The sequence below is a fragment of the Macaca nemestrina genome, chromosome 3 (assembly GCF_043159975.1).
Source record: "Macaca nemestrina isolate mMacNem1 chromosome 3, mMacNem.hap1, whole genome shotgun sequence".
In the NCBI taxonomy this organism is placed as follows: domain Eukaryota; kingdom Metazoa; phylum Chordata; class Mammalia; order Primates; family Cercopithecidae; genus Macaca; species Macaca nemestrina.
Window position 1 is genome coordinate 99,854,219 of NC_092127.1, and position 144,179 is coordinate 99,998,397.

General features: G+C 38.9%; 1 protein-coding gene across 4 annotated transcripts; it reads left to right on the plus strand.

Annotated features, from left to right (window-relative positions):
• Window positions 1–7,489: 7,489 nt before the first annotated feature.
• On the plus strand, window positions 7,490–76,884 carry LOC105479627 (GPRIN family member 3). Of its 4 annotated transcripts, none has more exons than XM_011737691.3 (2): window positions 7,490–7,919; window positions 66,306–76,884. In XM_011737691.3, the coding sequence occupies exon 2, from the start codon at window positions 66,432–66,434 to the stop codon at window positions 68,760–68,762; it is 2,331 nt and encodes a 776-aa protein (XP_011735993.2). In that variant the 5' UTR covers window positions 7,490–7,919; window positions 66,306–66,431; the 3' UTR covers window positions 68,763–76,884. The 4 variants fall into 4 exon arrangements, with proteins under 4 accessions (XP_011735993.2, XP_011735997.2, XP_011735996.2 ...); XM_011737695.3 differs by lacking the exon at window positions 7,490–7,919 and adding an exon at window positions 7,948–8,168; XM_011737694.3 differs by lacking the exon at window positions 7,490–7,919 and adding an exon at window positions 8,188–8,671.
• Window positions 76,885–144,179: the final 67,295 nt, after the last annotated feature.

A 144,179-nucleotide genomic window follows, 5' to 3' on the forward strand; every position in this document is an offset into this window, starting at 1 on the left:
CTTATTTTAAATGACTGCAGAGATTTTAGTATTTTTTTCTATGAAACAGTGTTAGTTTTTAAATTCTGAATTATTTTATTATTGTATTCATGATCAGAGAAGACAGGCCTAATTACAACACTATTGCTATAGGGAAAAAGAACCCACTTCATACTGATATGCATTGTGATTCAACTTCTACAAACATGGAGATTTCCTATAGTAAATGAATAATTAGAGAGACAAGCCATTCCTTGAAATAACAAATTGAAATGATTTTCAATTAGATGATTAGAAAAATTAAGTGTTTTTGTTAACTAGATAGAGCTTTTTTGTATTTATCTTTCATGTGTATAAAAGATTTCCATAAAATCTGGTAGCATTTAGACAAATGTAATATTATCAGAGACACCTTCAATCTATATAGAATAAAATATATTATTTTTGTATCTAGATTTATGGATCCATATATATATATATTCTGTGTAATAGGCAACAGAAAAAATAGGATATAGAGAACCATTTTTTTGAGGTTCCAAATTTCTTTCAGGTACCATTCTAGAAGATTTATTGGGTAAATCAGACTTTCCATCTTCTACAATCTAGAAGGCACCACATTTGCAAAGAGCATAATTCAAGTCATACTGATTGAGTGGTCCAATTTCATCATAACCAGACAAACTTAACCAATCTGGGGCAAACTGAACACATTCATCAATCCATAAACATTATGCTTATGGCGAGTTCATTCATTAACTCAGTCATTAACAGATATAATGGTAGTGCTGAATGCCAAATCACTGTTTATTCTTGCTTTGTTCTCACACCCATTACAGAAAACAAAATCTAGAACTATATTTTAGTTTTAATTTATTTTGCTTTATTTTTCTCTTGTTATGTGATACCACATGTTTCCACCAGAAATATTTATAGTTCTGCATTGAAAAAATAATATCCTATTCAATATATGGCAGATTAGACTTGTCAAGAAGAAAGAACAAGAGGCCAACTGGTTGGCTCATGGGCTATTTTAAGTAGGGTTCCTTGGGGATGTAGTACCTGTGTGAGATTAACACAGGCCAGGTGTTTAGTTGTGTGTTTTGCTAAAGGCAATTCTATCAGTTCACTCCAAGTGTGATCACACTCTGGGGAAATTATTTAGACTGGAAAAACCTGTAAGAGAAGGACATGAAAACCAGAGTATCCATTTATTTATATAAGTTGACATTTTGGCAGGATAAGTGTCATTGATCAGGGTAATACAGCAGGGAAACTGAGTTAGAAATTAAAAGGTTGCTCAGTGAGCTCAGCCTAAGTGTAATGGTAGTTAAGAATTCTTAAAAAGTATTCCGTCAGACTAAACTAGTTGTTCAAATAATATTTTTAAGCAGCTTTATTGAGCTATAACTCACACACTGTACAATTCACCCTTCTAATGTGTACAATTCAATGTTTTAGTTCATCCACAGGGTTGTGAAACCATTACCGTAATCTAATTTTAGAACATTTCATCACCCCAACAAAAATCTCATACCCATTAGAAGTCAGTTCCCATTCCCTCTTTCCCCCAACCTTACTGCCCTAGGCAAATACCAATCTACTTTCTGTCCAATAGATCTGACTATTCTGGATATTTTATATTAATGGAATTCTGCAGTATGTGGTCTTTTGTGACTGGGTTTTTTTTTTTTTTTTAACTTAGTGTAGTGATTTCAAGGTTCATCCATGCTATAGCATGTATCAATACTTTGTTTCTTTTATTTCTGAACAAAATTCCATTTTATAAATATGCCACATTTTACTTATCCATGCATTCATCAGTTGGTAAATATTTGAGTTGGTTATTCTGTGTGGATATCAGTTATAATGTTGCCATGAACATTTATGTACAAGTTTTTGTATGGACATATGTTTTCATTTCTCGAGGGTATATACTCAGGATTGAATTGCTGGGTCATATGGTAACTGAAGTAGCTTCACCATTCTTCATGCCCATGAGTAATGTGTGAGTGCTCAGTTTCCCCATATCCTCACTAGCACTTGCTAGTTTCTAGTTTTTGATAATAGACATCTTAATGGGTATAAGGTGGTACTTTACACTTTATTATGGTTTTGATTTGCATTTCCCTGATGGCTAATGATGTTGAGCATTATTTTATGTGCTTATTGGCCATTTTTATGTCTTCTTTACAGAAATGTCTGTTGTCTATTTTCAAACTGGTGCATATATTAATATCATTATTTCACTCTTTTGTTGACAAATTATATATATATACTGCATTTTATGTTTCCATTCATCAGTTGATGTCCTGAACAGAATAAAAAGGCAATGGAAAGACAAATGTGCTCTTGTCTTGAGCTGGGATATCCATCTTCTCCTCGCCTTGGACTTTGGCACTCCTGGTTCTTGGACCTTCGGGTTTGGACGGGAACTATGCCACCAGCTTTCCTGGGCCTCCAACTTACAGATGGCAGATTATGGGAGTGCCCAGCCTCCATATTCACATGAGCCATCAACATCATACCTCTCTTTCATTATATCTCTGTATCTCCTAGTGGTTCTGTTTTTCTGCAGAACCCTGAATAACACAAGTGACTATGAGGAAAGGGAATTTCAGGAGGAGACAGGATGGGGCACAAATAACAAATTCGTGTCGTTGTGAAACAATATATTAGTGTGTTATAAAAACTACTATTGCAGGAATGGAACATGTAAAATTAGGAGCCGCAAAAGATGAGGCAGTAAGACAAGGAGCGATTCGAGTATCTATTATCCAATCAGTTGAACAAGCCTATGTTAAGAGTATTCCAGATGGAGACAATCTAAACACTCAACAATAGGGCATTGATTAAACGTACAATGGAATACTAAGTTATGGCCAAAAATTGATGCTGGAGAAGCCTTATTTAGTAACACATAGAAAGGGGTGGAGAGAGAAGAAGGGAAGGAAGGAAAGAAGAAAGGGAATAAGAGGGGAAGGGAAGCAGGGAGGAAGCAAGGAGTGAGGGAGCGAGCGAAGGAGGGAGAAAGGAGGTAATAAACAGGAGCCTGAGTTATACGCTTGCCATGATCTTCCAGAAATCCAGACACACTCAGGTAACATCAAAATGGACTTTAATGTGAGCCTTCAGTGTTTCTCCAGTGATTTTCTGGGAAAGACACTGCTATGGGATGATCCAACAACCTGCCTTCCTTCTCCGTTACCAACACAAGCTCAGTTTTAATTGAGGTAGCAAGATGTCTAGCCTAGAAAAAGCAAGGCAACACCATGGCTGCATGCTTGGTGCTTATTTCCACAGCTTCCTTGAGTGATCTGGTGACCACATGCTGGTCAATGGCTCTAGGGAAGGCAATGGGTTCTAGAAAATACATTTTCCTCCATGAAAGACAAATATATAAAAATATATATAAATATAAATAAATATATATATATATAATATATATACACAAATATACACTGTTGTTTTCACTGAGATTCTATTTCTTCCGGCTTTGTGTGCAGTTTGTAAAGATACGATTTTTAAGAAGATGGCAGCCTTCTTATAGTCATTCAGTGACAAGTCTGTTTTGAGTCCAGTACTGGGCAGAAGGCAGGGATATAAAAGAATTAGAAGTGATGGTCCCTGTGCCCAGAGAGCCTGTAATACCAAGTGTCAAGATGTGCACACACAAATTAACTTGAAAAAATTACAAAGCAACTTACAGTATTACTCAGTGCCAAGTAACTCAGAACCAATGGCAGCCCTCCAGAATCCACTGTTGGTAACTCTGTCCTGCCAATTCTTCTTGCCAATCCGGTTAAACTGATGAAGTTTTTAGGAAAGATGTGACATTTAGAGAAGATTCTAGTCTCAAATTCTTATATTTTAAAAATTCATTGCTGCTCCTGTTTAAACATCACTAACACTTTCACTTGGAAGGAAACACATTGTCCAAAAAGCACTGGGCTGGACATTGGATTTTAGTCTTCGTAAAGTCACTGAATAGCTGTAGGACATTGTAAAGGTTCACTTAAATATCTGGGATTTTGGTTCCCTAATTGGCAAACTGAGAGTAACAATTCAGTAACAAATATTTACTGAACATTTAATTAGTGTTGGACACTGTTTTAGGCAATAGAAATACAGCAATGAACTAAAGAGCCAAAGATCTCTATCCCACCGAAGGTAGACGTACAATAAGCAAATCTATACCAATCAAGCTGTAGTACTAAGTTCAACAGAAAAACATAAAGCAGGGTAAGGAGGATAGAAAGTATGCCAGGTAAGTGTTGAGGGGAGTTGCTAATTTATATAGAACAGTCAAGAAAGTCTCTTTGATAAGAGGCTGGCATTTCCTTTCCCACGTTGGGTATGTGTGCGTGTGTGTGTGTGTGTGTGTGTGTGTATGCACTCCCACAAGCACTGGTATGCTTGTCTAGGGGGAGAGAAGAGGAGGTCAAATGACTGAAAATACATAAAAAGCACTTAGTAAATTACTTGGCACTATGTGAACATAATGTATTATTACCATTGTTATCACTGTAGATTAAGTCTAAACTCCTTAGCTTGACATTTAAGATCCTTACAACACAACCTTCCAACCTACGTTTCTAGTTTTGTCTCCATTCCCCTGGATAAACCTAACTTGCAAATGAAATGTTCACTTCATCTACTTCACTTGTCAATTAGTTACATACCAGGTCAAGTCGCTTCTATTGTTTTTTCTGTTTAAATCCTTTATGATTTCATTTTTTATAAATTCTGTGTTCCCAATGAAATGACAAACTTCCATATATCAGTCTTTCTACAAATGCTTTGAGTACAAAAGGCATTCAATAGCATTTATTGATTTCGTTTGATGGACTGATTTAATGTGTATCATCACTCGGAAAACTATGACCCTGTTGAGAATTTGGTGCTGTACTCAATTCTGCATGAGTTTTGAATCACCTTATTCATCATGGAACTGTGTACTGTTTGAGTTGCAGAATTTTTAAAACCTTTGTATTGCTAAAGAGGTCCTTTAATTGTATTCAGGATGTCCCTCAAGGATCATCTCAGAGTCAATCAGACCAAAAGCAGCTCTACATCTTACATGTCTTTTTCGTGATCATAATCCTATGTGTCCTTTTCATGACTTTTTCATGACTTTGGGGTATTTCTTGCCAGTACTGATTTGTTATTGTTGTATCTTGAATAACTTTCCTGTGTATTTTTGAGCTGTAAAAACTTCCCAGCAGTCTGAGAAATGAAACAGCGGAGAAGGATGAATAAGGTCTAGTAGAAACTACAGTGTAAGTACTAAATGTGGTTTTGATAGGCAGAATAATGACCCTCCCCAGTGATATCTACACCCTGGGACCTATGAATATGTTACTTTACACGACAAAGGGACTTTGCAGATGTGATTAAGAACATTGAAATGGGGAGATTACTCTGGGTTATCCAGGTGGACCCCATGTCATTACAAGGGTCCTTCCAGGAGGGGTGCAGGAGGATCAGAGTTGGAGGAGATGAGGCAAGAGAAGTAGAAGTTAGAGTTCTCCAACCAAGGAATGCAGGCCGCCTCTAGAAGCTGGAAAAGACAAGGAGGTAATAGGTGATCCCCTCAGTCTCCAGAAAGAGTGCACAGCCTCTGCGGGCCTTTGATTTCAACTCTAAAATATCCATTTTCAGATGTCTGACTTCCAGAACTGTTAGCTAATGAATTTGTATTTTATTCAGTTAGTGGTACTTTGTTGGCAGCAACAGGAAATGAATACAGTAACATAGTAAAAACAGCCCTAGACAGAACTAGAGCTTGGTCACAATCTAGTCCCTACAACTCATATAATATATTCATTGTGTAATCTCAGGAAAATCACCCTATCTCAGTTTCCTTTCCTGTAAAGTGAAATTATATCTGCCTTACAGTGTTGTATAAAGACAAATAAAATTATTCACATGAGCACTTTGTAAAGGGTTTCATCCTATACAAATGTTAGGACTAAAATTTTGGCTTAGTTTGCTTAATGAGGGGGAGAACTGGAATAAAGACATCTGTGCTTAGCATATTTATGATATGAATACGATGATGACATAAATATTATGCCACAACCACTCCTGTAATAAAGATGTCCTTTGGGAAGCGGCCTAGTGTAGGGAAGACGACCCAGCTCCCTTCATCTTCAACCAAAATGAACAGGGCTAGCCCGAGAACCCAGACGCAGCCTGAGAATCCTTCTTAACCCACCTTCAGGAAGCAGCTATCAATTAACTACACCCGGCATAAAAGAAGAAACTTATTTAAAATCCCTGATCTAGTGGCTTAGAAAGTTTGATCTTTTGGCCAGTAGCATGGGCATTACCTGGGAGCTTGTTAGAAATGCCTATCCTGGGCTGGGTGTGGCTCACGCCTGTAATTCCAGCATTTTGGGAGGCCGAGGCGCGGGGATCACCTGAGGTCAGGAGTTCCAGACCAGCCTGGCCAACGTGGAGAAACCCTGTCTCTACTAAAAATACAAAAAGTAGCCGGGCGTGATGGTGGGCGCCTGTAATCCCAGCCACTTGGGAGGCTGAGGCAGGAGAATCGCTTGACCCCGGGAGGCAGAGCTAGCATTGAGCTGAGATCACACCACTGCACTCCAGCCTAGGAGACTGAGTCTCCGCCTCAAAAAAAAGAAAAGAAAAGAAAAGAAAAGAAACTAAAGAAGCGTTTCTTCAGTCCCTACCCCAGACCTATTGGATCACAATCAGCATTTTAACAAGACCCCCTAGGTGAGTGCTGTGTACTAGTTGAGAGGATATATTTTGGATTGGTTTGAATCCCAGCTGAGCAGGTTACTACTGTGCGACCTCAAGCAAAGTGTTTAGATCATCTAAGTCCGTTTCCTACTCCACATAGTGAGGCACCTCAATGGGTTGTAGTAAGAATTAAAGAGGCTGAGGCTGTATGTAAGGCATTTTGCACAGAGCCTTCCAACAAATACCCAGTTAATAATGAAACTTTTTTCATCATATCATTTCGCACCATCTACAGCTGCTAACCATACTACACATCCATTCAGAATTCTGGAGCTGCTCAACAAGGACGATTTCCAAAGCCCACAAAGCCCTCCAAGCCCATGGGGTAGGGGGAAAGGGGTGGGGACAGGAACACTGTCAGCAGTGCCTCTCGGAATACGCAGGATACTGTACATTTTGCAAAACATATTACTCATCGGATGATCTTGCTTTCAGATCTTCACTGCACGTGGCTTTACTGGAAACCTTCTGCTAGAGTCTAGACTCAGTCATGGAGTCTGGTGACCTGTGGGAGGGAGCAAGGGCCAGAATGCTTGTTAAATCGCTCTGGGCCCCCAGCCCTCTTCCTTAATCCCTTCTTAACTTTCCATCTATCTCTGGTCTCCAGGGGTGCAGAACTGCAACCCACCAGCCCTTTCCCAGCTCCCCGGCCCGGCGCTCAGCAGCCTGGGCTGCAACACTTTCCCCCAGGACCGGGAAGGCGGGGGAGGGGGTTTGGAGGGGGCGGAGCTCGGCCTCCTGCTGCCGCCGCTGCTGCTGCTGCCGCCGCCGCCGCCTGCAAAGCTGTCGCCCCTCTCTCGGATGCTCAGGCTGGCCAGCGCTGGACAGATGGGTGCACCCCGGGCCTGACGGATGAACAGTCGGGCAAGTGAACTCTCACCTCCAAACTGGCTCTGCGCCCGGCTGGGGCGGCGGCGGCGTCTGCAGCCCCGCGGTGGGGGCAGCCCCCTAGGTCTCCGCCAGACTGCTGCGCGCCTCCTCTGCTCTTGGCATAGTAATTTCAGTTCCTGAACGCACGGAGCTCGCTCCGGGACCGGGCTGAGAAGGACCTCAGCTCGCTGGCCCGCCGGAGCCATCGGTGTGGCGCCGAGAGACGGTGCTTGGGATATGCGACGGGGAGCCCCCGCCACAGCGCAGGCAGTGGCCCCGCCGCGCCGCGGAGCCGGGCAGAGCAGGTAGGAGACCCGCGGCCGTGGGAGGAGACGCCCCCTGCGCACCTACGCCCGGCGGCCAGCGCGGGGGACCGGAGCCTGGTGGTGTCCTCTGGAGGGATGCGGAAGGGATTCGATCCCACATTTTGCCCAGGGATCCTTTGCCTGTTGCTCTTGTCTCAGTCCCATCCTGCGCTCTAGGAGGGGCAGTCTTTCTGGCAGGTGATCAATTTCTCTGCAAGGTCATTGCTCTCTTAGGCTCTGGCTTTGAAGGTAAATGGGAGAAGACGCCTGCTGATCGTGGGCAGGGGGATTTATAATCAATCCGGTCTGCACACTGCGAATATTCGAATATGGGGGGGGGGGGGTGTAACATTTATCTCATTTTCCTATGCTTATCCCCTTTAAGGTCAAAACACCATAGAAATATATATTACATATGCATTTATATATGTGTGTGTATACACACATACATACATTCGTATGTATATAGGTTTTCTTGAGGTAGGCAGAAAGAAGAGGAAGGGCGGGCAGGGGTTGATAAAGGGAAATCGTTGTAGAGACCTGTTCACTAATAGAGGCGAACTTTGGAACCACATTAAATCAGGGTAGAGACTAGAGGTGATAAACAGTTCTTTCAAGATGGGCTTTAGAAGAGGTCTGAAGGAGCCTGTCAGCCAACACACACAGATCTTCATGCTCTCCAGGCAGATGGAGACGATGTAAGCAACATTTCAGACGCAACAATGGATAGTGAAAGAGGAAAAAAAGGAGAGGTACTTAATATGCCACTGGGAAGTGATTTTTGGGTGGTGGGAAGGCATTGAATCCAGACCAGGTTTCAAGGGCTTGCTGGAGGGGCGTTGGGAGAAATCACCGCTTGGGGTGTAGACAGTTCAAGGTTAAGACGATGTGAATGTCCACAAAGCAGCCGAGGAGATGAGCAAAAGGCCTGGAGGGGGAGGGGAGAAACGGAGCTCTGAGCAGTCACTCAAGAAGCACCCACCTTTGAGTAAGGTGTCTTCTTCCTCTTGGTTAAAGCAGTACTTGGATATGCGCCATCTAAATATTTTCACAACACATTTGTTTAAAGATCCATTGGACTATGTTTTTACTTTGTTTTTGCAAGGTATCTGGGTCATGGTGGGACTGGAAGAAACTGAAGTGTTTACAACACCAGCAAGATTTGGAAGAGAGGGTTGATTAAGGCTTAGCTTCATGAAATATTTACACATCTCCTGCGTGGGCTTTTGTTTGCTCTTGTTGGTGCTGCTGCTTGATAATGCTTTGAGTGTACTTCTCTCGTATGTGCTTATTTTCCAGTTATAAACTATTCTTTCTTTTCCCATTGTGCTCACCATTGGCCTGCCCTGAGTAACAATTGTGGGAATAAAGGTACATGAGTCACAGCCCAAAGCAGAAAATCTCTGCTGCTATCTGCAAAAGACAGGAGTTTGCATTAGAGAATGTTCTTTTGAAATAGAAGCAGGAAGAACATTTTTTGAGTTTTTGTGTGTGTTTAGTTTTTCAAGTTTTGTGTGTCTTTAATCAGGGGAATAGGTTATTGACTCAAAAGAGAAAAAAAAACCCAGTAATTGCAATTGCAAGTCTAGATGTTATATGATTGAAATTTATTTTGGAAACAGCAGAGGAACTCATGGAGAGCCATGTACAGTGTATTGTGGTGTGGTGAGCCTTCACCTAATCACTAACTAGACTTCTGCGAAAATGATTAGGACAAAATCACAAGTGCATCAGCTTCACATGGGAAGTAGAGGACTGAAGCGTTATATGAGTCAGATCAGTGTCAATTGGAGGGCAGGCTGGATTCCAGCAAGCTGTTTTGAAATTTGAGTGTTTTAATTGCCTCAAAAGAATTGCCCAATATGCTTAATTATTTGTTCCTGCAACATTTTCTTAATTATGCCTCAACATACTTAAAAGACTATATTTAGATCTAGCTATCCTTCGCCGTTTGAATTTCCAGTCGCAAAATCTGCAGCCTGCAGGAAGCATGGAAATATTGGTCCTGGAATCACAAAATTATAAAATATTGGGCTCAGAGAAGGAGGACACATTATTCTAGCCACAGCTCATATTTGAGCTCTTTCATTGGCAGCTGCTCCTGCCCTTTATGCACTCATTTATTCACTTTTTCGTGAATATATGTTGATATATTTAATCCTGGACTAAACATGGTCCTAGATTGTGGAATAGAAGAATAAACAAGACATAGTCTCAGCCTGCAAAACTTGGGAGGGATACTGCCAGCAACCGCTGGTGGAGTGCCCTGACGGGGTGCTGTGGAGGCCAGGGTAGAGGTGGAGAGAATAAGGAGAGTTTCCCATGGACCTGAAAGATGAGAGGACCTAGTCCAGTGAAGAGGCGAGGAAAGGACATTCCTGGTGTAGGAACCAAAATAAGCAGAGACCAAGGAAAATACGCAGCTCCAGGTGGTTGAAAAACAGTGTGAGTACATAAAGATGGCAAGATGAGAATGGAGAGGGCAGCAGGATCCACCTACAAACTGAAGTCCTAAAGGCCTGCCAACTCATCTGGTCAGTAAACCATTTTATCAGGGTGACTTAGGTGAATGCATTCATTTTAAGGGTCTATGGTATTCAGATTACCCAAATTTATATTCTTCAAATATCTGAAAACTGTATTTACCTTAATTTACAATAGACTGCTTAAACGGGGAAAAGTCTTAATTCTTTTTGGCTCAAATATTTCATCCACAAATGTCTACCACCTACTTTGCATATTAGAAAAATAAGAGAGAGAATGGGGGAGCAGAGGTTTGAATTTTATACAAATGAGTTATAAAAACTCAAGGATTCTTATTTTTATGAGAATAGAATTCAGGGGAAAAGAATTACAAATAGTATATATTCTAAGTATTTACTTGTCCTAGATGACTCCAAGAGGCAAATGTATGATAGCGTAAAAAACAGACTGAACAAACAAGTAACTCAGAAACACAGGCTAAAGAGACCCCAAAGGCCACATACATTTTTAAAAATTATTTTTTAAATGAGAGAAATAGTACAGTAATCCCACGGTAATCATTAAGTGCCCTTCAAGAATGGTGCTTCACACTGTGAAGTCAGTTTAGTGGGTCCGATCAGCATTTTTATTTTTGAAAAATAAAAGACTGAAACAGAAGAGTAAGTATTGTTCATGAAATTCCTTAAATATATATACATATATGTGTGTATGTGTGCACGCCTGCATAATGGACTGTGATGTAAAATGTATACCTCATTATACATTATGTTCCAAAAAGTCTGAAAGCTCCTGCTTTAAGTGATACAAAGAAGAGATGCTCCCAGTTTGCAAGATGCCAAGAGCCGACCAAGAGATCTGACAGATCTGATAGACAAGCATTTTCTGCAATATTCTGAATAGCATAATTGCCTGATTGAGGAAGGCAAGACTTATGATTTACCGACTGCATGGCAGTAAAGTCAAAGAGCAAGATCCTTGGGTACTGAATTAGTCTGGAAAGACTTCAAGGAGGAGGGCAACCTTGAGTTAGTTTATAAAAGACGGATGGATCTGGATGGGCAGTGAGGAAGGGGTGCTGATTTTGTGTCTATAGAAGGAGGAAGCAAAGAATGAGTGGAGTAATGGCAGTTATATTGAAGAATCATTAAGAAAAGAAAAAATAAGTATCAAGTTGGGAGAAGAGAATTGCAGTAGAATTTCTGATGGACTGAAATATTACATGAGTTACTTTTTAAAAAAGTAAAATTCATTGTGTATATTTAAGGTATACAACATGATGTTATAAGATATATACATTGTGTGTGTATGTGTGTGTATATATATAGTAAAATGGTGACGGTGTCTGTAGTGGAACCAAATAACGTATACATCATCTTTTATATCTACTACTTTGTATCCTTTGACCTGGATGTCCCCTTTTCCTCCCTGACCATTTTCACCCGGTAATCACTGTTCTATTCTCTATCTCTGTATATTTGACCTTTTTTGAGTTGTTAATTATTTTATGACTAAGATCTATTTTCCTAATACTGCTACTTTAAGAAAATCTAGCCAGAGTGGCCATAACATCATAAATCTGCCATTTCCTGCCATCTTTTTATTTGTTTTGCAGTAATTTACTGGTTAGGCCTTGTTCAGTTGAATCTTGCTGTTGAACTATTGACATTACGATATACACCACATTGTGGCGTGATTATTTCATTTCTCAGAATGCAACTACAATCATTGGCACAGAAGGCAGAGGTGGTCATGTGAGGAACTGACAGGCTGTGAAGATGAACCAGATCGCTTGGTAGCCATGAGCTCCTGAAGGAAGGGCAGCATCTGCCATATTTTCTTTTCGTCAGTTGCTCCGTGACTTGTCCGTCTTCTTAGTTCGATATTTAAATATGTTTGTATGCATTTTTAGACATTTTATTCTTGTGTTTTGCTGTCCCCTAACAGTTATTCTGAGGAAAACAGTTATTCTGAGGAAAAGTTAGAGAAGAAAACCTTTACTTGTGTTCCTGAACATTTTCTTGGTGGGCTTCATTCAGCTCTCGCTGTCTTTTCTCTGGAATAGAACAATTTTGTGATATTGACACCCTTTTAAATGAAGCTATGCCTTTAAACAGAAAAACAATGCCAGTTAATTCAGAGATTCATCTGCTTGAATTAGTTGGAGTGCAACCAAATATGGAACTTTGCTTTAAAAAAAAAATTACTTGGACCTCTTTCTTGTCCTTATCAGCGTGTTCAAATTAGTGATAAACTAACTTTTTTCACATAAGCATCAAGTCTGGAATAATAAAAACATTTAGAGTCTGCATTTGGATTGAAATTCTGAAATTACTGAATTTCAGGGAGAAAATGTATATACTCTTACAATTTAAATCACGTACTGTCTTGAATGCCAGTGAGAAAAGTTTTCACAGCTTTTTAACTGGGCATATTGGAGTTGGCAACATAGTAACAGCTTTCTAATTGTTCATGTCGGTAATTAAATTATTGGCTTTATTTTGAAGCTAGCAGCATAATCTGGGACCCCAATTATTATTACCAGGCAGTTATAAATGACCTTAATCTGAATCTGAATCTGAATCTGGAGGTGGGGCTTAGAAATCTGTATTTTTATGAAGGTCCCAAAAGGATTCCAGTACCCAGATTTGGAAACCATTGCCTTTATTTACAAAGAAATAAAATGATTACAGATGAGTCCCAAGGAAGTTAATAACTGTTTCTAGTCACTAATAGAGCTGAAGCTAAAAATCCAGAACTCTTCTTTCTAATTCCCCATTAATTCTTGGCTAAGGGGAAAATGACCAGGACCTGAAGACAACGTCCAAGAGTCCTCTCCATGGTGAGGGAGGAGAATCAGTTACTATGCACCCCTTCCTCCAAAATTGAGAGTCAATTCAGTAAGTCTGCCTAAATGACAATGCCATGATCTCATCTCTGTCCCAAGGGTCTAGTGTAGCAGAAATATCGTGGGGAACAGCTGGGTGATCCAAGACAAGACAATTTATTGGCCTTACACACCAGATTCCATTTAAAATTTTTAATTCTTGGATCCTAAATAGTGCGGATATCAAGCCACCTCTAGAAGATTGGTTTAGTCAGGATTCACAGCCTTGTGACTCTTACAGAAGCAAGAGAACCCTAAAAAAAATTCCAGAGGCTAGAGAGTAAAAACTCACAGTGTCAGGCATCTCCGGGGACCTCAACATTGTTGCTAATTCAGTAATGGACAGACGGAGATCTATCTCCAAAGCTCCTTTGACAATCACATTTGCATCTGTTAATTTTCTGGAGGAAAAAAGAGTTACAGAGAATTTTTTTAAAACTTGAATTGCAAATAGTCCATCCAAGTGGGAGATCTGGTTTATGAAGAATAATCAGATGCTTTATGTTAATAGATTCCTGATTGTTTTTCAGAAATCAGTTGTTAATGATTTCTAAATAGTGTAAAGTTAAAATAACCGTATTGTGTCTATGGGAGACTCCTCTCTTTCTTTATAATGTATAACTTTGGTTAAATGAAATGCCTGAGGGAGTAAAGTGTTTGTGTGAACTATATTTTCTGAGTAATCAGAGCATTTTTTGTTTCAATTCTTGTCGACAGTTTTTCTAAAATGTAACAGCCGGCAAATATTATCAAGATTCAAAATTTTGCATTGCCTCTGTGTCTTTATTCTGAATTATGACTGTATAGGACAGATACGCTGAATATAACATAGAAGTTTTTCTTGTATTTCTTCCTTTTTACTCTGTAATGTGAATGTGCTTTCTCAGCATACATTGAAAAAAAAATTGTTGTTCAAAAATGCAAAAGACATTTGACTCGTTGTGAGTTCCACTTTCCTGGAGTTTGCTCTCTGCTTTTGCCATGACATCACTTTGAAACGCTCATTCCTTCACTCCACATTAGTTTCTCAATCCACTCAAAGCATGGCTTACAGCTCCGTGATTGCAGCAAAACTTTCGTAATCCTTAAGACCTGTTTCTAATTTGTTTCATACGTAGCATGATTCTTAAATTTATACTTAGTCGTATTGTTAATTAAGCATGCCTTTCTTTGAATTTTTCTACAAGGTATTTCTCCCTGAAAAATGCAGGTAAAAATGAAGCAGCTAAAATTTTAATTGTTAATTAAAATTAACAATTTTAAATTCCAGTAAAAATTTTAGTCAGGGCTAAAGTTAGTAAATGCATATTCGTTTTCACCTGCATCCTTGGTTGAGTAAAAATTGCTTATGACAAGTGGGTATGGATGATTGTTCTTATTTTCATGTCGAACATGTTCTGAAAACAGTCAGAGAGCAGAAGTCTATCATTGTCAGGGTAAGGGGCTGAGCTCTGATTAAGTGAGTGAAAATGCACTTACAGTCTCCTTTCACATGAGGGATTGTCTACCCAAGTGGATTCTCAGAGTAGAAGAAAGCTTTGCTGTGAGCATCTGAGACACTTGGTACACTTCACTTTACTTGTCGGGGCCTCAGATTTGGAGATGTACGTACCAAATCAGAATTGAAAATTGGCAGTCTGTGGGCCCAGCAGGAAAACTGTGACCTTCAGGTATTTATTTTTTAATTAAGCCATTGTTTAAACATCAGATCTATTATAAAAAAAAATGAAGCCCTCACCCACATTCTCTAGGCTGGAGCTGAACAGCAATATATATGCTACTTCATTATTTTGCTGTAGTCCCCACTTCTCAATGTCTCACTGACATTGAGGATTTATATAAGTCACTTGTGCCTAACAGCTTCACTTCGTTGTGTTACTACCTCAAACCTGTAGGTACTGAGTCTGTAAAGTCTGGACTACTTAGGTGTTCTCTAAGTACCATTGAGCTCCAAAATGCTATGACTATACTCATGAAATGGATGTGTCTACAAAGCCGAAAGGTAATGCACCAAATATAGTTAACCCCCGTGAACCATAGTGAGGGTCTCAAAATTTTACAATATCAAAATATGTAGAGTCTGTGAAAGTTTAATGAATTAAAATTGAGTTAACGTAGTCTGTTAAAGAATAACAGAGTTTTTCATCTGTGTACTTGCTTGCTTTTTACTGCACCACGAGTGGCGAATAAAAAATATTAGCAGTTTTAACAATAATGTAATTTATTTTTTCTTTACCGTAAAGACCAACAACTGAGATCTCACATTGGATTGCTTTATGTACTTTTAAATGCACCATATCTTTATCTTATGTATAATTTTTAACATATAGGCCAAACTTGCATAGATAGCTTCCTGAAAGTCCAGAGTATATCTCAATCTTTCAAGTAATGCTGCATTTTATTTAGCAGGCCTGGCAGTTGAGATGAACTTTCAGGAGTAGCATCAACTTGTGTCCCAGCTTGTATTTCTGTATAGCCTAGAAATGCTCAGTTATTGATTGCAGTAGGCAGTGTTTGCAACCCCTCTCTGAGGCTAGGCAGATCACTGCACAGTCTGGCCACTTGTGCTATGTTAATATGGCTAAAAAATGAGATGACTGCATCAGGGTTGATTTATTCATGTTGCAAACAAAGACAAATGCCCTTTTGAGGCAACAAGATGGAAAACTCAGGCAGATCTCTTCGATAGGGAAAGCTGTCTTCCCAGCGCTCTGAAATCTCTCATGCCTTCTCAACTTCTGCTGCCACTTTCCTTCCTCATGCACACTTCGCGGCATACCACCCCCACTTCGTGCCTCCTACTTTATTTCTAAAAACATCCCCTCATCTAATTATTAATCCTAAAGTGTCGGTGCTTCAGCAACTTCACTTAAAGACAGTGCCGAGAATAGTACCGATCGAAACGAACAGAGGACACAGTGCCACATTGACTCTGCGCTTTCTTTGGAGAGAGTGGCATTTCCTTATAGAATGGTGACCGTGTTTAAGTATCAGGCGTCCTGTCACCTAAAATGAATTGATAATATATAAAAGACCATAGGTGTTAAAAGTCTTTAGAGATAAAGTTATTTTTCTGAAAGTGCCATTTAAAACACAAATTTAGTTCACTGAAATGTTTATGTTCTCTTATGAAGAAACTGTTCTGCTATTCCCCTGGTGGCTATTTTGATGTTTAGAACTATAATGATAGGTTTTTTAAAAATCCTCCCTGTGGGGTTTGTGGCTTTTGAGTGATGAAATCTGAGTGTCCGAGAGGGAGGGAAAACGTTAATAACCTGAGCTGGACTGGATTGAGGGCATCTCAGCTCCTTTTACTTTGCAGATTGAATCAAAGCTTTCCTCCAACTGGAAATAGGAATTTATTTAGGAGGTGAGAGATAGAATGTGAAATGGGGTTGGCAGAAGGCCCTGGTTTAAGAAAGGTGAATTCTTTGGATCATTTAATAAATCTGTATCAAGCACTTTAGAGATATATATATATATGTGTGTGTGTGTGTGTGTATCCCTGTTCTGTGTGCTAGGGGCTCAAAATTGAATAATACATAGTCTGAACTCTCAAATAATTCCCAGATGATGGGAATAAGCTTAGTAATAAATATAGTTCAACAAAATTAGAATGAGCTCTTTTCCTGGTCATGATCTCAGAGAATTCCCCTGGTAGCCTAACAACCTGGGTCCCTCCTCTGTCCTAACCAAGAAGCCCTGTACCTCTTTCTTCCTTCCTGTATGCTGAGCAATTCAGCTTCATTTCCGTTCCTCTTCACAGCTTCACCACCTGCTTGCCACACCTGGGTTCCTTTCCTCCCTGCCAGGCTAACTTGAAAAGTATATGTCTTTCCCATACTCCACTTCCTTAATGTTGTAGAAAATAAAGTCACAGACACGTGCATTTTTGACTTAATGCTATTAAAAACAACTAAGAAGCAGAGGGTAGCAGAAGTGACAAAAATGGAACAGATATAAGATGTAGAATTCTTATTAAGAGTCTGCTGGTCTGTGTACTACAAGCAATTTCTTTCTCCTGAGGGTACCAGAACCTCAGTGTAACTTCATTTCCATCTTCTTTCCTATTCAAGAAAATATCCACACATGCCAGTGAGATGAGTGAGAGTGACATTATTATAGAAATAACTTGATTTTTGAGGTTAATATAATTCATTAGAGAAAACGGCTCTAAATTATACTTTAATAAATAATTTGCTGTCATTGGTGCTTTATCATTGCTCATAAACTCTCTGTGATACACGAGTGTATTTTAAGACTGTTTAACGGCCACTGTTTTAGATAATTGCTTAGACTCTCAGGAAGCTCTTCCACCGTTGGGGAATGATCTTGAGTCAGATCAGTGTTGGGGAATGTACCCAGTCCAATGGTACTCTAAATACCCAGCTGTTTACATAGCTGCTCTGTGAAATACCCCATGCCTTCTTGCTGTCTTTTTATCCTGAGGAGGTGCTCACCACTCTCCATTGGTCTCCCTCTCCAGGGCTTCAACTTTGGAAGTTTAAGTGGTAATTCATGCCTCTGGAATGCCTAGTAAGTGATTCCATCTCTGTGTATTTTCCCCGACTGGGAGGAGAGCCTCCTTTGCTTTGGAGCGCAGAGAATGGTGGTGTAGGGGAAATAAAAGAAATGGAGCCTCCATTGTAGAATTAATGATGATGAGTGGAAAAGAATGAAACACCAACTAAACGCATGCAGGAAGAGGGTTTAAAATTCATTAAAGAAGGAACAAGAAATAAAACAAAACAAACAAAAAAAACACTTGAGGCACTTTGCCATCTTGATTCTAGAGCATAAGAGAACCCTAACACGTGTATCCGTATATATCCATCTACTTTCCAAAGGAAATGGGTGAGGGTTAGACTACAGATATGTAAAAATCCTTCAAAATTTTATTCTTCAGGCTTATCTGCCACTGGCATCTTGCTAAAACCACTTCTCCTTTAAAGAAATCTCTGAGGTTTGTACTATTAAATAATAGCACATTAATAATTCACCATTCTAGAGATGAGGAAATAGATAACTTGCCCAAAGTCCCACAGATGGTAATGGAGCTGTGTCAATTCAGTTGTCCAACTTCAAAGGCCGTGAGCTTCACCACTTTGCTGCACTGCAGGACTCTGTTGGTGATGCAAATCACAGTGGGTCAAAATGTAATGACTCAGTACGATTTTATGAACTTCTGTCTTCTATCTTGGATTTCATCTTGTGTTGCCTAAAAAACAAATGTGAAAGCTTCTAAATCAGCAATAAGACATTAAAAAAAAAAAACAGGATGAGTTCAAGGACAGGTATTTTAGGTTAAAATTTTATAGAGCATTGCATAGGTGATAAAATTGGCAAACATAACTTTTTATCAAGATACCAGGTAACACGTGTGTTCAGCAAACAACATTTCTTTGTTTCTCAAAAGAAAAACCAATTGCTTTTCTTATGACACATGTGCGTGCACACCCACACACATACACACACACACACACACACAAACAGAAAAAACAAACATGTGTCTTTGTTTAACTGCCTATGGACTTTGGACCTAGAAACTATTTATAGAACTAGTGTTTCCGTGATTGATGTTTTAATCATAGACATTCATTTACTTATGAAAGTTAAGCGATTCCTTATTATAGCTTACAGCTAAGTGTTCTCATTGCAAATGGAATACTAAAAAATAAAAAGGTAATCCACGCACAGGAGGCCCATTTGAGACAATTCCTTCTTAAAACTATAGTTCTAATGAATTAATGGTACTTGGTAGGAGGATGAATATACCTGTCTGTCCATTTGGAAGGTGAAAATCCAATAACTGAAAAAAGCCATGATTTCTGCCTTAGTTTTTGAGTTCCTTAATAAACGATTGATTTTTTTTTTTCTAGTAAAAGAAAATGGACAGAAGTCACCTAGAGGCATTAGTCTTATAACTGGATCCTTTGAATCACTCTGGAATATCTTTACCACCTCATGTCATTTCAGAATTCAAACTCTTTGTTCCCGGAGGTAACACAGTAGAGGGCACTGCTTTTCAAAGTGCAGATTTCCGGCAGCGACCTGTGAGAGGATTTTAGGTGGCATACAGACTTCCTTTTGATTTTAATACTTATGAATTTATTTAAATATAGAAATATGTTCAGAACACATTTCAAAATATATTTTTAAAAATATATGCTATGAAAAATAATATAACCAATACATCAAACCTGTAATTTCACAGATATTATTTTTTAGGACAAGGCTAATGTTTTCAACCAGTGCACTAGTTAAAGTTAATTTAATGGAAAATTGAGTTAAAAAAAAAGTGGTTTAGATAGGAAGCACATGAGGCTAAAATCATGAAATGGGTACACAAATGTCACAGTCCCTGAGAGTGGTACATGAAGTCATTTCATTGCCCATGGCACCTCAGGTTCTCTCTAGAAATGAGAGGGCTGGTCCAGAAATCCCTAAGATCAATTCTAGCTCAGATGCCCCACCACTTGTTTTTTTAAATCTTACTTGTTTTCTTCTTCATTCATGGGCTTATTTTCTGAATTTTAGGCCCCTTCTGCCGTTGTTGGAACCCAAACGGGCCCTTCTTATCTCCCCCTCTTCATCATCACCAAGCATGTATGCCTTCATTCATTTACGCATGTAGTCATTTAGCCCTACACCCTAGGGAGAGCTTATGGACTAGGTAATGTGGGCATGCAAGAAAGCTACAGAGTTCTAGACCTCTGACTTCTGGGTAAAATGAGTATATTTGTCTATGTTTCACGTTGAAGTTAAAGCTGTTGAATGAAAGGCCTGGACTTCTGCCATCATTTTGTCTTTGCAGTTCTTGAACAACTGAGAGATCTTCAATGGAAGTCCCCTTCATTGATAAAATGCATTATCAAGGCTCATGTTACAAATTTAAAATGTGTGTTGAGGTCCGTATGAGTGCATAACGTGTGAGAATGGAAAAAAGGGGGTTCTACATTTCATAGCTAGAAATGTCTAATTCTTGGGTCGTTTTGAATACAAAGGGAAAAAATTAGTACTTTCGTTATTTTGGAGTAGCTGTTAATACATCTTTGATCTGTTAGAAATCTTTATACGTCTGAGTCATATGAGGAATTTTAACACTTGTCAGTTTTTTGGGCTACATTGAGAGGGGAATCAAGTTTCAATACTGCTTATTGCTTTTTCATATAATTAAACTCCGAACACGTGGTTAAGGTATATGATTATTTTTCCTTGGGAATTTGTCCTTGAGAAACATTGTTAAGATGTTTTACAGCATTTGAGTGTGGTGAGTATAAATTGTCACAAACATTTATGTGATGTCAATGGAACTGTTTTATGCTTGCCAGCAATTCATAAGATTTTGCTATAGTGGTGAAAAGGATATAGCAGTGGTTTCCTGCTGGAGTTTCTATATAATAGTGAGAAAAGCATCAGAGGATGTAGTTGGTTGTGGTTGTTTGCTCATACCCTGCTGCTCTTTTCTTTTTTGTAAAAAACAGGAAGCTGAAATGTGTTCTTTACTTAGTTCAACTGATGTTTAATAAGGACTTATCTGTGTGCCAGTATGGGAGGATGTAAAAATGAGAAGATGCATCTCTGCCTTTAAAGACCATAAAATCTTCAGAAATTATGTAAAACATTAGGAATTTAAGTAAAAAGTTCGAAGTGCTTCATGGCAATATTTGTTCATTCTCAATGCACATACATTATGATAAAAATTGATTAACTGAAATTGGTTTCAATTTTCTTTCTTAGAGGAGGTGTGTCTCATTTTGTTGGCAAGGCTGGTCTTAAACTCCTGGGTCAACTGATCCTCCCACCTTTGCCTCCCAAAGTGCTGAGATTACAAGTGTGAGCCACCATGCCCAGCCTGTTATCGAAATGTTAATGTTTAGATTTCATCATGAGTGATACAACTTTCCAAGTGTCACATTAAAACATATTTCAAAGAAACAGCTAATTCACTCAAGTAGTTTTTAACTCATTTTTACACTGAAGTTCAAATTAATTGTTAGTTTTTCTGTATTCTCTGGTTATGGAGCAGATTCCCAATTCCTCAGCTTACCAGTTTTGAGAGGAATTGTGTGAAAGAGCATATTCCAAGTCCCTATTCCCAAAACAAGAGAGAATAAAATAACATACTTAGGCTCAGTACGTTAGTACTATTTCATTTGACAGTATCATACATTTTAAAAAAAGAAAGGCATGCACAAAAGAATATTTGTAACCCAGTACGTATTCTGAATAGAAATGATTTAATGGAATCCCTATCACTTAGAGAAGCAGAACCACTATGGTAATATGGAATAATGGATTTAGTTTCAGTTTTAGACCTTGCACAATTGTGGGAGCTTTGCAGTTGCTTTCACATCTGGTATGGAGCTAAAGTCATCATAGGTTAGCAGAGCTGGCAATTGGGAAGAAAAGCTGAATTTGAAGTAGAGCTGAGCAAGGGCAAACTAGAACCTGCAGGAGAATATGAAACCCATAAAGATAAACTGGAACTTGTATTTGACTCATACTTCTCCGTCCTCAATGACCCTGACTTGAGCAGCCTGAAAGGGACTGGCACTCTTCGCTGCAAAGCCATTCATGCACCTGGCCCAGAAACCAAAAGAGGAGATCTATGGGGAACCAAAGGTCCGGCAGCCTGGCTGCTGCCTAACATGGACAAGGTGAGCTGGGAGGTCAGTGAGCTGCACTTGTTGACTACACTGACCTTCAGGGCAGAATGCTGTTGTTTCACTTTTACCTTCCAAAGGTCACACAAATTTCCCTTGTAGCCAACTGGAATGAAGAACGATTTAGGAAAGGGCATTCTGGGAATGAGTTTCCATCAGATCTAGACAGTGATACAAAACCAACACAGAGGATGCTAGCCCATAAAAGGAGAAATATTTGCAGTCAGGAAATCTCTTACTTTTAGTTCTCCAAGAAACCTTCCAACTGAAGGATAACTAATCCATGCTGCTCATGAACTATGTCTAAGAAGTTTTCTTCTGTAGACTTCTATAGACTTCTATAGACTATACACAACTAGAACTTGTTGGTTTACTTCCATTCAAAAACTGAAGTTTCAGAAGAAGTAGATATTAATGTAAAGAAATTCCAAGATGCATGTCATTTACCACTGAACTCATCTCTCTAAAGTATGCATCATCCTGTGATATAAGTTAATGAGATTAACTCCCATGTGGCTGGTTGATGTAGTGACAAACTTATTTTCTGCCACAATAGATTCTAATCTCCATTTTTAGATTTCTGTAGGTGCTACAGAAAGTTTACATAATATAATGTTACAGAAAAATGAAAGTTCAGTTAAGAAGTTGCCTCCCCCATGTTTCTTTTATTTATTGTTTTGTTTTGAATCTCTTGCTTGTAAGGATGTATGAATTGGTGCTGTATGAAGTGGTGAGCTTACCAGTGGTGGAAGCCAGATGCTATAGCCAGGATTCTTTCAATAAATGGGAGATTGGCCTCTGTATCTTCTGAGAACCTTTCCGTTTTCAAGATTCTTTGAGTTTTCATCAGTGACTCTCAACCTCTTTTTTGCCCCAACTCACTTGACAAATGGTATGTACAGATCAGGTCCCCTCTGTAATTCCAATTCCTTCTCTCTCGCCTAAAAAACACATTGAAATATATGTGATCTAATTTGTGAAGTTAATTAATTAATAATTCTTAATTTCTTACTTAAGTACCAGTGATAGCAATCTTGTCTTCTGTATAAGCACAAGAAATTTATTACACAAACATTTCACAATCTCAAATATGTTTCCCAATTTAGCCCTTGGTAAAGCAAGAAAACAGAAATCTGTTTTTTCAGACATATAAATGAAAATGGAAAAATTCATGAAAAGGGAAGGAAGTATATAGTTTTATTAAAATTCTTTTGGTGTTCCACAATTGACAAAATTAGCCAATGCTAGGTTAGCCTTTGGATGTATTAATTGTGTCACTGTATGTATTAATCTAATCTGATCACACAGAAGCATTTATTTAAGTAGCATGTGTTATTTGCAAAACCCTGCACTTGGGATGGGGTGGCAGAGCTTCATGTATACAAGGATGACTTACCCACAAAGAAACCTTTAGTCTAGTGGGAGAGCTAATACAAATAACCAAATGAAGGGAGAGGAGGAAAAACTGAATGTGGGCTGAGTATCAAAGTAGAAATATTTTGGTTCTAAAAAGATGAAATGTTAAAATTCCATCCCACGCTATATACTAAGAATGGCAGAGAAAAAGCAAAAAAAGCCGGGCGTGATGGCTCATGCCTGTAATCCCAGCACTTTGGGAGGCTGAGACAGGCGGATTACCTGAGGTCAGGAGTTCGAGACCAGCCTGACCAACATGGAGAAACCCCATCTCTACTAAAGATACAAAATTAGCTGGGCGTGGTGGCGCATGCCTGTAATCCCAGCTACTTGGGAGGCTGAGGCAGGAGAATCGCTTGAACCCGGGAGGCAGAGGTTGAGGTGAGCCGAGATCGTGCCGCTGCACTCCAGCCTGGGCAACAGAGCGAAACTCTGTCTCAAATAAATAAATAAATAAACCATATACTAAAAAGAAAAAAAAAAAAGCCCTGACAGTACCAAGTGTTGGTAAGGATGTGAAGCAACTGGAACGCTACTATGTTACTAGTGAGAATACAAAATATGGTAGAGAAACCATGGAAGATATTTTGGCAGTTTCTTATAAAGTTAAACGTTCACTTACTATACGACCACTCCTATTTAGCTAAGTGACGAGAAAACCTATGATAACATAAAAACCTATTTATAGTGGCTTTATTCATAATCTCCAAAAATAGGAAATAACTCAAATGTCCCTCAACTGGTAAATGAATAAACGAACAGTGGCACATTCATGCAGTGAAACAATATCCAGAAATAAAAAGGAACAAAGTATTGATATGCACAATAACAGGGATGAATGTCAAGTACATTATGCTAATTAAAGAAGCCAGACTGAAACAGCTAGGTGCTTTTATATTTATGTGACATTCTGGAGAAAACAAAACTATGCAGGTGGAGAAGGAGGTCCGCATTAAAGGTGAGGAGAGTTTGACTACAAAGTGTCATGAAGGGGAATTTCTTGGTGGGGGGCAATGGAAATTATTCTGTCTTGATTGTGGTGGTGGTTACACAGAAGCGTTTGTCAAAACTCATAGACCTGTACACCAAAAAAGAGTAAATATAACTGAATGTAACTTGTGTTAATTCTTAAAGAAAAAAAAACCAGTCCCAAATCATGGTCAGGAATATAGCGAATTCCTACTTCTGAGGTCAGAAAAGCCTGCATATGGAGGAGATGTTAATCCTGCTCTCTGTTTATTGACTCAGAAAAGTGTACTCTCTGAACAGATTTGCACTCTGATATCCAGAAATCTTGGGTTAGTTTCTGTCTCAAACGTCTCTTTAAATGGATGGAGGCAAGTATCATGGGACCCTGGATGTCAGCTGACAGTTCTGTTGCCTAAAATAATGTTATGTTCACCATCTGGTGAGCATGTGTGGGAGTAGTGTGTGCTCACTGTGTCCTCTGCTGTTTGTGTGTGAATGGAGCATGCGGCAGGCTCTCCCCAACCTCATACTCATAGAAGCTGAGAAAAATTATTTATTCCAATAGTGTTTATTGAGGTCTTGTTAAATGAGAAGTCCTGTACTACATGCTGTGAGGGCTAAATAGGGAGCTCCATAGAGTCCCTATCAAAAATGGAGCTTATAACATAGTATGAGAGATAAGACATATGCCTCAATAACTGTAATCCAATCAGATTATGGTAAATCCCATAATCGAGGTTTCCTCACTGTTCTATGGCTGCTGAGAAGAGAAAGTCCTCACTTCCGGCCGAGGGTATCAGGAAAGGATTATTTTGTGGAGAGTATGGCATTTGTTCTGAAACTTAATGCTTGCAGCAGATCCTAAGCCCTTTGAGAAATGGATGCTTCCTGCCTTATTCACCGGCTTTTTTCTGTACCTAGCCCAGTCCCTGATACACTATTGCTCCATCAATGCTTTGGTGTTAATTCATGAATAAAAGAAAGAACAATCAGCATTTTCAAAGGCAGAGAAGACATTCCAGGGGGCATGGCCTAAGCAGAGGAATGCAGGCAAATGCTTCAAGCATATTTGAAAAACTAAGAGTAGGGCCAAGTGCAGTGGCTCACTCCTGTAATCCCAGCACTTTGGGAGGCCTACGCAAGAGGATGGGTTGAGCCTCAGGAGTTTGAGGCCAGCCTGGGCAACATGGCAAAACTCCATCTCTACAAAAAAATACAAAAATTAGCCAGGCATGGTGACACCCGCCTGTAGCCCAGGTCTCACTCTGGCCGCCCAGGCTGGAGTCTAATGTGCGCCACTGCCCTCCAGCCTGGGTGTCAGGGTGAGACCCTGTCTCAAAAACAAAACAAAACAAAAACACTGAGAATAGTTCAGCCTGGCTGGCGTATGGGAGGATATGGGAAGCAATGTTTCAAAATGGTGTTGGAAACAAACTGGAGAGTGCCAGGTTAAGTGATTTGAACATTTTTCAGTCTAAGAAGCTACTGACAGATTTTTGAACTGAGAGCGATGTGATCAGATCTGTGTTTTAAAAAAGATGTCATTTAACAATGATTATTAGACAGTCACTATTAGTGATTACATAAGCTGCATTGGAGCAGTGGAAAAACTGTGTCTGAGGCAGCTATACCTCACGCATGAAGGTACAGGCAGTTGTTGGACTATTACACCTGGAAAACAGGAATCAGAAGACCTGGGATCAAGTCCTCACTTTGCTTCTACACTGTGTAACAAAATTCATACATTTCTGAAATCTCGGTTTTTGTATCTGTGAGGTTAGTGTGGAAATTATAAGAAATAGTATCTGTGGGAGCTTCTTTAATTTTAAAGAGCTATATAAACATAACAGTTATTGACATTTGAGTCTCAGATGTTGGAAAGATAGTTGCAAATGTTTCTGGAGAGATGCCATAGGAGTCAGTGACTCTGTGACTGTAGGAGCTAAGGGACAGAAGCTGTCAAAATGACTTCAGGTTTTGACTCGGAGAACGCTGGTGCCATGAACAGAATTAGTGATGTCAAGAGGGAAAGTTTGTTTTGGCAGAATGATGTTGAATCTAGTGGTGGGTGTTATTTGGGACCCTGGCAGAATATGCAGGTCAGATATCTGGTCCGCACTTATTATATAATAGAAGAGGACCAGGCACGTGAGGAAAGGGAGATGCCTGGATTGAGAGCAATTAAGGTCAGTACCATTAGATATCCTAAGATTAGACGAGATTATCAAGGACAAGAAAGAAGAGGCCTAAAGGAGAGAATTTTCAGTAAAACTGACATTTCGGGTCCAAGAAGGGATTAGTTTGATCTCAGGCTATAAAGGGATGATCTGAAAGTGGAAAGAAAAGTCGACATAGGAAAATGTCAGAGAGGTAACCAGTGGTAAAAATGATGCCATGAGTTCAAGGTGGATGAAGAATAAAATTCTGTTTCTTGATCTTAAAACTGAAAAACTAATGCCTGCCTGTGGGTTTGTTGTGGAGCGTAAATAAGGGACAGTGCTGAGTGCCATCTCTTATATACAAGAGGCCAAAAAGTAGGAGCTATTATTAGTACTGTTATTGAAATTTATTCTCATTTTTAACGTTACGCAGATCTTGTGAGGGTTATATGTGATGATTCCTTTTTATTTTAAGATAAATCATAGGCTAAATCTGCTGCATAATAATATCTCCTGACCTTAAAAGGGTAAAATGTAGTTCAGCCCCAGGTTTCGAAGAACTGCATACTCTTCTGACAAGAGCATATTGTTTTTTGGAAACTCTCATGAGAGTGCCCTGCATGGAAAAACAAATTCCCCTCGTCCGGGCCAAAGTTGAATCCTATCAAGGTACACAGATTAAGAACAACTTGCTCATCAGCTGCCTGCTGCCCTCATGTAGAATATATTAAACCTGAATTTCACTCCTGAAGGTGGCAATGAGATGCATTTATGCAAACTTAATTGACCCAGAAAATCATTTGTGAAAAGGAAAAAGGTGAAAAGAATATTGGTTTAATATATACACTTTCGACAATTTCTTATAAGTGAGTGACCAAGACAGCATAGAACGACCATCAGATCTATTTATGTCGTATTGATTATATTTTATTCTTGATCTAGAAAGCCAAGCAACAGCTAGTTGGCTTTGCAGAGAAAAAAACCAAAAACCTCTCTTTGGAATCACATGTCTTTTCTCAAATCGGCCACCTTAAAAATGTATGCAGTTAAGATGTCACAGAGAGAAAACAGACACGGCTCAGGGACAGCTGTTACTGCTTTGGGAAAAACTATCCAGCACCAGGAGCAAGATTCTGTGCTCTGCACGAGCCCTCGAGGCACCGAAATTAGATAGTACCTTATTCCATGTGTTCAAATGATCAGTCAAAACTCATGAGCACTCCCAAGAAAACTGATTAAAACAATTTTTTTTTGTCATTATCTGGTATAAGTTTGCTGGCCTGATGCTGAAAATATGCAAATTTTCTTCCATATTTGCAGGGATCAGTAAAAATCAAGATTATCATGGCATCAACCTATCAGTCTTAACTTTAGGATTTATTATGATTTTCCTAATATTCAATAATGCTTCTGAACACCCCCAATATTTCTTCTCTTTCAGATTCCACATTTTATTTAATGGAGTCATTCATGTTTTACTCATTTCAGGGTTAGAACTTTGAAACAGTTTCTGGAATTAAATCTATTTCCTTAACCTGGCATTGAAGTCTATTCGTAACAGGCTTGTGTCTAGAACTGAATTTCCTAGTGAGTATCCCAAGCCCCAGCCCATTTTCTCCCCACCCCAGCTCTTCCTGCATATACTCTTATGTTCCTGGTAACAGTGTACCACAGGGACCACAGTAAGTCTGTACCTCCCTGCCTTTGAATCTTTCCTTAGCCTCTTCCCTCTGCCCAAAGGCTCAGCTTTTAAAACCCAACTCAAATATTTATCCTGTGCTAGGAAATAGCACACAGTTCAATTTGGTCAGTTTCATTGTATTAACCACAAGTTGTAACATACAACCCCAAAATTTCAATAGCTTAAGGAAATAAAACTATATGCATTTAAAAAAAAATCTCTGCCAGATACCTCCAAAATACCTTTTAAATCCATCCTAATGTTAATTAACTATTTGCTTTCTTGCTCTCTCATGGCATTTTTCTCTACATGTCTAGTACAAGAGTTATTTTTCATGGTGTACCTTCTCTGAAATATTTAGTTTTGGAGGCCAGTTTTGTATATCTTGTATATATCTTTGTATAGCCCCCACAGAATTTAGCACAATGCCTTATACATAAGAAGCCTCAATAAATAGTTCTTGAATTCATTTCAGTTTTCCATTGAGTTCACTACTGAATTCCTCAAGATTCTGAGGCCAGAGTAGTTGTTTTGTTTTTTAGAGACAGGGTCTCCTTATGTTACCCAGACTGAAGTGCAGTGGCTATTCTCAGGCATGATCATAGCTCACTATAGCCTCAAACTCCTGGGCTCAAGTGATCCTCCTGCCACATCCTCCCAAGTGCCTGGGAATACAGGCACATACCACTGGGTCCAGCTGCAGTAGTAGAATTCAAAAATAATTTGCTTTCTAATTATTTTGGGGGTACTACCTTCTAAATCCTTGTAAGATTAATAGTTGTTTCTTTTTGTGTGTTTTAAGTGTCTTGGTGTCTTTATTATAATGGGAGAAAGAAAATATTTTCCTCATCAGTAATTGGTGACTTTTCTTCTTTGAGAGTATTGTTTTCTCAAAGGAAAAAGAGAAAATTAATGTATAAAAAGGTATGTACATAAGAAACAAAAAAATTGAAATTGGAGTCCCATTCTAAAAAACACAAAGAAAAAAGGCAAGAGAACTATAAACTTGTTTAAAGTAAGCTTTCTGAATATGATGAGGTGGATTCTCTGATGAAAAGAAATACCCGCTGTGATAAAGACACAGTGTAGGAAAGCACCAGCGAAAGGCAAACTTGGCTGAAAGGGAAATACCAAAGCTGTTCCCAAGCAGGTCCTAGACAAAGAACAAGCAATCAAAAAGTTGAGCACAAGATTTTGGGGACCATCATTATACCATAGTTGTAATGAACGCCGTCCACCTGATACCATCTGTACAACTTTAATAAGACCATCAGCAAAAAACATAGTTTAGTTGAAACATTCTTATATTTTGCAAGTTGTTGTTCCTCCTAACTTCTGCCTCCATTCACTACCATTGTTAAAACAGTCAGAGAATAACACAACTATTCAAACATTATTTTTCTTAATTTTTATTAACAAATTAATATGTCATCTTAGTTTACATATATGTACATACACATGTAGTTGAGTAACCTCTGCAAAAAGGAAAATGTCTAAAATTTAAAGAAAAGGATATGTTCCACAAAAGAAAAAAGTGAGAGAGCTGATAATCTGTGCAACTGAGGAAGTCAAGCTAGAAAATGACTAATCCAAATGAAGAGCTACTATATGGCTTCTCTTTCCCCTGAGGATAAATTAAGCAGTTGGAGGAGCAGAGTTAGAGATTCAGGCAAAGAATGAACATTCTAACAAGCTACTTTTCCATTGTAATTCCCTCCCAAACACCAGTTCATGAGCCAGTTCTTCTTGGATACACTGATTTACTTTACATGCCTTTCCCCATCTCTCTCAGTTTCAGTTTGTTTACAGAAGAATATTTTAGGAGTAATTACGGAGAAAGGAGATAGTAAAATTTGGGAAAAGTAAAAAGAAGTGAACTGGGTGACAGAACAGGAAGTTGAGATACTTGTGATGCAGCCTGAGGCGTCCAACACATTTTCAGAATTAAAATGGCATGTTATAAAGCGTGATCTTTTGGTTATTCTATATTGTGGGATCGATGGGGTTGAAACCACCAGAGGGTTCTTCCTGCCCACTGCACAAATAAAGACCATGGCACTGCAGTAAAGAAAGAGTTTAATTGATGCGAGGCTGGCCATGCCACATGGTAGACAAAGTTATTACTCAAATCAATCTCATAAAAGCTCATATGTTAGGGATTTTTCTTTTTTTTATTATTATTATACTTTAAGTTCTAGGGTACATGTGCACAAGGTACAGGTTTGTTACATAGGTGTACATGTGCCATGTTGGTCTGCTGCACCCATCAACTTGTCATTTACATTAGGTATTTCTCCTAATACTATCCCTCCCCTGCCCCGGTGTATGATGTTCCGTGCCCTGTGTAGGTTAGGGATTTTTCAAAGGCAGTTTGGGGGAAGGAGTGGAAGCGGCTAGGAAATGGTGCTTGCTGCTGATTGGTTGGGGTGGAGATGAAATCATAGGGAGTCAAATCCGTCTGTCCTCTTGAGTCACTGCTCTGTGGGGCCACAGGAGCAGTTTGGCAGGACCAGGTGGAGCCATCAGTGTCAGACATGCAAAAAACCTGAAAAGATATCTCAAAAGGCCAGTCTACATTGGTGATGTATTTGCGGGAGTAATTGGGGAAGCTGCATATCTTATGACCAGCCTATTAGCAGAATTCAGGCTCCTCTCCTTTCCCTGGCCTGATGGTCTCATTATTCTCATTTCAACTATAACCTAAATGTCTTCCAAAGTTAGCTAGGCCTAGGCCTAAGTCCAGGAATAATTAAGGCAGCTTGAAAGCTAAAGGCAAGGAATGGGGAGTTGGGTTGGCTAGATCAGATCTCCCCCACTGCCATAATATTCTCACTGATATAATTTTTGCAAAGACAATTTCAGGGTGAGAAAAGGGAGCTAGGGAAGGGGCAGTGAACTTGGAAAGTAGGCCTGGTGGTGAGTTCCTGTTAGTAAGAAAGCCCAAGTAATTATACTACCATGATCACTAATATTATCGCTGTCACTGCTAGCTAATCTGTGTGCAAAGCTCTCTTCTAAGAGAGCGTAACAATCCTAGAGGTAGGTGTTATTTTCACTCGCGGGTGGCAAGTGTTACAAACCTTAGGCACTGGGGAGTCAACTAATTTGCCTGAGGCTACACAGCTTGCAAGTGGCCAACCAGATATGAACCTGAATAATTTGATCCTAGAGGCATTGTTAACCACCGTGCCTCTCACACAGAGAAATGTTTCCAGAAGGTAAGGGACAGTAATTCTGAATGGCTGGCAGTCCTCCAGCATGTGGTCTTCAGCCTCCTGTCTCTGCTCATGCGTTCATTTGCTTTAGTGGCCTCTTCCACCCACCCATTCCTTCACCTGGCTCACTCCCCATCCTTCAGGGCTCATCCTGCCCAGGACACCTTTCCAGAATCCTGCTGAGGCTCTTACCTCACCAGCTTGTGGTGGGTACCCTGTGATTCCATCTGTCATAGCATTTACCTCGGCACAGTTGCTTTTCTGCCTTGTCTTAAAACCTTGGATCCTTCCATTCTTTCATCCTTCACATTCAATCAGAGGGCACAGCTGATTTGACCTTTTCAGTATTTCTAGGTCCATCCTTCCCTCAGTTCCTGCTGCCGGTGCCCTACTTCTCACAGTTCCACTTACAAAGCCCCCCGCAGTCTTACTTTGTCACTCCCTTTAACCCTATATCTTGCATCCGGAGCTGCAGCCATGCCAACTAAATATTGTTCCAGCCCCACCCCACCCTCAACCACTTCTCCAGCAGCTGCCGGTTTATCTGTTCATGCTTTGTCCATATGCACCTGAAATGCCCTTTCCTCACCACTGGTGAAGTCCTGCTCAGTTTTCAAGGCAGCATTGCTGTTGCTTACACTCAGAGGCCTTGGGTGGGCCTTCTCTTAGATGTGCCAGCATTGTGCACTCCTAATTCCCTATGCCGAGCTCTACCGAAGGGTTCACAGTTATACTGTAGTCCAGTCTCCCTTTATGTTTCTGCCTCCCCCACTAGACAGAAAATACCTGAAGGTGAGGACTGGCAGATTCTACCCACCTTGTGTGCACCATGATCTGTGTGATTACTTACTCTGTTCCTGGTATTTTTTTCCTTCCCTGTTTTACAGCAGATCTCCACTGGTTCCCCGGAAGCCTTCCCTGATTGCAAAAGTTGGAATGAGTCATTCTTCTCTTGTGTCACCATTGAAATCTGTGGCAATGAAATCACCTTTCTCCCCAGTAGATGTGAGCCTCTGAAGGCAGGGATTCAGTCTTTGTGGCTCTCTAGTACCTACCACAGGACTGGCACATTGTATATGTTAAACAATTTGGGATAGCCTAAAAAGTAATGTTTTATGTTTGTGCTACATAGGCCTGTTGTTTAGCTGCATGAGTTGAGTGAATAAGAAAAATAATTACTCTAAAGGCCTGGCTTTACTTCATCTCATAGCCCTCAATGAAGCAAGGGATTTTACAAACAAAACACTAAAGGCCTTGGCTATCTTTGTTAATATTAATAACAATTGGTCTTTTAGGTCCAAACATATGTGCATAATGTTCTTATCACTTTCAGAAAAACAGTCCTCCATTACCACCTGAGGGTAACATAATTGCATGTGTGGCAAGTCATCAAATTAGTGAATTCTTACAAGTCCAGCTTATTATATGTTTATGAGGCAAATTTCCACAGATTTGTGAGGTCTTCAATGTAGACTCTGAGACTGTGATTCATAGTTCCCATGACAGCAAAGTGGGGACAGCTCACTGAGCCACCTCGGGCCACGAAGAGGTAGTTTTTACTGGGTAAAAATCCCGTACTTCTGAGAAGTGATTTGTCAGACTGATGTTCTACACCAGGGTTGTCCAGTCTTTTGGCTTCCCTGGGTCACATTGGAAGAAGAATTGTCTTGGGCAACACATAAAACACACTAACACTAACAATAGCTGATCAACTTAAAAAAAAATAAATCACATAAAGTTTCAAGAAAGTTTACAGATTTGTGTTGAGCTATGTTCAAAGCTGTCCAGGGCTGCATAAGGACAAGCTTGTTCTACACACTTTGGATCCTTCCTTTCCTAATGAGCCTTATAAACCTGTGAGTTTATCCCAATAATAGATGCACACCGCTGAAGCAGGTGACAGATTATAACCCCTTGAGGGTCAAGGTAACAAGGCATGTTGGAAACATTCCTGACTCCCAGTATCTTATTGTTTACAAAGGATATTTCTGTTATTTAGATACTCATATGACATTGATTTTTGTTATAAACTACTATTCAAAGCAGTAAAATAAATTCGAAGCAAATAATTCATGATTTGAGATAGCATGAACATAATTCTCATCATTGCTAGTGAATATAATTAACTTCAGTAATAGAAACAGCTATTCTTTTATGTTACAGTAATTTTATTGGCAATGCATTATACACATTGGCCTTACATGAAATTTTATTTTTCCTATTAACATGTCCACTCTACTTAATGATTTGTAATACTCCATTTGAATGAAATAAAAATCACACTTCTTTTGAGGCATGTTAACATTCACCAAACAGTAACTGTACTTCTTTTTCTTCTTGCCAGTGCCATGCAGGATACTGAGACTACCAGGTAGGCACCCACTCACTCTCTACAGTACTCTTACTAAAGAGACCCAAAAAAAAAAAAAAAAAGCTGACAGCATAGCAGTGCATTATAATAAAGATCTTCAGAATGCAATAAGACAACAGAGGAAAGACTTGTAAATAAGGGGGAATGGTTTAGCGATGGGAAAGTGCAAGGAAGGCTTCCCATAGAAGAAAATGCTGAGTCGTGTTGAGATTATTAGCAATGAAAGAAAGAGTAGAGAGGGTATTTTAGTTTCCTAGAGCTGTCATAACAAAATACCACAAACTGGATGGCTTAAAACAACAGAAATGTGTTCTGTCCTTGTTCTGTGGGCTAATGATCTGAGATCAAGGTGTCAGCAGGGTTAGTTCCTTCCAGTGGCTCTAAGGGATAATTTGTTCCATGTCTGATGTAGATTGGATCTGTGTCCCCGCCTAAATCTCATGTTGAAATGTAATCCCCAGTGTTGGAGATGGGGTCCGGTGGGAGGTGATTGGATCATGCGGGCAGATTTCTCTTGCATGGTTTAGTACCATCCTCTTAGTGCTGCCTTCACGACAGTGAGTGACTTCTCTATGAGAAGTGAGATCTGACTGTTTAAAACTATGTGGCGGCTGGGTGTGGTCACCACACCTGTAATCCCAGCACTTTGGGAGGCTGAAGTGGGCAGATCACGAGGTTAGGAGTTCAACATCAGTCTGGCCAACATGGTGATACCCGGTCTCTACTAACAATACAAAAATTAGCCAGGTGTGGTGGTAGGCACCTGTAATCCCAGCTACTTGGGAGGCTGAGGCAGGGGAATCACTTGAACCCAGGAAGTGGAGGTTGCAGTGAGCCGAGTTCACACTATTGCACTCCAGCCTAGGTGACAAGAGTGAGACTCTGTCTCAAAAAAAAAAAAAAAAAAAAAAAAAAAAAGGAACTGTGTGGCACCTTGCTCTCTGTCTTGCTCCTATTCTGGCTATGTGATGTGCTTATCCCCACCTTCACCTTCCAACATGATTGTAAGTTTCCTGAGGCCTCCCCAGAAACCTAGCAGATGCCAGCACCATGCTTCCCATAAAGCCTGAAGAACTGTGAGCCAACTCAACCTCTTTTCTTTATAAATTATCCAGTCTCAGCTGTTCCTTTATAGCAATGCAGGAATAGCCTAATATAATGCCCCTCTTCTAAATTCTGGTGGTTGCTAGCAATCCTTGGCATTTTTTGGTTAATAGATGCATCACTTCAATCTCTGTTTCAGTTTACATGGGACTTTCCTCCCTTCTTGCTTGTGTGTCTGTGTCTATGTCTGTGTCTATGTCAAATTCCTTTCTTATACGGACACCCGTCATATTGGATGTAGGGCCCACCCTAACCCCGTATGACCTTGTCCTAACCTGATTATATCTACAAAAATCTATTTTCAAATAAAATCACATTCACCAGTTCTAGGCAGACCTGAATTTTAGGGGACAGTGTCCAACACAGTAGAGAGCATTCAAGAAATAGGAAGCAGCATGGAAGAAGGCAGAGAGGCTATGACATATTTGAGCAACCATTGATCCTTCCTTATGGTTGTATTGAAAGACTCTGGGGGACCTAACAAGAGGCATGAAGCTTAAGAGGCAACAGAAGCCTCATCTCACTTGTGTGCCAAACTCAAGAATTTGAACTTCATCTTGAAATATGTGGGTACCATAAAAGGACTTTAATTCTGGGACTTACATGATCATATTTGCATTTTAGAAAAATTTCTCTGGCAGCAATGTAGAGAATTGAAGACGGTACAGATCGGAGGCAGAGAGATCACTTAAGAAGGCTTATTTCTGGCAAGAAATGATAGAGCCTACATTATATCAGTAGGAAGACTAGAGAGGAGGTGGGTAGATATAGGAGATACTACAAAGGAAGGGTCTATAAGATTTTGTGTTTAGTTGGATGTGAGGAATGAGAAGAGAGAGGCGAGAATGGCTTTGAAGTTTCTGGCTTGGATGAGAAGATGAAGATGACATTTGCTGAGATAATTAAGAAGGAAGAACATGCTTAGAGGTGAAAACGGATCAGTTTTGGACATACTTAATTTGAGATATCAATAGGGCTTCTAAATGGAGAGTTGCTATTTTGGATATCGATAGGGAGCTCTGGCTGGAGATGAATTTTGAGATTTATGAACATGTAAGTAATTAGGTCCTCCAGGTTGAGTGTATAGAGTGAGAAGAACAGAAGGTCTGGAAAATGCCAACATTTAGGAAATGAACTGAGAAAAAAGAACTGAAGAATGGTGTTAAGGAGGAGACTTCTGTAGAGAAAAGAGGAAAACCAAATAAAAGCCTAGTGCAGATAAGAGCTTCCAGAGGACAGAGTGGTCAGAATATCAAGTGCTGCAGAGAAGGCAACAAAAATAAGGAGAGAAACATGTTCATTTGTTTGGGCAAAGTCCAGTGATTGGACTTTGAGCAAGGGCAGTTTCACTGGAATGGCAGAAATGATGAAGAAACAACACGATAGTAGATTTTGGAGTGACTGTGCAAGAAGTGGGGAGTTTGGGGATTGTAGACTGTCTTTTTAAGAAGTCGAGTTGTGAGGAAAGCAGAGCTGTATAGAAGTCAGTAGCTACATGGCCCAGGAAAGACTTTTCGCTGATGATAGAGGCTTGAGCACACTGTCGTCCAACTGAGGTGGGAACACATGGACTCTATAGAGTGACCATGTTGGCAGGGCACGGGTGGTGAGACAGGAAAAAGTTGGGACATCTCTTCCAAATAAAAGAGTCTACTGAGGACACGTTTTAAAGGCAGTTGAGGAATTTCTCACACAGCTGTCATTGTGAGCTATTTGTTAATAGGAAATAAAAATCTCCTTTCCTTCATGCTCCATGTAATGGGCAGTGTTTTGCTGTCCAACCTCCCAAATTCATTGTTTTCTTTTTATAATCCTCCTGTCTTCTCTAGGGGAACTGGTTCTTCCCTCTGTGCTCAGCATTTGGTGAAACTGCCAGTCAAGGTGCCCTGCCTTCTCCTCGTCAAGGCTGAATTGGGCCTCTCTCCCAGGACTTTGGATCTGGAGCCTTTAAATGGAATCAAGGGTTAGGGAGATGAGGGTGATTAGAGTTTCTTCCAGTGACAGGCCTCTTCCATGACCTGGTTTCTACCCTCTTTGAACCTGCTTCCATAGGTTTCCCCTCAATTCTGTGACTGCCCCAGATCCTTGGACACGATGTAGTGCCTCAGACTCTGGAGCTACACATCTTGGATTCAGATCCGTATTTAGCCATACCCTAACTGCACAACCTGGAGCAAGTTACTTAACTTCTATGTGCCTTGATTTCCTCATCTGTAAAGTGGGGCTAATAGCAGTACCTACTACATAGGCATTAATCTAGAAATTAATGAGTCCAGTGCTTAGAATGGTGCCTAATCAAAGTAAGTGCTATAGGTGCTGGTTATTGTTATTCTAATAAATTCTTCTTGTCTGTATGCTAGCCAGGATATTTTCTTCTGTGTGCTGCCAAAGAATCCTAATGGATGCCTCCTTTATTCCAAATTAGTAACATTTTATTGTACTGAACTTGAAAATGTAGACATAATTAATAATTTTATAGAAACTGATTATTTTTGACAATTTGGAAAAAGAAGGAGAATTTAAATATGTCATTATAGCTGTGGCAAATGAACGAAAGCTCTCATTTAAGAATCAGATAAAGGCAGTTAACGAGAGACACTAATGGCATGTTTTTACAGAATTTTGGAGAACAAAAATAAGGGAGAGATTTTTGAAAATTTTTTGAAATATGGTAGCTCATTAGCTGTTCATAGAAATGAGACAGATAATGATCGATCCTTTCTTTAAGTTCAGAACACAGTAGAAAATACAGTGAACTGGAAATCTGATTTAGAACACATGTCACTCATGTCCCCGAGAAGTTCATTTTTCTCACTGAGCCTCACTTTCCTCACTCAGAAAATGCCAGCTTCTGTCTGACACTGAGTTTCAGGGTAGTCGGTTACATAGCAATATTGCAGCAATAGCTAACTGATACATGGGGTTATAAAGCGGTGGGATTAGGAGAGATCACCCAGAGAAAATAGAGGGTAGTGAAAAACACCAAGGAACGGATCTAGCTGAGGAGCAAGAACTACCCAAGATGAACCAGGTAGAAAGACAGAAGAAAACAAATAGGCTGTGTGGGTCATGGAGGCCAACAGAAGCGCATATTTCAAAGATATTTCAAACATGCACATGTTGCTAAGAGATCAACTAAGATGAGGGCAGAAAGTCCTTTGGATCCCTCCACATGAAGGTCATCAGTGACCATAGCGTGAAACTAGATGGACTCCAGTGATGAAGGCTGGACTTTCTGAGTCAAACAATGGGCAAGTGGTGACAAGACAGTGAACCCAGAAGGCTCAGATATCCAAAGGCAGAGGATGAAAAAGGAGTTTGGAGTTACTAAGATGTTCACGTCAGGTGACTCAGCAGTCAGCTGACAGGGCAGACATGGCAGTCTCCTTGTTGCAGACAAGCAGCCTGAAGGTCAGCATTGTCCACTGACCCTATAAGGTCCTGTGACAAAAGAGGCAAAGCCAAGCTGTAGACCTGGTGGGTGGAATGAGGGTCAGCAGCCAGGGATAGTGAACAGGAAACATTCAGCCTGCTTTCCCTGGGGGTCCTGGTCCCTTCCCTGGCATGCCCAGTCTGTGGACTGCAGACCTCTCCTTGGGGATGGACTTTCTGCTCCTGCAGGTCACTCATGCCTCCCACCTGGACAAATTCTATCAGTTTTCTTGTGAATTTAGCCCACAAATGAAGGGAATACTGGCCACTGTGGTTACCATTTGGGCCTGGATCTAAACTATTTTGAGAAGTCAGCCATGACCCCAAAAGCTACTACAATAGAAAATAGATTGTTCTAAGGCCACAGCACCCTCCAACTTTAATAGTTCTAGGAGAAGAATTCTTTGTTTGTACTGAAGACTCCTCCCAAGATGTGTACGAGAAGCTCGTGTATCAGAATAAATAGTTGAAAAGTAAGAAAAGACATTAAAAATTATCTTTTTGATGTAAATTATTATACATAGGTCCACCTAAACCAGCATACTTGACACATATCTTTATGAGCTTTCATTTCATAGGACACATCCTCCTCCCACCCGCATATAGGAATATTAATTATGCGTTCCAACTAGAGCTTCAGGAGCTCATCACATCCTGCTAGATTCTCAGCAGGTGAAGCACCACCCAGCCAACATGCCCCCTCCACAAATGAGAGTAGGAGAAACGATGCCATCGACTTTGAACTCCCATCATGGGGTAATAGGAAAGTGTCTGGGAAACACTGTACTGTGCTAATATGCCTGACAAGAATAATGGTCTCTAACTTCTTCCTTCATTTCTTAATGGTTTGCAATGCACTCACATTATCTTCTTCTTTTACTTTTCAAAGCTTTCAGGTGAGGGGAGGCTATATGTCTCACGTGTAAAAGATTACCTGTATTTTCTGCAGAGGAACACTAGAGAGTAGCTAGTTTTTCAAAAGAAATTGCTGATGGTGTCTTTTTCAACTAGTCTGCACATATAAATGATAAGCAAAAGCAAAATTCAAAATCTAGGTGATAATTGAAGTGACTAGTGCAGTATTAACTAATAAAAGGGGTCTGTAGTTATGAAAGATTACATTAAAAGATAAATTAGAATATCATCAGCAAGAACTATAATAATCTTACTAAAATAAATATTTTAAAGACACCTAAAGAGCAGTGCATAGGCAAGTTGCAGAATAAATAAGAAGAGAAGTAAAAATTATATAAAATAAAATTGTACATGTTATCTGGTGCATAGTAGGTACTCAATAAGTATCTGTTAAAGAATGGCCAGTCTATTCCAAATTCATTGTTATCATCAAAACATACCCTATATTATTTGCTGTGTGGCAAGGGACAAGATGGGCTCTGGGCTCAGAGAAAAGTACTACTGTTTATCCCAATTCTACTAATTATAGCAAGAATTTCTTGGAATTCAGTTCTCTTGAGGCAGGTAAAACTCGCAGAAACTTTCCTTGAAATTAAATCGGCCTGGCCTAGGTTAATTGTAGACATTATTCATTATGGAACTGGGAGCTCCACATAAAACGGGCCCCCGTTAAGGTGAGTTAGGCAGATTGGAGTTTTTTCTTTGTGAAATGTGTTGGCAAATATTAACCCATCTGATCAGTATCCCAGATTGCATTACCATGACGGCATTACAGTTCGTCATTGCTGGTGACGTGGACAAGGAGGCAAACAAAGGTCTACTTCATTAAAGGAAGGAAAAAATAACAACTGAGTCAAAGGTTACACAACCATTTCTTGGGCAGCTCTGTGCAGGGCTGGTAGGAAATGGGTGAGAGGAGGAAGGAGAACTGCATTCTGCTCCTCCAAGAGTGGATGCAATTATTATCTTGTTAGCCAGGGCACCGAACTGCCAGAGCAGATCTTACCCAACTGTCAGGGAGTCTGTTCTGAAGAAAGAAGAGGAAAACTATCCTTTTGTCTTTTATGTCTGTTTTGATTCTGTTTTTCTACTGATTCCAAGATACCCACATAACCTAAGGTCAAGGAATGTGCTAACTCAATCCAGCATTGACTGGCTGCTGGCTCTCGGCAGGGTACTATTATTTTAACATCGATTAGAATATCTTGACTAGCAAAATATAGACATTATCGGTAAAAATTTCAAATTAGATATGCAGCTTTTGTTCTATTACCCAAATCACAGGGCCAAACCTGTCTTGCAATTGAGCCTTCTTTGCAAACAAGGTCATTGCTTTACTCTTAGGGTAATTGCTTCCCATCCATACCCTGTGTGTGGGCTCACATACCATACACTGTGCACATGCGTGCGCTTGCACACACACACACACACACACACACACACCCCACACACAGAGTTATTTGGTCCATTACTGGAAAATATAGAAGCTACCAGAACACAGTGCTTGTCAAAGAGGCTGAAGCTCTTCTGGCCACATCCACAGCTCCTATACCCATCCTGCCTCAGTGTTCATATTTGGTGCCAAACACCGGTCATCCACACCTCCTCATCTACCTCATTTACCTGTCAGTAATGGGTCTTTTCTGGAGTAGGACAGCAGCTACCTGTCATCATTCCCCTGCCTCAGTGCCAATCTAATTAGCTCTGAAAGGTTTTCAGGAAGGCAGGCAACACTGGAAAGACAAGGGGTTGGGAGAGAATTGCTGACAAATGTAGTCCTTTCTACCCTTTCCCACCCATAGCATCATCCCAGAAGGCCCAATCTCTGCCTTATCTTACAAGTTCCTGACACCTGTAATTTTTTTAAAGCCTTCCAGATCATTGTGCTGCACAACTAAGTTTGGGATCCACAACCTAGGCCAACCTTCTCATTTTCCAGATGAAGACACTAAGGCTCCAAAAACATCAAGTCTGTGTCTTACTAAATAAGTGTTTTCCCCAATGCCCTGTGCTGCCTTGCTGCAAGTTTTCTTTTGGACATGCCTTCAGGGACACGGTGAAAATCAAGATGATTACTATCAAATAATTACCCTTTTGTCCAGTCAGTGCAAATATCAACATAGTCAAAAAGGCAAGTAACTTTTCGTACAATTATGAGAGAAATTTTGACCTCACAAACCCCCTGAAAAGAGACCCTGGAACCCCAGAAAAGCCCAGGAACTATACTTTGAGAACTTCCAAATAGATAATCAGCCTCCTTGCTGTTATCCTATGCCTTAGTAAGGATAGCAACAACAGGCAAAAATAAATGTGTTTCATCTCAATAAGCACAATTAAACACAAACATACTTCACCTTGACAACAACACAGTTAAGCAGCACTTTGGGGTTATTTTGTCTTCTATCACCAATCGTTTATTCGGCATGCTGCTGTCTGTGCTAGATTGTTTGTCATGAGAGAAATGACACCACTCATCGGGCAGAATCTTTGTCTGTCTTAGTCAAGCCCTCTTCCCCCATTTGCCTCATCCTCTCATTGTCTGCCTTTCCCACTCTGGAATTATCATTTGTTTAGACATCTGCCTTTCTGACTTCATAATACGCTTCTTGAGGGCAGAGTCTATGTTTACTCGTGTCGTATCCTCAGTGCTCTTAGTATACAATTGTTTAATTAATTGGACTAAATTACACTGACATTGGATATAACAGTGAAGAAGATCTACCATATGGAAGGAGGGACACAGACCATAACATATCAAGTCATGAGTGTTTTACACACAGGTCATTTCTAGGGGGTTCGTGAGGTCATATCACAGAGATTTGCTTGCTGGAATAGAGTGCCTGTGAAAAAAGTGTTTCTGTAATCATGAGGCATGTTTTTGTTTGTTTGTTTGTTTGCTTGCTTGTTTGTTTTTTGAGACGGAGTCTCACTCTGTTGCCCAAGCTGGAGTGCAGTGGCCCGATCTCGGCTCACTGCAACCTCTGCCTCCCTGGTTCAAGCAATTCCCTGCCTCAGCCTCCCGAGTAGCTGGGATTACAGGTGCCCACCACCACACCCAGCTAATTTTTGTATTTTTAGTAGGGACAGGGTTTCACCATCTTGGCCAGGTCTTGAATTGGTCTTGAACTCCTGACTTCGTGATCCACCTGCCTTGGCCTCCCAAAGTGCTGGGGTTACAGGTGTGAGCCACCATGCCCGAACTAGGCACATTTTTTAACATTAGTATATGTTCTAGCAATTACCGAGGCAGGAATGGTGAGATTGTGTTGCCATACATATATTTGACTCCAGATTAACTACTTTTTGCAGCTTATTGAAATTCTGTATCAATTAATGTTATGTTCTAAATTGATGAAATATTCTGCTTTGTCATGAATATGACCGTCAGGAGACGTAAACCCCAATTTGTAGATTTAAGCTCCAATTTTTAGTGGTGATTGGATTCAAGTTATAACTGAGGTTATCAATTAACTTGAATTTGGGATTGGTAACACATTTACTAAATTTTCAGATGGCATAAACTTAGTGAGATTGCCGTGTAATGTATTTACTGAATGTTTCTTAAATTAAGAAAAATAAATGATCTACAAAAAAAAAAAATGTGGTTCACTCCTTCTTTCTTGTTTTCAACACTTCTAAAGCTCTATGTGCCAGTTTCTGTGATAGCAGAGAGCCCAAGCTGAACACATGGTTACCTACTTGGATGGAGCTCTGAATTAAGCTTGCTGTTTTCAATCTGTGGGTCACTATGGATGTCAATTTGGAGAGTTTCAGTGAGCATTTTAAAATGGAATAGAATTGAGTAGAAAATATGAGAAGGTAAGTGTTGTTTTATTAACACTGGATTTTGGTAAAATAGGTAGGTGGTTGAATATGAATGTGTGTACTGGGTTGTTATATCATTTTTTTTTACACTGGATGGTGCCAGAAAAGCATGAAATCCACTGGTATAGCTGATTAACAGAGAAAGTTTGTGATAGCCTAAATATTCCATTAAAGCAAAAGTTCTACTAACCACAGTCATTTTAAAACAATCAGAAACATACCATCAGAAAAGTACCAGACAAATTCAGGGGAAATGGAAGTTTGAGTCAAAGGCTGAGAGAGTAATGGAGAATGTAAAAAGAAATTTCATTTTCATAAATTCTAAACTGATAAATGCAGTGATAATCGTGATTGCCACTCTGGTATGACTGATCATGAATCTTCAAAAGGAAATTGCTTATGGAGTCAGCAGAGATGTATGTGATATGGTAGGCATGATCCCACTCAGTACCCAACACCAGCAATTGCCATTTTGTGAGTCCATTGCCTTCCTCTTTCCACTCATTTCCTGCAGTCTTTTTCTAGAAACCCAACTTTTACAGCCTTCCCACTAAGATCCAGGCCCCGTCTCCAGGTTCTTGTTTCCTCCACCACCCTTCATAATCCGTTAGTCTGTCTTAGTTCTTTCAGGTTGCTGTAACAGAATACCACAGACTGCGTAGCTTACAAACAGCAGAAATTTATTTCTGGAGGCTGGAAAGTCCAAGGTCAAGGTGCCAGCAGTTAGTGTCTAGAGAAGGCTCCCTTTGTGGTTCATTGACAGCTGTCTTCTTGCTGCATCCTCACGTGGTGGAAGGAGGTTTCTGGAGTACTCTGGGGTCTCTTTTACAAAAGCAATAATCTGAGAATTCATTAGGTCTCTGACCTCATGACCTAATCACTTCCCAAAGGCCCCACCTCCAAATAACCATCACATTGGGTTTGAGGTTTCAACATGAGTTGTGGGGAGACACAAATATTCAGTCTGTAATAGAGAGCAAGTTCCGATCATTCCGGCTTCAAAACATGTATTGCACTCTTGTCTTTCTTTCTTTACTGCCCTTCTCATTGCTTGTCCAGGGACTATTGTTTTAACCATTTGTCCATCTCCTTTATTCCACTATCCCCAATACAGCCAGCCATCCCTATCCATGAATTTCACATTCATGGATTCCTCCAACCATGAGTCAAAAATATTACTCAAAAAAATAAAAATAAAAAATAGCAATACAACAATAAAAAATACAAGTTTTAAAAATACCATATAACAACTCTTTACAGAGCATTTACATTGTATTTGGTATTATAAGTAATATAGAAAAAATGTAAAATACATGGAAGGATGTATATAGGTTATATGCAAATACTGTGTTTTGTTTAATGGGCTTGAGCATCCATGGATTTTGGTGTCTGAAGAGGGTCCTGGATGATGGTATGTCTATACCATGCACTGTCAATGGGTCTTTGATCCTGCCATTCCTATCATGGTACCATGTCAATAAGCTTACAAAGAATGCAGGCTCTAAAGTTAGTAGTATTTCTTACTAGCTATTTGACTTTGGGCAAGTTGGTTAAATTTTCTGAGCTTCAGTTTCATTGACTATAAAATATGAGTTAAATGAGTTCTACCTCCTAGGATTATTGTGAAGTTTCAATAAAGATAATGCTTATGAAATCTTTAGAACATAAAAGCACCTAGAGCATAGTAACTGTTCAACAAAATATGTTCCTACATCATAGTATATTGCTAACCTCTAGGATGGGGTGTATACTCTTCAGGCCACTAATCAGCTTCCCATACTCTGGCATTCAAAACACTAGTCAGATCACATTGTATTCAAAACACTAGTCAGATCCTTCCGCTTCACAGCCTGACCATGGTACCTATCCCTCAGCGTTGTAGCCTTTGACACGTTTGTCTTCTCTTTCAGTCGCCACTTACGCAATGCATATTTATTCTTCTAGGCTGCACCAAGTTCCAATTTCTACATAGTACTTTTTGTTTTCTGTCATTCACTTGGCCCTTAGCAATATGTCTAATTAGTTATTGTTTCTCCTATGTGTACCTTGATGCATGAAATTTACAGCAAACCAGCCTGGGCAACCTGGTGAAACCTCCTCTCTTCAAATATGAAAAAAATTAGCCAGGTGCAGTGATGTGCCCCTAAATTACCAGAGAGGTATACATTTGTCTGACAACTTTGATAAGTTACTTGATTTCAGTTAACTCACTTTTGTTTTTTTGGCTTTTTTGTTTGTTTGTTTGTTTGTTTGTTTGTTTTGGCAAAAAAGAGAATTGAAGAGAGACTGACTTCACCAGATTTTTTATACCGACCTTACAAGTCATGAACATTAATCTACCATCTTCATTCCTGAGAAGCTGTAGCACCACTAGACAAAGGGAAGTCTTCTTATCTTTATTTCTCCTGTTCCTTTTCCCCTTTTTATGGTGAATAAATTCATCATATCTGTCTTGTCACTTTCTTTATACTTTTTAATATCACCATGTATTCTGTTTTGGCAACTTTAAAATGGTAATGAATCGACAAATCATGCTAAATATTTTCTCCTTAAATGAGAATTAAAGATACTCAAGCTAAGAGAATTAATACTCAAGATTTGCATATTATTCATTGAGTAAATTAATCCAACAGTTGAAAACATTATTTTAAGTTAAAAGGGCATTTATTCTCTTAGTTCCTCAAATATTTGATATAAAGCTTAGTGTAATGGAACCTTACTGTTACAGGAAAATATTCCAGTCTTTCCATAAACATTTTTGAGCACCAGTTATGTGTTCAAACCACACAGCGAGAGATTGGATTACTTTGTAGCACCTAATCATCTTTCTTGAAGATGAAATGGAAATTCCTACTGCACAATCCTCACTTTTTTTCAACAGTTGACTAGGCTTGAAGAACCGTATTTTGTCTTGTATAGGAGAATATGGTTCTAAATCATGGTATCTTAACCTTAATCCAAGCAAAACGTCAGTTAGATATAATCATCTCTTGTATCTTGCCTGCTCTAGTGAACAATTTCTGTAATAAATTTCACAGTTGAAGGATTAAGCCTTAGAAATGATTCATTATGAAAAGAGTGAGTACAAAATACACTAGCCTTTTGGAGGAGGTAGGAGAAAGACTGTGCAGATGGGGCTTGTAGAGGGGGCGGTGTGGACGTTGTAACACAGATCTAGTTCTGAAAAGATACCCTGAAAGAGAAGTTTAGTATTATACTACCATGGTAATTTGCTATCTCCTTCATAATTGCTTCCCACATTCAGCAGGCTAGCCTGCTGAAGATTTTCATTATTGCTCAATTTAAGTATTCATCTAATTTGTAAAGGAAACCCAGCAGGACCATTCTAACAGGAAGAATGAGAAGCAGGAACAACGGTCATCTTTGAAAAACATTATTTGTACTAGAGTATTAAACATTGTTTAAAAAAAGCAGAGGAAATTTTTTTCCTCGAGGTACCGATGAGTAACCTAGAAATATTTGGAGATCCCTTCTGCAAGGGAATAAATTTGCCATCCCACCTTTCATGAACTTTCATAGCCATGCATATCAATCATACCTCAAACTCATGAGCTTCTCCTTTTTCTCCTTCCAGCTGATATTCTTAAAGTTTATCTTAAGAGTCATTCAAGGGTTATGTAATACTTCACTATTTTTCTTGCTTTCATAGCCAGTTCCTCAAGAGAGATATAAATATTTAGCAACTGGCTTTCTAGGGGAAAAGTGCCTGAATTTAGAGGGTTTGCCAATTTCTGGGGTGTGAATATTCCCACAGTGGCCCAGTTTCAGGCTACCTACATGATGTCACTGTCATGGCGTTGGGAAGAGATGAACACAACCAGCTCTGTGAGCCAGCTCCACCACACAGTTGGTTGTGGGCCTGCTATTCCCATCTTTCCACACTTGTATACTTTAGTAGTGGCTTCGGAATTTTTACATAAAAGGGAATTTCAGGATCAACTCAGTTGGAAAGGGAGGCTTCATGGGAAGTACACTGCTTTTATTGGATTATACATCTATTTGAAGTGAGTTGGGGGGGGGATTCGGGAGGGGTAGCAGAGCTGCCCAGCCTGTGCTCTTTGCCTACCCTTGGCATAGCTACCCATAGACATCTTCTAGTGTAGCCTTTTCCCCTGAGCTTGAACCATCTTTGCAACCTCTTCAACATTCTCCTAATCACTCTGCTTTGAAATCTTAGAATCATCCCTGATTCTTTTTCTAGCCTTGCTTCCTACATGCCACCAGTCATTAAATGCTGCCAATGCCACTTCTGTTATAATTTCCATATCTCTTCTCTTTGTATTCTTACTAACAACATTGATGGATTCTTTCCTATCTCTTGTATGGAAATAGCCTCATAGTTGATATCTCTACCTGTGGACTTTCCCCTGCTAATCAGTGCAACTTTAAATCTGCTTCCTCTGTAAGTTTTCTAATTGTTTCACTGGTCTGTTGGAAAACCTCTAGTAGCTTCTTATTGCCCACCACAAAAGCCCAAACTTGTTGAGGCTATTAAGGCTTTCCAATTTTGGGAAATAAGATAATTTCCCAAACTATCTTAAATTCAATTCCAAGGGGTAGAATTACTGGCTCAAAGAAAGGGTATAAATATTGGTAATATTCTTAATCCATTGGTTAATTTGTGTTCCCATAAGCAGTGCTAAGAATACTGCACCCCACCCTTACAACAAGATAAGATATTTGGGAGATAAGATGTTTGTTATCTCCCAGTAATAGCCACTTTTGTGTAACTACATCCCGGTATTATGGTTTTACAAATATCACCCAATCTGATAAGTCAGGCACATCTAGGTGAGTGCTAGATGATAAATGTTTCTAGTGATACCTCTGCTTATGAATATACTATGCTGAAGGTTTCAGGACAACCCACCCTTTCCTGAATAAGTGAAATATTCCTCCAACATCTGCACCTTTCTTTGTATAGGTTTCTCTGATGTCCTCCCTCCTGTACAGTTGAAATCTTCCCTATTCAAAGTCCAACTCAAATGCATGTAGTACTTATAGACATTAATAACAAAAGAAGAAAAAATAGATCCTAAAATCAGAAGTAAAAGAAACTGTGGCATCTATATGGCTTACACCAGAAGCCAGAGATGGACTGGGGCCCAGACAGGAAAGAATGTTAAGGACCAATGAGGAGCAGTGAAAAGCAACTCCTAGAAAAGGCATTTTAATGCTGTTGAACCAGAGGCATCATGTGCCTCCATGTCAGGGTGACAGTGAACCTTCTAAAGCTGGTTAGTACTATCAAGCAGCAATGCATAAGAGTACCTCAACTAGGCAGGTCTAATCCCAGGTTTCTTCCCAGATATCTAGTAGAGCCTAATTATATACTTGATACGAGTGTGTGGAACTGATTTAAACCAAGTAAGAATGGGTATAATACTGGAAAACCCAGAGAGTGCATTGAGATAAAACAAGATTCAAAAGTGCAATTGCTGAGAGGAACACGCTTCTCAATTTTGCACCATGAGTATTCTTAGCGGTGGTTAACTTGGAAGATTTAACAAGGATTGTAAAATGGGAAACCTCTTGGCTATGGGGTTCAACTTGGTAGGAATCTTGTTTTCCCAGTCTTACCCTTCTTTACATTTCGCTACATTTTACACAGTTGAAATAAGACTATGTTTCCAGAGTTTTTCAAATACAAAAGAATAGTTTTAAAAATCACCCATAACCCCACCGTATGGTAACCAACTGACATTTAGTCTACTTCCTTCTAATATTTTTTCTACATATATATTTCTCTACATGTTATGTTAGGTATAAATTTCTTGCAGTCTATAGCATCACAATTTATTGATATAATTTATCAAAAATTAGTAAAAATGAAGAATTATAAAAATGACACATATATTCCTAAGGTTTTTCTTTCAACTTAAAACACTTGAATTTGTATCATTCACTAATGATTTAGTGAGTTTATATCATTCACTAATCATTTATAAGGCCAGATGTCTTTGAGAATGGATCCATTGGTTGGAGTTTTGGTTCATCTTTCTTACAGAAACTCACTATGGAACGTCAGTATTTTTCTGCTTCCATTTTGTTACAATGGAGAGAGGCAATCATAATTAAGAATAAGAATGTTAGGTGTTCACAACGATTTTCCTATCTTTTACAGCTGTCTCACTCACCCTTAATTCAATAGTAACTTGGTTTTAGCAGCCCACCTTTGTCAAGTTTTCCCAAACCATTCAACTTCATTTCAAAGGAACAAGAACACTTTTTGAACTCATGCTTCATCCTTTTTATATAATATAACTGTAGTCAAATTATGTGGTGACAAGAACAAGAGTAAGTGCCATGCGTAAGTTTATGAAGAGCCACTTACTCTCGGTCTCATGCAATATCGGTGACAGGTACTGGGCCAGCCTGCCAGAGAGAGGTCCACTAGCTACCACGATTCCTTGAGTCATGGCCTCCTCAGGAAGTCCTACCTTGGGAACAGAAAGCTTGTCTGTCTGTTAGGGGCAGGTTATTGAGAAAGTTTCTTCTGTATAACTCTGTAATGAACTTGATTGTTCATAAACCCTAACCAGTTATTTTGTTAACTATCTTAAATTCAATTCCAAGGGGTAGAATTACTGGCTCAAAGGGTATAAATATTGGTAATATTCTTAATCCGTTGGTTAATTTGTGTTCCTATAAGCAGTACTGAGAATACTGCACCCCACCCTTACAACTGAACATTATTCTTAATCTTTGACATTAAATATACAAAAATACAGAGCTTTGTGTTAATTTACTTGAGTATGGTATTACATAACATGGTGGAGCTCACCCATGCGTGCATTTCAACTTCTCCTAAGAAGTGGCTTAAAAATTGTCATATCTTATCATTTCAGTTACAAACTATATTACATTGCAACAAAGTAAGTAATGAAAAACAGCATATTGATTCTGTTATAAAATATTGGCAAATAAATTCTATTAGGCCTATGCCAAATAAAAAGGAGGGGCAAGGGAAGAAGGGAAAAAAGGAAGGAAGGAAGGGTGGAAGGAAGGAAGGAAGGAACGAAGGAAGGAAGGAAGGAAGGCAAGCCCAATAATTCATGGTATATTATAATAAATCAGCATCAGCTGAAATTTTATTGGAAGAGAAACAGTATTTTAACGTTTAGCTTTGTTCTAAAGCATAGTAGTCTGCAAGGTCAACATATGTTCCTAGCCACTGTTACCCTAATGAACTCATCACAAAGTTTTAAATGTTCCAGAAAACGTCCAAGGAGCAAATATAGTTATAATAACTATTCCCTAGGTTAGAAAGACAAATTTGAAAGAATATTATTTAATTTGGGGTATTTTTCTGTAAATGTATTTATTATTACATTTTCCAAAGTATTTTAAACAAAAAGAGGTATTGTAATCAGTTGCTTACAAGTCCCCAAATAAGATGTACCCTATCTACAAATAGAATTAGAAATTTCCTGTCTCCATAGCAGACGACTTTAGAGGAACAGAATTTATTATCTAAATTAGCCCCCCAAAACATTGATCTATATCCCTTTATATTAAAACCATATCTTAAGTGAAAATTGAGAGTAGCGTAATAATACTTATGGTGGCATTATTGCTTAGTATTTGAACTATAATTATTCCCAAAACACCCAGGATGTATGATTACCTCACCTATATACGTCCGCAGAGAAAAATCTATCTTTGAGTGCAATTAGTCAAAGCTAACTGAAAACCATAAAAACTGTAGAGTACTACAAATGCAGGCTAAAACACAAAAGGCAGTATTTATTCATTTAACAAGTGTTTGCTGAGAGCTTATCATGGGCTGTTCCCTGATCTAGGCACTTAGGGTATCAATGAGCAAAAAAGGACGAAATCTTGCCCCTTGAAGCCTGCATTCCAGCAGGGGAAGACATTTCATATATAATACTCACAATAAATGGGTAAATGTTTTGGTATTTTAGGTGATTAATGTTATGGAAAAAACTAATAAGTTCAGCTGGGCTTCAGAAGTGGCAGAGAGTGGAAGTCAATGGACTTGCAGTTTGAAATAGCTTGGTCTGCAGGAACCTCTTTGCAAATGGATGCATGCGCAAAGCCCTGCATAATCCCTCCACCTTGTGTCTCTAATCTTGCCCCTTATTCTCTCCTCACCTGGTTGGCTCCAGCTGCCATTCTGAACTCCTCACTCTTCCCCATGAGCCCCTGCACAGGGGCTTTGCACCAGCTGCACCCTCTGCCTAGAACTCTGTTTCCCAAGCACGCAGGGAAGAGAAGGCAGCCAAAAAATAACCAAGTATAAGGCTTAGTTTGTTTGTGTTGTTGTAAAGGAATACCTGAGGCTAGGTAACTTATAAAGAAAAGAGGTTTATTTCACTCACAGTTCTACAGGTTGTACAAGAAGCCTGGCACCAGTATCTGCTTCTGGAGAAGGCTTCAGGCTGCTTCCACTCATGGTAGAAGGCAAGAGGGAGCCAGTGTGTGCAGAGATGAAATGGGGATGGAGGAAGGAAAAGAGGGACAGTAGGTGCCAGACTCTTTTTATCTATCAGCTCTCATGGGAACTAATGGAGAACTCATTCATCTTCAAGGGAGGACATTATTCACAAGGGATACACCCCCATAACCTAAACACATCTCACTAGGCCCAACCTCCAACATTGGGGATTAAATTTCAACATGAGGTTTGGAAAGACAAACATTGAAACTACAGAAGAGGCAATATGTGCAAAGTGTCCTGAGGTTGGTAAAACAACAAACTGATATAGAAGAAGAGAAATGGAACAATTGCTGCTGTTTGGTGTTATCAGAAAAGATCTTGGGGCGAAGTTACCTTTCAAAAATGCTTTTGAAATTTACCACTTTTGTCTGTATTTTCTTTTATCCACATACATCATGAGTTCATGTTTATTTCCCATTCTGTACTCTTGGAGACACTTAACATGAGTTTGGGAGTCAGACTTGGTTTTGAATTTCAACTCTGCTACTTAGTAAATGCACACCTTGGATAAGCTGAAATTCTCTGGGCCTCAGTTTCCTCATCTGTAAAATAAAGACCATAATCCTTCTTTGAAGCTTGTTTTCAGATACATAAATAACACACAGAGTCTGACAAATGACAATAATGCTGCAGGACTTTTTCCTTAGTTCAGCTAAAGATGGAGTTCTTTGTCCAACAGCCACGAAAATTCGGGCTCGCAGACAATTTGAATGGTTAGCAAGACAGGGTTTTACTGAGTGAAAAGGAAGAAAAGGGGGAAAAAGGGACTCTCCCAAGGCCTGAGTCCCTGCTAGAGCACTTCCTGCCCGGCGTTTGAATCCCAGGTTTCACACAGGAAGAGGAAGGGCCAGGCTCCTCCCTGCCGCAAATGGTGCAGACTTCCTGGGGCTCCACCCCAGTGCACGTTCCCTGCAGTGCACAGGCTGGTTGGAGATTCTCTGGAGACCCCCTTCCCACCTGGCTATCTCAATAAGAGAACATACCAATCAGAAAATGAAATGGATCAGATAGCGAAGGACATTTTTTAAACTGTGCCAAAATATACACATCTTATTTTGTAGGTGAATGGGGAACCATTAAACTTTTTTTTTTTTTTGGTACAGACAAGTGGCATATTTGTTTGTTTTACAAAGGTAACATTAGCAGCAAGTGGAGGGTAAGTGTTTAGCATTGACTAAATGAGGGCAGTTAGTATAATATTGCGCTTTCATGAGATATGATAAATTCAGTTAAGCCCAGTACTGACAGAAGAGGTGGATTTGATAATTGGCAATTAAAATATGTTTTTCTAAATTTTGTAGGTTGACATTTAGTCAATTCCGAAAATACAGACTAGAGAAATAAAAATAAACGCCGTTTTTTCTTAATCATTTTTATTGATGTTTTGACTTAATTTCGTAGTTGTTTGTCTAGGTCATCTTTGGATTTATTGTTTGAGGAATGTATGATTTGAAAACCAACTGCTAGAGCTACCAGGAATAGGAAAGTAGGCGGGTGGCGGGGAATGGGCAGGGCAGAGAAATCAACTAATAAACAGGAGTCAGAAAGTCTGGGAAAAGTAACTTAAGTAAACTTTTATTTTGTGACCTAACAGACATTACTTTAAAAAGCATTTCTCAACTGTTGACTTTGAAAACTACTCACATTGCCCAGCTTGGAGCTTTTAGATAACCAAGATGGATAAGAAAATTATGGTTTCCTTAGTTGCACGGCCAGGCTGACCTCCCCGTACAGCAAAGAGCAGACGAAAAGGGTGTTGAAGCATAGACCAGCACTAATCCATCATCACTGACAGAAACTTCGGAGTGCATGCTTGCTCAGTTTTGCCTAGGTGAGGAGCACCAGATCTTAAATTTTTTATTATTTTTGAGTAGGTAATAAGTTCATATAGTTTAAAATTCCAAAAATACAAAAGGATGTTAAGCTAAAACTGTTCCATCCATTCTGTTCCCCAGGCACCATTTTCCTTCTCTGATAGCAATATTTTATTAATCCTTGCAGCAATATTTTATATATCTACAAGCAAATATACTCATTTTTCTCTTCTTAATACAAATGGTAGCATACAAAATATGTCTGTATCTTGAAATTTTGTTATTATTATTGGATTTTTGTTTTGTTTTAGTTGTTGTTTTACCTAAAAATGTATTTTGGAGATTATTCCATATCAATACTTTTTTTTTTTTTTTTTTTTTTGAGACTGGGTCTCACTCTATCATCTAGGCTAGAATGCAGTGGTACCATCTTAGCTCACTGCAACCTCTGCCTCCCAGGCTCAAACAGTTCCGCCACCTCAGGCTCCCAACCAAGTAGCTGGGACCACAGGTGCATGCCACCATGCCAGGCTCAGTTTTTTTTTTGTTTTTTTTTTCATTTTTAGTAGAGATGAAGTTTCACCATGTTGCCCAGGCTGGTCTTGAACTCCTAAGCTCAGGCGATCCGCCCCCTCACAGCCTCCCAACGTCCTAGGATTACAGCGGGAGCCACCTCACCCAGCCCCATATCAATTCTTAAAGAGCTTCCTCATTATTGAATATGGCTGCTTCGTATTCATTACATAAAAATAGTATAATTTTTATAACTAACTCTTATTAATGGACATTTAAATTGCTTCTAATCTTTTGTTATTTCATGCAGTGAAAAACCTTGTGCATATATCAATTAGCACATTTATTTATTTTACTCACAACATTAGTACCTAAGGTGGAATTGCAGAGTCAGTGTGTATACAACCTGGTATTTTTGATAAACATTGTCAAGTTGTTCTTTATAGGAATTATACTAATTTGCATTCTCACAGGTCAAGTATGAGAAGTGCTCTCTTTGACTGGAGAGCCGAAAACTATATCATTAAGTCATATCCAGCTGGAGGAAGTTCTCTTACATCAACTCACAGGCATTCATTCTAAGGACGTTTCTGTCTATCAAAGGTGAATATGCTCACCTCCTGGATTGGTGGTTCTCTCAATCAGAGACAATTATGTCCTCCCAGAAATGTCTGGAGACATTTTTGATTGTCACAGCTGGAAGTGGGGGCACTACTGGGATCTAGGGAGTGGTCAGGGATGGGCTGCTAAACATCCTATGGTGCATAGGACAATCCTCCTTTCTTCCCTTCCCTGCCACAAGCCATCTGGTCCAAAATGTCAATAGTTCCAGGGTGAGAAACTCTACCCTAGATTAACATCTGGCTCCTCTTGATCATATTAAATACATCTCACAAAGCTTAGGATTCTCCACTGTAATCTAAGATCTATGCTGAATAAAATGATAAATCCTCTGTACTTCTATAGTACATTTAGGGGAGTTGTGTTCTGTTTCTTTTATAACACTTTAATTCTGTTTAATGCAGGAAGTGTGAGCTCCTTGTAGACATAAGTGTATCTTATTTATATTTGTATACTGAATATCTGGCACAAAAAGGCAGTCCGCTTATTAAATGAATGAATGGATGTCAACAGTATTTCTTAATTGTCTTTGTGTGATTTAAGGGGTTATTTTATCTTTAATCAAAGACCATTCTTTTTCACCCTTACTTGATTCACTTTTCTCTTATTTCAAATGTTCACTTTTCTTTAGACTTACATAGGGGCAACTTTTTCTAGCCTACAGAACTTTTTCTAGCCTACAGAATACAGGAAACATCAATTGAATTAGAAATATTGGTCTTTTCCCTGATTTGAACATCTATAAAGTAGTTTATTACCACCGCATTAAGTCACTTAATTATATACATTCTTGCTCACTTATAGCTTCTGATTGAATTTGTCTTGTCTCCTCAAAAAGATTGATATCTCCTTAAGGGCAAAAAGCAAAACCTTTATGTACTCGCGATGCCTAACTTAATGTTTTACAGACTGTAAAGCAAGAGAGTGATGGGTTCCTTCCTTCTCTCCCTTGCTTTTTCAATCACAACTGACAGACCAAACCTGAAGATTGCAGCCCCAGCAAAGAAGCTGTTCATTCTCAAGAGCAGAGCACCCCAGATTCTCTGAGGCAGCCTGGTTCTCCTTGCAAACAGCAAATGGGGAGCACAGAGCAGGTATAGACCACAAGACCCTGAGGAATCTGCTTCACAACTTTGCCTATTCCTGGGTTTCTCCATATTCTCTAAGAGTGGAAGAGCCCTAAGGCACCATCTCAGTGAACAGCTCCTTTTCCACTTCGATTCCTCACTGCATATATATTACCACCAGACATTTTTCCATCCTCCAATGTGATTAAAGACCCAAGTAGGGCCAGGCGCAGTGGCTCACGCCTGGAATCCCAGCAGTTTGGGAGGCTGAAGCGGACGGATCACCTGAGGTCAGGAGTTCTAGACCAGCCTGGCCAGCATGACGAAACCCCGTCTCTATTAAAAATACAAAAAAATTAACCAGATGTGGTGGCACATGCCTGTAATCCCAGCTACTCAGGAGGCTGAGGCAAGAGAATTGCTTGAACCCAGGAGATGGAGGTTGCAGTGAGTTGAGATCACCCCACTGCACTCCAGCCTGGGCGACATAGCGAGACTCCATCTCAATTTAAGAAAAAAAAAAACAACCCAAGTTGGGGAACTAGAGGAAAGACTTGGTGGTGTCTGATGTGAGCTAAAAGCAGAAATCACCAATAAGGTTCTCAGCCTGTTACAGCACAGCAGGGGTCTCCCACTTAGATGTCCACCTCTGCATTTGGAAGATGCCTTTGCCAAAAGGCTAGCAAGTGGAGTGGAAGACTTGTTTTAATGAGAACCTGGAATAGTTGGGGGTGGTAGAAGGGGGCAATGTGGCAGCCAGGGAAAACGGTAGCAAGATCAGTAAGGTCAAGAATGCAGCAAGGACAAGAATACTTGTTCATAAGGCTGAATGGCACTTTACTGGTGCTAAATATATCCTGTAGAAAATTGGGATGCAGAGCAGCTTTGATCATATCTAACACAGGATTTTAAAATGCAAATGCAAAAACATGCAAATGGAAGCTGCTAGTTTACTTCTATTAGCATGTTGTTTAACCACCACTTAGCCCTGAGATCCTGTTGCATTCTCTTTGCAATTAAAATAAGCTTGCAATTGAAGTCCTTCAAAGCTGAGCTGCAAAAGAAGAAAATATTCAGATTTGAATATTCGTCAGGCAAACCAAGTAGATAAGATCCAGCTTGATTAGAGAAGGTAAGAATAACAAACCTAAATGTTTTAATCATCTCTTCTGGAGAAGAGTTCAAGCTTAAAAAAAAAATGTTTTTGTTGAAAACGGAGCAAAAAAGTCTATTCCTCTCACCTTATTGAAAGAGAATAAAGCGCATTGTGGATTAATTTTCAAGTTAGCTAAATGTTACCTCTTCAAGTGATAGTCTTTAGATTGGGGTTTGGGGGAACATGTAGTAAACTTATTTAAATGTTGGACCATGTAAGATGGACTCTGCAAAATGTATTGCATAATTCCTGCCTCCATAGATAAATTATGCCAAAATACTAATTTTTAAGAATAATAACTCATGATTATTTATTATATTCTAAGCAGCATGCTAAGTGTTTAACTTATTTCATTTGAGCTCACAACAAGTCTTTGAAGCAGGTCCATTTTATTTTGTGACGTTTTCCAGTGCCACAGAGAAAAGGATACTAATGTACAGCTGTGGAAAGGCTGCCAGTGACAGGGCTCAGAACACATTACCCCGAAATAGGGCGCCTTGGCAGAGTGACTATTTTAAGCTGAAGGAATTTGAGAAATGGCAAGTACAGAAAGGACTCTCTAGCCCCTTTCTCTCCAAAGCAGGTCATAAGACCCTCATGTGAGGGGCGCCCTCCCCATAGCCAGAGGGAATCCAAGTGAAGGAACAGGCTTTGCTAAGTTTCCTGCAGTTTAGTACTCTTAGCTCCTGCCCATCTGTCTTATCACATTTTTCCATGATTTTCCATTCTTCATCAACCCTACTATAAAAATGCACAGGTTTGGCCAGGCACGGTGGCTCATGCCTGTAATCCCAGCACTTTGGGAGGCCGAGGGGGCAGATCACGAGATCAGGAGATGGAGACTGTCTTAATTTAATTGAATAATTGTCTTAATTTAATACTTAATTTAGGAGAGCTAAATAATTAAACATGAGGCCAAAGTACATAAGAAAGCAGCAGTCTTTTATTGCAAATATGCACACACTCTCCGGGGAGGTTCTCCGGTCCTCAGGTGTAGGGGGCCAGGGAAGTCACACTGGCGCTCTAGGGAAGTCGCACCAGCGCTCTCAGGTGAGGTTCTCCGGTCCACAAGTAGGAGGGGCCGAAGAAGTCACCCCGGCTCCTGCCAGCAGCTGCGGACTTTTATGCATTGGTACTGGAAGGGGGAGGGCAGTGGGCAGGATAAGGGCGTGATAGGGGCGTCTCCATAGGCGTGGCCGGGTAAGTTGCGATCTCTTCGGATTGACATCACCTGGCGCATGCTCAGTTGATCTGCATCTTGGCGGGCGGGGTAGCTGCATTTTCCCGGGCCGGGAAAGTTGGTGAGGAAGAACCCGGAAGCAACATGGATTGTGCCTTCTTGTTCACCTTCCTCCTTCTTGTCCTTTCTCCCTAACCCAAACAGAGACCATCCTGGCTAACATGGTGAAACCCCATCTCTACTAAAAATACAAAAATTACCTGGGTGTGGTGGCCTGTGCCTGTAATCCCAGCTAATCGTAAGGCTGAGGCACGAGAATTGCTTGAACCCAGGAGGTGGAGGTTGCAGGATGGCGCCACTGTGCTCCAGCCTGGTGACAGAACAAGACTCTGTCTCAAAAAAAAAAAAACAAAAAAAAAAACAATGCTCAGACTTAACCATTTCTACAAGTCTTCGTTTCCTTATGAAGGCGTCTATGTCACATAAAGCTATATTAAATACAGTCGTATGCTTTTCTTTTGAAATTCTTTTTCTGGAAATTCTTTTTCCTCCTACCTTCCTGGGTTCTCAGGGCTCCAGCCAGAGAACCCAGGAAGGTAGGAGGAAAAAGAATTTTCCCTCCCCTACAACACCAAGCATAAACCTTCTAAAATGATCTGCAAATATGTGTGTGTGCACACGTACATGCATGTGATTCTACAGGGTTCATGGTTTTCATCAACTTCTCAGAAGAGTCTGTGGCTCTTAAAATGTCCAAATTGGATTAATCATTACGAAGAGCAGGAATTTCTGTATTGCCTAATTGACCTTTATTAGCTTGGGTTAGTAATAGGTTTAAAGGAGTGTTCCTCTACCGCTATGCTTTTTGAGTTTTCTGTTACTGTTCCTATTGTCTGATGATGCTGCTTGCCCAAGTCATTGAGTTTGCCTCCACAAAAAAATAAAAATAAAAAAGGTCTCTCTTCCCTGTGTAAAACTGGTGGACAACATGGACTCAGGAACCAGATGGTCTGGATTTAAATTCCGTCTGCACAACTCACTAGTGGTGTGACCTTGCCTCAGATTCCAGATCTGCAAAGCAGGGCACACAGTAAGACCATCCTTATAGAGTTGTTCTAAGGAGTAAATGAGTTCACATACAGAATAGTGTCTGCAATGGAGAAAGCAAGAAATAAGTGCTTGCTGTCCCATGATTCTAATCTGTTGTGAATTTAGAAGCCATCTGTTCAAATTGTATTTGACAAAAGAGGGGGGATATTTAGGGTCATCATGCTTCTTAAAGCCCTTTTTTTTAACCTCTTAGTTTTTATCCAGTCCTGCTTACAGTGGAATTCAGTAAGATAACAGGTCATGCACTCGCTTTTCTAGAACAATGTTGAAAAGACAAACTGGATGGGGAGAAGGGATGCAGCTTGTTTCTCGTGAGCCTTTTATTAAAGTAACCATTATAATTGAAAGTCTGCATGACACTGTTAGTAGCACTAAGCAAAGCAGGCTTCCTTTCTCTTCAGCCATTCTGACTTGCTTTAGCCACAGTCTGAAAGGACAAAACAATTTTTCAGCTAGTGTCTTCAAAAAGAGCATTTTAGGCAGCTGTTAGTGCCAGGGTATGATGTTTTCAAAGAAAGAAGAAGGGACTGCTCTTCCCAGCCTGTGGGTGTTTCCTGGGATTGAATCACCTCTCCTTGAAACTCTGCACTGGCACAGTCTGCTGGGTTCAGAATGCAAATGACCCAGGCAAAAGTTCCCAATTAAAGGGAGCAATTAGATGAGATTGAATAGGATGCCAGATGATGTTTTTTTCTTTACTCTTTTCTTGAGGATTAGTAATCTCTTACTTTTTGCCTTGCTGTTCTCTGGGGGTCTTTGCGTGAGCTATCTGATTACTAAAAATGGCTGTCCAATGGCTGGAAAGAAAGGTGCTCACTGAGGTCCCTGTAACTCTTATTTAATATCAGAAAAGAGGCTTGGTGACATCCCGGAGCCCTTGTTCTAGCAGTGCAGTGGTTCCAAAGTGGGCTAAGGTAATTGCTGCCCACAGGATTATCACCATGACCTGCACTGCATCAGCCTCCTGTCGGTCCAGGGCCACCACGCCTCTCCCCATCCTTTCTGCTTAATGCTCTTCCCATCAGCGTGGCTTTGGGGGAAGTCACAAAGGGTTCAGATTCCCTGCTGCCTCTCTTAGTAAGTGCAGGTGTCTGTTATGGAAATAGGCAGTGTGGCATAGTAGCGGAACTCATTATTTTCAGAATGGGCAGTGGCAGTGTCAGCTTTCAACAAGCTGGCTGGACTTTTCCTAAGGTGACCAGTTATGAATGTCACTGTCGTGGATGTTAATGCCAACTAGGCTGCCCCTGGATTGCAAATAACTTGCAAATAGAAGGTTCCCTCTCCTCTAGGGAGATATATATAGATATATAGATATCTATAAAAATTTAAAAATGTTTTCTTTCTTTCCATTTTCTTCTCAGAGTTACAGTTAATAAGGAAGCAGCATAAGAAGGGCCCAGGCATTAGCATCCATTAGAATTCAGTTCAACAAGAATTACAGGTATTCCACCTTGAGTGGGTTACTTAGCCTCTGGGCCTCAGTTTCCCTCCCTGTAAAAGGTGGATAATGTTTACCCTGCAGTCTTGCTGTATTACCAGAACAAGGCTTTAAGTCTTTGCTCATGATTTGAAGGATAGGTGCCAAAAGAGTCTGCTGTTAAGGAGACAGTGCCCATTAAACTTAAAGGCAAACTCACTTAGAGTACCATTAGCTTCTGTGTGATTTCTGCTCAATTCAGGAAGAATTTATAATGTTACAGCGAGTCTTTTAAGAAAATCCTTATTTGCTGAGCCCTCCTCTCAACCAGGTCTTGACTTTAGGCATCTGTGTTCATCTTTTGCAGAGTCCAGTTTTAGCAAGAATCTTGTTAAGCCAGTTTAGAGAGAATTCCCCCTCCCTGACATCTGATCACTTTGGTCAACCATGCTTTCAGCAAGAATTTGTTAAGTGGTTTAGTAAAAATCCCCCTTCACTTGATGTCTCCTCTTAGTAATTTTAAATCCACTGACACACCTGCCCCCCACCACAACCCTCTCCTTGGCTATATATCTCTACTTGTTCTTGTTGTATTTGAATTTGAGGCCCATCTCTCTACCCTATTGCAATATTCTTGATACCCATCACAAAAGTCCTGAATAAAGTATTCTTACCATTTTAACAAGTGTCAGAATAACTTTTTCTTTAACATAGATAAAAGCTTAAATTACCAAGGTTTCTGAAAGAGGCTAACACTTATATGGTGCTAAATATGTGCCAAGATGCTGTTTGTTCTAAAGGCCAAATCTATTCCTCATGACAACCCAGTGAGGCAGTATTATTATTGTCCTCAGTTTATAGATTAAACTGGGGCCCTGAGAGGTTGAGTTACTTGTCCAGGCACACAGAGCTAAAGCTAGGTAGTGAAACTGATATTCTAATCCAAGGAGTCTGCCCCAGAGTCCATGTTCTTAAACACAATGTCAGACTGCCCTCAGAGGCCTGAAAATTAGAGTGGAAAGTCTACTTTGTCAGTACTTTTAGCACAAGGTTTTCAAACCCAGCTGCACACACAACCCCAGCTAAGTAATGTTAACAAGTGTAGCAGGACTCCTGGGGAATGGGTCACTTGGAGAGTCCCCGCCCATCAAGAGGGACAGTTCTTCTCAGTGCCACCTAGTTGATGCCATCTGGAAATGCAAACCTTACAATAAATAGAAGCAAGGGAGAAATCTGGATTTGTATGAAAGATCTCTTCAATTCAAAAGAAAAAGAAGGAAAAGAAAGGGAAGGGAATAGGGAAAGAGCTCCATCACTGTGGAAAACAGTGTGGCGATTCCTCAAAGACCTAAAAAGAGAACTACTATTCAACCCAGGAATTCCATTATTGTGTCTATTCCAAAGGATTATAAATCATTCTGTCGTAAAGACACATGCATGTGGATGTTCATTGCAGCACTATTCACAATAGCAAAGACATGGAATCAACCTAAATGCCCAACAATGATAGACTGGATAAAGAACATGTGATACATATACACTATGGAATACTATGCAGCCATAAAAAAAGAATGAGATCATGTCTTTTGCAGAAACATGGATGGAGCTGGAGGCCATTATCTTTAGCAAACTAATGCAGGAACAGAAAATCAAATACCGCATGTTCTCACTTTTCAGTGGGAGCTAAATGATGAGAACACATGAACATATACAGGAGAACAACAGACACTAGGGCCTATCAGAGGGTGGAGAGTGGGAGGAGGGAGAGGATCAGAAAAAACTAATGAGTACTAGGCTTAATATCTGGGTGATGAAGTAATCTGTGCAGCAAACCCCTGTGACATGCGTTTACCCGTATAACAGACCTACACATTTACCCTTGAACTTAAAAAGAAGTTTAAAAAAAGAGAAAGAAGGAAAAAGAAAGGGAAGGGGAAGGGGAAAGGAAGGAGGAAGAGAAAACCATGCAGCACACACACTCCACACACACACACACACACACACACACACACACACACACTGATGCAACACACCCTTCTGTAGAAGGGACTCATTCAGTCTGGGAGCCATCTGTTTGCATCTTATTTTTAGTCCAAGTTATTAAATCTTACCATAATGGACTCTGGTTGATGATAAAGACACATACTCCCCACTCTAAACCAACAAGTAGTTATACTTTTTAAATGTCCGATTTGTCTTGTCTGACCTACTGGAGCCCATAGATTTCTGCCATTCAATGAGGGAGGGAAGGAGGGTTGGTTCAGAGATTGGGGGAGTCTCTTCTGGGCTCGGGGAGATGCTGTGACAATTCCATTAGCAGACAGATTGGAGAGTAGTATTGATTTGTTATCTATGCATAAATACAGAGATTTCGAGTGCCAGGTGTTAGCCAAGCAATTTGGGCTTTTCTTCTTGATCTTCAACTGATGGACAATTAAACCTCTATTAGCAAAGCAAATGAAATAAAACACTTTCAAAGTTAAACTAACAGTTAGCTGTGTGTTGGAAATGGAAGTGAACACAATGGACTTCTGAGAGTTTTGTGAAGTCATCTTCATCTAAATCTTTTAACTTGCAGTTGCTGAACTTTGAGCTGCTCATGTTTTATAGTCCTCTTTGGCGAACAAGCTTCCTTGACACCAGCCTTACAACACAGGAGATATTCTGTGTCCCTGGCTTTATGAGACCTTCCAACTTTTCATAGCAGGTGTTCAGTGTTCTTGGTTTTACTTATCTAAACCTGGATTACAGATACATAAAGTTTAATAAGTAAGATAACACCATTTTCTCACTTCCAAAAGCACTCTTTTACATTGTGTTTTTATTAACATTTCATGCCATGGATCAAATTTTCCTGTAAGTTTGACATTTGGCAGAGCTGCAATAATGGCCATTTTGGAGGGCAACAGGATCAATTAACAACTTTTTATACACAAGACCCTGCACTCTGTCCTGTAGAGTCAACAGAAAAGAATCAAAAGGCTTCTTTCTTTTCCTTCTGGGGCTTGCAGTGTTTTTGGAAAAATGAGGCATTTATGTAAGTAATAATGGAGAAAAAACAGTGCATAAAAAGAACAATGCAAAGGACACAGATGACCAACTAACCTGGAGGAGTTCTTTTTTAAGAAAAGAGAGACTTCATAATTTGAAGTCTTTAGAGGGCTTCAGAAAAAAAATGGGATTTAAGTGGGGCCTTGAAGAATGGGTAGGTTTTTTGAGGATGAGGAGGGCAGACAGTGGGAGGAAAAGTATAAAAAACGCAAATGCAAAAGAGAGTGAAAGACTGGCTGGGGCAGGGCAAATGATTTTGCAACAGAATACTGGGGTAAGGAAGAAATAGAAGAGAAACCTAGAGAAATGGTTTGAGCAGAAAGCAGGTAAGACCAGGGATGGGAAAATATTCAACCTATTCATATAAAGAATGAAGTTAGAAGGAAGGACTTGTGTAGAGGAGAAAATACATTCTATTTATTGTTAGATCTTATGTGATAATAGGTCTGCTGGATTACATTGAGCTAAAAGATAAAATTGTGTATTTTCAAAATCTGGGCCCAGCCGGATTTGATTTTGCCTTATTTTGACACTTCGTAGCCTGAGTGAAGATCATACAGTTTGATGTATTATTCATCATGTGCAAAGAAGTAGAATCCGTGAATTTTGGAGCTGGAACGATCCTCAGAAATCATTTAATTCATTTTGCCAGTGAGTCAATTTGGGGTTCAGAAAGATTAAGTGATTAGCCTAAGGTAACATGACTTATTAATGATAAATATTAAAACAGAGTCATCCACTCATTTCTGAGCCATTGCTTTATCCACATGACCTAGTGTATAGTTACCTTTCTAAAAAATGCTTATAGGCCAGGTCCATGGGCTTACACCTATAATCCTAGCACTTTCAGAGGCTGAGGCAGGAGGATCACTTGAGTCCGGGAGTTGAAGACTACCCTGGGCAACATGGAGAGACCCTGTATCTACAAAAAAATTAAAAATTAGTTGAGCATTGTGGCATTCACCTGTAGTCCCAGCTACTTGGGAGGCCGAGGTGGGAAGATAGCTTGAGCCTGGGAGGTCGAGGCTGCAGTGAGCCACGACTGCATCCCTGAACTCCAGCCTAGGTGACAGAGCAAGACTCTGTCTCAAAAAAAGAAAAAAACTTCATACATAAACACACACATATAATTTTACATAATCATATGCCCTAAATCATTTCAGATTTTTTAAATTCATCATTTCTCCACCTTTGGGTACTTTCATCTCTCCTCTCTGTCCCCAGCTTATCACTCCCCCTCTATTTAATAAAACCTAGTATGTCTCATTCCAAATGTTTTTAGAATTTATGTTATCATACACAAACACATCTCTGTGTGTGCCTGTTTGTGTGCACACATATGCAGTGTTTTAGGTCATTGTTTTACAAAAATGAGAATGTATATGCCGTTTTCTGGACCTTGTTTTTCTCATTCAGTCATACCTTGAGGAAATCTCTTCCATGTGAAAAGTTATAGCTGAATATTTACTTTACTGGTTGCCTAATACTCCGTAGTAGAAATATGTCATGACTTATCCTATCATTCTCCCTATTTATAAAGACCAGTCTGTTTTTATTCTGTAAATAGTACTTCAGGAAACGTCCCCATATTCATATATGTTGGTGTTTTTATTTCTGTTGATAGAGTTGGTATCATTGAGTCAAGGAAATGTGTATTTTTAGTTTTAAAAGTTAAACTGCCTCCATAAGAAAGCTGTAACAATACATATTTATTTGCACCTACAATTAATAAAAACACTTCCTTTTGCTAGGTCTCCCTAGGGCTTACTATTAAAAGTCTATTTTTTTTAAAGTTTTTGCTGATGCAACTTGTGTGAAGTAAAATTGCATTGTTACTTTATTCGCATTATTTGACTACAGATGAATTCGATCGTCTTTTCATAAGCTTGATGGTTATTTAAATTTCGTATCTTGTAAACTATGTTCTTATATTTGTTATCCATTTTTTCAATGGATTATTTGGTCTCCTTGTAAATGTTAAAGAGCTCCTGCTATATTATAGGTATTTTTGCCTGCCCTCTAGGGTTATACACTTTTTATTTCCCCCAAACATCTTGTATTTTTTATGGCATCTTTTGTCATGCCATAAAATTCAGGTTTTAAATATTATTTAGTCACCTATGTTTATGTTTTCTCCTACAGGGTGTCTACCTTCTCAGAAAAAGCCTAGCTCACCTGTCTCTAGATTACATTTGTGATTCCTAGGTTTTCTTATATGAGTTTATTTATTTATTTTATATTTTAACCTTTAATCCACTGCATCCACCTAGGATTTATTTTTGGAATTGGTATAATATAAAGATCTACTTTTCTTTTCTTCCAGATGAATAAACAGTTTGCCAGCTCCTTCTATGAAATAGCTCAGCCTTTCACCACCAAATTGTAATGCCTCTTTTGTCATAGATTAAGTCCCCATTTGTATTTGGATCTGTCCCTAGATTTCCTATTTCACATATCTGTTTATGCCTATTTCAATACTTACTTAACGATTTAATTAGAGTGGCTTTACAGGATTTTCTGATATCTGCTAAATCAGATTACACCAGTAACTTTTGAGGTAGTTAGCAAACTTTGGTAGATACAAGAAAAACCTATTTGCTAGACATTCGCGGGATGCAAGCAGAAACTAATATATCCGAATAACATTTTTGTAATTATAATTTTTTTCAAAATCTTTTTCTCGTCTATTTTTATTTATTTTTTTCTTCTCCCTCCCCACAAGGCCTATTTTTATATCAACAGATATAGGAAGAAAAGTTTTTAATGTGCTCTTATAAAAATGACAGTTTGGTTTATTTTTCAATCCTTAAGCGACGTAGTGTATTAATGATGCTGTTTCCTTGATTCACAGACTGGTTCTTCAGAGGAATCATCCCTGACTGTGTCATCACTCTGAGCTCTGACTGCACTCCCCCTCCCCTACCAGTGGGAACACTACCCAGGAGAGAGCTCTGGAGTGCTCCTGAAGAGAAATTCCATGGGGACTGTACCTGACCCTCTCAGATCAGCTAAAACTTCCCTGATCGCAGCTTCCGGAAAAGAAGAGGATCTAGGAGAGCCACAGGCTGCCTCACCTCAGCATCGACCAGCTCACCTGTGTAAGAATACCAATGGCTTTTCAGGTGCCCCTGCAGAGCCAGACCTCAGCCCCAGGGCAGCTGCCGAAGCCCTGATGCAGGCTTGTGAGCATGAGACCACCCAGCCAGGTATGTCTTCTCCTGGTGTCTTCAATGAAGTGGAGAAAGCACCCTCCACATTCAACTCTCCCGGCAATTCCCAGCTGCCAGGGAGCAGCCAGCCCGCAGCGCCAGCCCCGAGTTCTGTAGCAGGAAGGGATCTTATACACACACCATTGACAATGCCTGCCAATCAGTACACCCGCCAGTCCATCCCAGGTGATCAGCCCAATGCCATCACCTCATCCGCACCTGAAGATTCCCTGATGAGATCACAGAGAACCTCAAATAGAGAGCAACCTGAGAAACCAAGTTGTCCTGTGGGAGACGTCCTCAGTAGCAGCAAAGATCAGGTGTCCTGTGAGTTTCCTTCCCCAGAAACAATCCAGGGAACAGTGCAGACTCCAGTGACAGCAGCCAGGGTGGTCAGTCACTCATCCTCTCCTGTAGGTGGACCTGAAGGGGAAAGGCAGGGAGCCATCTGTGACTCTGAAATGAGGTCCTGTAAACCTCTAACTAGAGAATCTGGATGTTCAAAAAACAAGCAGCCCTTTGTCACTGCCTCGGGCCCCCAAGGCACAACTTCTGTGACACCTCAACCAGCCCCCCTCACTAGCGAACCTTCGGCATGTCCCCCAGGTCCAGAGAAGGTGCTGCTACCAGCACAGCATCCGATGTCAAGGTTCAAAGAAGCCAGTACGATGACCAGCCAAGCTGAAGGTGAAATCAAGGAAGTTCCCAGCAGGGCTTGGCAAGATGCGGAGGTGCAGGCAGTGGCGAGTGTGGAGAGCAGATCCGTCTCCACCAGTCCCAGTATCCTCACTGCATTTCTGAAGGAAAGCCCTGCTCCTGAGCATTTCGAACAAGAGCAGCTGCGTGTCATTTGCCACAGCAGTGGGAGCCACACACTGGAGCTCTCTGACGGCACGCTAGCCCCCCAGGAGTCCAGCCAGTGCCCTGGCATCATGCCACAGGTGCACATTCAGGCAGCTGCAGCTGTGCCCACCACGTTCCAAAGGGAAAATAAACTAGTGAGCCTACCAGGTGGGGTCCTTAAAACCTCATCAATCAATTTGGCCTCCAGTAATGCCCAGCATCTGTGTAAAGAAGATGGGAGGTTAGCAGGAATGACTCCAGCAGGGGAAGAATCAACTGCTAAAAAGCTCGCAGGTACTAATTCTAGCTCCCTGAAAGCTACCGCCATTGACCAGATTTCTATCAGTGCATGCAGTCAAGCTGAAACAAGTTATGGATTGGGGAAATCTGAAACCAGGCCATCTGAGTTTGCAGAGAAAACCACAAACGGCCACAAAACAGACCCAGGTTGCAAACTATCTGACTCTTGTGGCTCTATCAGCAAAGCTGACCATTCTGGGAGCTTGGATCCCACTAATAAAGGAGATGCAAGGGAAAAGAAGCCTGCATCTCCTCAGGCAGTAAAAGAAAAAGAGTCTGCTGGCACTGATACCTCCGATACCAAAACCCTACTGCTCAATCCTAAATCTCAAGAAAGTGGAGGCACAGAATCAGCTGCTAATCCTACACCCTCCCCAATTAGGAAGAACCAGGAGAGCACCTTAGAAGAAAGCAGACAGACCAAGACAGCCACCAGCCTGAGCCTGCCATCTGATCCCATGGGTGACTCCAGCCCAGGTTCCGGCAAGAAGACCCCATCTCGCTCGGTCAAAGCCAGCCCACGCAGGCCCAGCCGAGTCAGCGAGTTCCTCAAGGAGCAAAAGTTAAATGTGACAGCAGCTGCTGCTCAGGTAGGACTCGCTCCGGGAGATAAGAAAAAGCAGCTCGGTGCAGACTCCAAGCTCCAGCTGAAACAGTCCAAGCGTGTCAGGGACGTCGTGTGGGATGAGCAGGGAATGACCTGGGAAGTGTATGGTGCGTCCTTGGACGCAGAGTCCCTGGGAATTGCGATCCAGAACCATTTACAAAGACAAATCAGGGAACATGAGAAATTAGTCAAAACTCAAAATAGCCAGACCCGGAGATCCATTTCCTCAGATTCTTCTTCAAATAAGAAGCTCAAAGGAAGGCAGCACAGTGTTTTCCAGTCCATGCTGCAGAACTTCCGACGCCCCAACTGCTGCGTCCGCCCTGCCCCTTCTTCTGTGTTAGATTGAAAGGGAGTATTTATGGGAGTTTGTGTATAAATTTACGGTATTCACATGTGTCCCTCTATGTCAAAGCTTGCTTAGTTTTTTGCTGCAAGACTAGGAAGAAAAAGCAAGTATTCGCTATAGGAAATTGCTATTAAAAATTGTTAGATCCTTTGACCTGGAGCTCTATAAACAAAAATGTCATTTCAGTTTGAAAGAAGGAACAAGAGAAGAGAAACAAGCTTCGCTGAAGGTTTGCAACCTTAATAAATTGAAAATAATACTCACTGGGTTTTTAAAAATATGATGTTGTTCGTAGAAATAGCATTATTATTATATCATTATACATGTATTATTTTGTATTACTGCCTCAATTTAGCACACAATAGTATTCCCATTAAAATCCCCGCTTCATATTGAAAGTAGCAAAAACACTATTGGCAAAAACATTGTTATAATTATCTAGTCCTATTGCAGTAAGAGTGCTGTAATCACACAAATTTTAAATAGGTGATAAGAACCAGAATGAAAAAAAATGAGAACAAATTTGACTCATTCCTAGGCCAGACAACATTAAATAAAAGCAGTTAAATGTGTAAAATATGAAATCTGAATTGATGTTTGTAAACATCTGCAGACAACTCTTTTTATAAACCTTCTTATAGCTGTTAATAAATATAAGAAAGTTATATTAGGAACATTAGCTAAGCTTTTGACTATGAAAACTGCCTACATTAAACATGGATTTATATAGACACATTTTCTTGCACTGAAGGGGCAAGGCACCTCTCTGTGATTCTGACCAGACATATTCATATTTTCTTACCCTAGAGGAAGTACATGGGACTGAATTCTTAAAAAGCGTCATCAAATTAGGGATAATACTAAATTGATATTGTGCAGGTGTTCTCCATTCTACTGAGAATGCTAAGGTTCCGGTAAGGAACTATAAATAGCAGATTACCAAACACTGCTTTTTCTGTGATGATAAAAGCCTCATAAGTAACAAAAACAATGTTTAATTTAGACTCCTGTAAACAGGATGCAATTTGTGATTTTTTTTTAATTGGGTTCAGTAACTTCCAGTAACAAATGTGATCAACACCAAATTAGAATGTGAGCTTCTTTACAATTTTTGTACATAGACTACTATCATCTAATTGCTTAAGTGTATACTCTGGAGTAAAAGGGTAACTTCTGCAAACTTACTGATTTTAAGAGAAATACCCATAATATCCTTCAAACCCAATGAAAGAAGAGGCCTTTACGAAAACATGGCTTGTGATTTGGGTGGATTATACTTCCTGGGACCTTGGCCCTACCGTGTCTCCAAAAGAGATGCGTGTCCCAAGACACGTGTGTGTCCTCCAAGGCACTGGCCTGGATGAGCAGCATTGGCTTGAGAACTGGAGTAGTGTGGAAAGGAAAAATGAACAACGGCCCTGGGAAGGCTTCCCTTCTGCAGACATTGTTGGGGGAGTGCTGGTCTCCATTTTGCATTTAGAAAACCAGACTTAGATGCTGGAGGGGCACCGGTTGCCCTCTTTGAACTCATTCCCCGGAGTGAGCTAGAAAAGAGTATCTAACCATAGGTATTCTCTCTAGAGACTCATGTGTCCCGTGGGTACAGTCAATTCACAGTATCTGTTCTGGCTTTTTTCACTTTAATTCTGTTTTGCACATTCTGAACATATGCAGGAAAAAAATCATTCCTGAACTTTAACAGCACAACCTACACTCGGCACAACCTAAAAAGCCTTTGATTTATTCCGAAGCAGTTTAACTGTAGACAAAGCTTGCATACGTGGACCAGTATTCCTCAGAGCCTGAGAGCTGTTACAGTTGTTATATTTGGAAATTAGAAGGAATTTTTTAATAAGGCACATTTTTCAGTTTCTTACCCATTGGTGTCTATTAACAATACTATGTAATGCGAAATTTCCATCAAATTACCAAGCAAATTACTATTAATGATTAGAGATTCAGCCTAAAACTCTCTCTTTGGGCCTTAAATACCCATTTGTAGTTGTGTTCGTGTCACTTCTGTCTCAGATGCCTCTGCCAGGACATAATCTCTCTGCTAGTTCTCGCTAGCTGGCTTCTCCCTCCCACATGGGCATACATGCTGTGTATACACAGAGTACAGCCTGTGTACACAGTAGCAGCTGTCAACAGTGCCTACTCCAGATGGGTGGCCCCAGGTAATCCTCTGCTGTGAAGTGGCTAGAACAGGCTGTCCCTGCATTAAAATAGGCGAGAATAAGGAATTTCACATCTGGTAATAATATTTATTTTCATGACTTTAGAGTAACCACATGATTTGTAAACAGTTAAATGAAGCAGAGGCCTGAGAGAGTTGTAGGCATTTGTCTCACATTAAATACATTAAAATTGCTAGCTTTGCTATTGTGGTTATGCCTCTCAAAACTTTAAGAAAATTTGTTTAATGTGCTAAGTTTAACTGGTTTTCTTCGGTGCTGGAACCAAATTATTCACTTGTACAACACTCAAGAGATTGTCACAAAATATTACAAAAATGTTGTTTGTTTTGTTGCTCATTAAGTCCTATGGAACTAACAGCTTTTAAGGACAATAACAGAAATATATCTTCAGATGGATAAATAAGATAGGGACCTACTCAAGACAGCAGCACTTTTATATTGTGATACCTCCCCTAAGTTACTCTCACAATAAAACCTTATTTGAGAATTTTCCTTCACTTCAATCTATTACATAGCATTAGGCATTTAGTATACCTTATTTGTAAAACCTAAGGTTCATTCAACAGATGAAGTTGCAAAACAGTTTTCGTGGCAGACTCTTTGAACTTGCTCAGTTTTTTCCTTACTTTACCTGCATGACACACATTGGGTTGAAAGTTGTCTGGTTTTACCCTTCATTTCTCTTAGATATGATTTGGTTCTTTTTCATGCATTCTGTTGTGAAATATATGGAGGAAATATTTTATTGAATCAAGAAATAGAAAATATTCCTTAAACCAGTAGTAAAAAGATGAGTTAGAACTCCATGTCTGGAAGACAATTCAACATTTAAAATATTAAGATGCTCTGCCACTTAACAAGTGAATACTAAAATTTTTAATTTAAAGATTGATTGTTCTATTTTTATGACCATGAGAAAAATGTGGCAGCTTTAGCTGTCATTTGTTTATCTTGAATGCTTTTCTAATTATGTATTTCTGGATGATTGATTTCGAATGCCACAGACCAACTACTTTACATAGAGTAAAATATTGATTAACCTTTGTGCTTTGGGTCACTGGAAAAAGTTGAACGGATTGATAAGTCAAGGTTAACCAGAAACCTTTTTGTTCACGTCTGAAATGAAATATTTATAAAATGTGTTAGTATGTTTCCTGCCTTGATAAGTTCATCTATATTGAATGTAATTTGATCTTTGATGATTTTTTTAATCTTGAGAATTCTCTGATACTGTTTTGATTACCAGTGTTCACCGTGTTATACAGTTAAACATAAAAATTGAAATAAATTGAACTAAATATGCATGTGTAACATATACCTTAGAGGCTGGATTTCAGAACCAAATTCATAATAGGAGCTTACTGTCTTAAAGTAGAAAGCAGAAGAGGAAAATAGCGTTTGTTTGTATTATAGTGTATTGAGGTTTCACTGTTCCTAGCTTATACTAATGTTTTTCCTCTCATTTCTGGGAATGCCTGTCATTCTGGGAATCCCTATATATAGCATACCAAGAACAGAGTAAGATGTTACTTTAAAATGTGTTTACAGAGGATATGTGCAAGTGTGCTGTTAATATAAATTGTTTGGCCTTTTCTGCATCCACTTTGTTACTGTTTTGCTGCCAAAATGTGAGAAATGTGTGTCTTCTCTTCCTCCTACATATTGTGCCAAGTGTTTAAAATTTTGTCTACTCCTAGTAACACATAATTCGCCACATCCCTTGTCTACTTTTATGAATCAGTATAAAGAAAAACAGTGCATTAGGATAAGGTTTGCATATATGTATATGTGTTTTTATTGAAAACTGGCCACTTGTAGCCTTGTGTAGCCCTCTCGCTGCCTGATTTACTAATTATCTGTAATGCTGCCATGGAGATGATGCTGTTTACTCTCTCCTGCTTTGTTCTAAGTGGTGTTTGAGAAATGAGGCCTGTGAATTTCCCTTTGTGATAGAACAGTGAACTCAGCAGTATCTTGGATAAGTGAGCCGACTACCTTATTCCCACACTGTTTTTGTCTACATGGTGAAATCAGAAGTCAAACATCCTCTTCAGTGTTTGTTATTTTACATACGTATCTGAGCATTTTGTTTTCTGTTAGCAATGCTTCTTGATGTTGTGCGTGGCCCTTTTTGGTTGATTCTCTCCAAATTCGGGTCAGCTGCTGCCACCTGGCAAATAACAGGGGATATGCTGAATCTCCTGTCCATCCTTGTAACAATATCCTTCTTAATGAAATTCTTCAACTGGCTGAGCAATTGCAAATGTCATCTGTCCAGATACATGGGCTTAAGGATGTCTACAAAACTTGAGACAGTTTTGCAAATGGGAAAAAATAGTCTTGTAAATACTGAAACAGATTTCCACGAACTTTATCCTACTCTTGGAAAGAAAACAATTCTCCTTGGCTGCAGAAATCAAATAAGCTGGGTTTGCAATGTCCAAGGACATAAATGAAGATGGATTGAAGTGGAAAAATTCTGTCTCCCAAGTGATCAGTGACATCTGCCAGAGGTCATTACAGCTACTTTTAACTGTGAACAGTCACCAGCTAAACTACTCACTTGCCACAACCAAATAACCTCTCTCAAAGTAAATCCAGTACATCTGTATATATGTGTAGAAAGCAGCAACAAACAATCCTGAAACATTACGTTTGGCTGTTAGGCAAGTAAAAGTGATGATAATTATAAATAACATTCAAATAACCATGGACCTTGGTGAAATGACTTGTAGTGGCCAGAATGGTGAAACAAGGTGTTATTTACAAGTTTTTTTTAAGACACAAATATCTCAGATACTAATAATGAGAATAAAGACTGTTGAATATGAAATTAAAGTCAAGCAATAATGTGCCAAAAAGAGGCAGTTATACCAGCAAATGCATCTATTATGGGCACACCATTATATAATGATGGTTTGCTTTATGAAGACTGACTGTAACCCATAGGATAAAATAAGCAAAGGCATAGTTTCTGCTTTCTTCCTGGAAAAACTTGTTTAGAAGCTTCATAAAGAGGTACAGCACTAATGATCATTAGTAAGGATACAGTTGGCATCTATGTTTTTATGCGAGCCCAGAGTGAAGAGGAGCCACTCAAAGTCTTGCTGGCTTAAAACTCAAGACAGCTGCAACCAGAAGTTTTGTTGAAATGGAGACTTTAAACTTACGGTAATTACTCTTTCTGGACACTAGCATGTAGAAAGCAATTCAATTAACTCTGCCCAGAGGATTACCAGCTTTAGCTGTGAACAAATGGGCTCCCGGATGTAAAATCACTAAAACATGAGTACTTGTATCCAAAGAGGCTTCAAATGATGCCTTACAGAAAATGATGCTCCAGATGGGCACTTCTAAATGCTAACTCTTCATCAAGTATCTTTCTGGATTCAAGCTCAAAATTAATTGGCTGCACAATAGTAGGAATAAAAAATTTTACACTTTAGAGAAAGATACTGATGATCAACCTGCATGGTAATAATTATAATGAGATACCCCAGTGATTTAATGATGTTAGAAAGAATTAATGGGAGAGAAATGCTAACAACTTTATCTCTTAACTATGGAGATGTCATTCATTTATTTCTGGGGCGAAAATTATAGCTTGCTTTTTGACATCGCTGCTAGTATTGTTCTTTGTTGCTTTAAAAATTGTCTTTCTTTAGAAAAACTCTTGAACAGTTAATTCTTTTCTGATTCATATCATTACTTTTAATAACATGTAAAGGCTGTGTGTAGAGCAAACTATATAAAATGAGTAGAAAGGGCTTACTCATGTTAATGGCATCGTTAATGATTTTAGTTTAGATTCCTTAACATTTGTTTTAGATCACATCTTTAAGTAACTTATTTTTCCTAATGTTTTCCATCATGTCTTAAAATGATGCTGGTATATCCAGAGATTGCAGTATTATAGTCATACTCCCCAATCCCTAGAGGAGAGGGGAGACTAATTCTTGTTTTAAGGGCCCCTGGAGATTCCTTTTATTAAGGTTGAAAAAGGTCAACACAGCCTGAAAACAAGAAAAATATATACTAGCAATTACTAAATTTCTAAATGTGTGTATCTCTGCTTTACTAATGTGTGAACAATATGTCGTGCATAATACTGTAGCTGGTCATGGTATGTCAATACATTCTGTGAGTTTTACAGTCTGAGTGATCAGTTTTCTATTTTTATGTGTAGAAAAAAGTAACTTGTCATATCCCATTTAAAGGCCAATTTCTGTATTCAGGCAGGCACATGTAAATACGTGAATAAAGCCAACAAAAGTGTGCACATGTATTCAGTAACAGAATTTGTCCTTTTATTTTTGAAGGTCAGAAAGGGCTGTTTGATCTGTTTTTTTTTTTTAATTGTCTCCTTGAGTAGGTAACATAATTATCACAAAGGCTGAATATAGTAATCAGTACATTGGCATATTATTAAATATGCCAGGGCTAATTAACCATGCCATTAGTCACAGGTAAGGTCAGTTCTTTGACCACTGGGATAATTTACATTCCTCACACATCCTCTCTGTGTTAAGTGTGTGACTAGGATGTACATACTATGGGTGTGATTGTGTACATACCTTGTATGAATTATCTAAATCCTCAAAGCAGTTGCAGGAAAGAAGGAAGATGAAACAGTTGTTCAAAAGCCTCAAAAGGGCTAATCAATATATATTTTCATTTTCTACACATAAAAATGTAAATAGCTTATCCACATATATATGCACACATAATACATTTTATTTATACTAGTATATTCAAATAAATCACAAATTAAAACCACTAATTGAAAGCTACATATTTCCATGACTGCTCTGTTTTGCAAATATTATTATTGGATCAGATTACCCATTTAATGGTGTTACTCCCTGGTAGCAGATTTTGTGCTTAGAAAAGTCCAGCCTCTGAAGCACAGACTGGTAACTGAGTAGCTACAGAGAATTAATGCTGTTCTTTAAGCACCTAATTTTATATCTGGAAATGGTAAACAGTGATGAAAACCAATTATGTTTTGGAGACTCCTTTTGGACATGTATCAATGTGTTGATTTGCACAAACCAATAAAAACCCTACATTTTTTGGAAATGGATCCCTAGATTTCAAGCACATATAATCACTCGAAGTGAATATGATCACAGGCATTCTTCTCTTGAGCTCAGCAAAACTATGCACTATGATTACCAACACCGAAGAGAAGTCAAAGATTTAAATGGAGAAAAATTGCAGATGATGTTGGTGAGATAATAGGATATGAGCAATGAACCCATGGGTGGGGTTCCAGGGCACTTAAATTGCCTCATGTCTTGAGTTCCTTAAGATGGACTCAAATAAAAAATTAGTATTATCAGTAACAGGTGATACTGTGTGGACTAGGTAACAATGTTAGAATCATTAGCTGGCAAGTGTCAACTCTGGACAAGATTTGTTAGCTTATTACAATTCCAACCAGTTAATTGATGTTGTTCGAATTTATCTCATTTCTTCTGAAAGGAAGTGCTCGATTAGGGATCAAAAATTCTGACCTGGTTCTTAAAACCTAACACAATTTGACCTTGAATCCTTGACACTAAAAATTACGTTGGCTGGGTATCAGATTGAAAATACGCATGGAGGCTGGGCGCAGTGGCTCACGCCTGCAATCCCAGCACTTTGGGAGGCCAAGGTGGGCGGATCACCTGAGGTCAGGAGTTCAAGACCAGCCTGGTCAACATGGCAAAACCCCGTCTCTACTAAAAATACAAAAGTTAGCTGGGCATGGTGGTGTGTGCCTGTGATCCCAGCTACTTGGGAGGCTGAGGCGGGAAAATCACTTGAACCTGGGAGGCAGAGGTTACAGTGAGCCAAGATCATGCCATTGCACTCCAGCCTGGACAACAGGGCAAGACTCCATCTCAAAAAAAAAAAAAAAAAAGAAAGAAAAAGAAAGAAAATATGAATGGAAATACCAGAATCACCCCTGATAGAGAATTTCATTTGGCAAAGTACAAACAACCACTTCTCAGTAGAAAGTTAAGAATCACATTTAAAAACATATTCATGTTTTAGAGAATGAATGTGCCATCTTTGTATATTAAATAAAAATAAAAGATTAACCAGATACAAGAACACTACAGTTACAACTAGAGTGGCAGTGTTTTTTAACTAATAAAAGTATAGATGTTTATAAGTGCAGCATACCTGAAATCTTGATGTTTGTCAATACGTATGGTTGCTTAAAAGATAAATTTATTTGATTGTTTTTGGAAGATGTGTATTAATTTAAATAATACCCAGAAAAAATATAACTTTAATTACAGTTTTCAATATGAGAATCATTTATGTGTATAAATATTCAACTAAGAAAGATCAAAAGTATGGTATAATATTAAATCACTGAAGAAAAAATATTCAAAATGGAAAGTCCATTTATGAATGTATTAATATTAAAATCTAAAGTTATGTTTTTTTATAATGTCTATATACAAAGGTCATAAAATCATTTCAGAAAGTTCTCATCCTCCAGATATTGACTAATAAAACTTATTTCCTAGAAAAAAGAAGGAATGTTATAATTTATACAAAGATGAAATAAGATTTTGGAATGGCATATACTTACACCTTCGTTTTGGATTTGATTTTTGAATGGATGCTTAAAATTCTGAAATTCAACTAATGACTTAGTTTTACCCTCAAAAAATTTAGAATATGATTTTTTTGCATCTCACTTTTCATAATAAATGTAATGTAGATACAATTTATTCTGGGTTTTGTTGATGTTATTGTTGTTTCCATTGCTATTGAAATCGTTCTTTTAACCATGGATGCGCAGAATCAGTTGATTTTCCACGTGACACACTTCTGCTAGGAATCTGCAGTGGAATTGGAAGTATTTGCAATGAAAGAACATTTTTCTTTAATTAAAATAGAATTCCCATAGAATCAACAATGCCTCCTGGTCATCAAAAGCGAGGTTTTTCCTGTACTTGGCAGAGCAGAGTGTGTGTATGTTTGTGTGTTGTGTGTGTGTTGTTTGGTGAGAATGATGAGAGCTGAGCATTGTGAAAATACAGGTGGGGATGGGGTAACAGGGCTGGGTAGGGGTCCAGGGCACTTAGATTGCCTTATTGTCCGGGCTTAGATGCCTCTTACCCAGAGCCATCTGTGTAGTTCCAGCCTTTCTGCTTACTCCTGAGAAGATAAATTGGGATCCTGCAGTCTGGATTCCTAGAAGGAGATGGAAAGCCCAGCCATATGCCCCAGTTTGACTTGACCAGTAGTAAAATTGGCACTACAATTTCATCCCTTTTTACCTCCTTGAATGTCTTCAATTCATCAAGGGTCTATAAAGAAGGAGAGGTACAAGATATATGGAACCCAAATCTCAAAACAATGACTTAGTGAATTTTCCATGAACTTTAAATAGTGATTGCTTCAAAATTTCCAAGAACCATACTCTCCCTCCAACTGCTGTGTGTGTGTATAAATGCACACTATTTTAACCTAAAATGGTGCCCTGTGGCTGCCATTCTCTAACTCTTGCATACTTAGACATTTATTCTTGGCCAAATTAAACCTCATCATTTCCAAAGATATAAATGCCATGCATGAAGAAGTTAGATCCTGCAAGTCTCAGGAGGGCTGAGATAGTTTGTCTTATGCCTATAGCTGTATATGTCCCACCAGCAGGTGTTTGTTTCATTAGGTGCCATTTCCAGCCAAATGTTCTCATTCTTCACATCTTCAATGTTGAGTAGCAAACAGAAGAACATCCTTCTTAGCATAATCTTGCTTCACTGGACTGATGGCGAACTCAAAATACCTCTTGTTTCTTGTGAAAGATTTGCCTTTTGTAAACAATATAAGATCACTTTTGGTCAACCACCCTATCTGAGTTTATAGCACCCTGGGCTGCTATAGTAAAGGATCATAAACTGGGAGGCTTGTAAATAAATTTATTTCTTACAGTTTTGGAAGCTGGGAACTCCAAAATCAAGGCTAATTTGGTGTCTGGTGAGGGCCTACTTGCTGGCTCACATGCGGTGCCTGTTTGCTGTGTGCTCACACAGTAAAAGGGATGAATGGTCCCTCCCGGGCCACTTTCAAAAGGACACTAATCTCACTCATGAGGGCTCTGTGACCACCATCTAATCACCACCCAAAGCCCCCACTTTCTAACACCATGGGAGTTCAGATTTCAGCATGAGTTTTGGAGGGATATAGACCTTTAGACCATAGCACACACATTCTTAATGAACTTCTGAATGCCAACATTAAATTTTCTTCAACACCATTCTACACAACCACTGAGCTAATTTACAGAGCTCTGAAATGTTTAGACCCTTGTAACTACCTTAGCAATGTTCTGAAGCTGGTTTTTCTAAATATATCACAGAGGTCTAACATAGTTGAAATTCAAATTGTCTGGATGGAAGCTGAAAGTGCTTGCAGAGATTTCTGGTGGGAGTACTGGCATCTCAAGAATAGTATTTCCCTACACCTTTTTTAGTCCTGATTGACACCTCTCAATCAAACTACAAAAGAGCCTTGACCTGCCGTTAAAAGTAATAATAAGCAGAATATCATTGCCAAAGATATTATAGGTGTTTAAAAGCAAGATAAGACTTCTTAAAGGACTCAAAAGCATTTGCTTGTAATCTATGTTTTTTTAGCCCAAAGCCAAAACAAAAAATAACGCCTTTGTGTCAAATGGTTTTCTGGGCACTTCCACCTATGTCTCAACCTTTGGAGGTATAATGTATACATGCATGGTTTCTCAATTTTTCAGTGGCACAGATACTTGAGACATATAAACTGGATGATCACCGAGATATTGTGGTAAATATCTGGGCTTAGAATCAAAGGAGCCTGGGTTCAAACCTCAGCTTCAAATCAAACAAGCTAAATTCTTTGGCTGAGTAAACCAAAACACCTCCATCCAGACCCCACGTCCAAATTTCAACATGAAATTTGGAGAGGATAAATATCCAAATTATTTCAGTGCATTCATCTGGAAACTAAGAATAATAATGCTCACTTTGCAAATTTGTGGGAAGTAAATGGCACAGGCAAAATATTGTTCTTTTCTTCTCTTACTCTGAGTTTTGCTTTCTTCTACTTGAACTTTACCACTCTACTGTTAAAAGCCTTGAATTTTGCCATTTTATTCTATTTAATAAACTTAATAAATCTAGATAATACTAAGAATTTTTCCCCCCCTCAGAGTCTCGCTCTGTCACCCAGGCTGGAGTGTGCAGTGGTGCAATCTCAGCTCGCTACAAGCTCCACCTCCTGGGTTCACACCATTCTCCTGCCTCAACCTCCTGAGTAGCCGGGACTACAGATGCCTACCACCACACCCGGCTAATTTTTTGTATTTTTGGTAGAGACAGGGTTTCACCATGTTCGGCAGGATGGTCTCAATCTCGTGACCTTGTAATCCACTCGCTTTGGCCTCCCAAAGTACTGGGATTATAGGCGTGAGCCACCACGCCCAGCCTAAGAATGGTTTTAATGTATGACTGTGAGAGACTTTAAAATTATTTTCTCTTTTGTTTAAAACATGAGGGCAATACATTGAAACATGTAAAATTGTCAGACCTTTAAGAATTAGGAAAACATTTTAATTAAATTTAACTAGGTCACATTAAATGTGATTTCTAAAATATAAAGTTAAATACTAATAAAATATTACCAATTCAAAAAGGGAGGAAAGGGGAACAAAATTGGTAAATTTACCTACATTAACATTTAAAACTTTGATAAAAAGACTTCATAGACAAATTGAAAGAGAAGTCATGTACTGGAATCTAGAAAATAGAAAGAACACCTACAAATTAATTTAAAAAGATGAACAATAAAATAGATTACTCAAACTATATAAGCAAGCATCATAAACATATGAAAATATGCTAAACTTCACTAACAAATCTCTAATCCCCACAGTTTAATGTTGCTGGGGGAAACTGTCCAGATTCATGGGAGTTGAATTAAGAGCTTTATGTGCAAGAGTTAGAAGAGAGTCCTTCGCCTGTATTAAGAGATCTTCCAGTTGGAGATACCTGGTGATGTGGGAATGTGTGTATTAGTTTGTTTTCATATGCTATAAAGAACTACCCAAGACTGAGTAATTTGTAAAGGAAAAAGACTTAATTGATTCACAGTTCAGCATGGCTGGGGAGGGCTCAGGAAACTTACAATCATGGCAGAAGCCTAAGGGGAAGCAAAATACCTTCTTCACAAGGTGGCAGCAAGAAGTGCCCAGCAAGGGGGAAAAACCCCTCATAAAACCATCAGATCATGTGACAACTCACTCATTATCACAAGAACAGCATGGGGGAAACCACCCCCATGATTCAATTACCTCCACCTGCTCTCTCCCTGGACACGGGGTTATGGAGATTACAATTCAAGATGAGATTTGGGTGGGGACACAAAGCTTAACCATATCAGTGTCTGAATGAGGCCCATGAGAAGAGTTCAATGTAAACACCTGCCACAGGCAGAGTACAGCACTCAGGAAAGTGTGACCTTTCCAGACCCTCCTTCTTCCTCTCCCTCCCTGGTCTCCAACCAGATTATTTGGCAGAAATGGAATCTCTAGGGATGGAAAGAGAAAAGAATCAAAATCACAACCCTCTCTCCAGTGTAGGTCTATAGGGCTGGTAAGGAGGGAACCCTAAATTATAAGCAAGTATTACAGTATTACTTACATGATTATTACATGAGAGTTGGCATTTGAAATTTGAATTGAGACTATATTTGCAATTTTGAATGACCTGTGGCTGAATCAAGAAGTGTATCCAAAACTGAAATAGATGTTGTCATTAATGATGACCTTACCATGATTATGAGATCTACTTAGCCCCTAAAGGCATCTACATTTGTGGCTCCTGCTAGTCTAGAGACCCCAAAGTTACCGTAGGTTTTAGAGGTCAGCAACAACCTCAGATCCTCCACAAGGAGTGGAAAGAAAGAGGGCTGCAATGTTTTTAAGGTCCACTGTGGTAGGCAAAACCTGAAGATGCTCCCCAAGATTCCCAGCCTCTGGCGTACACACACCTTTTCCCAGTTATTCAGTCACTGCTGGATGTAATACAGGTTGTAACTGGAGAGATTATCTGGGTGGGCCTGACATAATCGCATGAGCCCTTTAAAAGACAGAGTATTCTCCCACTGGTTCCAGAAGAGGAAGTCAGCAAGATGCTTCAGCTGGCCTAGGAGAAAGCAAACATCCCTGTGAACTGCCTACAGAGGCCACATTTGCAGGAATTGCAGACCACCTCTAGGACATGAGAGTGATCTCGGCTAATAGCTAGAAGGGAAACAGGAATGCAATTATGCAATTGCAAGGAAATCAATTCTGCCAACAACCATCTTAGAAGAGGACACCCAAGCTCAGATGAAGACTGCAGCCCTGACGGTCACATTGATTTCAGCCAGACAAAACCCTAACCAGAGAATCAAGCTAGCATGTGCCTGGACTACAGAAATTGTGAGAAAATGAATTTATAGTATGTTAAGTTGCTAAGTTTGCAGTAGTTCATTGTGTGGCCACAGAAAACTAATACAACACCATTCAACTCAATTAGGGATTCAAAATTCCCAAAGATCAATTTTGTAGTAAAGGACTTGCTTATATCTATGCTACCCAAACCAGGACACACAAATCTTTCTATCCTGATGCATCAATTTTACTGAAAAATGTGATGGTAGTTTTAATGGGTAAATGCTGAGGTCATTTTAATATTGTAGCAAACATAAATTTATTGTACTAGATATCTTTCATTTGTTCTTCTCTATCCATTCTTCACCCTTATTCATCTTGTCCTATGCACTTGGAGGCTGACTTGCATAGGCAGATTCAACAGGCTCCCTTGCCATCCTGCTATCTATTGCATTCAACCATTCAGAAGTGCTGACTAGAGATGGTGGCAGGGAGAAGAGTAAGGTTGGAGCATTTGTTTCCTGAATCCCCCCCACCCCTAATAGGATGCCTCATGTTGGCCATGTCAAGCTCAACAAAGTCAGAACCCCTGCCAGGCAGACCTATACATTAGGCTGGGTCCTGGCAACTCCTCTTTCCCCTTGATTCGTCAGACCTAAGAGTGACGTGCCTGACCCCAGTGTGTTGCTAGACAGTACTGTGCTATTACTTTGTGACTGCCCTAAAACCTACCTATACCTTTATAAATAATCTCTTTATAACACTCTCCTCAATTACCCAGTTTGAAAATGACAGCTGTCTCCTGCCAGAAGTTGACTGATACAGGCATCAAAGGACAAATTCACAGTCTTCAAATGATAAAACATGAGATTTTAGACAGATTTTTATTTGGCTGTCTTTTTTCATCAATTCCCCTTTACCCTCCAGTTTTATTAGTTTACTATTCTCACCCACCTTTAGTGATAATACTGCATAAAATTTGAAAAGCATTTCTTTGTGTAAATAGTATAGATCATATGTATATATGATTTTCGTTACTATATAATAAAATGTCATTTTCAGTAAAAGAGAAGCTACTGATGTAAAGTAGGTACTAACTTGTCACAGATGTCTTCATGTATAAATATTTCATGAAACTGTATGCCTCATTTTCCCCATTCACAAAAATAGGACAGTTAGTACTATTTGTCTCTGGTCACAACTAAATTTATATATAAATTGTATCAGTCTGTTTTTCCACTGCTAATGAAGACTGAGTAATTTATAAAGGAAAGAGGATTAATGGACTCACACTTCCACATGGCTAGGGAGGCCTCACAATCACGGCGGGAGGCAGATGAGGAGCAAAGTCATGTCTTACAAGGAGGCAGGCAAGGAAGACAGCATGTGCAGAGGAACTTTCCTTTATAAAACCATCATATATGATGAGACTTATTCACTGAGAAAAGCACCAGAAAGACCCACCCTCATGATTCAATTACCTCTTACTGAGTCCCTCCCATGACACATGGGAATTATGGGAGCTACAATTCAAGATTTGGGTGGAGACACAGTCAAAGCATATCATAAGTGATTATGCTTTGATATTTTGTCCAGACTGTTTCAATTATTACTAATAATGGCCCAGGCATATTAAGTGTTTACTACACACTAGATATTATTCTATGTTTCTCGCACATAGAATGCTGGGAGGGGCTGCTGTGAAGGTCACTGACATGCCCGTGCCCTGGAGACATTTTCCTCATGGTCTTGGTGATTAACATTTGGCTCCTCATTACTTATGCAAATTTCTGCAGCCAGCCTGAATTTCTCCCCAGAAATGGGTTTTTCTTTTCTATTGGATTGTCAGGCTGCAAACTTTCCAAACTTTTACGCTCTGTCACCTCTTGAATGCTTTGTTGCTTAAAAATTTTTCCCACTAGACACCCTAAACCATCTCTCTTAAATTCAAAGTTACATAGATCTCTAGGGAAAGGGCAAAATGCCACCAGTCTCTTTGGTAAAGCACAGCAAGAGTAATGTTTACTCCAGTTCCCAGTATGTTCCTCATCTCCATTTGAGACCAACTCAGCCTGGATTTTGTTGTCCACATCACTATCAGCATTTTGGTCAAAACCATTTAACAAGTCTCTAACAAGTTTCAGACTTTCCCACATCTATCTTCTTCTGACCCCTCCAAACTCTTCTACCCTCTACTACCCGGCACTGGGTAATTTATAAAGGAAAGGACTCACAGTTCCACACGGCTGGGTAGGCCTCAGGAAACTTACAATTATGGCTTAGGTGAAGGGGAAGCAAGAACCTTCTTCACATGGCAGCAGGGGAGAGAAGTACAAGGAGAGGAAATGCCAGATGCTTATAAGATCATCAGATCTCATCTCATCAGAATTCACTCACTATCACAAGAACAGCATGGGGAAACTGTCCCCATGATCCAATCACCTCCCTCCCTCAACATATGGGGATTATAGGTCACTCCCTTGAAACATGGGGATTGAAACATGGGGATTACAATTTGAGATGAGATTTGGGTGGGGACACAGAGCCAAATCATATCAATTATCTTATTATGCTTCACAATAACCTACAATGTAAACACTATTATTCTTATTATTATTATTGTGTCTATTTTATAGATGTCAAGCCAAAATGCAGAGAGGAGCATATAGTGAGTAAATGGTGGCACCAAGACTCAAACCACTCGCGCCTGGTGTTATCATCCAGGCACCTAACTAGGCACTGCATTATTGTATATTGACATGCTGATTAAAAACAAAAATAATTATCAGGATGTTAAATACTACCTGAATAAAACCTAATGGTTTTCTCCTTGTGACCTACCTGATACATTCTCCTATCAACCATTACAATGTTTTAGTAACTCAATGTTTTATTAACTCAGAGAATTATTTGATGTCACAAATATAGTAACAACTTTCCCTAAATCAAGGTCAGAATATAAAAAGGGGAATAATTACTTTTAGAAAGTAAATAAGGATCACTCAAATATATTTCCTCTAAAAAGTGGCAGAAAAGAAAAGAAAAAACAGATTAAGCCATCAAAATATCCACTTATACTCTATGCAAACCTTACATTCACATTAACAACAATTTTATGTCATGACTGCATAAAACATAGGAAAACACTAAGAAACTATGTAAAGATATAAAGAGAAAGGCTATAAAATTACTTGTCCTTTTCTTGGGAAAAGAAAACAACATATGAGTGTATGAAGGGATTTTATGTTCAATCTGAAGTACGATTGTACAAATTAACTAAAGGCTATGTATTGTCTCATGTAGCAAATAAGATTGTGGCAAATGGGATTACTTTCTACCCTCACTAGTGTTTTGATAATTAAGTCAAATTTTTATAAACTTTATATATGTAACCCATGAACAAGCCTTGAGCATATTTGAAAATAATTAATAAAATTATTGGAAGGTATAAATAAATTTTTAATTTTACCACTAGGCTCCCTGATGAAAGAACTGAGACCTAATGTAATTTCCTTTTTCCCTCGAAGGAGAACTGCTCATTTAAAGATACTAATCTTAGTAACATTGGCCCAAGGTAGGGCTTTAAAGTAATTATGAATTTATAGGTGTTGCAATCATTTCATTTTGTGACAATTTTTTATCTATTTTCAAAGGCGGCACATTGCAACAAGACAGGAGCCAGCAACACATCTGACACAGGTGAAGAAGGAAGGTTTGATTGCGGTCATCACATCACAATGCATATGTATCTCAAAACATGGTGTGCACGCTTAAGATACAAAATCTTTATTTGTTAATTATATCTCAATAAAGCTAGGGAGAAATTTTTACAAATAAACATTTTTATAAAGGAAGGAAAGGAAGTCACAAACACAATGCATTAATACTTACTCTTTGGGAAAAGTATCAGAAACACTAAAGAAATAAGCACTGACACAGATGACCTGCTAGATAACTGGTCAATTTAGAAAAAACAAGAACAGATCATATCTCCTTCTGAAAACTTTCCAGGGCATAATAACCAGCTCTGTCTATATTTGGGAGAATTTTTCTACACTAGATCAAATGTCAACCTGAATCTGAATTCTAGAACCCAAAATGGACTCAAACAAAATGAAATCAGAAGAACCACTCTTTTACTCAATAGACACATAGTAAGCACCTGCACTGAACATGTGTTAGGAATTTGAATGACCCTCAGCTCTTACCCTTCTGAAGCTCCCAGATACATAAACCACTCAACACAGCAATATGAGAAAGGCGATGGCAGAGCCATTATCAGTTACTTTAGGAGCCCAGAAGATGAGCACTTGTCTGCCTATAGAGTTCAATCATGAAAATAAAGAATGGAAATAGAAGAACACAGTACATACTGTCTGTGTGTATATTTGCACTCCTATATATTTATAGTTTCTTATATTATAATGTCATAAATTATTTGTCACTGGACACATAATACCCACCACATAGATAAATTTTTACTAATGTAATTTTTTCAGGTCACACAATTGATTAGATGTGATACTTTTAAGTGGACTGTAATGTGAAAAATCATTGCGTGAATAAACACTGAAAAGAAAAAATGTATGTATTATATAATATATATATAATATGAGGAGATGATACAGTATGATATATGACATGAAGAGATGAACCTTCGTTATTCAGAATCCCTGAATCATATTTGGAGCCAGTAGGTGAGGAAGGTGCTTTTTTTTTTTTTTTTTTCCCTACAAAACGTATAAGGCTCATTGTTTCCTTTTGCTTTCACCTATTGTGTTTGTGATCTATGGGATATACACATAACAAAGAATGCCAGATGTCAGTGCAGGAAAAAAAATGGCCTCCCAGTGTTCAATGTTTCCTAATACAAAAACAATAAATCACATTATATTCTTGAGTGGAGAAGTCATGTGAATCAACACAAAATTGGTCTAAAACAGGAATCTACTTCTCATCATGCTCATCTTGGGGGTCCTCTTACTTGGTTCGCCTTGAAGTGCTCTGTATCCTCACACCCCCACACTAGGAACTACAGTGTAGAAGGAGCGTTCTCACACAGCCATCAGGAATTTGGTATGTCAGGATTTGAGGCAGACACAATTTAGTGACTGCACTCTTGTGACAGCAGATACCAATGCATTAGCAGCCCTGTTCAGACAACAGGGCTCCTCACTGTCCATGTCTTGCCTGGTTATTGATGAACATTAAAGAAGCAACAGGAATGAATAAGAAATTATGCCATTGGTCTAAATCTATCCAACACACCCTTTCGAGTTCTCAAGAGACAACACGTTTATTTTTCCAACCTTGTTCTACATGGTCAAAGGTTGTACAGTTCTTTTTCGTAATGCTTATCTGTGTTTAGTGCATGTCTTAGTCATGGAAAGAAGCAAGGTTATGGTGGCCTGGGTTTTCTTTTTTAGTCTCTACTATTCTCTTGGGATATTGAAGAATCTTCAAAATCAAAATTATCCCAGTTTAATTTAAAAGATCCAGAGAGAAATCCTCTTTTCACAATTTGACTATTCAATCTATAGATTTCATAGGGTTTCTATCCCTGTAACATGAATAGGAGTAATGTTAAACTCTTCTAAGCCCACATGCTGCCTATAATATAAGCTGACACCTTAAAAGTGTTAGCATTTGTAGCTGTCAACACCACTCCTTGATGTCCCCTGCACCTGGCACAGCACTCCTATAGGTCCCTCCAGTAGAGACAGGCAGAAACTACATCCCATTTATGAACTAGCACTAGAAATTGTATAGCATCCCTTCTGAGATACTCCATTAGTCAAGACAGTTACAAGCCCTGCCCAAACTCAAGGGGAGAAAACAAACCCCACTCTGAAGTGTGTTAATCGCCTTGTAAGGAAAGCATGCAAGTTTGATAACTATATTGGTGCCGCCATCTTTAGTACATAAAATCTATGCTGTCATGCCCTTCCTCCAAAGGTAAGGCGGGCCCAGTTCTTAGAAATATAATGACCTTTCTTTCCTGGTTCAGTTGGAACCAAAGACTTACTTTACTCAGCTGTAGTATCAGTAACTAATAACTTTATATCATTCATGAAAGTTCAGCTAGAAATGAATAATATTTAAATTAAGAATGCACTGTGTAAGACTGTCTTCTTGGCAGTTTATTGTGAGGTTAAGTCTCTCGAACTAACTTCCCTAATGAAACGGGAAAAAATTTTTTTAATAATTTGGCAAAAATAAATATTGAATCCTAAATTTAAATAAGAGAAGAGAAGGAAACAGTAATTAACTGAAATCATTTATACCACATCGTTATCTAAAACCTAGTTGTTGATAAGAATGGCATAACATTCCATTTTAATTTTCAAATATAAAGTTAATTAACAGAGATTTCTGGACTATGGACTTTAATAAATTATCAATAATAACTAACAAAATAAGTATTTGAATATAAGTGCCTTCTAGGTGTTTGAAGTTCCTCAAGCCGGTGGAGGGGGAAAGGAGTGTCCTCATATATTTCTTAAGTGTCTTAAAGTTTTCCACCTTCAAATGTCTAAATTTTTTCTCTTTTACAATAAACTTTCAATTAAGCAACCGTAACTTCAAGCCTTTGTCTAAATCATATTAAATTCTGAACAGACACGTTCCAACATGATCGTTGATCCAACTCGAGAGCAGGGAAGCAAAAAGAAAATCTACGTGGATATATCTTCATTTCTGTACCCTGCATGAAAAAAAAATGTAGTTACAATATCACCAAGGTCTTCTCTGGAATTTGAGACCTCAATAAAAGTCTTCTTCGTATCCATGGATTAGAGAAAAAGAGAGGGAACTGCTCTACCCTAAGCGTTGGAACCTGGAGTTAGCCTTGCCCAGGGAGTGAAACCCAAGAAACGAAGCCTGGGGTTGCCTGAGAAAAACCAAGCTGTGACTGCCCTCTGCTGGACAGGTGTGAATGACCTGTCTCTGAAACTCCTTGGTAGGCCCTAGAGGTAGTTTCCTTCCACGCTCGCTCCTGCCAACTGTGAACAAAAGTTCTCTGAAAAGGAATTTAAAGGAAAGAGACTTTATTCCAGTGAACAGTTTGCAAACTGTTGAGACACAGCCTTAGGTGTAAAACAAAGGTGGTTCCAGAGAACAAAGAAAGAGTGTGAGTTTTGTAGCAAAAGTTTCAGCCCAGCTTCCTGAGCAGGTCCTTTATGCAAACAAAGGATTCAACCCTTCTTATTTCTGATTGGCTGGCACAGCTGAGTTCTGATTGACTGATAAGAGCCGGGCTCTGACTGGTTGGTTCAGGTGAGTTCTGAAAGTCCCAAAGTTTAAAAAAAAGTGTGGCTTTTTGTGCAACTCAGAGTATGTGTGTGACCTTTAGTCAGCAAATAGCTCCTTGGCTCTATTTTAAATTTAGGTCCAGTTAGCCACTTGGGATTCATTTTGAAGGACTGACTCTTTCAAGTTCACATTTGTTCACACAACTAAGCCCATAAATGCCCCATCGGCTAGTTGCTACAGCCTCCACCCTGTCTGCTCCAGCCTGCCACCATGCTAGATCTTTCTTCTCCTTAGGTGTGTACTGTGACTTCTTAATTAGTGGTAAGTAAGCCATAGATCTTTGCTTTCCCTATTAATTGCCAAGGTGACATTCTGCCACAAGCCTGAGACATCTGTCTCTTCACCAATTCCACCCAAAACACTAAAGTAGTTTATCTGTAGAGATGAGATGGGCAAAATAGGCTACAAGCATAGCTGATCGCTGTACAATCCACTCATGCCTCTGAGTTATCTTCTTTAACACACAGCTATTCTAGAATGGAATAGGAAGGATCTGTGCCCTACAAGAGACCCATGCATGAATGGTAATGTGTATGCTAACTAAAATAACGTATTTCTAAAGAATTTAATTATAATTGCATAATTATAATTACTTTTGCCCTAGATTGATACATTTGAAAAAATAAATTATTTACATAATTCAAAAACCTTGAGCTCTTACCTCTCTTTGGATTTGAATGACCATACATCATGTTTTAAGCCAAAATTTATCTGATTTATCACGCTCATCTGTACAATTATCAGCTACCTCCTTAATCATATTTCCCATAGCTACTTCCGAGAAACCCTGGGGAGTTACACAAATGACCACAAAACAGTAAAATTGTATTCTTCCCCGCCTAGCTTTTAGATGGTTTCTGCTGTCTGCAAATCCATCGTGAATACCATTACCACAGCTCCAGGTACTTTCTGGGGATTGTCTGCCAAGCCCTGAAGTTGTCTCCCTGACTTTCCAATGCTGCAAAACTCTTGAGCTAATGAACCCTGTAGTTTCACTGCACTTAAGTTAAACTCAATTCAGCACATAAGGAAAAACAATGGTGTCTCTATGTAAGGCTCAGAGAAAGCCCATAAACCTTGGCCAGACTCAGAGCTAAAAGTCCACCTCCTCTTAACCTCTCTATCTTATGGTCTCTGCTGCCCCAAACTCATCCTCTTTATTATCTGGAGAGAAAAAGGAGAAAAAATCTCTCCCCCTCCAAATTCTGTTCTCCCACACACATTACTTATTAATTCACTGATAGGTCAACTCTCTTGGTCAACCAATTTATTCAATGAAGTAGATGGAGGAAAAAGTAATAAAAGAAACTCTTGCTGGTGATCAAATTTGAGAACCCTGAGCTATGTTATGCTTAAGCCCCCCTACAGGACTTTTTTTTTCTTGATGATACAACTTCTGACATCAACTTGCTCACCAGGAATGTGGAAGTTTTTCTTATCTAACTTTCCTGGAGTACTTTCTCCCTACCACCATTCCTACCACTACCACTTCCAACCAATCCAATACTTATTCTCAATTTTTCCTCCCTTGTCCTGTCTAGTAAGCATTACATATCTTATCTATGAAGTACAGTTTGTCTCTAGGTAGTTCTATACTGCAGGGATTTTTTTTTTCAGCTTGCGAGACTAATTTTTGTATTTTATTGTCTAAACTCTTCTTATTTTTCCTACCCTCAGATGTCACCAAATAGCAATTTAAGAGTTTGATGCTGATAAGCCTCTTTATGTATTAAAAACATAATATTTATAACTTATTGAGTGTTGCAGGAAGTCAGGGACCCTGAATGGAGGGACTGGCTGAAGCTGAGGCAGAAGAACATAAATTGTGAAGATTTCATGGACACTTATCACTTCCCCTGTCAATACCCTTGTGATTTCCTATGCCTGTCTTTAATCTCTTAATTCCGTCATCTTCGTAAGCTGAGGAGGATGTATATCACCTCAGGACCCTGTGATGATTGCATTAGCTGCATAAATTGTTTGCAGAGCATGTGTGCTTGAACAATATGAAATCTGGGCACCTTGACAAAAGGAGCAGGATAACAGCAATGTTCAGGGAACAAGGGAGATGGCCTTGGACTCTGACTGCTGGTGAGCCAGACAGAACAGAGCCATATTTCTCTTCTTTCAAAAGCAAATAGGAGAAATATTGCTGAATTCTTTTTCTCAGCAAGGAACATCCCTGAGAAAGAGAATGTGCCCTGAGGGTAGGTCTATGGGTGGCCCCCTGGGGGCAGCCATCTTTCACAGTAGAAGCCGAAAGGATGAAATAAGTCCCAGTCTCCTGTAGCACTCCCAGGCTTATTAGGAAATTCCTACCTAATAAATTTCGGTCAGACAGGTTGTCTGCTCTCAAACCCTGTCTCCTGATAAGATGTTATCAATGACAATGTGTAGCCAAATCTTCATTAGCAATTTTAATTTCACCCCATCCTGTGTTCCTGTGATCTCGCCCTGCCTCCACTTGCTTTGTGATATTTTACTACCTTGTGAAGTATGTGATCTCTGTGACCCACACCCTATTCGTGCACTCCCTACCCTTTTGAAAATCGCTAATAAAAACTTGCTGGTTTTACGGCTCAAAGAGTGTCACAGAACCTACTGACATGTGATGTCTCCCCCGGACACCCAGCTTTAAAATTTCTCTCTTTGTACTCTTTCCCTCTATTTCTCAGACCAGCCGAGCCACTTAGGGAAATAGAAAAGAACCCATGTTAAATATTGGGGGTGGGGTTTTCCCCGATAATTGAGTGCTTTAAAGATATCATCTTATATTGTGTCATACTGTGATCAATACATTCCTATCCTCATTTAGATAATTTTTTTAATGGAGTGATTTATTCTTTAAAAATATCAATAAGATGACAGAGCAAGGACTCAAAACCAAATTTGTTTGTTTTCAAGTCCATACTCCCACATTTGTGCTCAGTAAAACTTGAGAATAAGAAAGGAAACAAAAAGAGGTCTCTGCAACCAAAATAAATGTCACAAGGTCCATGTGCTAAAGCTCATTAACTTATCCCAGAGGGAATTCCTCAGACTCGTAATCAGAGCCTATTCAGTCTAATCCTTATCACAATTCTAGATTATCTGTTTTCTAAATCTGTGTCAGATAGGAAACAGCATGTTGAAAGCACTGAAATTAATAAGAGATATAATTAGGCCAGGCGTGGTGGCTCAAGCCTGTAATCCCAGCGCTTTGGGAGGCCAAGGCAGGCAGATCACAAGGTCAGGAGATCGAGACCATCCTGTCTAACACGGTGAAACCCCGTCCCTAATAAAAATACAAAAAAATTAGCCAGGCGTGGTGGCGGACGCCTGTAGTTCCAGCTACTCGGGAGGCTGAGGCAGGAGAATGGTGTGAACCCAGGAGGCAGAGCTTGCAATGAGCCAAGATTGCGCCACTGCACTCCAGCCTGGGTGACAGAGTGAGACTCCATCTCAAAAAATAAAATAAAATAAGAGATATAATTAACAGATTTGGCATAAGGAAGAGACATGAAAGCTAGAAAAATTAGTCTCACAAAGTGAAAAACAAAATCTCTGCAGGAGAGACCTACCTAGAGGCAAATACCTCTACACTCTAATATCAAATGAGTGTAATAGTTGATGTTCATAAGTCCTAAGAACATCTTTTTGGTGTTCTTATACCCCACTTACAATAACTCCATTAAATCTTCCAAAAGACAAGAATCAGCAGCCCTGTTTTCCCATTTGTAATCTTTTCTTTCTTAAAGATAACTTTCTGCTTTAAATATCGTAGTACCATTGTTGGGAAACAATTGTTTTCACCCAACCTGAAAACTTAATATAGGAAGACACTCAGGATTTTATGTTAAAGACTCCATGCAATATAAATCCATTTTTTATAAAGCTCAAAAAGAAGCAAAACAAAACAATGTGTTGTTTAGGAATACGTGGTGGGGAACAATTTTTTAAATGCAAAGGAATAATGACCTTAAAATTTGACATAGTGCTGGCAGGGCACGGTGGCTCATGCCTGTAATCCCAGCACTTTGGGAGGTCAAGGCTGGCAGATCACCTGAGGTCAGGAGTTTGAGACCAGCCTGACCAACATGGAGAAACCCCATCTCTACGAAAAACACAAAATCAGCCAGACGTGGTGGCTCATGCCTATAATCCCAGCTACCTGGGAGGCTGAGACAGGAGAATTGCTTGAACCTGGCAGCAGAGGTTGCAGTGAGCCGAGATCGCGCCATTGCACTCCAGTCTTGGCAATAAGAGTAAAACTCCCTCTCAAAAAAAAAAAAAATTGAGATAGTGCTTCCATCCTGGAGATAAAAAGGAGAGGAATAAGAGAATAACCCAATTTAAAAGGACTTCATATCTAAAACACCAAAAGCATTGGCAACAAAAGCCAAAATTGACAAATGGGATCTAATGAAACTAAAGAGCTTCTGCAAAGCAAAAGAAACTACCATCAGAGTGAAAAGGCAACCTACAGAAAGGGAGAACATTTTGCAATCTACTCATCTGACAAAGGGCTAATATCCAGAACCTACAAAGAACTCAAACAAATTTACAAGAAAAAAACAACCCCATCAAAAAGTGGGCAAAAGATATGAACAGACACTTCTCAAAAGAAGACATTTATGCAGCCAACAGACACGTGAAAAAATGCTCATCATCACTAGCCATCAGAGAAATGCAAATCAAAACCACAATGAGATACCATCCCACACCAGTCAGAATGGCAATCATTAAAAAGTCAGGAAACAATAGGTCCTGGAGAGGATGTGGAGAAATAGGAACACTTTTACACTGTTGGTGGGAATGTAAACTAGTTTAACCATTGTGGAAGACAGTGTGGCGATTCCTCAAGGATATAGAACTAGAAATACCATTTGACCCAGCCATCCCATTACCAGGTATATACCCAAAGGATTGTAAATCATGCTGCTATAAAGATACATGCACACGTATGTTTATTGCGGCACTATTCACAATAGCAAAGACTTGGAACCAACCCAAATGTCCATCAATGACAGACTGGATTAAGAAAATGTGGCACATATACACCATGGAATACCATGCACCCATAAAAAAGGATGAGTTCATGTCCTTTGTAGGGACATGGATGCAGCTGGAAACCATCACTCTCAGCAAACTATCACAAGAACATAAAATCAATCTCCACCTCCCAGGTTCAAACGATTCTCCTGTTTCAGCCTCCCAAATAGCTGGGACTACAGGCGTGAGCTACCACACCCAGCTAATTTTTGTATTTGTAGTAGAGATGGGGTTTCACCATGTTGGCCAGGCTGGTCTCGAACTCCTGACCTCAGGTGATCCACCTGCCTCAGCCTCCCAAAGCGCTGGGATTACAGGCGTGAGCCACCACACCTGGCCAGCAATTTCACTCTTTAGTGTCATAAAAACGTGCACACAAATATTCATGGGAATATTACTCATGTTGGTCAAAACCTGGAATAACCCCAATATCAATGAGTGAACAGATAAAATGGGATCTATCCACAAAATAGAGAATTATTCAGCAATGAAAAGGAATGAAGTGCTAATATACTTCATTATATGTGGATGGACCTCAATAACATTATTCTTGATGAAAGAAGCCAGACACAAGAGAACACCCACTGTATGATTTTATTTAAATGAAATGTCCTGGAAAGATAAATACCATATATAGAGACAGAAAGTACATTAGTGGCTGCCTAGGACTGCTGGTGGAAATAGCGAGTAACTGTAAATGGACACAAAGGATTTTTTTTTTAATAATGGAAATGTTCTAAAACTAGATTGTGATGACTGTACAACTCTGTAAATATACCAAAATTCAAAGAATTGTATGCTTAAAATGGGTGAGCTTTATGGTATGTAAATTATACCTCAATAAAACTTTTTAAAAAACATAACAGTTTCTAACTTTTTCCTCTTTAACATTTTAATCACCTACCCACATTACTCAAAATTCTTATGAAATGCTTCTTAGTTGAAGCAACACATAACTATGCTGTTCATCTCCTTCTAGTTTGCATAACTGTCAGGTGGAAAGGAGAGACTTAATTACCCACAAATTACTCTCATTATCATCCCCACCTATTTAAACAATCACAGTGTGCTTATGAGTAATGTCACTAAAAATGTGCTAGTTTGCAATCCCACCGATGACAGGAAATAGTGATGACTAGTGACCTGTGCACCATTGTCCTTGATCACAGGGGCACCTCTAGCTTGCAGCCCTGCCTCTACCTTAGGTCATACCACAATATATCCACACTTTTTAATCTCAAAGTCAAAGAATGGAAATTGGCACTAGCTTTTTTATTTAAAAAAAAAAATTAAGAAAAACAAATGCTATATGGTCTCACTTATATAGGGAACCTAAAAAAGGTAAACACATACAAATAGAAAGCAGCATGGTGTTTGCCAGGGGTAAGGGAGTGGGGGAAATAGGGAGATGTTGTTCAAAGTGTATAAACTTTCAGTTATAAGATGAGTAAGTTCTGGGGATCTAAATCTAATATACAGCATGGTGACTAGAGTTAACAGTACTGTGTTTTTACTTGAAATTTTCTAAGAGAGATCTTAAATGTTTTCACCACAAATAAAGGTTTAAAAAGCCTTACTTAATCTATCAATTTTTCCTGACTCTCTTTTAAAAATATATAGATAGTCCACCTATAGGGCAGGATGGAAAAGTAGATGAACATGGTTGAATGTCATCAAATCCTATAAGAACAAAGAAGATTAACTTGGAGAACTTGGCCAGGTTTAAGATTTTCTATCATGAATATTTCCCCAGAAACTCAGGTGCCTGTTTCTGACATAGCTGTTTTTAATGGAGATATATTCTTTAAACGTATGTCTAGTGTACTATTGTTCTATGGGTTTGTGGGTGTTTGTTCGTTTTTAAAAACAGGCTATTTGGAAAGCCTTTTAGAAGGAAGGCCCTTGATGAAAATGCCTTTGTTTTTCCCTTTTTATAGAGCACGTTATCATCAGTTCTTTCTACCCTGCAAAATAAAAAAGTTGTTTGGGAAAACACAGCACAGACTGGCATATTTTTCTCCAATCAGTAGTGTGATGCAATGAGGCGAAAGCTGGAAGACCAAGGCAGAAAAACCATTGGAGTGCATTAGCACTGAAATGCTGCCTAGTTTTCTCTTACTGGTGGTGCAGAAGGAAAATGCAACAGTGCAGCAAGGACACAAAATGAATTATTTTCCTCTTTATTTATCACCTTCTATTCAACCTGACAGAGCTGACTGGCAGGATAGAAAACAGCAATCTAGAGAGAGAATTCTCTACTTGTTAATAGGGTAATTTAGATTGAATAAGTGTTATTGATCATCTTCTATGTATCCTGGACTGTATTCGTTTTCAGTATTAGGTACTTCCCCTTCTCTCAAATATCCTCCTCTTCCACCTTTTAATAAAATTCTATTTCTTGGAGCCCAGAACAGAAAAAGAACATTAGTGGAAAAATGGAGAAATTTGAATAAAACCTATAGTTTAGTGATAGTGTTGCATCAATATTAATTTTCTAGTTGTGCCAAGGATATATAAGATGAGGGGGAAATTGTTAACATGAGGGGAAATTGAGTGAAGGATAGATATAAATTCTATGTGTATTGTTTGCAAGTTTAGGGGGGAAATCATAACTCTCATACATTTGTGGTTGGAACACAGACTTCTGTTACAAAAGACAGATTAACAAGAAAAAAACAAACAGAAGTTTATTAACATGTATATTTCATATACACATGGAAGACACCAGAAAATGGGTAGTGCTCAAAGAGGTGGCTTTGAATTCTGGCTTATATGGCACTTTCAACAAAGAATAGTAAATTCTAAGAGAAGAAACAACACAAAAGAAAATAACTCTGAGTTTCTATGGACAGCAAAGTGGGAAAAGGTAAATATATGTCAGATAAAGACTAGTGAGTAAAGCTTGCTAATATAAATTCCTCTGGTATCATCTCCAGGCAGATAAGGGTCTAAAGCTCTCTTCAGGGATAAACTTTGCTCTTGCTCGGGGGAAGAATAAAGGGTACGGGCAGAATATCTTCTGTGTTTATAAATCTATGTCCTGCTTTCAGGCAAATAGAGGGAGGCAGAGAGCTCTGCTATATCTGTTTCTTCTTAAATGCCTTCAACTCAACAGTCCTTCATGCTATGGTAAGGCCTATTCTGGTCTCCCGCACAAGTCTTCTCTAAATCCAAATATACAGCCATGTGTCATTTAATACTGGGATACATTCTGAGACATGCATCATTAGGCAATTTTATCATTGTGCAAACATCATAGAGCTCACTTACACAAATCCAGATGGTATCGCCTCCTGTACACCTAGGCTATATGGTATAGCCCAGCAGTCCCCAAACTTTTTGACACCAGGGACCAGTTTCATGGAAGACAATTTTTCCACGGATGGGACTGGGGGTGGGAATGGTCTTGGGGTGAAACTGTTTGACCTCAGATCATCTGGCATTAGTTAGATTCTCATAAGAAGTCTGCGACCTACCTAGATCCCTCGCATGCACAATTCACAATAGGGTTAGTGCTCCTATGAGAATTTAATGCTGCCGTTGACCTGAAACAGGAGGTGGAGCTTAGGTGGCAATGATGCTTGCGCACAGCTCACCGACTGCTCTGGCGGCCCAGTACTGGTACTGGTCTACGGTCCAGGAGTTGGGGACCCCTGGTCTAGCCTATTGCTCCTAAGCTACAAACCTGCATGGCATGTTACTGTACTGAATACTGTAGGCAATTGAAATACAATGGTAAGTATTTGTGCATTTAAACATAGAAAAGGTACAGTTAAAATATGGTATTATAATCTTATGGGTATAACATTTATGTGGCCCCAAAGACATCATTGACCAAAATGTCTTTATGCAGAATATAACTGTAATAAATACTTTCTAAAGAAAAAATTTCAGGAGAGTTAATAAACTCAGAACAATGGGAAAAATTACTCCTCATGTTAGATTTATTAACCGATATTACCTTCCCCATGATGTCTGCTTCTACACCCTTGGTTATAAGTAAAATTGTATAGTACATTCTCTGATGGACTTTTAAAATTTCTTATAGCACATTCTAAATCTTATCACTATATGTTTAATTTCACCTATTAGGTGACATTTGTATATGTTTAATTTCACCTATTAGGAAGGCAGAATGGGTTAGAACCAGAAAAATATGAGTTTAAATCCTAGTTCTACCAACCTGGGTCAAATGACTTACTTTCCCTAAGCCTTGGGCACTTCATCTAAAAAAAGTGAGGATAATGAGTTAACCATAAGTTATCGTGAAGATTAGATGACATACACACGTAAAGATATTTGGACGATATCTGGCACATAGTTGATGCTCAAAATATGTATTCTGTTATGGTTCCCATTACCATTATTATTAACTAAGTTTCTTGGCACCGGGACATTCTTGTTGAAGTTCACAGAAACTTGAACTGTGAATGCTCAAAAAATGGGTTAGTGAATTGAAGTGCTTTCAGAGTATGGTTTTTCAGGTTTATATGTTTGTCAAACATTCTCATTTTACCAATATTCTGCCCTAAATTAATGTTGTCCTTTTTATACAATTTTCAACTCTCAAAAGTACATATTTATATTCTATCTAGCCCATCCCTTTGAAGTTTCTTGTCAACCTACAGCAAGTAAATGACATTTTTTTCTACAAAATACTGAGTAAATACTAAATGTTTCCCTTTTCTATTTCTCTCTATGAGGCAGGACCTTACCTCCCATTGCCAGCTCACTAGCTTGGGTCCCGTTCCTGGACCTGTCCGTACCTTTTCAAGGGGACCCTGCTCAAAACCCACAGTGTGTGCACACCTTTGTTAATATCTTCTGTATTAGTCTGTTCTCACATTGCTATAAAGAAATACCTGAGACCAGGTAATTTACAAAGAAAAGAGGTTTAATTGGCTCACAGTTCCACAGGTTGTACAAGAAGCATACTGCTGGCATCTTGTCAGCTTCTGGGGAGGCCTCAGGAAACTTAGAATTATGGGGGAAGGCAAAGGGGAAACAGAGTCTTACTTGGCAAGCTCAAGAGCAGGTTGGGGGAGGCACTACACGCTTGTAAACGACCAGATCGCACGAGAACGCGCCATCACAAGGACAACAACACCAAAAGGATAGTGCTAAACCATACATGAGAAATCCACCCCATAATCCAATCACCTCCCACCAGGCCCCACCTCCATCATTGGGAATTACAGTTCAACATGAGATTTGGTGGGGACACGGATCTGAACCATATCATCTTCATTCCAAAATTAATAGAACATACTTTATTTATTCCAACCTTATTTTTTATGACTGTGTGCTTTGGAGTTTACAAAAAAAGTGAACAGCACTGGAGAGAAACAGGAGGACAGTTTCATTTACTTATATATGAATATTCTGAAAATGTTTATTAGCTTAAGCTTAGTTGTTCTCTCATTCATTTGTTCTTTCATAAAGGCTGGTTAAACATTTGGTACCTACAAGTCACTAAGCTAAATACTGAAAATACAAACTATGGTGAAAACAGCTCCTACCCTAAAGGAGCTCATATCCTCTAGGGAGACAAACTTGTAAACAGCTCATTATAATGCATTCTGGAATGTGCAATAATAGAGATGTTATAGAACATTATGGTATCATAAAAGAGCATTTCAATCTGAGGAGAAAAAGAGTGTCAGATCAGATAAGGCATCCTTGGAGAGAGGATGACTAAACTGACTCTAAAGCAGTGTTCTCAGCCATAGCTTCCATGGAAGTCACCTGGGAAACTGATTATTCAAACTCTGATTCTTATATTTTTTAATTCACTCACTTACATTCTGTAGTAATTGACCTGGGGTGTTGCCTATGCATAAGGACTTTTTAAAGCTCGAATACTCCAAGGAATCAATGGAAACTACCCAAGATGAAAACAGAGAAGGTGGGAAAGGGCACGGAGAGAAGCTATGCCAAGCAGAGAAGAGCGTGAGCAAAGGCACTAAGACAAGAAGGAGCTTGGTTAGCAAGAAAGGCATTCTAAAAAAAGGTTTTTTTTAAAAAAAAAAAGGCCCGGTATGAAAGTTCAGACCACAGGAGTGCGGAGAAATGAGGCATGGGAGATGGGCAGGGATGCCAGTGTGCTGCCGTTAGGACAACGCATTTAAGGCTAGGAAATGACATGGTCAGATTTACATGATGGATAGCTTACTGTGCTAGCTGAGAGGAGGCAGGGAGGTGAAGCAGGAGAGCCAAGTGAAGTACAATCAAGAACAGACTCTTGACACAGCATTTGGGAGGGATTCCTAAAAACTGTTTAGGAAGTCACATTAGATGGCCTCAAGTATTGTTTGGAAGTGCCAAGTGAGGTAGAAAGAGCAATCTGGTGAACAGGTGGAAGATTAACACCTACTGAGATAGAGAAGATAATAATAGCAGTATGTTTAGGAGGAAATATGACATGCCTGTTTGGAACACAATGCATTTGAGATGCCTGTGGAGTGTTCAGGTGGATGTATTGCATTAGGCCACCTGGTCCAGATTCAAGAATGGGTGAGAATTTTGACTTGGACTCATGCAAGGTTGCTTCTGTTTGGCTTGCTTCTGAAGCAGCAAATAAGCAATGCAAAGATAAGGATGCAAATGGCTGACATATATCCTCCTTGTCTCCTTTTTGTCTTAAGGAGATATTAAAAAAGCACTGTCTTAGCAATGTATATGGAAATTTTGCCCACTAAGACAAAAGAATTATGAATCTATGGGCTTGTTGGCTTTTGTACTCTCAGCCATGTCAGTACCAGCAACTTATGGTAATATTTGAAGCCACAGTTCTGCTATTCCACAAACCACATCACACAGGCCTAAGAATTGAGCTATGGACCTTGAAATTCTTGCTCTGTTAGCACTGGGGAAAAATACCTTATCTACCCAAGTCAACTTGGTCATGTACAACTCTAAGGTTCTTTTTACCATATCTCAATGACCAAGAATGTTTAGAGGTAGATGATAAGGACTAAATGTCCCTAAAACTTCAATGTTAGGTTATAAACAGAGAAAGTCTCACGTCAAACTCTGTAGCACAGACAGACATTTATTAGTGTTCTGGCTATCCATTCTCATAGCAAACCACCCTAAGACCTAATGGATTGAAAACAATTTGATTATTACCTCTTAAAATTCTGACATATGACCAATCTCAGCTGGATTATTGAGGACTTTCAGGGATCATTCCAGTTGGGGTTCTGGAGGATGGATTGAACTAAATATGCAAGATGGCTATTCACATGGCTGGTTTTTGATGATGACTTTGACTGGGAGCTCAGCTGGGGCCAGGACACCTATGCACATTCTCTCCATAGAGCTTGGACCCCCCCACAGCATGGCAACTGGAAGCAGAAACTGCCAGGCCAGTTAAGGGCTAGGCCCAGAAATAGCACAGAGTCATTTCTGCCATATTCTAACACCAAAGCATCCACAGGCCTTCTCCAGATTCAACAGGGTAAAGAAAGAGGCTCCTGTATCTTACTGGGAGAATGACAAGGTCACATCTTTCTGGGGAAAATACAATCTGTGCTGGCTGGCTCTGGCACATACAATCTGCCACAATTAGCAAACAGGCACAGCACAGTCTTGTAACCTGTTCTTTAACAATGATGAGAAAAGAAAATGATGAAGTCTCAGCTCTTTATCCTTTAGCTCCAAAAATACTTTTCATGAAAAGCTTCACCTGAGGCAAGTGTAAAGCCATTCCAAAGATAGGCTTTGGCTAGCATTTGTTTTAATCACATGGTATCAAAGAATCCAGACTGCCTGAGGACCATGGGACACTTCAGGCCCATGGGATCCAGCTTAGAACACCATTACAAAGGTTACAGCCTATAGAACTCATTAAACTCTGATATTCTATTCATGCAAGATTGGTGAATGTCTCTAAAATATTCATATATATACTTTTGTACTATCTATGAGACAATATTTTAAATCAATATGCAAATGTCATAACAAGGTGATAGGACTTTGCCATATATGTCTACTTGAGGGTTTCTGAGAGTAAATTTGTTTCTCACCCAGAACAAATGCCCTGTAAACCACTGGACATGAACATCTGAGCCTTTGCAGAGAGCTTAGGGTTGGAGTTTTTGATTTAATAGATCTCTGGATATAAATTTTTGACCCAATTTTTACCTGTTTAAAAAAAGAAACATGGGAGTGGATGAAATAACTCAGGAAAGTTGAGCACAATGAGGAAAGCAGTGATTCTTGGTCAGTCCCTTGGAATCACCAATATGTAAAAGGACCCCAGAGGAAGAGGAGCCCTCCAAGGGCTCAGAGAAAGACTAGAGTTAAGCAGAAACCATATAGACAGCCTCCAGATAGAGGGCCAATCAGTAATTTTAAATGGATTAAGATAGTCTAGTGAAATCAAAATTAATTTTTTTATCTAACTGGCATCGGCAACTGGAAGTCACAAGTCATCTTAGCAGATGTACTTTCAATGAATCGTGGTCAGAAGACAGATAAATGGGTCTTAAGAAGTGAATGCAAGACAAGGAAGTGAAGACTGAGAATGTCTGGATATAAAACAGAAGAGAGAAGTGGAAAGCCTCAAGAGGGACATGGGGTTGAAGGACAATTTTTTGACAGGAAGAGGCTGGAGCATGTTTCCAGAGTGATGGAAGAAGGGAGAGAAACATTGAAAATGCTGTAAAAAGAAAAGATATTTCTTATTAATGTTTCAGAGGAGAAGAAAGGGAAGAGATACAGGTAAAGTTTAAGAAATTGTCTTAAGCCTGAAGAAAGAGGGGAAGGAGATAGATGCAATTAAGTGTGGCAAAATAAGTGACAAATTTATGAAGTTGGAATCTGATCTTATTAAATTTTTCTCCACAATAAGGTGGCCAAGCATTTGTGTTCTCTTCCTTAGGGGCATTTGCATAGCGGAAGCAGAAAGCAGAATTTTCTTGAAGACAGAGTGCCCCAGGTTTTTGTGTTTGAAAGCTAAAATGCACTGAGAGAATCAATACTAGGTCATTTCTTTGGCAAGTAGGGAGACAGGCTGAGTAACTTTGAGAGGCTGAAACAGAGAAGAATGGTGATGGAATTTTCCTCAACTTGGAAGGCATGGAGGTGTCGGCTTGTCTGGAGAGAAACCTAGATGATGCTCCCCACCACCACTGCCACCCACTCCCACTACCCAGTCTTTGAAAGCATCTCAGGAGATGGTTTAAACTCAGAGGGGAATGGGATGTGGCCAATCTAGGGATGCTGGACATCAGGCAAAGAAATACTCCACCTCTCAGAGTACAAGCAGAGGGTAGAAACAAAATAATGGGGCTGCCAGGCCTCAGGTTTGGACCCTGAAGTATCAACAGCAGCCATAACAGATGAAGTCCCAATGGGCCAGGCCCCACACAAGTTCCTAGGATCCTTCATCAATCTCAGGACAAAAATGTGATTGAATTTTTCACAGTCCTGGTGAATGGGAATGCAAAGGCAAGTTTAATTTGTAATTTAGTTTCAAAACACAAAGGAGAAAATTTTAAAGGGGCAAAATCACGCCTTCTGCTGCCTGTCTGTCTTGAGTATGGTTCAAAAGTTTATAGTTAAAGGAAGTTAGAGGAAGATTCTTCATAGTGCATTTTTTTTTTTTCCTGAAAAGAAAGCAAGATTCTAAGATTAAGTGGGATAGGGACTGAGTAGAGAACATATGAAAGGGATAAACTGGGAAAAGGTTTTTGAGGTAATTGAGGACGATTCTGACCCAGGACTTCCAGGCAATGCCAAAGACTCCACTGAGAATGGAAATCATGACTTTTTAGTGATGTTACTCAGATAAATTGTGTGATTATCTCCAGCAATCCTCAGCCATTCTGGCACTGGTGTCGAAAAAATGGGTTGCTGAATTGCTCTTGAGCTGGGTTTTGCTGAGAGAACACAGCAGGAGAAAAATGTGCAAAGCAAATAAAGGTGTAGATGAAAGATTGCTTTTCATCAACTATTATTTGCTGACTGGCTTGGGAAGGCAGACGGCCAAGAGGAACTGACAGCTTTGGGGAAATACAAGCAGAAATTAAAAGCCTGAAGTTTCCTGGAGGGTATTATGGAGTTGTTTTGATTTGGTTTGATTTAAAGTAGAAGAGCAGTGCTTCAGTCACTTTCATCACAGTCCAATATGGTAAACACAGTTCTCCCTCAAGGTTTTCCTCCAAAGGTGAGTCAGACCTGAGCTGCTTCTATCTCGTAAATCTGCCCAGTCTTGGAGATCTTCATAGCCAACCAATGGAGAAAAAAAAAAAAAAAGTAGGAAGCACCCATATCCACACTTAACTGTCTCAGATGGGAAGTGGCACTTTATATCCGTTTCTATTGACAAGGACTCTGTTTCAACCTAAATACAAGGAAAATGTAGTCTGCCTTTGTCCCCAGAAAATGGAGTTATATGGTGAACATACATCAACTCAGCCACAGCAGTTGTGGAAGGACATGGACATGAAGATTTCTCATATAAAGCAGGGTCCCTGCAATGACAAAGTGCTAAGGAATGTTTTGAGGTTATTGGATGAATGGCATTTGAAAAAGACCTACAGGCTAAATTGTTGAATGGATAGTTGAAGTGGATGCTGTGGTGCACTGCCAACATTACCCTGGCTGCTGAGACAGCCTTCAGCTGTAAGCTGCCTTTGGTATTTCCTTGGCTGAAAAGAGATTCAGCTCTCCCAAGGCCATGTTCCTTTCTTGGGAAGTCCCATATCCAATGGCTGGGTAACATAGTCGTTTAATTGCTTGGCTCCTTTGCCTCAATTTGGAACAATTCTGAAAGGCCATCCTAGGATCAGAGTTTTTTATGGGGTTGTTGAGGTCTCCATCAAGACCATATCAGAACTCAGCTCCTCCCTTTGTTTATATCAGAATATCAGCTCCTCCCTTTGCTGAATGCTCTTCCTTCCTTTCACTTCCACAAGTGGCAATACCAAGAGCAATGCCCAATAAACCTCTGCTAATCTTCATCTCAGAATCTCCTTCCTGGGAAACTCGTAACAAATGTCAAGACTGCCTATATAATTTGTGGGGCCCAGAGCAGAATGAAACTGCAGGCACTTTGTTAAAAAATTAAGAACTTCAAGATGGCAATAGCAGAGCATTCTACCATGTAATGGGTCCTTCTAAGCACAGCTCTGTGTAACTGCACAGGTTGCATACTCATGAAACTGGCCCTATAATAATCTACCTAGCTAGCTATCTATATTAGTCCATTCTCACACTGCTATAAAGATACTACCTGAGACTAGGTAATTAATAAACAAAAGAGGTTTAATTGACTCACAGCTCTGCATGGCTGGGGAGGCCTCAGGAAACTTACAATCATGGCGGAAAAGGAAGAGGAAGCTGATGCCTCTTCAAAAGGCAGCAGGAAAGAGAGAGCAAAGTGGGAAGAGCCCTTATAAGATCATCTCATGAGAACTCACTCGCTATCACAAGAACAGTATGGGGGAAACCACACCCATGATTCAATCACTTCCCACCAGGGCATTACAATTTGAGATGAGATTTGGATGGGGACACAAAGCCAAACCATATCTCTATCTAGAGATGAGATTTGGATGGGGACACAAAGCCAAACCATATCTCTATCTATCTATCTACCTATCTATCTATCTATCTATCTATCTATCTATCTATCTACCTACCTACCTACCTACCTACATACCTACCTACCTATCTATCTGTCTCTCTATTTTTCAATCTATGTCTCTAACTATATACTTTGAAATTTCCAATTGCATGAATTGGGGCAGATGGGTCAGCTAGACCCCAAGATGTTGAATAAACATGGACAAAAGTGGCCGGGCGCGGTGGCTCAAGCCTGTAATCCCAGCACTTTGGGAGGCCGAGACGGGCGGATCACGAGGTCAGGAGATCGAGACCATCCTGGCTGACACGGTGAAACCCCGTCTCTACTTTAAAAAATACAAAAAACTAGCCGGGCGAAGTGGCGGCACCTGTAGTCCCAGCTACTCGGGAGGCTGAGGCAGAAGAATGGCGTGAACCCGGGAGGCGGAGCTTGCAGTGAGCTGAGATCTGGCCACTGCACTCCAGCCTGGGTGGCAGAGCGAGACTCCGTCTCAAAAAAAAAAAAAAAAAAAAAAAAAAACATGGACAAAAGTTTAGAACATCAGATAATTGGCAGAAATGGGATTTTGGAGGCTCTAGCTAGATGACTAAGCTTCACAATGGTAAAACAGCCAAGGTCTGGAAGCAAGGGGCAACTAAAATAATGCCCTTTAGGTCTTTTTGGTACATGAGATCTGGGAGAACAAGTTGCTGCATGGAGCACTATCCTTTGTCAAGAACCAACCCCAAGAAAGACAATGAAGAAGAAAGAACACCTTGACTAGCAGTTATGTGCACTTTTTACAGTTATGTAGACCTTATCTAAAAAATAATTGGCTAAAATATAATTAATCTTGTTCAGCTACATGGTGTCTGTTTTCTACAAAGATACTAGTGTAACAATTGCAATGCCATCATCTCGACACCTTGACATCTGGAATCATTACAATATCCAGTCTAATAGGCTTTGATCCATTAAACTGATACACCACTTTTGTACAAAAGGCCAATTAATTTTTCATAATAAATGAGACTTAATTATAATTACAGGATTGCATTTAAGAGTGTAGATTCTTAACTACCAGAAAGATTTTGGAGAGAAGGCTATTATTTGCTCTTCAGGATATGCTCATCCCAGCCTCATCTGTTGTTTACTTTTTAGCAAATGTATAATACATTGAAATTGCAGCTTCCAAAAAATGCTATTAAGCTAATTATGAAAACAGTCTGTATAATACTAGAGTGTTGCCTCTACACGTTTTTTATCTACATTACAAAATTAGCACCCATTTGAATGTCTTCGTTTGGCCCAGACAACCACAACCTTTGTGAGAGAGATTAGGTAAGCAGCAGGCATGATTTCTCATCATTTTGAAGATAAAACAAGGCAACCAGCAACTAAATAACCTGTCCAAGGACAATGTCAGGAACTGCTGCAGTGCTTAGAATCTCAAATTTATAATTCTCTTAGCTAATGTCCACAGTGTCTACTTGGCAAACTTTTCAGTTTCTCCTTCACTGGAGGGGAGGGGAAAACAGTTGACTTTCCTTCCTCCAAAAGAAAATACTTATTTGCTAAACATGCTGTCTAAAATTCATACAAGTTTTTAAAATTGATAATATGGAAGTACACAGCAGCATGAGTGCCTAGAAACTGCACTCTTGCTAAACCTGAGGTTAAATTTAACTTTTTAAAAATTTGGGACAAACTGATATTACGTGCTCCTATTATGAGGCACTGAGAATGCAATACCAATTTTGTAATATTCCTGCAAAATGATTAACCTGAATATAATGTTAAATAAGCAATCAAACAAATCCTAACTGAGAGACATTGTGCAAAGCAACTGGCAAGGACTTTTAAAAAATGCCAAAGTCATGAAAGAGGAAAAAGTGGCTGGAAAATTGTTTTAGATTAAAGGAGACTTAGAGGAACATTACAAGCAAATGCAAAGAATAACCCTTGAGTAGATCTTGGATTTTTTTAAAGATACTATTAAAGAACATGGTTGGGACAAGTAGGAAAATCTGAATAGGGGCTATGATATGGGTTGACTGTATCCCCAGCCAAATCTCATTTTGAATTGTAGCTCTTATAATTCCCATGTGTTGTGGAATGGAGCCAATAGGAGATAATTGAATCGTGGGGGCAGTTTCTCCCATACTGTTCTCATGGTAGCGAATAAGTCTCATGAGATCTGATTGTTTTGTAAGAGGAAATCCATTTCACTTGGTTCTCATTCTCTCTTGTCTGCCTCCATGTAAGATGTGCCTTTTTTCTTCCATCATGATTGTGAGGCCTCCCCAACCACGTGGGAATGTGAGTCCATTAAACCTCTTTTTCTTTATAAATTACCCAGTCTTCGGTATGTCTTTATTAGCAGCATGAAAATGAGTTAATACAGACTACAGTTATATAGTATTACTATATTAATGATAATTTATCTGAGTGTAGTTTTAAATAATGATTATGTATAAGAATTTCCTTTTTCTTACAAGCTACAGGCCAAAGTATTTAAAGATGAAGGGTCATAATATCTGCAGCAAATTCAAATGGTACAGCAAAATAAATGAATAAACACACACACACACACACACAGAGAGATTAGGAGAGGGAGAGAGAGAGAGAGAAGCAAATTTGACAAAAATTCTAACAAAGGCAAATGCAGCTGAAATTCAGCTCATTGTACTATTCTCACAACTTCCCTTTTAAGTTTAAAGTTTGAAACATATGCTTGAAAAAGTATTAATTTGACAGGGCAAAATGGTCTCATGTAAATTTGTATTTTTATCTCTAGATAGAATAATTTTTTTGTTTTTCAGATTTTTCTGGGCAACTTATATTTGCTCCTCTGTTACCTGTCTGCTCACGTAAGAACATTAATTTTTTTCATTTAAAAATATGTATAATTTTTTTGAGAGCTATATGGTTTGGATATTTGTCCCCTCTAATCCTCATGTTGAAATTTGATCCCCAGTGTTGGGGATGGAACCTAATGGGAGGTGTTTGGGTCATGGGAGTGGATCCTTTACTAATAGATTATTGCCCTCCCTCAGGGGTGAGAGAAGTTCCCACAGGAGCTGGTTGTTAAAACAAAGGGGCCAATATTCCCCCATCTCTTTTCTTAGCTCACCAAGTTATCTCTGCACACACTGGCTCCACTTCACCTTCTACCATGAGTGGAGGTAACCTGAGGCCCTCACTAGACATGCCAATACTATGCTTCTTGTATACATGTATACAGTCTACAGAACCATAAGCCAAATAAACCACTTTTCTTTATAAATTACCCAGCCTCAGATACTCCTTAATAGCAACACAAAACAGACTAGGACAAGAGCCTACCACAAACCAAGAGCTGTTCTTGGTACCAAGGCCACTGCAGTAAACAAAACAGAAAGTAATGCTGCCTTCAGAGAGCTTGCATCCTAGTAGAAAGGCAGAGAGGTTTCAAATAAAGAGATAATATTCACTTATTTGTTCAACAGGCATGTTTTGCATGTTCCTGTATAGGCACTGGGCATGTAGTATTGAATAAAAGAGCTTCCCTCCCTTTTGGGGCTTACATTCTGGGGATGGGGGAATAGATAATTTAAAAGAGATAAATCTCCCTTCTGGATACATATCCAAAAGAATTCAAAGCAAGCTCTCTAAAGATATTCTCACACCCACATTTATTGCAGCACTATTCACAATTGCCAAGAAGCAGAAGCCACCCGAGTGTCCATCAACAGATGATGGGTAAAGAAAATGTGATGTATACACACAATGGAATATTACATAGCCTGAAAAAAGAAAAAAATCCTATTACATGTTACAAGATTGATGAACCTTGAAGACATTATGCTAAGCAAAATGATCCGGCCATAATAGGTAAATACTATATGATTCCACTTATATTAAGTACCTAATGTGTTCAAAATCATAGAAACAGAAAATAGAAAGGTGGTTGTCAAGGGCTGGAAGGAGGGACAATTAGTGTTTAATGGGTTTAGAGTTTCTATTTTGCAAAACTAAAGTTCTAGAGATCTGTTGCACAAGAGTGTGAATATACTTAATACTACTAAACTGTACACTTAAAAATGGTTAAGATGATTTTTAAAAGAGACAAAAAACATGGTCTAATATCCAGAATCAACAAGGAACTTAAACAAATTTACAAGAAAAAAACAACCCCGTCAAAAAGTGGGAAAAGGATATGAACAGACACTTCTCAAAAGAAGACATTTATGTGGACAACAAACATATGAACAAAAGCTCATCATTACTGGTCATTAGAGAAATGCAAATCAAAACCACAATGAGATACCATCTCTTGCCCATTAGAATTGTGATTATTAAAAAGTCTGGAAACAACAGATGCTGGCAAGGATGTGGAGAAATAGGAACTTTTTACACTGTTGGTGTGAGCGTTAATTAATTCAACCATTGTGGAAGGCAGTGTGGTGATTCCTCAAGGATATAGAACCAGAAATATCATTTGACCCAGCAATCCCATTACTGAGTGTATACTCAAAGGATTATAAATTATTTTACTATAAAGACACATATACATGTATGTTTATTGCAGCACTGTTCACAATAGCAAGGACTTGGAACCAACCCAAATGCCCACCAATGATAGACTGGATTAAGAAAATGTGGCACATATACACCATGGAATACTTTGCAGCCATAAAAAAGAATGAGTTCATGTCCTTTGCAGGGACATGGATGAAGCTGGAAACCATCACTCTCAGCAACCTAACCCAGGAACAGAAAACCAAACACTGCATGTTCTCACTTAGAGGTGGGAGCTGAGCAATGAGAACACATGGACACAGGGAGGGGAACATCACACACTGGGGCTTAGAGGGGAGTTGGGGGCAAGGGGAGGGAGAGCACTAGTACAAATACCTAATGCATGCGGAGCTTAAAACCTAGATGATGGGTTGATACGTGTGGCAAACCACCGTGGCACATGCATACCTAGGTAGTAAACCTGCACGTTCAGCACATGTATCCAAGAACTTAAAGTAAAATTTTAAAAATTTTAAAAACATAAAAATATCAAGTGGTAATATGCGGTACAGGGGAAAATATAATGAGTAGAGAGCATTAGGAGCACCCACTGGGAGGGTGAGTGGAAGAACGTGCTCCAGAGGACAGGGTGCTAGGAAAGGGTTTGCTATATTTAGGGTGGTCAGAGAAGGTCTCACTGATGAAGTGACATCGGAGTGACATTCAGTCCACAGAGGGAAGAGTGTTCCTGGTAGAGAAAGCAGCAAATTCCATGCCCTGAGGCCATTCATGGGTGATATATTCTAGAAAGAGCAAGGAAGTCAGCATGACTGGAGCAAAGTGGGGGACTGTTGATGAGGTGAGAAACAAATGGGGGGAGGAGAAGGACACAGATGGTGTAAAACCTGGAAGCCATTTTACGGAGTTGACTTTTACTCTGAGTGACACGGGAAGCCATGAGCAAAGGCAGCAGCAGGCAGAATAGTCTGGCAGCTATTTAAATAATCCAGGCAAGAGATGGTGGCAGTGTGGCAGTGATGGCCAAAAAGTGTTTGGATTGAGTCATGACCTCACATGTTGGAAAGGCTGCCATCTACCATCCCACGGTAATTTGTTTTCAGTCTCAGGGGGCCTATGTTCCTCTCAGTATCTAAATGGTGTGAACTGCTCAGATCCATCCCACCAAATTTACTACATTTCAAATCTTTTTCATTTCATTATCCTACTTGAATAGTAAAAATTCTTCAATGTAAAGAATATCTTTAAAACCCCAACTCTTCATGACAACCATAATCCAAGATTAAAACTGATAAAATCTGAGATGTCCCAGCAATCAGAAATGTATTTTGCTGAGCTACCATAGCTAGAAAAAGCAAGCCCAATCCTTGCATTTTCCTGGGAATTAGTCACCCGTAACATGCCAAAGGAAATAGTCCACACTAACATCTAACCCTGAAGCATATGTAGTCAAGTTCAAACATCTAGTTTCATCTCCAGCTTTCATATTATTTGTTCATACAGCAACTTGTATTTTTGGCATCGTTCCTTCTCTATAGTGACAATGGCAGGAGGAAAACAGAGTGCGTCATTTCAAAGCTGTTTATTTTAAATGTATAGCTAATCGTTAAATTATTCTAAAATAAGTGGTAGCTGTCTTGGCACATTTAAAGAGCCTCCTAGGACATTTAAGACAACATATCTTACTATAAGAATTTACTGGATAATTTCTGGTACAACCCAAAAATCTTAGTGGTTTAGCACCATAAAGACTTTTGCATATACATATAGTCCCAATGTAGGTATTCCTGGTTGTCTGGGGGTCCTGAGTGACTCTACTCCAGGTGATGACTAAGCAATCCAGATTCCTTCCATGAGGTTGTTCCACCATCTCATAGTCCTCCATTGCCAGACATATGAACAGGGAAAGATACAGAAGAAGATAGCACAAGATATTTTATGGCCAAGTCTAGAATTAGCAAAAATCACCTTCCCCAGAACTCAGTCACATATTCACAAGCAGTAACAAGTATGACTGCCAACATAGTCTCCCTGTGTACATTACAGGAGAAAGAAATTATTTGGTGAACATATAGTATTGTCTGCAATAATTTCCTCTTTTGGTCTTTAATATATTTTTATTTGACTGCTCACCTAAATTCAAAGTGCATTGCTTAATAATTCTGGCCTTGTTATTAAGAATCATGAAGATATGCAATGCAACATAAAATCTGTAACTTTTTATTTCTGAAATTTCTCAGAAGAAAATGGAACAAACATGTAGTCTAGTTTTGGGAACCTCCTCCCATTTCCAGCACCTACACCTTCAGCTCCAAGTCCTTCAGTTCCTCACAAAATGCCTGGAACCTAAAATGCCAGTGCCTAGGAGGAATTTTGATGAAGATATTCAGTAGCTTAATGCACGGAAACTGGAATATCAGAAAGTCTTTCACATAAGATAGTGATAAAAAGCCAAATGACAAGTGGTTTACACAGGCTGAGACAACATCCCTTCAAATCAATATTCTTTTATTTCAAATTCATTTGTGTTTAAATATTTCACAGACAAACCAAAAATTATATAAAATATTCTAATGAACTTCACCATATCCTAATAGTACCAGGCTTTTAATTTTTGACTATGTAACTAGTATGAAACAATATCTCTGGTTTTAATTAGCATTTCTCTGATAACCAGTGTGGTTGAGCATCTTTTAAGGTATATATTTACTTCATGGGTTTCTGTTATGTGATCTTCCAACTTATATCTTTTCCCTGTGTTTCTGTTGGGTCATGTATGTTATTTTTATAGATAGTCACACTGATATTTTGAAGCATTTGTCTAGTATTTATTTTGAGGTGACGCCAAAAGCTTCATGGAAAACAGGTGAAGATGCATCACTGCTGCAGTTTGGCCTTTCTCTTATTATCTCTAGCAATTCCACTCTGGCCCCAAACTCACATACCCTACTTAGCAAAATAAAACTCTGCATGCAATCAAGACCACCCTTCTGAAAAGCAGCCTGCATTGCTACTAGAGAGTGCAATATCAAAGTACTCCTTCCAATTGCACAAAGAACATCTCCATGAGAAGAACTTGAATGAATATCATTTTCTCCATTTCATTATATTTCCAGAGGAATTTTAATGCCTCAATGATATTTCAGCTTCCATTATAGGCTGGCATTTAGTCAGATCCCTTAATCCCTATTTGGATTGCCAAAATTAAAGTTTGTATAAGGACTTAAGGACTCACAAAAAACAGTGTAAGAAACAAGAAAATATGTAAACAAAGAAGGGATCTCATATGCTGCCATTTACTGGTGATGTGATCTCACCATGCTTCCTGATAAGTCTGTTGCATACCAGGGACCACGGTTTGCAAAAGAGTTAATAAAATCTAAATAGAAAGAACCCCTTACTCCAAATGTGCTTAAAGCAAAAGTGATTAAGTTATCAAATGCTTACATTCTATTAATGTCATTGGAAGTCAATAGTAACTCAGATTTCTGCATCAAAAGATGCAAAAAACGGCAGGTGGCACAAAATACTTGATAAAGCAATTGCCCTATCAAAGCCTGTTTTTATTCTCTTTTCATATGCTCAGACATCATTTTATATTTGCTTTTCAGCATAAGCAGATAATACGGTAACATATTTGCTTTCAAGCCAAGTAACTTGTCTAGTAAGACAAACTTCTACTCAGCAAATCACTGAGGATCACACCACTTTAGCTCTATTGCAAGAATTCTGTTGTTACAAAGATGAGCCTCACTTTTGATAGGAAGACTTAAGGAAATGCATAACAGAATCAGAAAGTACGTCATTTCTACAGATACCCATCTGACTTAGTTGCCTAAGGCAATACAATAAAACACAACCTTTATTTATTTCAATCCTTTTTGCCTTTGATGGTGCCATTGGAAAGAGGGAAGAAACAGGGATGAAGCCAGTGTGCCCTTACTGCTCACTTGTGTACAGCAGTGTTTCTTAACAAGAAGAGGAGATGAGGCAGGGTTTTAAGAGGGATTTTAAGTTCAAAAAGCTCCACTTAGATGTAAAGGGTACCAAGGAATCTGCAATTTGAATTGACATGCACCAAGCCACTGATATGCCTGTGAATCTCCTGTCGATCCTCCTAAGATTGGGTCTCCTTCCAGAGTACTCCAGCTTTAGCATTCTCTGTCCTTCAACCACTGAAAGAGGACTACTTAGATTCAACAAAGTGGACCCTGGAAACCCTGGCCTGGAGCCACAGTCACCCTGGGACTCATCAGTACTCATGACAGTGTAACTGGTCTCTCCCTCTCTCCATGACACTATTCAATATTGGATGGATGCCAGATTTATAAGAGCAATCAAATAAGAAGTAGAGTTTCATCAGGAGAAAAGAGAGTATGGAATCATGCATAGTTTCATATCATTTTTCTTTGGAGTATTATGTTTGTTCACTTGTATCTCAGTTAAGTAAAAACTTTGTTCCGTATGTATTCATTGGCAAGGGGTCATAAGAAGGTACCACTGAGTGGGTGGCAGAAGCAACAGAAATTTTATTTTCTTGCAGTTCTGGAGGCTGGAAGTCCCAGGTCAAGGTGTCAGCACAGTAGTTTCCTCTGAGGCCTCGCTCCTTGGTTGTAGATGGATGTCTTCTCCCTGTGTCTTTATGTGGTCTTTCCTCTCTGCAGTCTGTGTTCTTATCTTTTCTTCTTATAAAGATACCAGTTATTTTAGATTAGGGTCCACCCATATAATCTCATGTTACCATAATTATCTCTTTAAAGACCCTGTCTCTAAACACAGTCACATTCCCCAGTCATAGGGCTTAGGACTTCTACATATGAATTTGGGAGTACATGATTTACCCTGTAACAGTTTCCAAGTGATTTTTTTTTTAAATACAATGAGTTTAGAAGTTTCTTTTTTAATCCTAGCATTAAGAAAATCATTCTTCACAGTTCTACTTCTTACTTTTCTGACTTTTTCTTTTTTTACTTTTCTGACTTTTACTTTCTCTTCAGATTCTTTGTTTTATTCCATCACGTAAAGTTTATACTTTGTTTTATACCATCACGCCAGGAAAAGATGACAATACCCGCCCATCATGCTAAGAGGAAACTAAACAATTATTTCTCCAACTGAAATAAATTCATTTAAGTGGTGACTGTGAGTTCTATACCACCAATGTCAATAAATACATATTCATCTATCAAAATACTGCAAATGCTCTGTTCTTTGGCATGAGGATACTGGCTTAGCAAAATTTTTCAGTGCACTAAATTAGTTGATGTTAACTCTTCTAAATTAATTTCATTTTTTAAAATTGATCTTGCAGGGCTTACAAGTAAATGAAAGAATAGATATTTATCGAGAAAGCTAGAAATATATCCATTTTCTCAGAAATTTCAATTTCCTAAGAAGTAAAGCTCTAAGTATTTTTTAACTTAACCCACTTCTCCAACCTCTCAGCTCTCCTCCTGCCAAGAGAAAATAAATAAGTCATCTGGCCACCTACTATAACTGGATAATCTGGTAACTGTATTGCAATTAGTCCAACTAACTTAGATAACTAAACTAGACTTCGGATCTGAATGGGCCAATGGAAAATGACAACCACAAGAGGTGTCTTGGAAAGTGCTGCCTAACTCAGTCTCAATTATGCTCAGATAACTGGCAGTTTTCCTGCTAGAATTAATCTGATTTAAACTTAAAGCAGCAGATAGAAGTTTAGAAGCTGTCCGTGAAATTTTTATTTCTCCAAGCTGATACTGAATCTTTGACATGGTTTGGCTGTGTACCCACCCAAATCTCATCTTGAACTGTAGTTCCCATAATCCCCACGTGTCATGGGAGGGAACCAGTGGGAGGTAATGGAATCATGGGGATGGTTACCTCCATGCTGTTCTTGTGATAGTGAGTGAGTTCTCACGAGAGCTATTGGTTTTATAAGGGGCTTTCCCCTCCCTTCGCTCTGTACTTCTCCTTGCTTCCACCATGTGAAGAAGGATATGTTTGCTTCCCCTTATGCTGATTATAAATTTCCTGAGGCCTCCCGAGCCATGCTGAACTGTGAGTCAATTAAACCTCCTTCCTTTATAGATTACCCAGTCTTCAGTATGTCCTTATAGCAGCATGAGAATGGACTAATACAATATTGTTTTAATTTTTTTTTACAAAACAAGATTCTTGCTGGAATAAAGTAGTTTTCACTGTTTGTTATTTGGTAGGTTAAAGATTTAGTACACTTCACCATTTTAAACTTCTGGGTCCTTTGTCTTGATGGCCCATCAGAGCATTTACCTCAGTTAATTAGCCCCCAGATAGTTACATTCAAAGTTATTTAATACATAGGAAATGTATGTAGCTCAGCTTTTGATAATTCAGATTTCTTTTTTCACTTTTTTCATTTCTGCCTTTCCTTTTACTTCTAATTGATCAAATGTTGACTTTAAATAGCTAATCAATTATTTAAATCACTTTTCTTGAAACCATTTTGTTAAGAGGTTTTTAATTTGTTACATACTGAAAGGATCTACAGGAAATTTCTTCAAAATGAAACCCTTAAATCTCACGCTATGTTAAAAAAAAAATTAAAAGTATACTACATCATGCCATGTGGAGTTCATTCCAGTAATATGGTGATAGTTCAAGATTATAAGATACATTTAAAATAACTGACCAGACCTTTAAAAATAACTCAAGATCTAGCAAACAACTGGAATCATGCTATATGGCTAAAAGCTGAATACTGATTCTTGACCAAAACCTTCAGCCCCAGTCTGCCAGAGTCTATAGGGTGGGAATGGGGATAGATGGGAAAGAGATACATTTGAAAAATATATATATTCAGTTTACAAATTGTTTTCACAGTTTTAAAAAGCACCAGGAAGCAAAATTGACAATATTTTCTTCAGTATGAGATATACAAAATATAGAACGATAAGGTATTTAGGAGCTATGACTTTTAATCACTTGAAAAATGCTACTATAGTAAAATCTGATTAATATCAAATTAATCAAAAATTTCAAGTCTACTGTAAAAATGGCTGCTCACTTACAGTAGACTTGGAAATGCTAACTAATATAATTATACTCAAAAAGGTAAAGGATATATATGAAAGTATATATACACAAATATACATATAAGGCAGTAAAGTACCATTATGGTAGGTAATATATTTGTTGACTTGAAAACCCCCCAAAAAACTACTGAAAAACGTTTAGAAATAAAAAGAGGGCTCAATAACACAGTTAGTTATTATTCAAAATAGTTTAATTACTATTTATTTTAAAACACTAAAAATCAAAAACTTGCCTTTGTAAACAACAATCAGAAAATACAAAACAGGAAAAGATATTGTCCACAATAACTGGATAAAACAAAATCTATGAACAGATTTAGTAAGAAATGTGAAATACTTATGATTAACACTCTATTAAAAGACTTGAATGAATGAAAAAACTCATGTTCTTGGATGACAAAATTTGATAATTTAAAGATTTCAGTTTCATCCAAATCAATCAACTTAATGATATCAATGCAGTTCCTATAAAAATTTCACTGGAATTTGGGTAGATAGGAGATCTTGTTTCTAAAATTACTCAAGTTTCCCTGGAATAACACATTTATAGAAAGGGCAGTCAGTATCGTAGTTTGGGATGCCACAACAAAGTCCTATAAACTGAGTGGCTTATAAACAGCAGAGATTTATTTCTTACAGTTCTAGAGGCTAGAAATTTGAAATTAGGGTGCCAGCATGATCAGGTTCTGGTGAGAGCATTCTTCCATGTTGCAGACTCCCGACTCCTCATTTACCCTAATGTAATAGCAAGAGGACTAGAGAGCTTTCTGGGGTCTCTTTTATAAGCACACTAATCCCATTCATGAAGGCTGCACCCTCATGATCTAATCACCTGCCAAAGTCTCCACCTCCTAAGACCATTACGGTGGGGATTAAGATTTCAATGTACTAATTTGGCAAGGAACACAAATATTCAGTGTATTAGTCCATTCTCACATCACTATAAAGAACTACCTGAGACTGGGTAATTTATAAAGAAAAGACGTTTAATTGGCTCAGGGTTCCACCAGCTGTAGAGGAAGCATGGCTGGGGAGGCCTCAGGAAGCTTACAGTCATGGAGGAAGGTGAAGGGGAAGCAGGTACGTCTTACACAGCTGGAGCAGGAGCAAAACAGAGAAACGGGCAGGGCTACATACATTTAAACAACCAGATTTCCTGAGCACTCACTCACTATCATGAGAACAGCAAGGGGGAGTCTGCCCCCATGATCCAATCACCTCCCACCAGGCCCCTCCTGTAACACTGGGGATTACAACTGGGCATGAGATTTGGGAAGGGACCCAAATTCAAACCATATCATTGAGTCATAACAGGCAATTTCTTTCCAGAAAGGAATAATGAAGTAGGGACCTTTGGTACTGGCTATTATAGGGTATAAAACTAAAATCATGACATAATGCATAAAACAATGCAGTTTAAGTTTAGTCAGATAGTATTGACAGAGACCCAACTCTGTGAGAGGATTTAATATATGACAAAAGCTGTAACATAAATCAGTGTTAAAAGATTTATTAATCAATGAACTTATTTTTTGACTACTGCATGGTCATTTGAGAGAAAAAATTCAGTTGGAGATTTATCTTTTGCCAAAATGAATTCCATACAGATTTAAGAATTAAAGTTAAAAAAGGAAAAAATAATTTATAAATGAAAAAGACAAATAAATTTTTTGTGTGATTTGAGTAGATAAAATGCTTTTTTTTTTGAGACAGAGTCTTGCTCCGTTGCCCAGGCTGGAGTGCATTTGCGCAATCGTGGCTCACTGCAAACTCTGCCTCCCGGGTTCACACCATTCTCCTGCCTCAGCCTCCCGAGTAGCTGGGACTACAGGTGCCCACCACCACGCCCGGCTAATTTTTTGTATTTTTAGTAGAGATGGGGTTTCACCGTGTTAGCCAGGATGGTCTCGATCTCCTGACCTCGTGATCCACCCGCCTTGGCCTCCCAAAGTGCTGGGATTACAGGTGGGAGCCACCGCACCCAGTCCCTAAAATGCTTTTTAAATGTGTCAAAAGGCTGATAGACAAAAGGCTCAAAAACGTTTTAAGTAATAAAATTTTAAAACCCTCAAAACATAAAACACATAACAATGTAAAGCATAAAGGACAATCTAGGAAAACTATTTGCAACAAGTACATGGCAAAAGTTTAACATTCCAAGGACTCTTACATATCTCTGAGTAAAACAGAATAATGGGCAAAGGGCATGAATAAGCAACTTGGAAAAGGTGAAATGTAAGTGTAAATAGCAATCAAACAAACGGACGGCACAATGGTCAAATCAGGGCTTAGAGCCAGACTGTCTGAGTCTAAACTCACGCTTTGCCAGTGTTTAACCATATGACTCTGACCTCTCTTTGCCTCTATTTTCTCACCTGTTTGTTTAGTTCAGATTTTCCCATGCTCTATCCAAAAGGCAGACTTCTATAGAACAAATAGAGACTTTAGTTTAACATGAGGCTCTTCAAATGTTCATTTCAGAACACTTAGTAAAATATCCTTTCCTGGTACTTTAATCAGGTCCAATAGAGAAATATGTAAGTGTTCAAAGATAGTAATTTGAACAATTACGGGAATAGGGTGTTTACATTTTTCTTTTTGAGAATTCTGATATTTGAACTGTCAGTGATTCTATGTCAGCAGGGCCAGAGCCACGTAGTTTCATTTCTGCCTTTCTGTGTTTCTTAGACGCTCATTAGAGTACGGTTCCATGGTGAGGGTGAGAGATGAATGCTGAGAACACAATCCTCAGGAAGGAGGAGCTTGTGAGAAGCTGATGCAAAGGTCTGCAAGTTAAATGAGCTTTCCTGCAGCTGGGTTAGACTTGGACTTGGTTAGAAACCCTGGGGATTTATTCTATTCCACCCAGATAACTTCTGCTCAGAATAAGGCCTCAAAGCTCAATGATAGGAGCACAGGGAGAAACTCACAGGTCTGTTTACTGTCTTACTCTGGAATCTCTAACTCATTGACGTTAGCATATGCATTGGAATCTTGGTTGATAATGGAGTGATAGCTCCATATAATTGACAACTCCCATTCCATATCTTAACATTCTTAGAACACTCAATTTAAACTGGATGTGATACACATTCTTACGTGCTGCCACCTGGATGCCATTGTCCATTATACAATACATGAGGGCACATGAACAACTCAGATATTGGTGATTCATGTAGCACAGGAAGCTTAACAACCTTTGCAAAACACCTACAACTTTAGAAAGATAAAGTAATAAAATGTTTTCTATGGGAATTAAAGATGCCATTATAATAGGTGTCATTTATTAAGGGCTTACTATTTGCCAGGTACTGTCTTGAATGCTTTATATACATGTACCTGCTATTTGGAAAGTTATATACACTTATAGCCTTGAAATCAAATTAAATTATATGCCAAACCCGATTCCTGCCAAAATGACTAGGAATTCAATCTCAGTAATTATTGATGGGTACTTCTTTCTTCCCAAGATCAACAAAAAATATGTAAGGTTTATGGGATTTCCAGAAAATGAGGACCAATCTCTATCGTCTGGCCCACTTTTATGACTGCTATTTACTATAAACTCTCATAAAATTGTTCAAACACTTTGGTCTTTTGACAACAGGCAGTTCTAGCATGTCCATGCCAAACCTGGTTGTAGGGATGTTAAGAAGCTGGAAGTCTGGGTGCTGGACCCCGCCTATGGGGAGCACTGTGTGAGTACCTACCAAGGTCATGCCACCTCTGGCCACTGCCACAGATCTGGACTCAAGTTCCTGCTCATCATGGGACCCACATATCTCTGGGCTCTTCCCAGTCTAGGAAAAATCTTTCTCCTCCTTCCTGTTACTTCTGTTTTCCTTTTTCTTTCTATAGTATATTTCCCACTATGAGCTCAAGTTTACATATACACAAGTAAAGCCATAAAAGGAAATTATCTTCACACCCCATCCCACATCTACACCAAAATATGTAGGCTGCTTTGGAGAAAAAGAGGAAGAGGACAAAAGAGGGAAGAGGAGGGAAGGAAATGAGAAGAAAGAGGGAAGAAAAAAGGAAATAAAACAGTAACCATTCCATTCCTGCTGATTTCTAGGCATGAAGGAAAATAAAAAAAAATTAGTGTCTTGATGCCATATATATTATTTCATTTAAGTCTCACAACAACCCTATGAGGTAGGAACTATTTCTGTTCTTATTTTACAGATGAGCAACCTGAGGCTTAAACAGTTTAAACATCTTGCTCAAGGCCATACAGCTAGTAAATATAAAGCCTGAATTCAAACCCAGATCCATCTGATTCTAGAACCCGTGTTATTAACCACCACAAATATGGTCTGATTAACAGAAGCATCATATAATTCTTTGAATACTACATTGGATCATGAATGTCATATTATTTGAAGAAATTGCCTAGTATCTAATCACATGCCCAGCTCATGGCAGGTACTCAATAAGCATTTACCAATTCAGTAACAAGTAAATAATAGTTTCTTAACACAATTTCATTTTTCCTAAAATGTGTTTTTTCTCTGTATGATTCCCCAAAACAGCATACCTAAAATAATATATTTTCAAAGAACAACCTGACAATATTAAAATTTATATAACACAGTTTTTCCTGAAATTCCAGCACTTTTAAAGCCATCAACTACTAAGGATCAAAAGATTATTCTTAAAATGCATTTTTGTTCATAAAAGAAGTACAAAAAGAAATCATTTTTTCAAGTTCACTGCAAAAATCTGGGCTGAATGGAAGGAAAATTGAGCTCAAAACTATGTTTCTCTGTGCACTGTGAATAAAGTGAAAATGTTGTTTATTCACAAAGGGAGAGAAAGATACGTAATTGCTCCAGGCTTGTGGTAGCTATTTTTTATTCTCCCTTTTAATTAATGAGCACTAGTCTTTTGAAAGAGCTAAAGTGAAACTTGATAACTTTACATATTTTTAAAAAGGTAAAGACAGAAGAAAGTAGATCTGTGCTCTTTGAATTTTCTGTTCATTTGTATTCTCTTGGGAAGAAGCCAGTAAGTATCATAAGTTTATGCTGTTCCTTAGTTGTTACTCCTTTCCATAAATTTAGTTCCAATCCAGGCAGGAAAATTCCTTTTTCCTGTAGCTCTACTGAGACTTCTGGAATTTCTCCAGGTGGCACTGGAGAATGTTTTATTGTCATTTTGGTGGCTGTTCCTGATTGATGAGCAAAGGCTGGAATTGTTAATGTCGATAATTTACAAGGCATTTCCTACAAATTTTTCAGAAATTCTTCATACATATTCCAATAGCTGCTGTGTCAGACACATCCAGTCAGATTGCAGCCTGCTGATACCATGCAGCACTCATATCCAAGTGCTTAGCAACTTCCCTAGCATCTTTTTTATTTTAATTTTGCTTTTAGCATTCTCACAGAAGGAAACCAAGTAACAAATGTTAATAAGGGATTACTAACTTTCAAGACCACTCTTGGGCTGAAGTCCAAATTTATGCCAAGAAAGAAAGAAGTAATAACCTACCCTTTGAAAGGATCTTGTGATTTTTGTTGTTGTTTACTGTGTTGGTTACATAGGTTGAGGAAATTGACTCTAAATCTTTCTCTCTCTCTCTTTTTTTATCATTATTTCTTTTGTTTGTTTGTTTGTTTGTTTGTTTTTGTTTTTTTTGAGACGGAGTCTCGCTGTGTCTCCCAGGCTGGAGTGCAGTGGCGTGATCTCGGCTCACTGCAAGCTCCGCCTCCCGGGTTCACGCCATTCTCCCGCCTCAGCCTCCCAAGTAGCTGAGACTACAGGCGCCCGCCACCACGCCCGGCTAGTTTTTTGTATTTTTAGTAGAGACGGGGTTTCACCATGGTAGCCAGGATAGTCTCGATCTCCTGACCTCGTGATCCACCCGCCTCGGCCTCCCAAAGTGCTGGGATTACAGGCTTGAGCCACCGCGCCCGGCCCTTTTATCATTATTTCTAAAATACCTAACGTGCCATCAGAAGCACAACCTGTAGAGGCATCATTCTATAAGGATGGTGCTTAATTGAACTGTCAGTTCTGAGTAACAAAGTCAGGACTGCCATGTTCCAAGGTATATCTTTAATTATATCTGACAAGTTTCTATAAGGACAAAAAATTAAATGAGAATGATCACTAGTTAAGAATTTTTACAATAGGGCCAGGCATGGTGGCTCATGCCTGTAATCCCAGGACTTTGGGAGGCCAAGGCAGGCAGATCGCCTGAGGTCAGAAGTTCGATACCAGATTGGCCAATGTAGTGAAACCCCAGCTCTACTAAAAATACAAAAATTAGCTGGGTGTGGTGGCAGGTGCCTGTAATCCCAGCTACTCGGGCAGACAGAAGAATCTCTTGAACCCGGGAGACGGAGGTTGCAGTGAGCTGAGATCGCGCTATTGCACTCCAGTCTGGACGACAAGAGCAAGACTTCATCTGAAAAAAAAAAAAAAAAAAAAAAAGAATTGCTACAATAGCCACAACCTTTATGTAGTTTACTATTAAATTAATTTTGGATATATTTATATTATACACAACAAAGCACAAATAAGGTTCTGCTATTAACTTCCAATTATAAGGATCTCAGTTCTGTTGCTTAATTAACTGAATAATTTTGGGAAAATTACTTTATCTTGTTAAGCTTTACTTTTTCTGTTTTAAATGAATAATAGCACCTAACCCCTTATAGAGGGTTAAAAGAATTAGCAGATGTAAAGTAATACATTCAATATCTAATGCAGTAAAGTACCAAAAAAATCCAAATAGGCTATAAGAATTCTGCTGTATGAAGTGTTTTACTGAATACTCCTACTTTGGCTTAGTTGCATTTAGAACTATTTTGTATCTTATGTGTTTCAGCTGGAACATTACTTTGCTGTATGATTGTGCCAGTTATTTACCTATTTGCTCTCTGATTCATTCGCCTTCTCTCCCAGTTCTTCTCTGTACCATAGGAAGCTAAACTCTGGGAACATTTTCCCAAATTCCCTTCCCAACTTCCTCCTGTGTAGCCTTAGACAATAGGAGGCACCGAGGGAAGACAGAAAGGTGAGAAGAGAAGATAAAGGGAGGTGACCAGTCTAGTAGGATCTCTTCTGGATTCCAGCTGTTGAGGCTGCTGGCCTAGGCTTTGGTAAAAACACCTTTTCCCATTGTCTCTCCAGTGCTGGGTTAAGAACAGCTTTCTGAAGTTGCAAATCTTAAAGTTGCCTCACCTTCCCCTGTGTGTGCTTTCTATTTTAATAGAATGTAATGTTTTTGGAATAAATGGTTTTTGTCTGGGGACTCAGATGTGCATTAAAAATTTACAGAAATCCTTTAACAGTAATTGGAGTTTCAAGTTAGGTTTTATTCTACGAAAGGGTTTTCAGAAACAAATTACTCTGTTAAGGAAGAGAAAGTCTATATATAGTAAAAGCCAGAAAATGTTAATTTCTTCCTAACTAAAGAAAAAGAAAAAAATTTGGCACAGAATCTCTTCATCCACCAAAATCAAACTATCTTTGTTTCTCCATTGCATGAGATACAGTATTTTTTGTTTTAATATAGAGATGAAAACTACACTAAAAAAATTTAAACTTCATATTATATGATCTTTAAAGAATATGTGGAGAAGTTTGAAGAAGATAGAAAAGAGAGCCAGGAAATAAATCCATGTGTTTATGGCCAATTGATCTTCAACAAGGCTACCAAGAACACAATGAGGAAAGGATAGTCTCCAATATATGGTGTTGGGAAAACTAAATATCCACATACAGAAGAATGAAATTGGACCTTTGTCTCACACCATATGCAACGATCAACTCAAAATAAATTAAATATTTTAATGTAAGACCTGAAACTGTAAAACTACTATATAAAAACATAGGGAAAAGGCTTCTTGACATTGGTCTAAGCAATGATTTTTTGGCTATAACCCCAACAGCACAAAAGCAAAAATAGGCAAACTGGATTACATCAAACTAAAAAGCTTCTGCATAGCAAAGGAAGAAATCAGCAGGGTGAAGAGACAGCATACAGAATGGGAGAAAATATTTGCACACTGCATATCTGATAAGGGGATAATGTCCAACGCACATTAAAAAACTCAAACAACTCACTAGCAAGAAAACAAATAAAATCCAATTTAGAAATGAGCAAAGAATCTGAATACACAGTTCTCAAAAAAAGATTCAGAAATGACTAACAGGTATATAAAACAAATGTTCAGCATCACTAATCATCAGGGAAATGCATATTCATACCACAATGTGATATCGTCCCACACTTGTAAGAATAGCTATTATCAAAAAGATGAAAGACAAGATGAAAAGAGAACCCTTGTGCACTGTTGGTAGGAATGTAAATTTCCATGACAGTCATCATGGAAAACAGTATGGAGTTCCTCAAAAAATTAAAATTAAAACTCCCATGAGATCTAGCAATTCCTACTTCTGGGTAAATATGTAAAGGAAATGAAATCAGTCTATCAAAAACATAGCTGCACTCCCATGTTCATTGCAGCATTAGTCACAATAGCCAAGATATGGAATCAACCAAAGTGTCCATCAATGGATGAATAAATAAGGAAAATGTGGCTCATATACACAATGAGATATTATTCTGCCTTAGAAAAAAAGAAAATTCTGTCATTTGCAACAACCTGGATAAAACTAGACATTACATTAAGTGAACTAAACCAGGCAGAGAAAGACAAACACTTCATGATCTCACTTGTATGCGAACTCTTTAAAAAGCTGAATTTAAAGAAGCAGACAGTAGAATAGTGGTTACCAGGGCCTGGAGGTGAAGGGATGGATGGGAAGATGTTATTTAAAGGATACAAGTTTCAGTTAGACAGTATGAATAAATTCTGGAGATCTATTGCACAGCATGGTGACTACAGTTAATAAAAATGTATTGTGTCCTTGAAAACTGCTAAGAGTAGATTTTAAATTTCACCACGTACACACAAAAAAGAATAACTATGTGAGGTGATGGTGATGTATATGTTAATTAGCTTGATTGTGGTATTCATTTCACAATGTATACATATATCAAAATGTGTATACCAGAAATATGTACAATTTTTATTTGTGAATTATACCTCAGAAAAGCTGAAGAAATATCTATATGTAAAGAGATCATAAAACTGAGAAGATATTTCATCATAATGTTAGCATAAGTTAATTAGATTATGCTGACATTTTCCAAATTGTACCATCTGTACAATGTTGTCAAAAATTTTAAACTCACTTTCCAGCTACTGGAATTAGCACCTCAACTGTATTTTTGGACTGTGGCCAAATCTGCTATCTACAAGATTGCTTTACCTTGTGACAGTCAACCATTCACAATTTCATCCTCACTCAAGCCCACTTTTAGCTGAAATTGCTACTACAGAGGTTTGAGATGAAATGTCTAATACTTCAGGACATTGTGGAAAGTAACCCAACACATTCAGGAATATATTACTTCCTGTGGAATTGTTCTGCAAGAAAAAAAACTACATTCCATACTAAAATTTCTGATAAATTTTCCATAATTTATCACTAATAGTAAAAAAAAAAAACATTGTTTATACTACCTAGAAGCTTAAAATCCAAACATTTACATATATTACTTTATGAAGTATATATTATTATCTTCATTTTTAAATGAGGAACTAGCTTAGAGATTTCATTAACTTGTCCATTGCACTATTTGTAAATGGAGGAGTAAAGATTCAAACCCAGATATCTGAAATGATTCCAAAGCCCTTGCTTACCACAACTATATGGTTTCTGGGATGGCAAATGCCCTTAATTTAAGATAATACTTCAGCACTGCCCAAATCAATATCATCCAGTACCATCCTTGGATTGCCAGTGTATTAACTAAGGTGAAATTCCAGTCTCCCTTGATTTATGAGTTTGACCTATTGATTTACGTAAGAGCTCAGAGGTTTCCTAAAGGAAAAGGTTTGGACTACTCAAGAGTTCAAGCACTAAAAGACATTTGAAATACAATATACCACTACATAGTATTAGAATGGCAAAAATCCAAGACACTAACAATATCAAACATTGGAGAGGATGTGGAACAAGAGAAACTGTCATTTATTGCTGGTGGAAATGCAAAATGGTACAGTTACTTTGCCATACAGTTTGACAGTTTTTTAAAAATAAAACCACACATACTCTTACTATACAATCCAGCTATGATGACCTTGGTTTTTATCCAAAGGAATTGAAAATTTATGTCCCCACAAAAATCTGCACATGGATATTTATGGCAGCTTTATTCGTAATTGCTAAAACCTGGGAGCAATCAAAATGCCCTTCAGTAGGTAAATGGAATTAACCATGATACATTCTATACAATGGAATATTCTTCAGTGCTAAAAAGAAATGGAAGGCCTTGAAAAACTCTGAAAAAAAATGCGGAGAAAATTTAAATGCACATTATTAAGTGCCAGTCTGAAAAGCTTACATACTGTATGATTACAGTTCTATAACACTCTGGAAAAGGCAAAACTACGGAGATAATAAAAAGGTTAGTGGTTGACAGGCGTTACAGGGGAGAGAGGGATGAATAGGCAGAGCGCAGAGGATTTTTAGGACATTGAAACATTTTATAAGGTACTACAATGTTTGGTGTATGTCATTTTACATTGTTAAAACTCACAGAATGTACAACACCAAGAGTGAACTATAGACCCGGCATGGTGGCTCATGCCTATAATCCCAGCTCTTTCGAAGGCCAAGGGTGGCAGATCATTTGAGCCCAGGAGTTCAAGACCAGCCTAGGCAATATGGCCAAGCCCCATTTCTACAGAAAACACAAAAATTAGCCAGGCATGATGGTGTGTGCCTGTAGTCCCAGCTACTCAGGAGGCTGAGGCAGGAGGATTGATTGAGCCCAGGAAATTGAGGCTGTAGGGAGCCATGATGGCAACACTGCACTCCAGCCTGGGTGACAGAGCAAGACTCTGTCTTTAAAAAAAAAAAAAAAAAAAAAAAAAGTAAATTATGGACTCTGGGTGATAATGATGTGTCATTGTAGGTTCATTTCCTATAACAAATGTACCACTCTGGTGTGGGATATTGATAGTTGAGGAGGCTTTTCATGTGTCAGTACAGGGGTTATATGGGAAATCTCTGTACTTTCTGCTCAATTTTGCTGTGGACCTAAAACATCTCAAAAAAAAGTAAATCTATTTTAAAAGAGGGAGAGAGAGATGTACTGAGGAAGCCAAATCAAAGGAAGGAGAAATTTGAAGCTCCAGCTTTGCTTTTAAAGTAGAAACACATAGATTAAATTTACATTGATAGAAACAGGAGGAAATTAACACTGGTTTTAAAATAAAAGCCTCCTCACATAGAACTCTCTGTACTTCTTTTGCAACTTTTCTGTAAGCCTAAAATTAATTCAAAATAAAAAGTTTTTAAAAATCTACAGTATGCTAGGCAATGTGTGTAATAACCCTATGGTATAAATATTATTCTCATTTTACAAAGGCAAAAAGGAGGCCTGGGATGGTTAAGTAGCATGCAGAAGGCCTGCTAGAAAATGGCTGAACTAGAATTCTAAATATTATGTCCTCACTACAAAGCTTCTCTGTTCTTCACTAGATCACACTGAGTCCTAATGGCAGCATTACAGATAGGGCACAAGTGTGGGAGCCTAGGAAAGCAATAGTGGAGTTTATTTTCACACTTGCCTCTTTTTCACTCAGATGGCTGATCAATAGAAATAAAAAGTATTTATATAATTTCATGCTTTATTGAGCAGACATTAACATATGATCATGCCTTGAATCCCAGAAAGCACATCATGGCATTTTAAATGATTGAAAAACAAGATGTTCTCTAAAGACAAAACAGATTTATGTGCCTTTTCAAAAATACTGACTCCAAAGACTTGTATAGAAAAGATTACAAAATTAACATGAAAATCTTCTACTTATTTTATTTGTAAAGCAAAAGCAGCATCTTTCATTTTCTTTGACATGTTTTATCTACTTATACAGAAATAGGGTATACATTAATTAGGCCTCTTCATTGAAATGTGCCCAATTTGAAGAGCATCTTTGATGGCAACATTAACTGTGAACACTCCTCCTTCGGTATCACAAATGGCACCTCTGACGTATTCCAGTATTTGTTCTCCTTACCCCTATATTCATTCCTAGGTCTGTAAAACTTAAATGTATTGATTCAAATACTATTCAGTGAGCACCGACTGAATGCCAAACACTGTGCTGTCATATTTCTTAAAATAACCATAAGGTACTTCCTGCCTCTGATGTTTGAATGATGTCAAGACCGCTCTGAATTTATAGATGTTCATAATAAAATAGATCCAAGAAAAGGATTCAGCAAAAGAGGCTCTCCCAAGATTTGTGAATGTCAAAAAAACTGGTGATGAATATTTCAAAAAAATCTCCTTTATTTTAGTAGCAACTTCATAACAGTAGAGTCAATTGTCCCTGAAGTCACAATGGGTCACTTGCAGAATAATACAGTAATTGGAGACAGCATACATTCTTGTGAGGAGGAAGATTCCCTGGGAGGTTCTGGAGCCTGTTTCAGCATTTGGTATAACAGCCAACATTGGTGAAAGTGCCTTATGCGATGTGGATGTTCAAAAAATCAGTTATTAGCCAGGGTTGGTGGCACATACCTATAGTCTCAGCTACTTGGGAGGCTGAAGTGGGAGGATCACTTGAGCCCGGGGAGGTCAAGGCTGCAATGAGCAGTGATGGGGCCACTATACTCTAGCCTTAGGGACAGATTCTGTCTCACAAAAAAAAAAAAAAAAAGAGAGAGAGAGAGAGGGAGAGAGAGAGAAAGAAAGAGAAAGAAAAAAAAAGGTAAGAATTTTATAGCTGAAAGGGATTTCTGAGATCAAAGTAGCTGATTATGACGGATGTTTTCCCTCCTGAAAACACAGTGAAAGGAAACATTAGTAAAATGGATTCTCACACATTTATTACCATCAGAATTTTAAAATCTGCTTCTGGGGGTATAAAGCAGTAGTTTTAGGGATACTCCTATAATTCAAAAAATGATGCCTCATCATTTCATTGCCTATTGACTGGAATATAGTCGTACAAGTCTGATATTGCTCTCTATAATTTTAGATGAATTCATTAAAATAAGTGATATCACAGAAGACAGTTGACTTTTTAATCAGTATTATGAATCTCCATCTACCTGCAATCACATCTATTAAAATCTATTTTATTTCACTAATCTTTTATCTCACTAATACTTGAACTCAATGTTCTTCATCAAAAGCTTCATACCGCACCAACGAGAGCTAAATTATTGTTCTAACTCAGCCATAAAAGCAGGATCAGAGAATGAGGCATAGAGCTCTGTTGACTTGTGTGAGTCATGCACATTTTCAAATAAATGGATAATCAAAAGCATCTCTAAGATGCAAGAAGGAAAGGTCAGAGTTTCATTTTAAATGCCCTGAGCCCAAAGACTAAATGCGAAATGTCACAAAATTCATTGCATGTAGTATTTTACCTATTATTTTAGTAGCACAAAGGCAACTAATTTCATCTTATGGTTTCTAATGTCATGCTGGAAAGGATGCATACTAATCAGAGATAACATTTGCCAGCCAGGAGTTTACAGCCAGTTCTGCCTAACTCGATTAGAGGAAGAACTTCCTAAGGAGTCACCATGGCTCCCATCCCCAATCCTGATGGCATTCAGATTGTCCACTAGGAAACAAACACTTGTTTAAAGGTTTTGAGGCCAGGCACAGTGACTCATGACTGTAATTCCAGCAATATGGGAGGCCAAGGCAGGAGGATCAGTTAAGGCCAGGAGTTCAAGACCAGCCATGGCAATCTAGGGGACCCCATTTCTTAAAAAAGATACTGAAAAATTAGCCAGCCTTAGTGATACATGCCTGTAGTCCCAGCTACTTAGGAGGCTGAGGTAAGAGGATTGCTTGAGTCAGGATTTTGAGGCTGCAGTGAGCTGTGATTGTGCCACTGCACTCCAGCCTAGGTGGCACAGCAACATTCTGTCTCTAAAACAAAACAACAACAACAACAAAAGAAATAAAAAAGGGAAAGTTTTGAGCAGGAGGTGCCTTAAAGTAAGAAAAAGTAATTACATTTTAAGCTGCTAATTTTTAAAAGTTTTTTTTATTTGTTTGTTTAAGTATATTCTGGCCTTTGCCCTCTAATTAAAAGATGATCTGAGTATTTAATACCACCTGCCCTGAGCTAGGCACTGTTCTAACAATTTATTATTAACTCATTCATAGCTAACAACAACCAAATTTGGTAAATACTATTATTATAATCCCTATTTTGCAAATAAGGAAATTGTGCCGAGAGAAATTTAAGTAATATTCCCAAGGCCGCATAGTTAAGAAATGGCAGAGGACAGTTTGAACCCAAGAAGTCTGCTTCCAGAGCTAGGACCCATGCGAACTCCTTCATGTGCTTTGCACATTACAGGTACAACATATAGTTTATAATAGATCATTTACTGTTTGTTCACTGAGGGTCAAATGCTACACTAAACTCTGTATGCGATAGATGTCATTTTATTCCTATCACCCCCTGAGGTAAATAATGCATTTTACTGATCCTCATCATAGGCTCAAAGAGCCCATATCCTTTGTTCATAGTCACACTGCCAGTACATGACAGAGTGGACACCTATTCCAGGTCTAGTTCTGTCCAAAATTCACAATGTAATAGCTCCACTGAAGAGTTTTTCAAGAAAAGGGCCAAGGAATCCCTTGATAAGGTATGAAAGGACAGGACAAACACCCAAATTTTAGGCTAATTACACTTTGATGATGCTTTCTTAGTACATCTTAACAAATAAATAATTCTAGAACAGGAAGGACTTTGAGATGATCTAAGCCCCAGCCCCCTCCTTTTACTGATGAGGACCTGTGACCCACAGGGGTTAAAAAAAAACTCTGAAAATCACAGAGATGCAAGGACAGAACCACTCTCCACTCAAGCTCTGTTCCAGAATTCTATGCCACTTTCTTCAGAACGCTGCATCTCAATTCATAGCAATTTATACTATAAGTGGATGCAAGTGTATCCACTTCTAAGATACTTTTGTTATCCCCTGTAGAACCCGGCAAATCTCTCTTCTTTACTGAAATTGTCTTTTTTAGCTGTATTACGATTGCTTAAAGGCCACTTTACCCATGCTTATTGAAACACTTTCAATAACTGGACACAAACATTTGTTTACATTGTTTCCTGCTTTCTAATTTATCCTCCTGCATTTCTTTAAAAGTATTCATTTGCAGTTTCAGTCCTCCTTAAAGACATTGTTTTATTTGGAAAAAAAAAAAAGATACTATCATTAAACAAAGGCATATATTAATAAATCCTCCATGCTTTTTGTGATTTTTAATTCAACCAAAAGAAGAAAAGCACTTTCAACGTAAGACAATTGTCCCTTTTTTTTTTCCCATTTATTGTGTGGCCCAAGTTTATTTCTGTGTCAGTTCTCAGTATACCTCTTGAGTCTCTACTTTCTCTGTGTATCCTTTGTGATTCTTAGCTTGTCAGCTCCCTGTTCCAAATCCTTTCTGGGCCATCTGCCATGTTCTTCTGTACCTTGACCCAGGGTTCTTGACTAGGTGGGGAGAGTGGGTATGGGAAGCCACCTGCTCCTTTCTCTGTGTGGCAATGTTTCTAATCCTTCAGCAGTAAACAGAGATAGCAAACAACAGCAGTACATCTATCGTAACTGTGCAAAGGCAGACAAGTCTCCCAGCTCAACTGCCTGATCACTCACCTGATTTTCTTTCTTAAGATGTAAGAATGTGGTCCCATGGTCCTTCACGGGCAGCTTGCTTTGTTATGAATGTGACTATGGAGTTTAGGATTATAGCCTGGGGAGGCAGAGTTTGTGCCTAGATAGTATTGCACCCCCTGATTTCTCAGACATTAAACTGACAGACAGACTATTTAGGTTTCAGATCCTAGAGAGAAGGACTGGGGTTGAGAAAGAGGGAAGATGGATAACAGGAGGAATTTCTCAGGGCAAGGGAGGTAGTTATGAAGGATTCCAGAGGTTTTGTGGACAGGTGATGGTAGACGTGTTAGGGGTGGACAGTATCTGAGCTACCGGTGGGTGAATGGGTCTGTAGCAACCTCAGTTCTTGCCTCCTCAGAAGAATTTGACTGAGGGGCATAAGGCAGAAAAAGAGACCAAGGCAAGTTTCAGAGCAGGAGTAGGAGTGTATTAAAAAGCTTTAGAGCAGGAAAGAAAGGAAGGTACATTTAGAAGAGACCCAAGTGGGCACCGTGAAGGTCAAGTGTGACGTTTAACCTTGATCCTAGGACTTCATACGCTGGCCCCCTCCTGACGTTTTGCGCCTCTTTCCCACGTTTCTTCCCTTAGGGCGGGGCTGCCCGCATGCGCAGTGCCCTCCTTAGCTTGGGAGGTGAGACCGCCAGTGTGTTTACGAAGTTGTACTCATGCCCAATTGAGGCTTTCTTCCCTTTTCCAGTAGAGTGGCCCCGGAAGGTCATACTTCTCCATTTTGTCTCTTAATGGGCATGCCTGGGCTCACAATATCTGAGATTTTATTGGATGACCTTTTTGCTTCTCCCTGGCACCTGTATTCAATTAACACTTTAATGTAACAGCTGTGGACCATCAGGAGATTGTCTCTCCCTGGCGCCGGCTGCTGAGTTATCATGTTTAGAGAGGCCATGTGGTAACTGAGAAACCATCACCGATGATTGCCCGACATTCCTGATGGGTGGGGGAAGAGCCCTCTTCTGCCCTGCCCATGCCCGGTTAACTAACTGTAACAGACGGAAAAGGAAAGAAATGAAGGCGTGATTGCTCAAGAAGAAGGGGTCAGAGTGAGGATCGAGAGCATCTGGTCTCTCTCTGAGGCTGATGAAAATGAAGATCCTATCTGCTTCTGTGTTCAGGATGTACCTGGAAGGCTGACTGGTCCCCCTCAGTGTCTCCCACAAGCAAGCGGCAGCCTCAGTGGCCGCTTCTCCTTGGGCCTCCCATACACCAGCAACCAGAGAGCTGAGTTGGAGAGTGTGAGAGGTTCTGTTCCCCCCAGCTTTTTTTTTTTTTTTTTTTTTTTTTTTTTTTTTTTGAGACGGAGTCTTGCTCTGTCGCCCAGGCTGGAGTGAAATGGCGCAATCTCGGCTCACTGAAACCTCTGCCTCCTGGGTTCAAGTGCTGCCTCCTGGGTTCAAGTGATTCTCCTGCCTCCTGCGACAGCCTCCTGAGTAGCTGGGATTACAGGCACCACACCCAGCTAATTTTTGTATTTTTAATAGAGATGGGGGTTTCACCATGTGGTCAGGCTGCTCTCGAACTCGTGACCTCAGATGATCTACCCGCCTCGGCTCCCAAAGTGCTGAGATTACAGGCATGCGCCACCTCGCCCAGCCCCCTTTGGCATTTTCTAAGTGAACTTAGACTTGGAGGACTCTGTGTTTTCAGTACGTCTCTGACTACCTAACAGGGGATGGGCAGGGCTGTCAATCAGATGGCATTTGTCAGAGTCACAAATTACCAGCAAAGCACCTCACAAGAAAAGCCTCGTGTTCCCTCTGCAGAGGTGTCCCCATTTAGGAAACGTGAACTGAAGTAACCTTGCAAGATAAAGTTCTCACATATCACAGATACTTGATCATTTTCTTTTTAAAACTTCAGAGAATTTTTTTCTCCTTCTTCACATGTTCTTGCCTATTACTAAGGAATTGAGACTTTTGAAATGTCATTGTCAGCATTTTCAGGCTATGATTTTCCTGTCTCATTAACAAAGGCCTCTTGTACTTTCTCTCCCTGCTTTCAGAAAGGTGAGAGCACTTGACTTATTCTTGATGTTCACATGAGGCTTCCAACCTCAACCTCCTACTGCTGACTTTCTGAACTTGACCTTGGCAGGGTCTGGAAGCTGGCTTGTCTGTTTAGATAAGCCAGAGATAAGTGCCCTTTTGTTGGGCTGCTCCTATCAAGAGCACTTATCTACAAACTGGATAATTTCTCCTGCACTCCTAATTTTTATCTTAAAAGCACCTCTCCCTCACCCTTCAGAATTGGCACACCACATTCACCAAATGACCTTTTTGCTTTAGTCCGGAGCTAAAGTATTTGGAAAGAATACCCATCAACTGGAAATTTAGACTAAAACCAATGTCTGGAATACTTAAGGAGAGTAAGGGCTCCCTTCCTTGGATAATTGCTGTGTTAAAGTCAAAGAGATGAAAGTTTAATGTATATTATCTCCCTTAATCCTCACAACACCATAAGGTAGGTAGCCCATTTCACTGATGAAGAACTATGGCCCAAAGACTGTCTTATGCTTACAGTGTCACACAGGTACCATGCGAAGGAGTGATTTGAGTATACAACTCTTTGATTCCAAAACTGCAGAACACGTTGATTCTGCCTCAAGTAGAATGTGCTTAAATAACATATTAGGACTATTAAAAAGGAGAAGATTTCAGTAGTAAAATGTGTCCTTTCCTCACACAGTAATGCCTCCTCTCAGAGGAAAGACACTAAGATATTAATAGGACTGGGTGCGGTGGCTCACACTTGTACTTTCAGCAATTTGGGAGGCCAAGGGGGAAGGATCGCCTGGGAAGAGTTTGAGACCAGCCTGAGTGACATAGCAAGGCCCCAATTCTGCAAAAAATAAAAAATTAGCCAGGACTGGTGGTACGTGCCTGTGGTCCTACCTACTCAGGATACTGAGATGGAGGATTGCTTGAGCCCAGGAGTCTGAGACTGCAGTGAGCTGTGACCGTGCCACCACACTCCAACCTGGGTGACAGAACAAGATCCTGTTTCAATAAATAAATAAATAAATAAATAAATAAATAAATAAGAATTGGCAGGATTTCACTATTTGTTGAATGAGACTGTTAGATTTAAGTGCGACATAAAATAGTGTTGGGAACTCAGTTTCTTCAAAGATATTATTGGCATTATATCAATATTTCAAAGACGCTAAGAGTCATGGTTACCAAAGATTTCCGTTTAAATTCTAAATACTACCTCTTATCCTGTTAGACTTGGTTTGTATGAAAAATGCAGAAGCTGAAGTAAAGGTTCTCTCTCTCTCTCTCTCTCTCTCTCTTTTTTTTTTTTTTCAGAGACAGGCTTTCACCATGTTGCCCAGGCTGGTCTCAAACTCCTGGGCTCCACGCCCAGCCTGAAGTAAAGGTTTTTACTCCATTTAGGAATCTGTGCTTCCCCTCTTTTCTTTGCCAAATCGCTTGACTTCTAATAACATCTTGGTGTTTATTGAGTGTGAGTATGCCACAGAAATAACAGGAGAAATGACAAGTAGGATCTGTCAGTATCTTCCACGTACTGGGCACTGTGGCATTTCATATGTTCCCTATTAAATTCCACATCAACCCTGCAAGCTCAGTGATGTTGTCCTTATTTTATGGTCCAACAAACTAAGACTCAGAGAAGTCAAGTAGCTTCTAAGTGTCAGAACTTGACTTCAAACCTAGGGGAATCCGTTGTTAAATCAAGGAGGAGGTAAATATAAAATATGGTTCATAAAATGTGATGTTAGGTCAGTATTTACACACATGATTTTCAGAATGCAAGAGCTATCATATCAGGCAAGATCTTATATACAGTACTTTATTTATTTGGCATAAGGTGGTCATACTTAATTTTTTAAGAGTCCATGACCTTGCTTTCTAATAAAATGCTTTGCTATTAAAGCTCTGGAGACCCTTGTTTAAACTTTAATTAAACAATTTACTTGAAACATGAGTGTAATATTTTACGCCTGGCACTGAATATTACAAATTGAAAACATCACCAAATATGTTGTTATAAACCAGGCTGTTTGTTTTGGGGTGCTGTCGACATTTATAAACCACTTGCTGATAAAAAGAAATACTGTTTTATATGACAACATTGAAATATGTGCAATAGACATTTCCACTCTTGCTGTCTATTGCCAGTAAATGAAAGCCTCTGTTCATTCATGTTGTGCTTGATAGCTGTGAAAAAATCATTCCTATCCAAACCTCAAGCACATGGGGACAAAATAATTGCCAGTTTCAAGAACAAAAGAGCAGTTTGTAACCATCTGTTTAAGAGTGGACTTGTTGTATCAAAGAGTTCCTACTGGACAAATTTCTAAATGAGACAAAGGCAGCAGGAGATAGAAAGTATGTATTTTACATTACTGCGTCATTCCAAAATTTGTCACTAGGATTCTGAAAGTAACAAAAGTTGATTTTCTGTCTCCATTTTTTTTATGTATGTTCTAAAAGGAAGCGATTTTACTGTTTCTAGGGTTATTTTTTAAAATTCTCCTCAACTATATTATACATGAGCTTAATAAGCAAGAGAAAAAGGCTCAGGGCAGAAGGCATGAGGTCAGAGTTTTAATTCCAATTCTTCATGAAATTTTAAATGTAAGGTGTGATTGTGACCCTCAGACATCACAAACACTACCATGATACATGCTACCCTGGCATCTTCTAGCTTCTTGGACTGTGAAAATTGGTAAGACCCTATGGATTCAGTTTGATTTTTTAAGCCTGTGGATTTTTAAATCAGAGATTCTGTCTGCTAAACTCAGAAAATGACCTGTGAAGCAGAGTTGAGAAACAGTGATATTTTCCATGGTAGTTCCTCTAGTTATCTTGGATTTCACTTGCTGGATATCTATACTCTTATTCTTGGTGCACTTGATTCCATGGAGTCTAGCAGATGCAATGAAATAATTACATTTTGCACTACACTAAATTTAGGGAATAAGAAGACCTTGAATTAGCATTTGGGTTATATACATATATTTTTCAAATAACATCATGCAAAATACACAGTGAATAATTTCCCTCCCATCCTTGCCCTTATCCACTCAATTTACTTCTTCTGTAAATAGTTTACTGTACAGGTTGAGCATCTCTTGTCTGAAATGCTTGGGACCAGAAGTGTTTTGGATTTTGGACTCTATTTTGAGATTTGGGATGCTCAATCTGTATATGCTTTCAAAATTTCTTTACACAGAAACAAGAAAATACAAATATATATTCTTATTGCCTCCTTTTATACAAAAGATAGTATGCAATGCATAGTGTTCTGCACCTTACCTTAGAGATCTTTTCCACATCCAAATGGCTTGAGTATTTTTCTTTGAAGCTTCATAATGTTGCATTACATAAGTTACTATAATTTATTTAACCAGTGTTTTGTTGATGGGCATTTAGGTTATTCCCTATCTTTTGCTTTTACAAACATTCTGCAATGAATAATCTTTCATATGTCTTTTGGAGCAAGTTCAAATATATGTGAATGACATATTACTAGATGTACAATCTCTGGATCAAAGGATTACATTTGTAGTTTAGATGCAATCACCAAGTTGCCCTCCATGGCGCCTGTAACAATATACACACTGTGTTATCAAACATTCACATATGTTATCTAATAACATATGTTATTAGATACGTAACAATCTAATAAATGGGAAAATGGTATCAGTTTGGTTTAATTTGCACAGCTTTTATGAGTGAGTGAAGTTAAGCATATTTTTATATGCTCACAAGCTGCTTGCTAGTGGGGCACGCTGGTGTGTGCCTGTATCCCAGCTACTTGGAAGGCTGAGGTAGGAGACTCTCTTTAAATCTTTTGTCCATTTTTCTGTAGGATTTTTTTTTTTTTTTTTTTTTTGAGACGAAGTCTCGCTCCTCACCCAGGCTGGAGTGCAGTGGCTGCATCTCTGCTCACTGCAAGCTCTGCCTCCCGGGTTCACACCATTCTCCTGCCTCAGCCTCCCGAGTAGCTGGGACTACAGGCACCCGCCACCACGCCAGCTAATTTTTTGTATTTTTAATAGAGACGGGGTTTCACCGTGTTAGCCAGGATGGTCTCGATCTCCTGACCTCGTGATCCGCCCGCCTCGGCCTCCGAAAGTGCTGGGATTACAGGCGTGAGCCACCGCGCCTGGCCTGCTGGATTTTTTTTTTTTTTTTGGTCTCTTCCTTATCTATTTCTAGTTTTGTATATAATAGGAAAATTATCCCCATCTCCAATATGAATTATATATGTTCTTATTTCTTTAAATATTTGGCTTTTGGTTCTGCTTAGGATATTTTGCCATATGTTTATTTCTATGTAGTTAATTTTCTGAATGTTTTATTTTATTCTAGGTTATAAATAATCGAAAGACTCTTCCTCCAAGATAGCAAAATATTTTTTTCAAATATAGGCACATTTAATTATATATTAATATATTATTGGTAAAACTATATACCAGATAACATAAAAGATAAATTTGGGTGTATACCAATATGGAAACAGTTTCCACAGTAAAAACATTAGTATAGTATGTAATATGTATTAAGTAAAATAATGTCCCCAATTTTCTTTCTTTTCAAAATTCAGTTTTATTCATAATTCAGTATAATGTGAGTATTGTATTATATATAAATATAAAAGAGAAAACTTTGTGTATAATAACATTCAACACAAATTTAATAGTTTAGTAATTTATGGTATGGAATAAGAGTGACGTCACCAAAACAAATGTCCTGAGATTCAATTATCAAATTTCATAAAAAATAAAATTCAAAAGATAAAAAACAATGATAAAGTTATTTAGCACATCATCCTCCCTTTCATAAAGATTGGAGTTATTTGCTTCTTTTTAATTTTCAACTTTCTGCTTACATGCATTTTAACAGGTTATTACCTTTTAAAGCTATTATTATTTTACATGGGCTAGAACTGTTCAAGACAACAGAGTGCATACCTATCTGGAAGCTACCTATTGGAGTTAGAGTTTGCTAATTCCAATGGGTAGCTTGCTAATGTTGGTTTTCTTTGCAAATCTTACACACTCAGAATAAAAGAGCATTGTCATTTAAATGAATCAAATGTAAAGAGAGGCCCACCAACTGCTTGACAAGGCTTATGAGCGGTTGAGACATAGGTCCATGGGTCCAGCAGCCCTGGTGTTCACTGCCAGGGACTCTGTATCAGTAAGTGAATCCATTCCCACTGGTCAGTACCCATGCCATATTTTGAATATTGCCTCTGCTCACAGGGGAAGAAAGTACTTTGGTAGCCATGGGTCTAGGATATGGCTTCAGTTTTACAGGATCAAACACTCAGTTTCTCTAGCTCATTAATAGTGAACTTTAGGAAATGGATTTTTTGATATATAAACTTACTAGATGTTTATTGTTACTGTAGAAATTAAAATTATCTATTTACTGTAATAGTCGTACCTACCAAGGAACCTGGCACAAAGTGATGCAGCCACATTGGAAAAGAGTTTAGCAGTTCCTCAAAAACTGCTAAACATAGAATTATCCTAGGATCCAAGAATTCACTCCTAGGTATATGTCAGAGATAATTAAAATGTATGTATGTACACACCACAAAACCTGTACATAATTGTTCATAGTATCATTATTTATAATAGCCAAGAGTAGAAACAACCCAAATGTCCACCGAATGGATCCATAAAGTATTATATAGCCAAACAATGGAATATTATTTAGCAACAAAAAGGAATGAAGTACCGATACCTCCTACACCATGGATGAACTTTGAACACATTATACCAAGTGAAAGAGGTCAGTTCCAAAAATCCATATAATATATGATTGCATTTATATGAATGGTCCATGGCAGGCAAATCTTTGAGACTGAAAGTACTGAGTGGTTGCCAGAGACTGGGGGAAAGATGAATGGGGAGCGATTGCTAATAGATAGTGGTGATGGTTGCACAACTCTGTGAATATCTAAAGCCATGGTAATATGCACTTCTAAAGCACAAATTTTATGGTATTTAATTAATCTCAACCTATTATATAAATATATATTATATATATATGAAATAAGACTATTCTCAGTACCAGTTTCTGAAATACTATTAATGGTTCTTCTTTTGGTTCATATTGTCAGCCAAGTAATTTATATAAGAAAAAGAATCATTTCCTAAACTAGATAAATTTGGAATTCTCATTAGGTGTAGTTCTACCTAAATTTAGCAGCGGCAGCAATAAGAACATTATGTTATAGGAGAACCCGAAGCTAAACATGAGGCATGTTCCTGCCTACACTGTATTTGCATTCTGGTCCAAAAGTAATGAGACCTTTTTCATTGACTCAAATATCCTACATTTCTTATCTCTAAAACTTCAGATTAGATTAATCCAATAGCAATAATAGTAAAATCAAATAGAGGAATAAATAATATAAATTAAATGTAAGGAGAAAAAAAAAGCCAAGGCAAATTCAAGAGCTGGACTCATCACTCAAGTAGCAAAAAGGGACTTATGTTGCCTTCAAGGTCACATGTTTCATGTCTCTTTTTCTCTAAAACATAAAACTTGTTACAGACAATTTTCTCATGTTCCATAGTGTATTAGTAGAAAGGTGTATCTGGAATCCAAGTTTCCTGACCCCTAGTCCACTGTTTTTTCTGCCCACAATAATTTATCCTTTCAGATTCTCTGTTTTCTCATGTATAAGATGAGGATAAAAAGCTCTTTCCCAAGGCCTTCCAATAGGAATTAATGAGGTAACACATGCAAACGCCATGGTGGCTGGCACATTGTTAGCCACTGTGTATGACTGTATCACACTTTATGCGTCCATTCGGTGGATATTTGGGTTGTTTTCACTCTTGGCTATTATGAATAATGCTACTATGAACAATTGCATACAGGTTTTATGGTGTGTACATACATACATTTTAATTATCTAAGACATATACCTAGGATTGTATACAAATACAATAAATATCTGCTCGATGAATAATCAAATGAAGGGGTAAATAAATGTTTTGTTTTCTTCCCTTTCCCTTGGGTATAAGCTCAAATTTCCTTCCTCCCCCAGTATCAAATAAAGAAGATACAGGAAAATGTCTTCCTAGATAGGAAGAAAAATCAGGCTTCGCTTATTCTTTTTTCCCAAATATATTAAATGATTTGTCTAACATCTCATAGTTATCAAGTGGTTAAGGAAGATTTTACCTGATTGCAATACCGTTAAGTTTACCCCATTAAACTACCGTACCTTTCAAGAGATAGCTATCTTTAGCATATGAGAAATTTAAATTGTGCCTCCTTTTAGTCAAAGACTAGATATTTTGTACATCATAGACATTTTAGAGCTGGAAGTACTGAGTGGTTGCCAGAGACTGGGGGAAAGATGAATGGGGAGCGATTGCTAATAGATAGTGGTGATGGTTGCACCATTTGAGATGGAAAGAAACCAGTGAATCTCGGATACATCTTGTACACCCGTTTCTATGTAGAGGATATAGCTGAAAAAGCATTAATGCTGAAACTTAGCTTCTCCAGCACCTCAACAAATGTACTTGAACACAATGTATATCTTGTTTTTCCAACCCAATTTGGGTTTCTCAAATTCTAAAAGTTTACCCGATTAATATGACCACTCAATGTAGTGCAGAGAGATAGGCTTTGGGAATTACCCAATATTGGTTCTGAAATATAACCCCTATCACTTATCAAAAGTGTGATAGGAAAAGCCACCTAATCTATTTGAGGGATACTCCTGTCTCATACAGTCATCGAGAGGATTAAATGATAAAATGCATGTGAAAAATTTAGCAAAGTCCTGGCACATTCTAGGCACCCCAAAATTATTAATTCCCTTTCTTATCGCTTCTATGGAGTAAAAGACAAATACAGCATTTTAACCATTTGCGTTTGTTTGTCTCTCTCAGTGTTTTTATGGCTTTCTCCTATATGTGAGCATCTTGTAGCTTGTCTTACTGAGAGCTCTAGCAGTCTCCCTCTTTGAGAGTTGAAACTATATCTCGCCTTGAGACAGAAGGTCTGTGAAGATGAGGACTATGGCTTTTTTTCCCTCAAAGATGTGGTAGTGCTTATATCTCTATCAGGTGGCAATTATCTGAATGTTTCTATTTTTTCCTCTGCAAACCTCATTTTGGTAGTAGCCGCTATGAGTGCCACTTTAAGAAGGATTTTGCAGTCATTGGAAAGAGTTTTGTGGTCCAGTGCCACCACGGCACAAAGTAATGGCATTCATGCCACAAATTAGCCATGGATCCCTGAGGGAAGGGAGTTATGCCAAATTAATCTTTGAAGCCCTGAGCTTGCACCAATACCTAATGTAGCTCTTTATATGTAGAAGGTCTTCATTCTGTATTTCTTGACTGTATTAATAAACAAACATACAGATGAAACAATCTGTGCCTGAAAGTGATGAATAGCCAGAAAAACTGGACAACAGTGAAACACAGATCCTTTGAAGACATTATCTGTTAAGTGGGTCAGCAAAAATCAAGGGAATAAAGAGGAGAGACTGTCTATGAAATTTGATTTGAAATTTGGTAGATAAACTATT

Bases quoted from the DNA above. Each gene is read 5' to 3' on its own strand.
- LOC105479627 (XM_011737691.3), top strand. From the start codon at position 66,432: ATGGGGACTGTACCTGACCCTCTCAGATCAGCTAAAACTTCCCTGATC.